This window comes from Engystomops pustulosus, chromosome 11 (assembly GCF_040894005.1).
Source record: "Engystomops pustulosus chromosome 11, aEngPut4.maternal, whole genome shotgun sequence".
Taxonomy (NCBI): Eukaryota; Metazoa; Chordata; class Amphibia; order Anura; family Leptodactylidae; genus Engystomops; species Engystomops pustulosus.
Genome location: NC_092421.1, coordinates 41,235,176 through 41,379,354, shown reverse-complemented (window position 1 = coordinate 41,379,354; position 144,179 = coordinate 41,235,176). Strand labels below are relative to the sequence as shown.

General features: G+C 41.5%; 2 protein-coding genes across 4 annotated transcripts; one reads left to right on the top strand and one right to left on the bottom strand.

Annotated features, from left to right (window-relative positions):
- The first annotated feature begins 36,399 nt into the window (after positions 1 to 36,399).
- On the top strand, positions 36,400 to 125,258 carry CDHR1 (cadherin related family member 1). 2 transcript variants are annotated; one of them, XM_072129275.1, is made up of 17 exons: positions 36,400 to 36,566; positions 37,332 to 37,427; positions 52,847 to 52,992; positions 53,466 to 53,516; positions 54,831 to 54,920; positions 55,542 to 55,628; positions 58,918 to 59,034; positions 64,125 to 64,268; positions 64,873 to 64,951; positions 66,507 to 66,607; positions 84,188 to 84,391; positions 84,485 to 84,637; positions 97,408 to 97,572; positions 101,666 to 101,733; positions 111,795 to 112,023; positions 112,513 to 112,767; positions 122,386 to 122,971. In XM_072129275.1, exons 1-17 carry the CDS (start codon positions 36,503 to 36,505, stop codon positions 122,596 to 122,598), a joined length of 2,262 nt encoding a protein of 753 aa, XP_071985376.1. In that variant the 5' UTR covers positions 36,400 to 36,502; the 3' UTR covers positions 122,599 to 122,971. The 2 variants fall into 2 exon arrangements, with proteins under 2 accessions (XP_071985376.1, XP_071985375.1); XM_072129274.1 differs by lacking the exon at positions 122,386 to 122,971 and adding an exon at positions 122,979 to 125,258 and having other exon boundaries at positions 36,401 to 36,566.
- A 12,105-nt stretch (positions 125,259 to 137,363) lies between these two features.
- LRIT2 (leucine rich repeat, Ig-like and transmembrane domains 2) lies at positions 137,364 to 142,186 on the bottom strand. 2 transcript variants are annotated; one of them, XR_011850657.1, is made up of 4 exons: positions 142,055 to 142,186; positions 140,687 to 141,471; positions 138,228 to 140,345; positions 137,364 to 137,748 (listed from the first exon to the last, which is right to left on the bottom strand). XR_011850657.1 is itself a non-coding variant. In XM_072129964.1 (3 exons), exons 1-3 carry the CDS (start codon positions 142,162 to 142,164, stop codon positions 139,525 to 139,527), a joined length of 1,716 nt encoding a protein of 571 aa, XP_071986065.1. In that variant the 5' UTR covers positions 142,165 to 142,186; the 3' UTR covers positions 137,364 to 139,524. The 2 variants fall into 2 exon arrangements, 1 of the variants encoding a protein (XP_071986065.1); XM_072129964.1 differs by having other exon boundaries at positions 137,364 to 140,345.
- Positions 142,187 to 144,179: the final 1,993 nt, after the last annotated feature.

The following is a 144,179-nucleotide window of genomic DNA, read 5'->3' as shown; positions in this document are numbered from 1 at the left end:
TGGATTTAGTCGCTGAGCAGATTGGAGGTAGAGAAGATTCTTGTGGTCCGTATAAATGCTGACCGGAAACCGAGCTCCCTCCAGGAGGTAGCGCCACTCTTCTAAGGCAAGCTTAATCGCCAACAGTTCACGATCTCCTATGGAATAATTCCTCTCAGCGGAGGAGAAACTCTTGGAGAAAAATCTGCAGGTGACAGTTCGGCCTTTGGAACCCTTCTGCGTGAGCACAGCACCGGCCCCCACCGAGGATGCATCTACTTCCAGATGGAAAGGCTTCTCTGTGTCGGGACGTACCAGTACTGGGGCTGAAGCAAACTTGGACTTTAAGTTCGTGAAGGCCTCCTCAGCGGACGAAGGCCAGAGTCGGGGGTTAGCACCCTTCTTGGTGAGCGCCACAATAGGGGATACCAGCGAGGAGAAGTGTGGGATGAACTGCCGGTAGTAATTCGCAAAGCCTAGAAACCGCTGTATAGCGCGTAGTCCTACTGGACGGGGCCACTGAAGAACCGCAGACAACTTTGCAGGATCCATCTGGAGGCCTCTGTCAGAGATTATATAGCCAAGAAACGGGATACTCTGCTGATGGAATAGACACTTTTCTAGTTTGGCATAGAGGCGATTGGCCCTTAAACGACTGAGGACTTGCCGTACATGAACTTGGTGGGTCTCAAGGTCCGGAGAGAAAACCAGGATATCATCCAAATAGACCACAACACAGACATAAAGTAAGTCTCTAAAAATGTCTTTAATGAATTCTTGGAGACGGCCGGTGCGTTACAAATTCCAAACGGCATTACCAGGTACTGAAGTGACCATCACGGGTCACTTCTCCCTGGCGGATACGAATGAGATTGTAGGCCCCTCGAAGATCCAATTTGGAGAAAATCTTGGCTCCATGAAGACGGTCAAATAATTCCGTGATCAGCGGCAATGGATAGCGGTTCTCAACTGTGATCTTGTTAAGTCCGCGGTAGTCAATGCACGGACGGAGTGACCCGTCTTTCTTGGTCACGAAGAAAAAACCTGCACCAGCCGGAGAAGAGGACTTACGAATGAATCCTTTTTGCAGGTTTTCCTTGATATAGTCAGACATGGCCGCTGTTTCAGGTACTGATAGCGGGTACACACGACCCCGCGGAGGAGAGGTACCCGGCAGCAGATCCACAGGGCAATCATAAGGACGGTGAGGCGGCAATGTCTCGGCTTGCTTCTTAGAGAAGACGTCAGAAAAGTCCTGATAGCAAACAGGAAGACCCTCCAGGGCTTTGGGAGCCACAGCTGAAGCCAGGACTGGTACTGGAAGAGACATCTTCACACAGCGGGACAGACAATTAGGTCCCCACTGAAGGATCTCCCCCGACTTCCAGTCAAGAACGGGTGCGTGGAGCTGCAACCATGGTAGGCCCAACAGGATGGAGGAGGTGGAGCGCGGAAGTACATAAAAAGACAAACTCTCCCTGTGCAGCACACCGACTTGCATGGACAGAGGCTTGGTGCAGTACTGGACCGGGTCGGAGAGGATTTGGCCACTGACAGAGGAGATGACCAAAGGTTTTTCTAGACGAACCACGGGGATGTGATGCCGGGAGACCAGGGCGGCATCCACGAAGTTCCCTGCAGAACCGGAGTCCAAGAAAGCTGAGACTTGGATCTGGGTGCGGGTCCCAACACAGAGAAGAACAGGAATCATCAGGCGTGGAGAAGCTTTACTTGCACCTAGGGACGCTTCTCCCAAAAACCCTAGGTGCTGGCGTTTCCCGGACGCTGGGGACGGATGGGACAAGTCCCAAGGAAGTGCTCAGGGCTGGCACAATACAGGCAGAGGTTACCCTGACGTCTTCTATTGCGTTCCTGAGAAGAGAGTCTGGCCCTGTCCACCTCCATAGGCTCCTTGGCAGATGGTGCTAGAGGAGGCTGGAGCGGCCTGTGGAAAGTAGGTGCCAGGCGGGGAAGACGTCGTGGGCGGACTTGGGGTTGTTCAAGACGTAACTCCTCCACATGCTCCCTAAAACGCACATCAATACGGGTGGCCAAAGTAATGAGAGCATTCAGGGTAGGCGGCAAATCCCGGGCGGCCAGAGCGTCCTTAACGTGAGAGGAGAGTCCCTTCTTAAAAGCTGCGGACAGAGCCTCATCATTCCAGGAGAGTTCCGAAGCCAGAGTACGGAACTGGATGGCATACTCTCCCACAGAAGAGTTCCCCTGGCGTAGATTCAACAGTGCCGTCTCAGCAGAGTGAGGCCCTTGCTGGTTCTTCAAAGACAGACCGGAACTCTGCCAGAAATGCCGTCAGATTTGCCGTGACCGGGTCGTCTCTGTCCCAAAGTGGGGTAGCCCAAGCCAGGGCTTTCCCGGAGAGGAGGCTGATGAAGAATGTCACCTTGGAACGCTCCGTAATGAATTGGGATGGCATGAATTCTATGTGCAGGGAGCACTGGGTTATAAAGCTCCTGCACATCTTAGGATCACCGTCATACTTGCTGGGCATAGACAAGTGTAGCCTGGGTTCAACGGCGGGAAGACTAGCCGGGGTAGCGGGAGCCACGGGAGCAGCCACAGGGACCTGTTGTTGTTGCTGGTTGTCTAGCAGTTGCTGCAGCATGGCGGTAACCTGTTCCAGTTGTTCACGTTGGGCGGCAATCTCCCGGGATTGCTGGACCACGATGGTAGCCAGAGTCGGCCGAGTGGGAAGCGGAACCTCGGCGGGATCCATGGCCGGATCTTACTGTCAAGGTTCGAGGTTGTGGATCCTCTGGACCACTGCAGACGATGACACAAGCCACAACCTGGGACCGGAGTCTAAGTGATACCTGGTTTTCACCAGAGCCCGCCGCAAAGCAGGTTGCTGTGGCGTGGTACCACCAGGTCGTTCCACAGGCGTGACTTGTCCGCAATGGCAGCCAAGGTTGGGGTACAGAAACGGCAGGCAAACTCGTAGTCGGGGACAGGCAGGAGGTCAGGACGGGCAGCACAGGATCGGAGTCAGAGACGTAGCAATAGGTCAAGGCAGGCGGCAAAGGAGCAAAGTCAAAAGCAGAACCAGGGTCACAACGGGAAATCACATAAACAGCACACGGCATAAACAAAGCTTTCAGGAAGGGCACAAAGATCAGGCAGGGATCAGAGGAAGAGGCAGGAATAAATAGTTTACCTGAAATGGCCAGCGCCAATTAGCGGCGCGCTGGCCCTTTAAATCTGAAGAAGTTGGTGCGCGCACGCCCTAGGAGCCGGGGACGCGCGCGCACGGCCGAAGACGGAGGAGCAGTGGCAGCCGGAACTGAAGAGGCAGGGACTGGAGCCGGGATTCGTAAGCAGGCGGGGAGCGAGAGGCACGGGTGACCCCACGATCCGCGATATGGATCGCAGGACCACCCGTGACAGGATGTTTGTGAAGGGGGTATGCTGCGTCTACCAGGGTTCCAGTACTGGGTAGTGCCGGATAGTAAAATCGTAGAGGTAAGATAATAAAATAACCGGGTCCGTGTGAGACGCACTTCCCCAATTTTGGGATGATCCAACACACACTGCTTGAATTTTGAAAGGTTTTATTTGGGTAATAAAATGGACAACGCGTTTCGGAGTGGTCCACCCCCTTCGTCAGGTCCGTGTTAGAAGCTGTGCAACAGGGATGATGCGATACGCTGGTTCTTGTGTCCCTTGACACCAAACAACAGACAGGAGATGGTGGGTCTGGTGCATAAGGTTGCCTGCCGCGGTCGCACGTTTTCTGCAGTGCTACACACACAGCTTACCAAATCAGTCCCTGTCCCCATGGGGCTCACAATCTCATTAACCCCTTCCCGACATTTGACGTACTATTACTGCATGGCGGGAGGTGCATTCCCGCAAAATGCAGTAATAGTACGTCATGCTTCTGGCGCCGGCTCAAAACGGAGCCTGCGCCAGAAGCTGCGGGTGTCGGCTGTATATTATAGCCGACACCCGCCACTAACACCCGCGATCGGAGATTTCTCCGATCGTGGGTTTTAAACCCTAACACGCCACGGTCGCGCTGACCGCGGCGTGTCAGGGGCATTTGACTGTAATTGGCCCCCCGTGCCGCTTCCCGGGGGTGTAAGTGCCTCCGATCACAGCCTCGGGACTGCCAGTGCCCGGGGCTGCGCGATCTCCTTCCGGGGAGCCGGATCCTGCGCAGCATGCTCAGTGTGTCACATAATACAGTGTAATACATCTGTATAACACTGTATTAGGTGAAGAATAGCTTGCACAAGTAATCAGTGGATCACTTGTTCAAGCTAACCTGTAAAAGTAAAGATAAAAAGTTAAAAACACAAAATAAACACACCTTTTAATAAAAATAATTAATTAAATAAAGTTAAAGTCCCCTAAACACAAACATTCCCTATACACATCTAATAAAGTAAAAAAAACAGAAAAACACCAAAACCCCCCACATTTTTGGTATCTCCGCGTCCGTAACAATCTCTACAATAAGTCAGAAACATTATTGGACCCGTACGGTGAAAGTCGTAAAAACAAAACCTGAAAAACTTGCCAAAAATTTAAATTTTCATAAAATCCCTAAACAAAAATGTTCCAAAAAGTGATAAAAAAAGTTATGTGCACCAAAATAGTACCACTGAAAAGGACAACTCAACACGTAAAAAATAAGCCATAAACCAGCTTTGTCAACCCAAAAATATTTTAGTTACGTCTCCGAAAACGATGGCGATGCAAAAACAAATGAGATTTTCTTTATATTCGTTTTTTTCCTGTAAAATTGTAAAATATATAAAAAAACTATATAAATGAGGTATCACCGTAATCGTAGTGATCTATAGAATAAAAATATTATAGTATGTTTAGTGTATGGTGTACGACCCCCAAAATATACAAAAAAAAGAAACCCAAAATTGACAATTTTGTTTTCCTCCATACATTAAAGAGTTAATAAAACCTCATCAAAAAGCTACAGACCCACTCATGTCGCAAAAAAAAATCCCTTATATGTCCAAATTGCCAAAAAAATAAAGATTGTATAACCATTATAAAGTGACAATGCATAATCTGCTCTGAATGGCGCAGCACCCCCCTCGATGCCCTGGCGTGTGCCCATACAGCAGGTTACCACCACATATGGGGGATTGTTATACACGGGAGAGATTGGGCATCAAATTTTGTGGAGCGTTTTGGTATTTGTACATTTTATGAAAAACACATTCATTTAGCCCAAAAAAATTTAATTTCAAAATTGCATCCGATTTTGTTTTAACCCCTGTAAACCAATTAAAGGGTTAACAAACTTCATAAAAGTTGTTTTACGTACGTTGAGGGGTGTAGTTTGTATAATGGAGCAATTTATGGGGTTTTACCTTTATTTAGGACTTTTAAAGTGACTTCGAAAAGGTGAAGGTGAAAAGTGGCTTCAGCGTTAAGGGGTTAACCTACCAGTATGTTTTGGAGTGTGGGAGGAAATTGGAGGGCTCGGAGGAAACCCACACAAACACGGAAAGAACATACAAACTCTTTACAGATGTTGACTTAGATGGGACTTGAAACCAGGACCCCAGCGCTGCAAGGCTGTATTGCTTAACCACTAAGCCACCATGCTTCAATACATTTCCTTCCACGTATTCTCTTGAACAACAGTTGACTGGTGGAGGTCCAGGACCCAGCCCCCAGTCCTGGTTACAAATTCTAAGCTTTGTCCACTCAATTTACCCAATAGACAGAAAACTGACATGCTGAACTGCCTGCTGTTTTACTCTTTGGGTGTTGGACCCCCAATATTCTACTTTTGATGATCTAACATTGAGGTATTTGTTAATATTTTTAGCCCCAAAAACACCCTGCAAGGCTCAGTATTTTTTTAACCCTTAAAAAGGTAAATGTCTTTCGGAGAGAAAAAAAACAAAAAGTCCAAATTCTGCCCCAGGTGTCCCTTGAAATCATTCCTCAAAGCAGTGGCGTAACAACAGCCGTAGCAGCCGTAGCAATTGCTATGGGGGCCCGTGTTGCTAGGGGGCCCAGGATGGACGTGAACCCAAAATTTAGTGCTGTTCTCCCCTCCCCTGCCCTACCTGTGAACAGCACAGCAGTAACGCCTGCTGCGCTAAACATAGAGCTGCCTACCTGTGTCGGCCGCCCTCTCTCCCACTCCCCCCTGACAGTCTGCAACACATCCTCCCTGCCGGCATATCCTGCCGCCCGCCCGCCTCCACATTCTCCTACTCAAACGCCTGCCTGTCTCCATTATCCCCTACCTGCCCACCAGCAAGTCTACCTGCCCACCCGCCACCATATCCTGCCGCCTACCTGCCTCCACATCCTCCTATCCAACCATACGCCTCCATGTCCCCCCGGTCCTCCCACTGGCATGTCCTCCGGCCCACCGGCACGTCCCCCTTCCTGCCTGTCGGCGCGTCCTTCCGCCCTCTTCAATCAGCCCGCCAGTCCACTATGGTGGACATCCTAGATATATTGAGGTGGGACATAATGGTCTATTACAGACAGATATGTATAGGAAGTCCACCTCCGTAAATTCTCTGCTGCATGCCTAATCTGCTCATCCTCCTTCCACAATTAGGGCAATACCCATTGGTCAATTTTTGCGGGCCCGACGTATGTGCTCATCGGAGGCAAGTTTTTACCAACAATCCTGTGATTTAAAAGGGAGATTTCAGGATCGTGGTTATAGCAATAGGAGTATCAAGCAGGGATTCGATAGGGCAAGAAAACAACCCAAAGGTGAATTATTGGTGACAGGACCTACACAAAAGAAAAGAAAGGACGATTATACCTGTTTTAGGTTCATTGCGACATATAACGAAAAAATGGACAGAAATCAGGTCAATTCTAACTAAATACTGGCCAGTGCTACAAACGGATACAGTGTTGAGGGAAGTATTACCAGAGAGACCCGCTCAGACTGCTAGGCACAGTAAAAATTTGAAAGACCTTTTGGTGAGAAGCCAGAAGAAGCCAAAAGATGGAGTAACCATTTGGGGAGGGAAATATGAGACATGGGTGTTTTCCTTGGGGTACTGTATTTCATGTCAGAATATTCTTAGGACACAGGAATTCGCCACAACAGATGGAAGTCGGACATTTACTATAAAAGAATACATTTCGTGCAGTAGCACAAATGTCATTTACTATGCGACATGTGGTTGTCCGTTAATGTACGTAGGAATGACCACTAGAGAGCTCGTGAGGGATATAGCCAAGGCACAAAAAGCCATGACCCCTTTTGAGTTGAGTCAATTAAAGACGATACCTAAACATTTCAAGATGTATCATAACAGCGATCCCAAAACCTTTAAGGTTCAGGGGATTGAAAAGGTCAATACAGGTGTTAGGGGTGGTAACATCAAAAAAATGTTTGCACAAAGAGTGCAATTGGATTGTGCTCCTAGACACAAAAATCCCAAAAGGCCTAAATAAGGCTTTTACGTTTTCTCCCTTTCTATAGAACATACAGTCCCCCGGGGGGTGCCTATTCGATGCTTCTCCGGGGTTTGCCCTGTTCCATCAGAAGAGTTTCTTTATGCTTGACCTCATGTATATTTTTGAAAAATAAGTAATGATCTTTCCACACTTGGCGTTTTTAATTTTAATATTTGTGTTTTTAATAGGACTAATACTTACCTGTCCTGTGTGTGCAATGGCTTCGGTGGTGGAGATCTTTAGGAGTGACGATTGGAGATTGGCTTTGCGAGTATAAGAAAGGAACCCCAAAAAAGAGATGGGTTATTGAGAAATGGATTTTCCGATACATGGACATTTTTAATAAATTAGATAAGGGACTGTATAAGGGCCACACATTTAGTAACTTAAATATATTTTTATATTTTTGCACTTTAAAAATAGTTTTGCATGCACAGTTATTTTTTAAAATAATATCATGTTTGTAGTGATTTGGAAATTTATTGTTGTTATTGCTATTTGCATACACTTAATTGCAGAAGAGGGATACCCCCGGTATTTATGTATTTACCGTGTGTTTATGTATTTGTGTATTCATCATTCATAATATCACATTGGATCACATTGCACTCTTTTGTTGTTTATGTATATATTGTGTATATATTATACATTATGTATGATATACAGTGATATCACAGTGCATTATACTCCACCTTTGGCGGTCTATGTATATAATGCATAATTTCACAAGGCATCACATTGCATTGTCACGTAAATTGTATACATCATTTTATTTGTTTATGCACATTGCACTTTAGTAATGTATTGTATGTGTCTTCTAAATTGTATGAAATGGGGTATGTCCCCTTATCTATGCATATGATCTTGTATATCGATTATTGTAGATCATACTAATCAAATTGAGGGATTAGTCCCTCTCTTTGTTTCCTCGCTACCTTTTTTCCATTCTTCTCTTCCTCTCCCCTCCCCCTGTACATACTTCACTCTATGCCCGGACTGTTTACGTTGAGTACCAGGTCCCTCCGTGCGACGGGAGCGCATTGCGGAGCCTGGGTAACATGTTCCCAGGTTTGTGATTGCGTTGCCTGCCAGTCATTGGGGGGGGGGGGCGGGATCAGTGAAACAGCTGGGTAGTCTTGGCGACGTCAACGCTTGGGTCACATGACATGTGAGATACCACTTCCCTGATAACGCGGTCGGGGGGTATGGCTTCCTCTCTCTTGTCGGGACTTGGCCTTGATGTGGGCGTCACCATGCTCCCCCACGTAGCACGCTATCAGCATAAAACACACATTGTCATACACAGGTGAGCACAGGCCCCCTGAGCAAGCGGGGACACACGAAATTTGTGTTGGGGCAGCGCACCCTCGCTCACTAAAACATCCACATAATATGGACTTTGAGGTTTCTATTAGTTTTCCCAGAAAAAATCTCTTCTGTCTTTAACCTTATGTAGGCTTTTATGAGTCATTTCTATCGATAATCCTGATGCACGGACACTTTATAAGTACACTGGAACATAAATGCACTGGCATTAGCACTTTTATAGGAATCTGTGATGCGGGGTGTATCACATGGATCTGCGGAAACTATATTGTAGTGGTCTTTTTTAATTGAATTTAAACAATAAAATGTTTTTTTTTTCCTTTTTTTTATTTTAAGTATTTTTTTTATTTATTTTAACAAAACAAAGTTACATACAGTAATTTGTGTTGCAACCATACGGTATTTGATTTTTAAACTGCATTGTGATGAATAAACCAACAAAAAATTGACAAAAAATTGCGTGGTGCTGCACCTTCCCTCTTATGAGCTGTCTATAACGGTCCTAGATGGATCCAGCAAACATCCACTATTCAATAATCCAGTAGAAGAAACTCTTTTGTGACCGGAGCTCATTCACGCCCCGGAAGAATCACAGAGGCGAAACCCTGGGTTGGGCAAGGATTGGCGTCCTCGTGGAGTTATTTGTGATATGCGCATTTTTTATCTACATATGTGAGTAGAACTGGAAATAAAAGTTTTAAAAGTTTGGATATAAGAAAAAGAGCCTCATAGAGTGTCACTACAGCTCTCAACAAACAACACAATCAATGACCCAAAAAAGGAGAGCCACAAGAATCGTCAAAAGTAAAATAAATAATGAATTTTATTCTGAAAATAATGCACAATATACAAAAAGAAATTTTATCACATAATAGGGAAAGACAATAAGGGGAAACAAGTGGCCCCTGATGGAAAATGGGGCAGCCACGGAAAACATAAGCCCCTGCAGACACCCCAAAACCTATAAGTAATTAGTGGTATGAAGACAGAAATGTCTAATAAGTAATGGTAAATGATGCAAACGGGAATATGGGTAAAGAAATATCCCCTTAATTGGATCCTATGTACGATAGGGGCCGGAGGTACCTTCCGGCTCCCACTTTGCACACAATCAAATAAAGTCCTTACCCGTAAGCATGATGACAGGTGTAATGGGGGTCCACAGGAGGTAGTTCATTGGCCTCCTGTGGTCCCCCATTACACCTGTCATCATGCTTACGGGTAAGGACTTTATTTGATTGTGTGCAAAGTGGGAGCCGGAAGGTACCTCCGGCCCCTATCGTACATAGGATCCAATTAAGGGGATATTTCTTTACCCATATTCCCGTTTGCATCATTTACCATTACTTATTAGACATTTCTGTCTTCATACCACTAATTACTTATAGGTTTTGGGGTGTCTGCAGGGGCTTATGTTTTCCGTGGCTGCCCCATTTTCCATCAGGGGCCACTTGTTTCCCCTTATTGTCTTTCCCTATTATGTGATAAAATTTCTTTTTGTATATTGTGCATTATTTTCAGAATAAAATTCATTATTTATTTTACTTTTGACGATTCTTGTGGCTCTCCTTTTTTGGGTCATTAAAAGTTTGGATATGTCTCTTATATGCAGTGAGTGGAGGAGACTAGGACAGTGAAAATATTGACGGTTTCTGGTCTGAATGGTGACTTATCCCTGAAAGTGATCCCCTGTGTTTGGTGCACAAATAAGGAGGAAACCTGCATGGATCGTCTTTTTCGTTTTTGAGCTCCGGTCACAAAAGAGTTTCTTCTACTGGATTGTGATGAATAGTTTATGAACCGTTGTTTCACTCATAAGTCCTTTTTTGGTTTAGTTTAAAATTGCTGTTAGATTCAAATAAGGAGAATATACCTCAAATGTATATTGTTTGTTTTGTGCTGCTTATTTGTGTTGCTTTTTTGGTTTTGTCATATTTATGTTGAGTGGTAGCCATTAATAACCTTTCTCTGTCAAGGCCTGGTAGGTATATGTAGAAAAAAAAAAATAATTTGCATAAACGTAGAATAAATCAGACATTTTTGAAAATTAAGTTTACAATTATTTACTTAAAGGAGGGAACCTCCTGTCTTTACTCATGTTTGTTTTCATTCATATGCTACACTGCTTCCACCTCAATGCACGATGAGGTAAGACAGGGATTACCACAAGGCTGATCGTCTTATCGACAGATTTACCATCTGTATAGTTCTAAATTTAATGTAAGTATCCAATGATAATTTAAATAACTCCTAAAACTGAAATTTTTCAAAGCCACAAAAAATTATGCTTCAAACTAAATAATACATAAAAAAATATTTGTCTTTGTTTTTTAGTTATATACATTTTTGATTACACTTTTTCAACATGTCGGTCACAAAAAAATGTTTAACTGTTTTTCTGTGTATGTTTTTCTTGTATTATACTATTTTTGATGAGTGGCAGGCAGTTTCTCATAGCTTAAAATATTAAAATTATATGAATACGACACCTGCAGTAGATCTCCCTTGTTTTGTGGACAAGGCCATGACAAACATTTTTCATCTGATAAAATCCGCTTCTGGTTTAAAATTCTGAATGTTTGCAGGTGAAATGTGAATACCTCCAGGTATGTAAGGTTTTGTGGGAATTGTGAAATCAAGCACAGAAAGTTATTTTTTTTTTTGGCCTGGTAACCATTTGATGTTAAACTAACTGCAGTTACAGAAAATTACTACAGAGGGAGCTAAAATCTAATGTATAAGCCGAGACGGGAAATGCTGAATCACAAGCACAGACTTTCTCTTTATTGTCACAGGTCTGATTTAGTTCAATAGATGATTTCTTAAGCATGTCCAAACCGGTCTTGTGGTCGCCATGAGCAGTAGTTTCTCATTAATATACACTATATCCACAAGTTAACTCCTTAAGGACACAGCCTGTTTATAGGTTAAGGCTCAGTCCTTTTTTTTCAATTTGTACAGTGTCTCTTCCTGTGGTAATAACTTTTTAACATTTTAAGATATCCCTGTGATTTTGAGATTTTTTTTTTGTGAGACATTGTAGTTTATGATTGTTGTATCATTTCGGTGATCTGTTCCTTTTTTGGGGAGGTAAAAATTGATGTAGGAAAAATTTGAAAAAAATTACAATTTTCAAAGTTTCAAATGTTCTACCTTTTAGACAAAAAAGTCTGCTTTTTAATTCCATAATTTGTTTTATGTTTCCATTTTTTAACAGAGTCTAGAAGGTTTCAAGTTTTAGTAGCAACTTCTCAGATTTTCTTAAAATTTGAAAAATGCAACATTTTTGGTGACCATTTCAGTTTTGCAGTGCCCTACAGAGGCTTTTGTATTATATACGCCTAAAAGTAACACCATTTTATGAACCTAACATCTCAACCTATTCAAATCAGCATTTGAGAAGTCTATTAACCCTTTAAATATTTTTCTGAAAGCAAACAAAAATGGATTCGAAATTTAAAAATTTAAATTTTTGATTACGGTTTTTCTCATTTATCCCTAAAATGGACACATTCAGAAGGAAGTTGTGGCAAATATATATCTCAGAATTTTTGCCCTGCTTCTTCCAAGTACGGCAATACCAGACATGTGGATGTCAACTGCTGTTTCGTCGCACAGAAGAGAGTCCAGAAGAGAGTTAGTTCTATTGGGTTTTTGGAAGGCCAATTTGGCTTCAAATGTTTTGTGGTGCCACAGTGTACTTGAAGAGCTCCTGAAGAAACAGAATAATATGAAAAAAAAAAACCAAAGATGTCACCATTTCTGTAACTAGACCCCTCAAAGAATTCATCTGGGGTTGTGGTGAGAATTTTAACCCCAACATGCTGGTCAAAATCTAATGCAAAGGGGTGTGGCCTGGATGAGCTCTGAGAAGGACGTGTGAGAGGGAGCTCCGTCTTTAGGCCTGCTAGCGACTAGAATACTAGCGACAAATAGCAATCCCAGACTACAGGAGATCTCTGCTGAAGTCACCCACAGTATGATGACTTGGAAAAGAACGGTGAAAACGGGCCCAAAGAGGCTTAACGACTTCTACTCGACAAGACCGCATGTCTCAGGCCTCTCACAGAATGGCGGCGAGCGTCCATCCTCACCCGCCCTAACTTACTGTATCGGGAGCTCACCATCTCTTTCCGCGGCTCCGGAACGCAGGTCCCCGCCGCAGAGGACGAGAGATCACTATCCCCTCAAGGCTCTGCAGCATTAGACGCTGCAGAAGAAAATGACACCAGTCGATGCTCATCCAATATGACGCCGAAACAGCAGCGCCACAACCCTTCACCAAGCCAAAACCCAGACAAGCAGAGGCCCCGGTTATCGGACCTTTACCCAGGTACCACAAAGCATATCCTGTAGTGGGGGGATGAGGGTGAGGATCCTATTACAGATCTCCCTAGCTCAGACCAACCTGCCTCAGAAACATTCATTAAAACCATGATTCTGGCACTGAAGGGGTCAATACAGGAAGATCTCTCGCAGGTTACAACAGCTTTAAATGTGTCTTTGGAGGAGCTAGGTGGGAGAGTAGACCAACTGGAGAATAAAATGTCAGAGGTCACCAATTCCCACAATGAGTTTATTGATGCACACTATGGGCTTGAGGAAGAGATGGAGGAAATGAAATTGAAAATTGCGGACATGGAAGATAGCAGAGCTAGCAGAGCTAAGTGACTATCACACAACTGATAGCCAAGGTGCTACCGAATGTTCCTAAACAAGAATGTTTGTTGAACAGAGCCCACAGGCTACCTAAGCCAAAATCAATACCAGAAAACCTGCCAAGAGATGCTATAGCGAGGCTTCACTATTTCCATGTCAAAGAAATGTTAATGTTCGCCTCCCACAAACAACAAAATCTCCCTGAACCATTCTCCGGGATTCGCTTGTTTGTGGAATTATCTCAAGCAACGCTTCAAGTCAGGAAAAGGTTTGGTGCCATCACAGCTACATTAAGAGAGAACAATATTCCCTATAAATGGGGATTCCCTTTGAAGCTACTAGTAAGAAGGGACGGAGGATTTCACTCCATAACAAACCCTGAAGAAGGTCCACAACTGCTAGCAGCATGGGGCTTCAAGCAGGCAGATCTTCTAAAGCATCAGAAGCCACCATCGGTCACTAAAGACTGGGAAGTTGTATGATTATTATGGAAAAACAACAACATGCTGTAGCAGGAGCAGCAGGCTGAAAAGCCCAAGGTGAACTTTACCCCCTGATATCGCAGGTCAAAATTTTGTTTTTCCTGCATTTCCGATGCTTTTAAGACTATAAATTTTTCAACTTTGTATTCTTACGTGTTGTGAAGCCCTGTTAAGATGATGGCAGCAGGATGTATGTGTCCCCTACACCGTCACAAGGTTTTAAGTAATCTGTTTAGGTCTAAACTTAACAAATTGTTATCGTTCAGTTTCGGTTATGGGCACACTTTATAGCATCTCACAGAGTAGAGGGTTCTGTTATACAATGGCGGAGGTTCCAGTGTTATTATTGTGGTCAAAAAAATTGGGACAATGTCATTGAAAATTATGAGTCTAAATACAAAGGGGCTGAATTCCCCATTTAAGAGAGCATCGGTGTGGAGAGATGCACTTAAAGAGAGGGCAGGCATTATATGTCTACAAGAAACCCATTTCTCTCAATCACAGATCCCTAAATTCTGTCACCATAGATTCCCCACTATCATATCAGCCAAGGCTCCTAAAAAGTTGCAGGGGTTACTATAGCAATAAGAGATAACTGTGTTATAATTCACTCATCACTAATAGACAAGGGGGGGGGGATATCTAATTTTGATATGCACTATTAGAAATATATGTTTTACAATGGTCAATTTATATTGCCCGAATTCTGCTCAGGTCCGTTTCCTAAATAAGGAGGAAACTGAGAAAAATTCAGGAAGGAAATTTGGTCGTATGTGGAGATTTTAACCTAATCCCGGATCCAATTATGGATTCTTCTAACAAGAGCAGGGCTTTTCCCACCTCATTGGGACATTGGTTAGCAAAAGAAGGTTTATATGGTTGCTTCAGATGTTTAAACCCAACTATAAAGGAATACACGTTTTTCTCCCACAAACATAAATCCTTCTCCAGAATTGAGTTATTCCTAACAGAGATACTCTCTTCTGGCTATATGCATCAGAGGTGGGAGTGACCATGTGGTCAGATCACGCCCCAGTATTTTTGGAGGTTGCCTTGGCCCGAAGTTACTACACATTTGGATATGGAGAAACTCCCCCTTCCTCTTTCATCTTCCATCTTTTAAAAGCAAAGTGGAAAAAGATTTGAGGGAATACTTCCTAACAAATAATGTAGATAACATTTCCGAAGAGGAGCTTTGGGCAGCCCACAAAATCGCAGTACGGGGTACCCTGACACAGATAAGTGCCCAACACAAAAATACTAGAGAAAAAAAGATAGATGAAAACTTGCAGAGTATCAAATTATATGAAGCAAGACTGAAAAACCAATACTGCCCTGATAGCTATAGAGCTTTGTTAAAGGCAAGACAATTCCTTAGAGCAGTATTACTGTCCGAATTTAATAAAAAAATCAACGCCACCAAAGCAACTTACTACTCATCTTTCAATAAACCGAGTAAAATAATGGCCCGAAATGTGAAGCCACAGAAAGCTAAATCCAACATACCATTCCTCTTCAACTATGCAGACCCCTCAACAAAAGAAACCCACCCCAATAAAATTGCAAACATATTCAAAGATTTTCATGAAAAACTTGATTTGAAAAATGATAAACTCCTCAACCAACTAAAACATCTATAGAAAAGTACTTAGGGTACACCTTCCCTTGGTCTCAAATACACAGCTTAAATTCAATATCACAAATGGCACCTGCCAGGGGTGCCCCCTTTCTCCTCTTATTTTTGTTATGGTAATGGAACCCCTGGCAGAGGGCATTAGAAGAACCACAGATATTGAGGGAATACAGGGCTTGAGACAACACAAAATAGGCCTCTTGGCGGACGACGTGGTTTTAGCCTTGTCTAACCCAATTAAATCATTGCGGAGCAAATAAAAGCTCTGGATGATTTCGGTACAGTCTCATACTACAAGGTGAATGCTAATAACACTTCTACTGGTGAACACTTCTACTGGGCTGCAAGGTAGAACGTACATTGAAGGCAGCAATATCAAGGGAGTTCCCCTTCAAGTGGGAGAAAGAGAGTATCCCTTACCTGGGTATAAAAATATGTATCCCCTTAATAAAGATGGTAAACTCAAACTTTACTCCACTATTTCACAAGCTTCAAGAGGAAATAAAAGCCATAAGCAAACTGGAAAAATCATGCTTAGGTACAATCACGATATATAAGATGTTGATACTACCAAAGTTATTGCATGCTTTTAGAACCATGGCTATCCCAATCCCCAAATATATAATTACCAAATTCCAAAAGCAAATGCTAAACTATATTTGGAATGGACATAAACAGAGAGTGAACACAAAAATTTTACAATCACCTAAATTAGAGGGAGGGATGGGAGTCCCCAATTTATATGTGTACTATAAAGCCTTTGTCTTCCAACAAGGTAAAGAATGGTGTCAAAGTCATCAAAACTCAGCATGGCCACAAATGGAAGCCCATTTTGCAGGTAGCTTGCTTATAGCCCACTGTGCCTGGAACACACTTCCTTTACCCCCCCAATCAGTACCAACAGTGCAGGCCTCTGTGGAAGTCTGGAAACAGGTATCCCTAGCCGCTCTCTCCGTATCCCTCAGAACAAAACTGGTTGCTATAACCCTGACAGCGCTAAAAATTGTCAATCCAAAGCTACCAATACAACATTGGTTACAGAAAGGTATTCAGACGGTAAGCGAATTATGGAAGGGTAATTCAATCGCCCCATTCAACCAATTAAGAAATAAATTTTCACTAAATGCATCTGACTTTCTTTTATATGCACAGATCAAGCCTATCATTAATAAACTTCAAAGCCCACTAGCTTCCATATCGGTAAGCTTGGCCAATTATTTAGAAGGCACCCCTTGCAGATCCCTAAAGAAAACAAGAGCAATATCCTCACTGTCCAAATGGGAAAGGGAAAATTATTTCCGACAGAGAATGGAAACAGGCTAACTACTGGTCATCTAAAGCCTCTAAATCGGCTAATCTTATGGAAGTACACCATAAATTAATCACTAGATGGTACATGGTGCCGATTAAACTGGTTAAGCAGTTTCCAAACACTAAGGCCCCTTCCACACTAGCGAGTGTGATGCGATGAACTCGCATCACACTCGCAACGCAAGCTGCCGGGAACGCACGGCCCGAACCCTGCACCGCGGGAGTGAACTGACATGCTGAGTTCACTCCCGCGGTGCAGCGTTCGGGCCGTGCGTTCCCGGCAGCTTGCGTTGCGAGTGTGATGCGAGTTCATCGCATCACACTCGCTAGTGTGGAAGGGGCCTAAGAATGATTGTTGGAGGGAATGCGGGGGAGAGGGAACATTGCATCACATTTTTGGGGATGTAAGTCTATTAGTTCCTTTTGGAAAGAAGTGTTTGATTTTGGTTCAAAAATAACATCGACTCATTCCCAAGACCTGCCCTAGCCCTCCTAAATATAGGAATAGGTAAAATTCAGAACTTTAGAAGATTGCTGGCCACATCCTACTATCAGCCAAACTTCTAATCGCCAAGAACTGGAATAAAGCCAGCACACCTAACATTTATGCACTAATTGAAATCGTGGCAGAGCACTGTTCACTAGAAAAACTATTGGCTATAAGGGAAAACTCTCAAAGTTCCAGAATATGTGGGATCCTTGGTTAAAAGTATTTCCTAGGCTGGATCCAGGCTTACCGGGACTTTCAGAATAAAGAAAGTCAGTGTCGCTAACAATGTCCTAATTGGGTACAACATCCTAAGAGAATATACTAACTGGTACCAAAGAACAGGAAGAATGTAAGACTTCCTACCCAAGAGTATCAATGTGATATTCCCCTCCCTCGGGAAGGAGGTGGGTAATTAGAAAGGCCCTTGTTATAGTTTAAAAGGTTGATTTTGGTTATGGTTACTGCACAAATATAGGTATAAGAGTAAAGTTGGATAAGATGAAGAAAAGTAAAAACAACAACCTCATCTAGCTAAGAAATAGAAGGAATCACAGAGATTTTCAAGGTTCAGCTGGGGAAATGATCAGCAAAACAATCTAGAAATGTTAACTTTCAGTGTTAACTTGCATCACAACAGAATGATTATTATACCCAGAGATGTAAAGAAATTGTGTGAGTCGTAAAATGAATGTCCAATCTTGTTGAAGTACAACTATGTAAAATGACTGTTTGATATGACAAAACTGTTCAATAAAAAAAATTTTAAAAAAAAAATCTAATGCAACGTAAATGATGCTGAGTTAAAAATTGTGTTTTTATCACAAACATGTCATTATAGTGCCTAATATATTGAGCCAATACAATTGAATGATGTTGAAGAACAGGTAGCAATAAGCTACTGCTTGAAATTGTTGTGTTAGCACTTCATGGTAAATAAGTGGATTTTGTTTGTAGTTTGGGCACTTGGTCTCTAAAAGGTTCGCCATCACTGGTATAGAGTATAAATGTTTTACTGTTTAGGGGCAATGTAATGTTTTATAAAAATTATTTGTTTCTATAAAAAGCCATTCCTTATGCAGACAGGGATTCAGATAAACCTTTATGGCTAATGTTCTATGGTGGAGAGCTGTCCGATTATATCTTTGTGCAGCAACATCCGAGGTTCCGTCTTATTTGGGGGATCACACTAAGAAACTTTTTTGTTCAAAATCTATATTAAGACCATATGGCTGAAGGGTGTTCAAATTATATACTCAGAAGCCCTCTCTAACATTAAGTTTTTTGTTTAGGTCCTCACCTCTCCAGTCTGCCTCTACCAATTCAAGGCCAAAAAAGCGCAATCCTTTGGGATTGTGATTATGTCTCTCCCGAAAGTGGGTGGATAAGCTATGCGTTTTTAGGCCTTTCTTTATATTTCTTATATGCTCCCCGATCCTAATTTTTCATTTTCTGCCAGAAATTTGGTGTTTTTCTTCATTGATAAAGATGGACATTTTTGAGTTTCGTGTTAACAACATCAATGATTTTTCTGTAAACTTTAACCCCTTAACGCTCTGCGCCGTAGCTCTACGGCGCAGAGGTGCAGGGTGTGTGTGAAGAGGGCTCACGGGCTGAGTCCTCTTCATACAAGGGTGGGGGTTGTTGCATATTGCAGCAAACCCCCACTGCTAATAACCACCGACCACGGCTATTAGCCCTTCCGCGACTTTGCCTGCGGCATTTTAAAGACGGCGGGGCGTGGGCGCTGCAATCTTTATTCCGATCGTCGCTTTCCGAACTTAATCAGGGGGGCGGTGATCGGTTGCCATGGTAGCCTCAGGTCTTCATTTGACCCAAGGCTACATGGCTTCTGCAAATTCGTTACAATGAGCCAGTGGCTCATTGTAATGAATCATGTGCAGAAATGCCATATATTGCAACACAGAAGTATTGCATTATATGGTAGGAACGAACTGACCATCTAGGATTAATGTACCCTAGATGTTCTAAGAAATAGTGAAAAAAAAGAAAAAAAAAGTTTAAAAAAAAAATAAATAAATAAAATATTAAAAATTCAAATCATCCCTAGAACTGAAATGAAGCATAATAAACAGTAAATATCACAAACTCGTTAGGTATCGCCGCGTCCCAAAATGCCCGATCTATCAAAATATAAAAACGGTTGCGGCCGGCGGTGACCTCCAAGACAGGAAATGTCCCCCCTAAATGTCCGAAATGCGACTTTTACACCTTTTTCCATCACATAAAAAATGGAATAAAAAATTATCAAAATGTTGCACAGACCTCAAAATGGTAGCACATTTCGCAAAAAATTACCCCCCCCCCCCAGTTCCATACCCCAAAGTATGAAAAAGTTATTAGCATCAGAACATGGCAATTTTTTTTTCTTTTTTGTACACATTCGTTTAATTTTTGAAAATTTATTAAAACGCAATAAAACCTATATAAATTTGGTATCACCATGATCGTACCGAACCAAAGAATAAACTAGAGGTGTTATTTGGAGTGCACAGTCAAAGTGGTAAAAACTGAGCCCACAAGAATGTGACGCACGTACGTTTTTTGTCAATTTTTCCACATTTGGAATTTTTTCCAGCTTTGCAGTACATGGCATGTTAAAAAAAATAAAATTACGGGAAAGTAAAATTTGTTGCGCACAAAATAAGCCCTTACACAGATCTGTACACGTAAAAATGAAAATGACTTTTGAGAGTGAGAAATGAGCAAAAAAAACCCTGCGTCCTTAAAGAGGACCTTTCACCGCCTCACACATGTAGAGATCATAATACCATCCTATAGGGGCGGCTACACAGATTCAGGCACATTTATTTCTAGCCCCCACGGTTGCGGAGATATCATTCCCAGTTTCTGACCATTGTATTGTAATCTGTGTTTGGTCAGAGAGGAGGTGCTGGGGCTGGAGCTGGAGGCGTGTGTTATTCCAATCTTCTCTCATACTGTCCAATCAGAGGCAGGCAATGTCAGAGAAGGGACAGAGTTTGATTTCAGCTCTTACCACGTGAGTGAACCATTGATTCGGGGGAGAGCTCGGAACCTCACTCCACTTGAGTCCAATCAATGTAATCGCATAAATCCAGCTGACATCCACCAGAATCAGACGGTATTTTCAAATAAAAATTTCTTTCTTTATTCAGTTCATTTAAAAGTAGTTAAGGGACAAACATAGTATGATATCCAACGCGTTTCAGGCGCCAGTTGCGCCCTTAATCATGGACAATGTAACACAGTAACGCCAAACAATTTATAGTGAATGCAGGACATGGATAGAGTTTGGACCCCGCCTTGAGGAGGCGAGTGTTCTAATCAGGCAACCGGATACAACATTGCATTCAGCTTGAGAGTCACGTGATTCTGTGTGGGTATGGTAGTCAAGACAACCTGATCACGTGATCTCACACGGAAGCAGCAACAACAAACTGGTAAACATGAACGGTAACGGGATAATAGTAGTGAAGTTAACCCCTCCGTATCGATCGTGTCCTTGCTGAAATAATGACGTTTGTACATAATTGTTATAAAAACAAGGTAAGTATGTGTTAAAAACAATGTTGTTGACATTGGATGTGATAACCACAAACAGACACCGAATCGGTGTTTGCAGACAGCAACAGTGTGAACCCTCTCCAAGTGAGTACGGACATGTCGTTTAAATTACTCGAAAAACTCCAAATACAGGAGACGAGAATATGGTGGGATTTAACAACCCTACAGACGTACTTGTCCAAACAAATGATACCAAGAGGTCTAAGGTTGAAAAAGATACCTACTCACATCTACAGCACCGAGTTCATACAGGACTGGAATAAGTTACTCTCGGAATGTTCTTTCTCACTCATGAGATTGATTGTGAAAAATGAAGCAGTTAAACTGAATGAAATTAAAAAAGAAATTTCCGAATTACAAGAGTTGCTCAAAACTAATACCACTGATTTACAAGAACAACTCAACAAAGTACAAAAATCGGTCTCAAAGGTGGAGGATGAAATTATGGTCACCAAAAAGAGAAAGTTCCAAAGAGACAGTTTTGACTACCAGCAAGAACAAGTTTATGAATGGGGGAGGTGGGAACGCACACCCCACAAACCCAAATCCATTCTCAAAAAGAACAAATCTCGCTCTTACTCCAATAGCCATGTTGGCTTCACCTCATCTGACATAGACTCATCAGACGGTGCCATTGACCAATCATCTGTGGACATTCCCCACAAACAACCCAGCTATTACAAGAAGAATAAAAGAGGCAACAATAAAAATTCTACACAAGTGACATCTACTCCCTCAAATTCAAAAAACGGAGGAGTGGCAGGAAACATAAACGACGCAGACAATGCAACGAGGAAATTACGGAGCAACAAATAAACAACGAAACCCTGGACATGATGAATCTGTCGTCACATGAATTGACTAAACAACAATCTGAGGTACTGTCTTTAGGCATGAATTTTGTGCCATCTGAGCGATTTAAGCTGTTTTCCACCATTTGTGACATTAATAAGTTTGTCCGTAATCTAACTATTAAGAGACATTTTTTTTCGATTGAACAGGATAACGACATAAATGATGTTTCAACCAATACAGATGCCAGCACTCCTATTAATAATATTTTTTGTGACTTTAATTTTTCTGAACAGTTAACTTTACTAAACCTACTTTCGCTTGATGACGATTTGCATGATGCTGATCCCACTGTCAACCAATCGGGCGATTTTAGGATTCGTAATCCTTATTTTTATCCCGTGCAATCACGCACGCCTTCCATGAATGAGTTTCAAAATAAGGTTATAAAAGAATTAATGGAATTGGACAAAATCACCAATCTACCTGGCAAAGGTAACTTGTCCCCTGATCACCTCCGTGCCCTATCCGAACTAAAAAATTGTCCTTATTTAATAATTAAAATGTCGGACAAAGGGGGCACGGTGGTTCTCATGGACAAAGATACTTATTGCTCCCAAATTCTGTCCATGTTGTCAGATGATGCCGTGTATAGGAAATTAACACAAAATCCTACTGCAGTATTTAAAAAGAAAATTTTTCAGTTAATAGATGATGGGCTGTCCTTAGGTTTAATTACATCCAAACAAAAGGATTATTTATGTGTTCAGGAACCCATCATTCCTATCATACACGGCTTACCCAAAGTCCACAAAGGCATACTACCACCCCCCATGCGACCGATTATTTCCGGTCTGGGATCACTCAGTGAGAAACTATGCGAGTGGTTGGACAATTTACTCCAGCCACTGGTAGTGAGGGTCCCAGGTTATTTACAGGATTCCTCAGACATACTGAGAAATCTAAGTCAACACATGTGGACTGACAACCATCACTGGGTAGGATGCGATGTTATCTCCTTATATACGTCCATTCCTTACAATGTTGCAATGAGAGCGTTGGAATTTCATTTAAATTCCTACAGCAATTACACACAGGATCTCAAACAATACATTATGGAAGTCACTCATCATTTAATGTCACACAACTATTTCATGTTCAACAACTTCTTCTTTTTACAGACACAGGGAGTCCCTATGGGGGCGAAATATTCGCCCTCATTAGCTAACTTGGTTATGTCATGGTGGGAAATACAGTACATCTACACGGAAGAAAACCCTTTTTTGTCAAACATTGAGTGGTATGGCAGATACATCGACGATCTCCTCCTAATTTGGAGGGGCGATGTATCTGCCATACCCTCATTCATATCGTACATCAATCAGAATGACTACAACCTCCGCTTTACACATTATTTTCACAAAACTGATGTCACATTTTTGGATTTGAATTTACAGGGACAAACAGACAAACATATCATTTCCACTACACATAGAAAACCCACGGCAGGGAACACAATCTTGCATTTCAACAGTCAGCACCCCAAGCATACTGTCAAGTCAATTCCTGTGGGGGAAATGACCCGCAGCAGAAGAAATTGCAGTCTTGACACAGATTTTCATAGGGAAGCCAAAGACATATCCCACAGATTATCACAGAGAGGTTATCCACAATGGACACTAGATAGGGCGTACAATATAACCAGCAAAAAAGACCGTAGTTCATTATTACAAAAAAAACTTAAGCCCAACAGTGGAAAGAATCACAGTACTGTTCCAGTACTTTCCCTACAGTATAGTTCACAATTCCACAAAATCAAACAAATCATTGACAAATACCTCCCTATACTTCTAGAGGATGATAAACTAGAAAAAATTTTGGCCAACGGGTGCAAAGTGGTGGCAAGAAAGGGATGCACACTCGGCAACATTTTGTCTCCCTCACTCGTGAAAGACAGTACATCACGCCAAACGTGGTTACACAATTGTGGTTTTTTCAGGTGTGGGTCAAGACAGTGCCGCACTTGCAATTTTGTTGTTCCGATCAAAACTTTTTATAATACTTCAGGGAACAAAACATTCAAAATCAAACAACATCTCACATGCAACAGTTTCCATGTTGTCTATGGCATCAAGTGCAAGGCATGCAACATCATGTATGTGGGTTGCACCACACGTAAATTTAAAACACGGATATTGGAACACATAAATGATGTCAATGGTAATGAATCTAGAAATATAAGTGGTGCATCTGCCCATTTTCAGAATTTCCATGACAGAACAACCGATAATTTTTTAGCTTTCATTATTGAAAGGTTCACACAACTAAGAGGGGAGGGGACATCAAAAGGCTACTCCTGGACAGGGAAGCCTTTTGGATCCTACAGTTAGACACCATGGCTCCCAAAGGCATGAACATTAGGAATGAGTTAACATTACATTACCATTAGCTCATTTAGCATTGTCATTGCCCACACCAGCATCTCTCTTTACCTCTTTGCATGTCTCGGTATTTACATGTATTATCACGTGCCTTTTCTTATACCTTTCTTTTCCCACTCCATTGTTCCCTACTATGGTCATTTAATTCTTGGCAAATTGTTTCCTCCGCTCAACAACGTCAATATTAACATTAATATTACTCAATATCTTCTTGATTCCTGTCTGTTTGTGGTTATCACATCCAATGTCAACAACATTGTTTTTAACACATACTTACCTTGTTTTTATAACAATTATGTACAAACGTCATTATTTCATCAAGGACACGATCGATACGGAGGGGTTAACTTCACTACTATTATCCCGTTACTGTTCATGTTTACCAGTTTGTTGTTGCTGCTTCCGTGTGAGATCACGTGATCAGGTTGTCTTGACTACCATACCCACACAGAATCACGTGACTCTCAAGCTGAATGCAATGTTGTATCCGGTTGCCTGATTAGAACACACGCCTCCTCAAGGCGGGGTCCAAACTCTATCCATGTCCTGCATTCACTATAAATTGTTTGGCGTTACTGTGTTACATTGTCCATGATTAAGGGCGCAACTGGCGCCTGAAACGCGTTGGATATCATACTATGTTTGTCCCTTAACTACTTTTAAATGAACTGAATAAAGAAAGAAATTTTTATTTGAAAATACCGTCTGATTCTGGTGGATGTCAGCTGGATTTATGCGATTACAATGTCAGAGAAGCTATTATGAGTATTGAGCTGTGAGTTTTTTCTATGTTCATCTAATGGCTGTGTTCGCACACATTCTGCTAATATTCTTTTGACATTGTGTTAACATAATTACAATGTTTTGGCAGTTTTGCTTGCTGTTGCATTTACGCTGCGTTTGCATCACATTTGCGCACCGTTTGCATCACGTTTACGAGGCGTTTGCGTCACATTCATGTTTACGAGGCGTTTGTGTCACTTTCATGATTACACGCCGCTTGTGTCGCATTTGCGCTTATGCGGCGTTTACGTCAAGGAATTTGCTTATGCGGCGTTTGTGTCACGGATACGCTTACGCAGCATTTGCGTCACGGATACGCTTACGCGGCATTTGCACTTACGCAGCATTTATGCTTATGCGTTGTTTGTGCTTACGGGGCGTTTGCGCCACGTTTGCGCTTACGCAGCATTTGCTCTTAGGGGGCGTTTGCGTCACGTTTGTGCTTATGGGGCGTTTGCATCAAGTTTGCGCTATAAGCTATAATTCCAATTTCTTCATCTTCTTTCTATTGTATTGGTGTTCTCAGGACGCCAACACGATTGAAACTTCTGATACAGCTGGGATCAATAGGTTACTGCCTAAATTGTCATGTTGGCACTTTGCGACATAAAAGTAGATTTTGTTTGTAGGTTGGGCACTCTGTCTATAAAAGGTTCGCCATCACTGATCTAGAGAATTTAATGATCAAAGAGGTTAATGTACTGTGGGATATTGCATCTTTAGAATACTATGTAAAAGAAAAGATTATACAGAAGGATTAAGATGGCAATTGCCCTTCAATACTGGGGAGGGGGATACCCATGAGTTACTGGCATGGGAAGACCTTTTGGTTTATGGCTCATTTGGACTGGTGTTTTTGACATGAGTATGCTGGCATTTTTTTGCCGGTAGCATACTGACCCATTGATTTCTATTGGTCTGTTCCGTTTTTTTTCACTGACATGCAAACTGTGAGAAAAACATTGTAGCAAGCACAATTTTTCTAATCACATGCCATCCATAAACCACATCCATATGCGGTCCATTTTTTCTCAAATGTTGCCAGGCAGGGTAGAAACTATAGAAAGCCATTCATAATGATAGCAAAAAGTGCTTAGCATTTGACTGTGGCAGTGTTTTTATGATGCATCATGCTTCGGATGAGGCTTGACCTCCGGAGATTAGATGATGAGCAAGTGTCATGCTCTCTGTTTTGCATTGAATGTATTATTCACAAACCGAAAACTATTCTCAAATCTTGTAAAATTATTTTACAAGGCCATAATAATGCTTATTTGGTCAACTCTCCACAGATTCAGACTTTTGAATTGGAAGAGGGACCCACCAAATGTTAGGCCCCTTCCACACTTGCTTTTTTCACACACGTGTTCTGCGCATGCTTTTGATGCGCAGAACTTGCATTGCATTCTGACCCATTGTAATCAATGGGCTTTTTCAGACTTGCATTACAATCAGTTTTGCAGAGTTTTTTATGCGGACATAAGGAGGTAATTTGAGGTAAGATACTTCTTAAATCCACACAGTCATAACTTTGCCCTACCTTACTGGGCTTAAGCACTGCATCCTGACTTTTGCCACAGTAAGACATTTCTGCAAAATTAGTCAGCATGTGCAGTGGTCAGATGTTTGCAATTTTCACTCCCCACCTTCAAAAATCTGTTTTCTGTTTAACAAATTATACATATAGATAGATAGATAGATAGATAGATAGATAGATAGATAGATAGATAGATAGATAGATAGATATTCCATGACAAATATTCCATTACAAATGCGGTAAAATTGGTGAAAAAACTAATTTGCGCAATATTCTTGTGGGCTTGTTTGTGCACTCTCAATGATATGTCTCTTTTATTCTTTGAGTCGGTGCAACCATGGGGATACCAAATTATGGGGACTGTATATTATGGGAACTGTTTGACCTTTTGATCACTTTTCATTACATTTCTTATGTGATGCACAAAAGCAAAAAAAAGTGGCATTTCGGACATTTGGGTGCTATTTTCTGTGAAGGGGTGCACCACTTTTATATTTTAAAAAAATGTTTTTACTATTTTTTATACCCCCTAGGGTGCATTATCCCTAGGCAGTCTGATTGGTCCTACCATATACTGCAATACTACTGTAGGAGGAGGAGGTAGTAGTACAGAGAAGTAGTAGTGCGGAGGAGTAGTAGTAATGTGTAGTAGTACTAGTAGTGTGGAGGAGTTTGTAATTCTGTCACTGCAGCAGAGATTGAGAAATATTGGGGCATAGTACTTCTTATAGGACTGGTAAAAAAAAGACTAAATCAGGGAATATTGGAGCACAGACATATTGTACCTCACCCCCGCATACCGATGAGCAGGATGAACTTTGAAGCCATCCAGAGATGACCCCCAAATATGATCGCTTATATAAGGTCAGACCCATATTAGACTGAGTGCCAAATTTATGGAAGTCTGGAGACTTAATTTTGGCCAGTACCTGCCAAATAAGAGGGCAAGGTATGCCATGAAGATGTATAGGCTGTGTGAGAGTACATCAGGGTATACATATAAGTTCAGAGTGTATGAAGGGAAGGACTCCACAATCCTTCCCCCAGAACACCCACCTTCCTGGGAATTGCTGGAAAAGTAGTGTGAGATTTGGTGAACCCACTACTGGGCCAGGGCTACCACCTCTACCTGGACAATTTTCACACCAGCAAGAGCCTCATTCACAAAAACGGTGGCATGCAGCACTGTAAGATGGAATCAGAGAGGTCTTCTGAAGTTGCTGCTAGAGGAAAAATTTAGAAGGCACGAGAGTGGGGCATTATGCATTGTGTATTAAGTACAAAAACAAGAGAGAGGTCCTTTTATTAATAACAATACATGGGCACACAGGCACACCTGCCCTTGTATGAAGTGTCAGTACAGAAGCCCCCAAGCCTGACTGTATATTGAAGTATAATAAGTACATGGGAGAGGTTGACTTGTCGAACCAGGTGCTCCTGCCGTATAACACCATGCAACAATCGAGGGTGTGGGACAAGAAGCTGGCCGTGCACATCATGCATATAGCACTGTATAATGCTTACATGCTACATCAATGTACTGTACTTTCCAGGAGAAGTTTCCCAAACTGCCAGCAAGGAAAGGACACAAAAAAGGTGCAGGGTGTTCTCCAAAAGGGGTATATGGAGGCAAACCATTTACCAGTGTGGCACATGCCCTGATATAAAGTTTTGTTTTAGGATTTATCACACCTCGATGAATATATCATTTTTTCTTTTCCCTGATGTACTCTCCACAGCTTATACATTATGCCGTACTTCCCCTTCTAAGCCCTGCTGTGTGCCCCGCCTGTAGATTATAGCTACATATGGGGTATTGCCGTACCCATGAGAAGCCACAATGATTTTTGGGGGGTTTGTCTCTCATGGTAGGAGCTGGGCACAAGATGACGTAATGTATATGTTTTACTATGCACTATCCATTATTCATTGTCCTTGGGGTCCATCTGTGGGGTTAAAATATTCACTACACCCCTAGATTAATTAATGGAGGGATATAGTTTCCAAATAGGGTCAGTTCTTAGGGGTTTCTACTTCCTAAGGGCATCTACAGTCTTCATGATTCTTAAATAAAATATATGTAAAATGTCTGTGCTGAAAAAGTCAGTTCTATTTCTTGAGCCCTGATGTGCGCCCATCCGGTAGATTATTGCCACAAATGGGCTATTGCCGTACTCAGGAGAAACCGCATCAGTATTTTTGGGGTGGTTTGTCTCCAGTGGCATGAGTTGGGCAAAATACAGTTGACACTACAATGGCATATTTGAAAAATTGCAGTGCAGTTTTTACTGTGCAATATTCACTTTCTATTACATTTTGGTCAGCATCTTGGGGGATGAATGCACATAGAACCCTAGATACATTCTTTGAGGGATGCCATTTTCTAAAATCGGGTATCTTTCCAGGGGTTTCTCAGGGCTACCCCAACAACAGTCTAGCTCTAAAAGCTAAAATTTAGCTTGTTCCCAACTGAGCCCTGTTGGGTGCCCATCCTGTAGATTATTGCCACATATGGGGTATTGCCATAACTAGGATAACTTGCAGAATTATTTTTTACATGTTTGTGTGGCAAGAGTTGGGCAAAATACATTGGCACCAACATGCATTTTTGAGAAATTGCAATGTAATTTTTACTCTGCCCCATTCACTTTATATTACATTTTGGCCAGCATATCAAGGGTTAAACCCCTCAAGGGAACAACCCCAGATAAATTCATTGAGGGGTGTAGTTTAAAAAATGGTGTCACTCCTCGAGGTTTCTAGTGTACCGGTAACAGAGCTCTAAAAGCTAAATTCTGAGCCCTGCTGTGTGCACAACCTGTACATTATTGGCACATTGTCTGTAGTGCCATGAACTGGGAAAAATACATTTTGCACTCAAATGGCACTTTTGAGGAAAAACTACTCTGCACCATTCACTTTGTACTACATTTTGGCCAGCATGTTGGGTGTTAAAATGCTCACCACAAACCCCAGATAAATTATTTTAGGGGTGTAGTTTCCAAAATGTTTTCGCTCTCATACCAGGGATAATGCCGTCCCCCTGGCACACGTTATCCCTGGCATGAGAGCATCTGAGGATTGATCAATGGGTAAGGGTTTCAGGGAATGATTGGACAGGTCTCTTGTCAACCAGAAAAATGAGTCTAGAAGAGGAGGAATGTGATTGGAGGAGGCATTTGTCCTTCACACTTAGTTGATGGTGGAAACCCTGTCTTGAATTTAAATGTCTTTTAACTTTTTTTCTTGTTTCTTTTACTTGCGTATGAGACACCAAGATGACAGTCACACCATAATAAGATGTGCATTTTTTTAAACATTCAAGTGAATTACTCAGCAGTCATTTATTATTGCTCATTATACCATTTTAATTGGATGACTAGAGGACTGTTAATTTATTCATTTCTGGAAAGTGTGAAAGATTGGGTAGCAGGGGATAAAAGTCTGCACTTTTTTAGTGTCATCTTTTAACAGGAAAGTTTTCGATTGGTTTCCTTTTGAGAAAAACTATGTTACCATGGGAACCACAATCTTTAATAATATAACCTGCATGATATCTCTACCTTCAATCCCTACCATAAATCGGTTCTCACACTTCAGTAAAAACGTATATTTAGGCAAGACATCACTTCTGCTAGAAAGTGTTAGATTGTGATTTATAACAGGAAAAATAAACCACAAAGAGAGGAGAAGATCACAACATAGACGTAATTCATTTCAAGTGGAAACTTGTATAATGTTCAAATGTAAGGTTTACATCCCCAAGTTAGAGTAGGTGTCCGCTCAGCACAAATGGTTATGCTAAATTGAAGAATGGCTCAGATGCTCCTTTAGAATTAAACTTGCACAAGCTAACTATATATCTTAGACCTGTGGTGCACAACCTTTATCGCTCTGACGGCCGCATTGTCAAACTGCTCAACTTCAAGAGGCTGCAATTAGTAACCAGCACCTTAGATGCACTAACATCCTCAGTACAGATCAAGATGCCACCTCAGAAATTATAAATACCACAGCACATCATGTAATACCTTTTCTAAATAATGCATTTGTAGGATAACCAATATAAACAAATCACAATAAGTATAGTGCAATGTGGACAATAATCATAATGGAGACCCCCCTCTGCTCTAGAGCAAATCCTCATAATGGAGACCTCCAGAGCACATGCGCTACTGCTCAAAAGTTTGGGTTCAATATCTTCAGAATGTATCATGTGCCACACTGTGGAGTACAGCAGTACTAAACCCTTTGCCCACACTTCTGCTTCTCTCCCTCCATTACCTGCCGACCTTGTATAAAGGATGCGACATCAGCCAAAAGCGGTAATTTGTGAAACTGGCCGTATGTCTAATTAAAATTCTTAGGTCGCATATGAGTGCTTGGATTACATTTATACCTTTCAAGACCTTAAGCTGATATTGCTGAGTATTAACATAACGGGGGGAGATTTAGCATATGTATGGAGAAATCCCCGTCCCTACAGAGCTGCCGGATACATCAAGAGGCTCTGGCCTCCTGATGTATTCAGTGGGGCGGCTGCTCTGGCTGTAGAAAGGGACAGGTTCCTGTTCCACACCACCTGCATCACCGGTAGTGCCCCTTCACACCAATTTGGCTTAAAGGGGGAAATAATCACGATTGATGTGTTGCACCAGAAATTGTAATTATTTCTTGAACAGTATGCTAGAAAACTTGTGTACAAGCCTTGATAAATATCCCCTAATGTCCCAAGGGAGATTGTTATGGACAGCTCATAGACCATATGACCCCCCCATCTGTGACCATTTTATTGTCAGAAATAGCTGCCAGTGAGGTAAAAGACATTTTTGAACCAGGGGGCTTTACATTTGAAGAAAGCAGCACAGAACTTTTAATAGATGTATCAGGGACGTAACTAAGGAGATGCAGGGCCACATAGCAGCCTTTTGAATGTGGCCCTCTTGCCCCTTAAACAAATATACATATATGTATACTCAGACATGTGAGTTACAATCACACACATTTATACACAAACCATTTTTATCCGGTTCAGATTTGAAACATGTCTTGTCAACAGCTAGTCTTTTAAGTATGTTTTAAAAATTTTTATATTTTTAATTATTTGTTTTTATACTTTTTGTACCGCGTTGGACCATTTTTGGTTGACCTGGAGAATCCAATAGATACCCATGTTGGAACCCATGTCTATCAGTTTTGTTGGTATTCACACCGAGACAGTCACCTAGCGGCTACGTACCGTTCCTATTGCCAATACCTGCTGTATGTGTTGTGCCATCTGCACAGCCACAAAAAGTGAGTGTAAACCTATATCTAAGCTGCACTTAAATAGTCACCCTGTGTTAACCTACACATTGAACGCCCCTGGCTCTTGTCTTCTGTTCTCTGCTGGTTTGTAATGGCATTTTAGCAGCTGCTCTCTTAATCCCATGCACTTGCCTGGCAGATTTCCTCACTCTACCTTTATCTACATAATTGTGTCCACATAATGGACAAACCCATGAGGGATGTGAAAGAGTGACGTGACATGCAGTGAGAGTGAAAAGTGCTCAAAAAGAGAAGGAAGGTATAGTATATTAATACTATTTTACATTTCTTAACCCTTTTCTCCCTTAGGATTTCTTCACTATTTTCCCTGGTCGTATGACGTTTTTCCCCTTCTCTTATTGAGCACTTTTCACTCTCACCGCATGTGAAAATCATCCAGCCCTATCTACACCTACTTCCTCTTCCTGCAGAAAGTGTCTGGAAAACTCTGGAAACTCTGCTGGGGTGATGGGCCTGAGTGCTCACAGAGATGGCTTTGAGTGTCACCTCTGGCACCCGTGCCATAGGTTTGCCACCACTGCCCTAGTGGGCTTGAAAAAGATACATAAAAATGTAAATGGGAATTGGATCTATAAAAATAGAAATTACTTTCCTAAGTTTGAGGGGATCTGACGCAGGTGTATTATAACGCCTGAGTGGTTTTGCTGAAAAAAACTATTATAACATTCAGGATCTTGGGATTCCTTCAGATTGCCATTGATAAATACATTACGTGAAGCTTTCTGAACAGTCTACACAAGACTAATCAACCATAGCTGGATCACTTAAACACAGCAGCTGGGGATGGTGCAGTGATTGATTACTACTGCCTCTCATGGATAACACAGTGATTACATCATTCTTCTCTGGAGCAGTGAATAACTAAGGCCCCTTCTACACTAGCGAGTGTGATGCGATGAACTCGCATCACACTCGCAACGCAAGCTGCCGGGAACGCACGGCCCGAACGCTGCACCGCGGGAGTGAACTCAGCATGTCAGTTCACTCCCGCGGTGCAGGGTTCGGGCCGTGCGTTCCCGGCAGCTTGCGTTGCGAGTGTGATGCGAGTTCATCGCATCACACTCGCTAGTGTGGAAGGGGCCTAATGTGAGAGGAAAAGCCAGGCAAAGGAGTGAGAGAGCTTCATTATCATAATTTTATAATAGGTTTTACAGAAAAACCACTCAGCTCAGAGATTAAACAAGATATGTCCCTGCATCACTGTATCTACAGCATTCTCAAGGTATGGTTGGTTCATAATGCATCAAATAAAACGGTAGATTTTCCTTTCACATTTAGTAGCCTATAAATAAAACAGTCTCATAAGCCAAAAAACAATGTTTCAATAAACATTGCATAAAAATCCACAATCTCAAATCTCAACCTACTGAAGCAAAATTAACATGTAAGAGAAGATGGTTGGATCTTAAGCAAGTCTTGGAGTCATGTTGCTTGAGAGACTACAATGACGAGGATTTATTACTGTAATCGTAGGATATGACTGTTATGTTTCCGACTATCTGCTTCTACACTGTGATGTAGACGTATCACATCAATTTGGACCCCCCCTTCTCTTTTTTGATTTTTTTATAGTATGGACGTGTATGTATGTTTATTCTAGAAGAGTCACTATATGGTGACCACCTGTATACTTTATTACACACGGACTAATATGTAGATCTAAGAATTAAACACTTTATTTGGACCCATGTGGTTTGCCTAAGTAGTGATATACTCCTACGGTGTCCTTATGAATCTGTCTTTACATGTCCGTTGTGTATAGTCCGATTAGCTTCTTTATTGTACCAAATATTTAGGGGTTGCACATTTTTCTTGATATGACTTGGCTAAAACTTGGCCTGGATAGTCTATCTATGCCATAAATCCCCTGCGGTACATATCAAGCTAGAGTGGAATATATGGGATGGATGAGTGGACCTCCGAATTTACTACATTTTTCTATTCAATACTTCTTCTAATATTTTTTTGTGGGGATCCATTTGTAGGCCGTATAGTGTACACACGTGGCAGTCCCAGATATAGAAGCTAATTGATGGATCACTATGCATCCGATACTGTACATAAAGATGCTATTAAAATACTATTTGATCTTTGATGCATATTGTTCAATTTCTCTATATGTTTGTGTTCTTTCTTGTAATACATCTTTATAATATATTTACCAAATATGTCTGTCAATGTTGGCACCGCAATTGTCGTCCTTTCGGACACTCAGGAAATCATATGACCGGGGCCCGGGTCACATGATCGGATCAGAGATCACATGATCGGGACGGACGAAGCCGGCAAGGAACCCGGAAATAGCATACAAGGAACAATGTTTCCTTGACTACCACAATAGCCACGCATGCTCAGTAGGGGCAGTCGGCTCCGATCACGCTGAGGACTTCTAAAACCGCGTCACTAATGAGATATACGTGTGGAGCTGTACCTCGGCTCTATACTTACTTATTCTACACTGTATTGCACAATAGATTGCACCTTTGAATGTTACAGCCTTTATGTACTTTTAAAAATATGAATTTATATGGCAATTGTGTACTTTTAATCCTTGTTCACGTCACTGGAGGAAATTATGTCATCACTAGTCTCCCTATATATATGTTTGTTATGGTCATGTTTTTTATGCTTGAAAAAGATTCTCATTAGAATCGAAACGTCGCTTTTTTATGCCTTGATGATGCACCAATAAAGACTTCTTCACATCCTATTCCTCGGTGCTATGGCTTCCTCCTTCCAATATGACGTATTACATTTGGCACACAGTTGTACTTTATGTGCACCAGATTGTTGGAATTGGGTTGGTAAACCATATTAAATTGCCCTTTAAGGGAGAGATACATCAGCCTTTCTCCAACAAAATTCTGGTGTAATCATTACTGTAATATAGCGTACCACACTTATTATGGTTCTTAGACCATTTTTGGAAAGTTTTCTGACTTGTCTGAAAAATGGGGGTGGTAAGGGGAAAATGGGACATGGCTAGAAAATTTTTTTTGGGTTCCAGAAAAATTCCTTGGTGAACTACACCAACTAATAGTCCAACAACACAGTCTTAAAATGCTCCAGATAATTCATCCAGCATGATTTATCTGGCGCAAAATAGAACTGTGGAATCAGACTCCGCGCTGGTCTATTCACCGACAGTTTTAATAAATCTCCCCCACTTGTGTTTAGTTCACTCATGTTACAGCCTACAACTGACCCTATCCCTATTCTCAGAAATCAAAGGTGCGCCTTATAGTCCAGTGTCCCTTATATATGAACTGTACTTATAGACAATAGCTGCCTTTAACTGTGCACAGGTCTGCCACCTGCTGGTCATTCATCCTTAAAACCCGGTGTGCCTTATATATGAACCTGGACATTTTAGCAGCCATTTATTGATGGTTTGCCTTATAGTCCGAAAAATATGGATAATAGAACTTCTACCCTTACAAGGTAGGTATCGGGGCACAAACTTTCCCTATAAGTAGTGTAGGAATGCTGCCATACATTTTTGTCTGGTAATGTGGCCAGACTTATCAGGGGTGGTAGGCATATGTTAATTTAAATGGTGGTCTCACAGTTCCTTTATTTCCTGCAAATTATATGTCAGGAATAGACAGGGTCAAGTACCCAGCTGACTTTGAGAGCAGGGGCCCCTCTACAGCGGTCAGTCTAGCTTGTGCAGTGGCACACTGACTGTGTTGTGTAATTTGAAACACGATTTTTTACAGTTTTTATTGAAAATATAGTTTTTTGGGGCTTTTAACTGAATTTTTGATTTATTGCTCACTTTGCTAAATTTGACATTGGAAGAACAGTACAAATGATCCAGCAGAAAACAAGCACATACCCCAAAATAAAGATAAGGTATTTGAAATGTGGAAATTGAAAACATTAACACCAATACACAGGCCACAAAAGACCTGCTGCTTTCTCTACAGAATTTGTTTGCCTTTTTTCTGAGGTGTCGTGTCTATATTGTTAGGTCACAGGTTAAGCCAATCACTGACTTAAGACCATCCATCACAATGGAGGGGGGTTTACCAAAAATGGCATTTTAAATGCCAGCCATTGTTGTTCCCCCATAAGCATGCTCACTGACATATTTACTAAGAGACTCTGACAACTGACCTACGATCTCTGCTGATTTCTGCCAGGTTTGACTTGTTGAGACCAAGTCAAACCTGGTCTAAAAAGCAGGAGTAGTCCCCGTTTAGATAGAGACCTTAATAACTTAAGACCAAAGCCTCCACCCACCCTGCCCCATGCCTCCATACATTCGCCTCCGTGCCCTATCACCACAAAGTGCTTGCAACACTGATTTAATTGAGCCTTGTCTTATGACATATAACCCTTTATGTTTTTAATGTAAAAAGGGATTCAGAGCAACTATAAAATTCTTCTTTTGTATCGTAAAGAAATAAAACTTTTGTACAAATCTTACTTCCCCTGGTCTCAATATTTTATTGGTGCCCTATTATTAACTCGTATCCATGTAGAACCATTTACTCTCAAACTTTAAATTGAGCCGTTTCTTTAGTTAGATAGGAAAAAAGAATTCCCTCAGTTCTTTGCAAGTTAATTGGTCTAATTAGATAGTAGGCAGGAGAAAAATAAGACGTGTCATCGGATTAGCATCTTAGCATCTGTTACCTCCCCTTGCATTGAGAGTCCTTACAGTGTCCTGAATGGCACCAACCATTGCAGATCTTTAATAAAAAATCATAGCAAGGATATAAAGTGACAGTTCTGCCCTTGGCAATGAAGAATGTCTGGCACATTACAACATCTTCTCTTTTGTCTCTTCTTCATATTTGCCTAGCAGGTAAGTGAAATTACCTTATTTCTAACATGTAAAAGAAAAGCAGAGACGCTCGCAAAACAGGAAAGATAATCCGTCTTATCGACCAGGCACATGGGAGGGGATTTAGTCTGTTAGTATTGAGGGGTCTCTTCTGTGGGTCAGTTTATTCTAAAATTTTGTTTTTAAGGAATTGAGAAAGTCAGTACCAGCCAAATAGGTCTGTGACAGAAACACTTTCAGCTTTGGATCATAATATGTGATGTTACAATATATACAAAATATCATTGTACTAAAATAACTGAATATATACATATATTGCATTTAAAATTTACTTTCTACCTTTTCTGATAATTCCAGAATTGGTTTAACTTTCTCACAGAAATAGCTTCAGCCTGGCAATAAAGGAGTTAAACCATTTTCACCTACACACAAACGTGTTAAGAAGCAATGTTGTTAATACATAATGTGAATTCATTTTCTGTTATTCAATGCCTTCTGGTCTCATATACTGCCTAGCGACAATCTATCAATGGGTTATCATAGCTCTAAATTGTACAAAAAATGTGTGTAAGGAAGTTTGACCCTGCTATATGAAGTATATATATATATATATATATATATATATATATATAATGTAAACACAATATAGTCCCATTGACTACTTTGACAATGAAGTCAAAGGAACATTGGCCCTATTTCCAATAATTCACTTGGTGGCCAGTCTATAGCATGTTAATGTTTATTACGTTAAGCGTATAAATAGATCAATGTTTTTATGTTTTGCAGTGCAAACCAATTATGCCCCCTATTTTTTTGACAATGTTCCTGGGAGCATCAACGGGAATATGGCTCTCTTGAGCCTGTCTGAAGACACTCCAGTCGGTCAGTAATGTGTTTTAACCATTTTCTTGTTTTCTGTTCTTCATTGTTAAAGTAAAAACAGTTGACTGTGAGTGGCAATACTGCAAGTTGTGAAAACACAATATTTTGATTTTTTTTCCCCCTAAGTTATATATTTAATTTTTTTTTTGGAGGGGGGGGTATTGCATGTATTATTTTTTATTCATATCTATTGGCATAGAGAATTTCAAACAACAAACATGGGAAACTCATTCTTACATGAGGTGAAGGTCCCAGTGATAGTCTTAAACCTACCATAGATAACATAAACTGTTAATAAACAAAATATCATAATATATTGTATACATTTCAGACATCATTTGGTGAAATTTTCCCGGCCACAATATTCATATTTTCTGCAATGTACAGTAACATTTCTACCTGATGTTCTTGGAAGAATATAGATAATATGCATTTGGATGGCAAGAAGGTCGTTGTTTCCTTATTTGTCTATACTTTTAGCATAAAGTGAAATACATCAGTAAATGGTATTATACACCATAATATCTATAATATCTAACTTTTATACGTGGACTAAATTCTCCATTACAGGTTAGAAAATTGTCAGCTTAGGTGACAGAATATCATTTACACAATGTAACATGGCTAGAGATGAGCGAACACTAAAATGCTCGGGTACTCGTTATTCGAGACGAACTTTTCCCGATGCTCGAGTGCTCGTCTCGAATAACGAACCCCATTGAAGTCAATGGGAGACTCGAGCATTTTTCAAGGGGACCAAGGCTCTGCACAGGGAAGCTTGGCCAAACACCTGGGAACCTCAGAAAAGGATGGAAACACCACGGAAATGGACAGGAAACAGCAGGGGCAGCATGCATGGATGCCTCTGAGGCTGCATAATCGCACCATTATGCCAAAATTATGGGCAACAGCATGGCCATGACAGAGTGACAGAATGAAGCTAGATAGCATCTAAAACATCCAATAATTGACCCTGACACTATAGGGGACGGCATGCAGAGGCAGCGGCAGCAGGCTAGAGAGTGTCATGGCGACATACCCTAAATGGACTCAGGCTTCAAACCAATGGGTGGCAGAGAGGAACCAAAGGAGGTGAGCAAGAAGCGCTCAAATAATATCGGTACATGATAAAAGTTTGCCAGTATATTTTGTGGATTACACAGCAGGGTGGCGACAAAGTTAACATGGAAGCCATGAAAACAACCCAAAATTCTGCCTGACACAGCTCGTTTGATAAGGGGACCATGTATGGAGGCAGTGAACTAGTAGTAGATTAAAGGTGCTGCAGTTAAAACTATGTTAGTTGGATCTTGGCATGGAGCTGGCGCTCCGCTGCCAGGCGAGCTTTCGCCAATCCAAGCCCCTGTCTATAGGCTACTCCCCAAACAGCACTTCTAAGAACCTTTTGTATAAGATCAAGTGTAGTAGCGTTCTTATAAGTTTAGGATATGGCGGGTGAGGGGAATGTAAACAGATGCGCAAGAAGCGCTGAAATAATATCCCTAAATGGTAAAAGTTTGCAAGTATATTTTGGGGATTACACAGCAGGGTGGCGACAAAGTTAACAACTTTGATGTGGAATGCCCTGTAATAGCTCTTGGGCGGTGTGCCTTTTATCGCCTAGGCTCAGCAGTTTCAGCACCGCCTGCTGTCGCTTAGCGACGGCACTGCTGCTGTGCCTAGAGCTACCGACTGATGGCGCCATGCCCACGGATGGTAATTCGGAGGAGGAGGAGGTGGAGGAGGGGTGGGAGGAGGTATAGTAGGCCTTTGAGACCTGGACCGAGGTAGGCCCCGCAATTCTCTGCGTCGGCAGTATATGACCAGCCCCAGGGTCAGACTCGGTCCCAGCCTGCACCAAGTTAAGTGTAGTAGCGTTCTTATAAGTTTGGGATATGGCGGGTGAGGGGAATGTAAACAGATGCGCAAGAAGCGCATGATGCGCATGGAGCTGGCGTTCCGCTGCCAGGCGAGCTTTCGCCAATCCAAGCCCCTGTCTCTAGGCTACTCCCCAAACAGCACTTCTAAGAACCTTTTGTATAAGATCAAGTGTAGTAGCGTTCTTATAAGTTTAGGATATGCCGGGTGAGGGGAATGTAAACAGATGCGCAAGAAGCGCTGAAATAATATCCCTAAATGGTAAAAGTTTGCCAGTATATTTTGTGGATAACACAGCAGGGTGGCGACAAAGTTAACAACTTTGATGTGGAATCCATGAAAACAACCCAAATTTCTGCCTGACACACCTCGTTTGATAAAGGGACGATGTATGGAGGCAGCTATATGGACGACTTTTGGAGGTAGCAATGGAGACAACGTGTGGAGGCTGCTATGGAGGCTGCTAATTTGGATAGTGCCTGTATGTGGCAGTCCCAAACATTTTTCAAACCAGAGGAGCAGGTAGGTGGCCCTCCAGTAAAATGGGATAGATTGAGTGCCTGTATGTGGCAGTCCCAAAAATGTTTCAAACCAGAGGAGCAGGTAGGTGGCCCTCCAGTAAAATGGAATAGATTGAGTGCCTGTATGTGGCAGTCCCAAAAATTGTTCAAACCAGAGGAGCAGGTAGGTGGCCCTGCAGTAAAATGGAATAGATTGAGTGCCTGTATGTGGCAGTCCCAAAAATTGTTCAAACCAGAGGAGCAGGTAGGTGGCCCTGCAGTAAAATGGAATAGATTGAGTGCCTGTATGTGGCAGTCCCAAAAATGTTTCAAACCAGAGGAGCAGGTAGGTGGCCCTCCAGTAAAATGGAATAGATTGAGTGCCTGTATGTGGCAGTCCCAAAAATTGTTCAAACCAGAGGAGCAGGTAGGTGGCCCTGCAGTAAAATGGAATAGATTGAGTGCCTGTATGTGGCAGTCCCAAAAATTGTTCAAACCAGAGGAGCAGGTAGGTGGCCCTGCAGTAAAATGGAATAGATTGAGTGCCTGTATGTGGCAGTCCCAAAAATGTTTCAAACCAGAGGAGCAGGTAGGTGGCCCTCCAGTAAAATGGAATAGATTGAGTGCCTGTATGTGGCAGTCCCAAAAATTGTTCAAACCAGAGGAGCAGGTAGGTGGCCCTGCAGTAAAATGGAATAGATTGAGTGCCTGTATGTGGCAGTCCCAAAAATTGTTCAAACCAGAGGAGCAGGTAGGTGGCCCTGCAGTAAAATGGAATAGATTGAGTGCCTGTATGTGGCAGTCCCAAAAATGTTTCAAACCAGAGGAGCAGGTAGGTGGCCCTCCAGTAAAATGGAATAGATTGAGTGCCTGTATGTGGCAGTCCCAAAAATTGTTCAAACCAGAGGAGCAGGTAGGTGGCCCTGCAGTAAAATGGAATAGATTGAGTGCCTGTATGTGGCAGTCCCAAAAATTTTTTAAAACAGAGGACCGGGTAGGTGGCCCTGCAGAAAAATGGAATAGATTGAGTGCCTGTATGTGGCACTCACAAAAATTGTTTCAAACAGAGGACCGGGTAGGTGGCCCTCCAGAAAAATTAAATGCATGAAGTACTATAGCAAGAGCCAGTGGGCCCTGTCAAAAAATAGCCATTTTCCTCTGCTTTACTGTACAAAGAGGAGGAGAAGGAGGAAAATGAGGAGGAGGAGGAGGAGTGGATCAATTATTCAGGTTGAGCTTCCTTCACCTGGTGGAGATTGGAAATTCTGAGAAATCCAGCCTTTATTCATTTTAATAAGCGTCAGCCTGTCAGCGCTGTCAGTCGACAGGCGTGTACGCTTATCGGTGATGATGCCACCAGCTGCACTGAAAACCCGCTCGGACAAGACGCTAGCGGCAGGGCAGGCAAGAACCTCCAAGGCGTACAGCGCCAGTTCGTGCCACATGTCCAGCTTTGAAACCCAGTAGTTGTAGGGAGCTGTGTGATCATTTAGGACGATGGTATGGTCAGCTACGTACTCCCTCACCATCTTTCTGTAAAGATCAGCCCTACTCTGCCGAGACTGGGGACAGGTGACAGTGTCTTGCTGGGGTGACATAAAGCTGGCAAAAGCCTTGTAAAGCGTACCCTTGCCAGTGCTGGACAAGCTGCCTGCTCGCCTACTCTCCCTCGCTACTTGTCCCGCAGAATTACGCACTCTGCCGCTAGCGCTGTCAGAAGGGAAATACTGTTTCAGCTTGTGCACCAGGGCCTGCTGGTATTCATGCATTCTCACACTCCTTTCCTCTCCAGGGATGAGAGTGGGAAGATTTTGCTTGTACCGTGGGTCCAGGAGAGTGAACACCCAGTAATCGGTGCTGGAATAAATTCTTTGAACGCGAGGGTCACGGGATAGGCAGCCTAGCATGAAATCTGCCATATGCGCCAGAGTACCAACGCGTAAGAATTCACTCCCCTCACTGGCCTGACTGTCCATTTCCTCCTCCTCCAACTCCTCCAACTCCTCTTCTTCTGCCCATACACGCTGAACAGTGAAGGACTCAACAATGGTCCCCTCTTGTGTCTCGCCAACATTCTCCTCCTCTTCCTCCTCATCCTCCTCCACCTCCACCTCCTCCGATATGCGCTGAGAAACAGACCTCAGGGTGCTTTGGCTATCAACAAGGGAATATTCTTCCCCCGTCTCTTGTGACGAGCGCAAAGCTTCCGACTTCATGCTGACCAGAGAGTTTTTCAACAGGCCAAGCAGCGCGATGGTGAGGCTGATGATGGCGGCATCGCCACTGACCATCTGTGTTGACTCCTCAAAGTTACTCAGCACCTGACAGATATCAGACATCCACGTCCACTCCTCATTGTAGACTTGAGGAAGCTGACTGACCTGACTACCAGTTCTGGTGGAAGTTGACATCTGGCAGTCTACAATCGCTCTGCGCTGCTGGTAAACTCTGGATAACATGGTCAGTGTTGAATTCCACCTCGTGGGCACGTCGCACAACAGTCGGTGAGCGGGCAGTTGGAGGCGGCGCTGCGCTGCCCTGAGAGTGGCAGCATCTGGGCTGGACTTCCTGAAATGCGCACAGATGCGGCGCACCTTCGCGAGCAAATCAGACAGATTGGGGTATGTCTTGAGGAAACGCTGCACTATCAGATTTAACACATGGGCCAGGCATGGCACATGTGTCAGTCTGCCGAGTTGCAGAGCCGCCACCAGGTTACGGCCGTTGTCACACACAACCATTCCCGGCTTGAGGTTCAGCGGTGCCAGCCACAGATCAGTCTGCGCCGTGATGCCCTGTAATAGCTCTTGGGCGGTGTGCCTTTTGTCGCCTAGGCTCAGCAGTTTGAGCACCGCCTGCTGTCGCTTAGCGACGGCACTGCTGCTGTGCCTAGAGCTACCGACTGATGGCGCCGTGCCCACGGATGGTAGTTCGGAGGAGGAGGTGGAGGAGGGGTGGGAGGAGGAGGAGGCATAGTAGGCCTGAAACACCTGGACCGAGGTAGGCCCCGCAATCCTCGGCGTCGGCAGTATATGAGCAGCCCCAGGGTCAGACTCGGTCCCAGCCTCCACCAAGTTAACCCAATGTGCCGTCAGCGATATATAGTGGCCCTGCCCGGCAGCACTCGTCCACGTGTCCGTGGTCAGGTGGACCTTGTCAGAAACGGCGTTGGTCAGGGCACGGATGATGTTGTCTGACACGTGCTGGTGCAGGGCTGGGACGGCACATCGGGAAAAGTAGTGGCGGCTGGGGACCGAATACCGAGGGGCGGCCGCCGCCATGAGGTTGCGAAAGGCCTCGGTCTCTACTAGCCTATAGGGCAGCATCTCCAGGCTAAGCAATCTGGAGATGTGCACATTAAGGGCTTGGGCGTGCGGGTGGGTTGCACTATATTTGCGTTTCCGCTCCAGCGTCTGGGGTATGGAGAGCTGAACGCTGGTGGATGCTGTGGAGGATCGTGGAGGCGACGATGGGGTTTTTGTGCCAGGGTCCTGGGCAGGGGGCTGACTAGCAGCTGACACAGGGGAAGGAGCAGTGGTGTGCACGGCCGGAGGTGAACGGGCTTGTTGCCACTGAGTGGGGTGCTTAGCATTCATATGCCTGCGCATACTGGTGGTAGTTAAGCTAGTAGTGGTGGAACCCCTGCTGAGCCTGGTTTGGCAAATGTTGCACACCACAGTCCGTCGGTCATCCGGTGTTTCCTTAAAGAACCTCCACACTTCTGAAGATCTAGCCCTCGCTGCAAGAGCCCTCACCACGGGAGCTTCACTAGTTGACAGTGGCGCTGATGCACCAGCTCTGGCCCTGCCTCTCCGTCTGGCCCCACCACTGCCTCTTCCAACCTGTTCAGGTCGAGGACTCTCCTCCGTCTCAGAAGCACTGTGTTCACCCGGCCTCTCAACCCAGCTTGGGTCTGTCACCTCATCATCCTCCGATCCCTCAGTCTGCTCCCCCCTCGGACTTCCTGCCCTGACAACAACTTCCCCACTGTCTGACAACCGTGTCTCCTCATCATCGGACACCTCTTTACACACTTCCACTACGTCAAGAAGGTCATCATCACCCACAGACTGTGACTGGTGGAAAACCTGGGCATCGGAAAATTGCTCAGCAGCAACCGGACAAGTGGTTTGTGACTGTGGGAAGGGTCCAGAAAACAGTTCCTCAGAGTATGCCGGTTCAAATGCCAAATTTTCCTGGGAGGGGGCAGACTGGGGGGGAGGAGGCTGAGGTGCAGGAGCTGGAGGAGTGGGGATTTCGGTGACATGGGTGGACTGCGTGGAAGACTGACTGGTGGTGGACAAATTGCTCGAAGCATTGTCAGCAATCCACGACATCACCTGTTCGCACTGTTCTGGCCTCAACAGTGCTCTACCACGAGTCCCAGTAACTTCAGACATGAACCTAGGGAGTGTAGCTCTGCGGCGTTCCCCTGCTCCCTCATCAGCAGGTGGTGTCTCACCCCGCCCCAGGACCACGGCCTCTGACCCCTGCAGTAGTTGGACGCCCACGTCCCCGCCCTCGTCCTCTACCCCTAGCCCTCGGGTTAAACATTTTTAAAATGAGAGTTATAACTTTTTTTTTTTTTTTACTTCTTTTTGTTTTTTTTGGTGTTTTTTTGTGTTTTTTTTTTTTTTTTGTGTTTTTTGTTTTTTTTTGAGTTTTTAAAACCAAACAATCCTATCCTATTGCTATGGCTATTTTCTAGCCAAGTATCAAAGGAAGCACACTACTATGCCAGATGAGATGACACTGAGTTATTGCCTAATAGAAATCCAACCCCTACTGAATTTTGCCACTTCGGCCTTTGCTATGGATATGTGCGCCACTAAGCGCAGAACACAGCGGTCGCAAGTCTCACTACAAATTGCTCAGAATTGGCAAGTACATGCACTGCAGAAACTACAGCCACCAGCAGATCAACCAGAAATCAAATATATAGAACGCTACTGTAGGCTTCAAGAAGCTGTTTGTATTCTCCTATGGCTATTTTCTAGCCAAGTATCAAAGGAAGCACACTACTATGCCAGATGAGATGACACTGAGTTATTGCCTAATAGAAATCCAACCCCTACTGAATTTTGCCACTTCGGCCTTTGCTATGGATATGTGCGCCACTAAGCGCAGAACACAGCGGTCGCAAGTCTCACTACAAATTGCTCAGAATTGGCAAGTACATGCACTGCAGAAACTACAGCCACCAGCAGATCAACCAGAAATCAAATATATAGAACGCTACTGTAGGCTTCAAGAAGCTGTTTGTATTCTCCTATGGCTATTTTCTAGCCAAGTATCAAAGGAAGCACACTACTATGCCAGATGAGATGACACTGAGTTATTGCCTAATAGAAATCCAACCCCTACTGAATTTTGCCACTTCGGCCTTTGCTATGGATATGTGCGCCACTAAGCGCAGAACACAGCGGTCGCAAGTCTCACTACAAATTGCTCAGAATTGGCAAGTACATGCACTGCAGAAACTACAGCCACCAGCAGATCAACCAGAAATCAAATATATAGAACGCTACTGTAGGCTTCAAGAAGCTGTTTGTATTCTCCTATGGCTATTTTCTAGCCAAGTATCAAAGGAAGCACACTACTATGCCAGATGAGATGACACTGAGTTATTGCCTAATAGAAATCCAACCCCTACTGAATTTTGCCACTTCGGCCTTTGCTATGGATATGTGCGCCACTAAGCGCAGAACACAGCGGTCGCAAGTCTCACTACAAATTGCTCAGAATTGGCAAGTACATGCACTGCAGAAACTACAGCCACCAGCAGATCAACCAGAAATCAAATATATAGAACGCTACTGTAGGCTTCAAGAAGCTGTTTGTATTCTCCTATGGCTATTTTCTAGCCAAGTATCAAAGGAAGCACACTACTATGCCAGATGAGATGACACTGAGTTATTGCCTAATAGAAATCCAACCCCTACTGAATTTTGCCACTTCGGCCTTTGCTATGGATATGTGCGCCACTAAGCGCAGAACACAGCGGTCGCAAGTCTCACTACAAATTGCTCAGAATTGGCAAGTACATGCACTGCAGAAACTACAGCCACCAGCAGATCAACCAGAAATCAAATATATAGAACGCTACTGTAGGCTTCAAGAAGCTGTTTGTATTCTCCTATGGCTATTTTCTAGCCAAGTATCAAAGGAAGCACACTACTATGCCAGATGAGATGACACTGAGTTATTGCCTAATAGAAATCCAACCCCTACTGAATTTTGCCACTTCGGCCTTTGCTATGGATATGTGCGCCACTAAGCGCAGAACACAGCGGTCGCAAGTCTCACTACAAATTGCTCAGAATTGGCAAGTACATGCACTGCAGAAACTACAGCCACCAGCAGATCAACCAGAAATCAAATATATAGAACGCTACTGTAGGCTTCAAGAAGCTGTTTGTATTCTCCTATGGCTATTTTCTAGCCAAGTATCAAAGGAAGCACACTACTATGCCAGATGAGATGACACTGAGTTATTGCCTAATAGAAATCCAACCCCTACTGAATTTTGCCACTTCGGCCTTTGCTATGGATATGTGCGCCACTAAGCGCAGAACACAGCGGTCGCAAGTCTCACTACAAATTGCTCAGAATTGGCAAGTACATGCACTGCAGAAACTACAGCCACCAGCAGATCAACCAGAAATCAAATATATAGAACGCTACTGTAGGCTTCAAGAAGCTGTTTGTATTCTCCTATGGCTATTTTCTAGCCAAGTATCAAAGGAAGCACACTACTATGCCAGATGAGATGACACTGAGTTATTGCCTAATAGAAATCCAACCCCTACTGAATTTTGCCACTTCGGCCTTTGCTATGGATATGTGCGCCACTAAGCGCAGAACACAGCGGTCGCAAGTCTCACTACAAATTGCTCAGAATTGGCAAGTACATGCACTGCAGAAACTACAGCCACCAGCAGATCAACCAGAAATCAAATATATAGAACGCTACTGTAGGCTTCAAGAAGCTGTTTGTATTCTCCTATGGCTATTTTCTAGCCAAGTATCAAAGGAAGCACACTACTATGCCAGATGAGATGACACTGAGTTATTGCCTAATAGAAATCCAACCCCTACTGAATTTTGCCACTTCGGCCTTTGCTATGGATATGTGTGCCACTAAGAGCTAAACACAACGGTAGCAAGTCCCCCTGCTAATTCCTCACAAAATGGTAAAAGATGCAAATTAAAATAAAAAAAGTAGAACGTTATTGTAGCCCTAAGAAGGGCTGTTGGGTTCTTTGAGAATCACTCCTGCCTAACAGTAAGCTAATAGAACACCCTAACGCTTTCCCTGACCAGCAGCAGCTCTCTCCCTAGCGGCATCCAGAGACAGAATGATCCGAGCAGCGCGGCCAGCGGCTAGTCTATCCCAGGGTCACCTGATCTGGCCAGCCAACCACTGCTATCGACGTGTAAGGGTACCACGTCATGCTGGGTGGAGTGCAGAGTCTCCTGGCTTGTGATTGGCTCTGTTTCTGGCCGCCAAAAAGCAAAACGGCGGGAGCTGCCATTTTCTCGAGCGGGCGAAGTATTCGTCCGAGTAACGAGCAGTTTCGAGTACCCTAATGCTCGACCGAGCATCAAGCTCGGACGAGCATGTTCGCTCATCTCTAAACATGGCTTTTAGAGCACAGCATGTGGTTTTTTTATCCTGAAATCTGGCAAGTCTGTCAGTAATAAATCCCCCTGTCTATTAGAAAGTAGATTTGGCATTAAGTGAAGTGAGTGAGCTGGGTGAAAATTCTTGAGGGATACGCCTTAGCCGCTATATTGTGCATTGGGTGTATCTAATCTTTGTTTAAAATACAGAAAATAACAATTGTGTGTAAAGAACACAGCAAAGAATGTATGCTTTTAAAACACAAAGATCAAGAACATTTCTATATCTTAAGATTTATTTACACTGTTATGTTATTTTATACTTTTTGTACAATGGTGGATGTCTTCCAGGTTAAACAACAAAAACAACATATTATTAAATATTTTAATCTTATGGTTATGTACCAGCCCAATAGAGATCTGGTTTTGTCTTCTGTTTTGCTTAATGGAGGCCTTTCGATTAATCTGATGCACGAGTTCTCTGAGTATATACAGCAGTGTGAATGTGGCTAAAGAGCAACACCAAATATGGGTGTAAGGAAATGTTAATACATTCATAAACACTCAATGACAGCAATCACAGATCATGTTTGCACCTTGGGGCACTGGATGAAATTAGATGTGTTAGTACTATATAGATTTAACTGTTTACACTGTGAGATAATACAAGGTCACATCTTCCCATAGTTGCCAGTTTGTGCCTCTGTATGGTTAGAACTGGAGGGAGGAAAAAGAGGAAACTGAAGTCTAGAAAGTGGCTCACACTGTGGAAACACTGTGGCCCAGATTTATTAAAGCCATTGCTTGCAAATGTATTTATATAGTGTCCAAAACAAATTTGTGTTGCAGCTGCCCTATTCCCAATCTGCCGAAATTCTATACATAAAAGGGCGTTCTGGTGCTCAGTCGGTCCGCGCGACACATTTATCAAGCAGTTTTTGACACTATCAATATTAAAGGTGCACCAAGAAAAGTTGGTGCACTCTATCGGAGCAGTGCAGGGAGCGACAGATTCATGAAGAAAATGAAACACATTTCATGAATCTGGCGCACGGCACACAGTCAAACTGCACACAGTGCAGTTTGCACTATTTTCTGACAAATGTGGGCCCGTGTGCTTCTGCAGTGCATGGAGCAAGGACAATAAACAGAGGGTAGAGATGAGAGAACCCTTAGTTTCAGTTCCGGTTTACCAGATTGGCAGATGAACAGCCAAGCCAACAAATTGATTACCCTTGCTACTAGCGATGGCCATGGCTAGGGGTGTCAATTTCCCTGATTTCCCTGGCTGTTCATCCACCAATCCAGCAATACATCCGGGTCGCATGGCCAAACCCAAACTCCCCTCCCCTCCAACCCAAACTAGGGGGAGGGGAGATCTGCTCTGCTCATTGTAACAGCGAATGAAAAGCCTTGTATAAATTCCTGTTCTAGTGACCCAGTGGTATACAAATGAGATCATGATGGGTGTAAGCTGTCCAGGTCTTAAGACAGTCAAAATCATAATCCCTAATCCAATGTGCTTGATAGTTGATAAAGTATTATGTACTTCAACATTTAGTAGGCCTTTAAATGGGTTTTCCCATGAAAGAAAATTCTATAAATCTCAATCCTCTAGTGATGTTTACACAATAAAGATAATTTTAATCCCTTACTTAACAATTTTACTCAGTTCGCATAGATGCATGTGCTGTTACATTCCAAATATTTACATTGTATTTTGTATCTGTAAACTTAATTTGTCCGTCTCGGGATTTCACTGTTTTACTGCAATTCACCAGTCTAGCCCTCCGTATCTCAAGGCCGCTTTTAAATGCAGCAGTCAGGCAGACTGTAAAACAGATGCATGACCAGACCTCCATGACATGTTTAACATGCAACAACATCTTCAAGGGTTTGAGGTCAGTTACAGTGTGTGTCAAAGCTTTATATAACTTCCTTTTAGTTAATCGATGCATACATACCTACCAATAAGTGAACAGTTAAAAGTTTATTTAGGTGCATGTACTGTGGATGTACAATAGACAAGGCTTAAAGGGTTTTACCCCAAACAAAAGTTACGGCCTAACTTGCTGATTAGTGAGGGTCTCAGTGATGAGATGAGACCCCCACAGATCACGAAAATGAGGGGTCCGATGGGATCCCACGTACCTCCATTTGACCCATTTTCGATCCATCAGACTAATGGAGTAGATGGCTGCACATGAATGTTCTGCTCCATTGGAGGGGTTGTCCACTTTCAGCAAATAATTCATACTGTTTGTTTAAGGAAAAGTTATACAATTTTCTAATTGTATGCATGCTCTGGCGGGAATGTAAACCAGGAGCATAAAGAGTTTACAGTTGTGCATTTCTCTCTATGTTACATTGTTAGTATGGTTGAAAAAGACACACGTCCATTAAGTTCAACCAAGGGAGGCATTCAAAGGGCTGAGGGGAAGGGGTTGTTAGGGAATAAAATTCTATATAATGATATAAATTATTATTATTATTTCGCTGAAAGGAGGCAGCTAGGCCTTTTTTGAAGCCCTCAGCAGTCTCTGCAGTGCCGAAGGCTGGCTATTGCACTGATTCTCAGTTCATATAGAAAAGAAGCCTTGTTGCCTATTTTGAGTGCCTTTGAGTCTTTTGATGTGCTATAATCTGGAACAATTTACATATTTTTTGTATGGATCTTTAACTTTGTTCAGGAAGACAAACAGGAGAGTGAGCCCTAAACTACAGCCCCCCCAAAAGGCCCTGATTGCTTACTAGAAATCACCCTGAACAAAACACTTAAAGGAAAGCAGAGACTCTGGGGCCCATGTGTCATAAGTCTGGCTTTTTCCGTCCGTGTATCTTAGTGGTTTTTCTTTATTGATACATGCAGCGTTTGGTCTGTAGTGAATTTGAGTCTTTTAAAGCAAAAGTTGAATCTAGTTCCCCAGCTAATTTCTACATCTGGTCAGGGGCAGCCATAGATTTGCACAAAAATGTGCGACTTTTTGAAAGAGCCCTTTATGAGTATTGACCCGTATTTGCCTTGTGCCAGTTACACCACAACTTCTAAATCTAAACGATTTTTAAAGGGGCATAGGAATAGTAGGACTATTTTATTTAGAAACATTGGGCTGTAACCCATCTGGTCCAGAAGCCTTTTGCACATTTATTTTATTGAGCTTAGATTGGATCATGTCTACATTCAGGCAGCCGGGTACACTAAAGAATGCACTGCCGGCAATGGTACTACTTACTCCAGATGGTATCCATTCTATAAACATGGCTAAAAAATAACATTTAGTATCTCTATCTTCTCTTGATCACAATTTCCCATGTTTAGTATATTGGGTTTTTTTGAAGTTATATAGGTAAATAATTTTTTGGATTGGTTTTGATAACGTTGGTGACATAACTTTTGTTTTGTATTTCAGCTGTTCTTGATAACTTAGTGTTATATAACTATTAAGGCTTCAGGTGACCTTTCAGATTAATTTTCTTTAAATGCCCTCTTTTTATTAAGTGCCCTGTTAACTGTAGCTATAAGTCACATAGGGTGTAGTTTTGAAGGACTTTACTTATTGGGGCACATTTACTAAGGGCTTTGTGCCACACTTTAGTCAGACTATTCACATTCTTCATGGCTAAAACAGCCTGCACAGGTATTTAAGAAGTGTGTGCGCTGCGATTGTGGGGCACCAACCCTTTGTGGCACAGATGCACTGGCTTCCATACAACACAAAGGGGGCATGTCCGCGGATGGTCCACTGATTCTCACTGAGCGCGGAATTTAACTTTGAAATTGTGCTGCACTCCCTATGTTAAAGATGCATCACAAAAAAGATAGTGAACTCTGTCGGAAGCGACACATTCGTGATTTCAGGTACACAATCTTACTGAATCACTGCACGCAGCATTATAGACGGACAATGCACTTTCAGTGAACTCCAGTGGAGTTGTAAGTAAATGTGCCCCATTATCTATCGTAATAAATCTATAATTATAATGCCCCAGTATTGATTTGCATGTCTCCCATTAACATTAGTATCATCATCTGACAGTAGCTGATCTCAATCTATAACCTTAATGTAGCACTTAACCCCTTGCCACCTAAGCCGCTTTTCAACCTCCTGATACAGCCCTATTTTTAGAATCTGACAAGTGTATAAGTGGTTATAACTTTGGAACACTTCAATACATCTGAACATGTCTGGGGTTTGGGTGTGTACCCGTCACCCAAGTATATTGCCGAACAGCAATATTAGAATATTAATGCCCCTAGCAACTAGCCATGGCTTTGATTGGGCATTGCTGGATTGACTGTACGGCTCCATGTCCGGGTTTTGCTAGGTGCACCTGAATGCTGAACCTAAACGAGAAGTTTTGGTCCACTCATCTCTACTTGTAACATTTCATGCTCGATTTTGATGGCACCTTTCCTTTAAGTTTACAACTGTAGGCTCCAGTGATGTAACTATGGATCTGGTTGAATGTAAACAATCATACCTCATTGGTATAGTGCGGCACGGTGGCTAAGTGGCTAGCACTTCTGCCTTGCAGCACTGGGGTCCTGGGTTCTAATTTCACACAGGTCAACATCTGCACAGAGTTTGTATGTTCTCTCTGTGTTTGTGTGGGTTTCCTCCGGGTACTCCAGTTTCCTCCCACACTCCAAAACATACTGTTAGGTTGATTAGATTGTGAGCTCCATGGGGACAGGGACCAATTTGCCATGCTTTGTGCAGCGCTGCGTAATCTGTAGGTGCTATATAAATAAAGAATTATTATAAATAAAGAATTATTATTATTATTATTATTATTGGTTCAATGAGGCCTTTTTTTCCTTGTCTTGGTTGAGCCTAGGATTTTATATGAAAGAGTTATCTCATGGTCCTATAAGCAGTGAAGCATTTCCCTAGAGTAACTACAGTGGGAATGCTGAGGGCCAGTCAGTTATATTATATGGATTAGATAAAGTATAACTGATACAGCTATCGTTACAAAGCCACTTTGCTCTCTGGAATATAGACTGGTTTAGTGTGTTGGGAATTCCCAAAATGGAAAGGGGTTGTGTCTATATATGTTGTGTGTAATGTTCTTAATTTTGATGATACTTCTATAGTATAGAATAACAAACAAACCAAAAGTGTATATTTTGTATACTTTTGACATTATGAAAGATAGAAATTATGTGTTATGAATGTTTTGATATATTTTCTGGAAATTTTTTGGCAACAGTGTCAGGAGGAGCATCCTGGTGCATAAAATTATCTTTGGAATCACCATTTAAATTTTTTTTATGGATAAAAATAGGCTTCTAACAGCCCTAATTAAATTAAAAAGCCACAATTAAAAAGTACTGATGTTTTCATTGTTTTTATGACAGTTGACTTTGCATTTACCAACAATACCAGTTTGTATTTGTTATTGTTTTTTATGCAGGCACACATATCTACACGCTGAATGGCACAGATCCTGAAGGCTTCCCAGTATTTTATGATTTAACATTTGAACCTGGATCAAAACGTTATTTTTCTATTGACACTATCAATGGAAATGTCACCCTGATTGAAGAACTAGACAGAGAAGTAAGTTTCTCAAACATACTGTAAATATTAATTAGACATGTAGAAATTATTAAGAATCTCTTTGGGCATGAACACATTTTTATCACTACAAACAACTCTTTTGCAGTCTGATACTGCAACCATACTCTTATCTTCTTGCTAAGCTATAATGACTAAAATATATTGATTATAATGTGGAAGGGATTATCACTGCAGGATCACACTACAAAGATTTTGTATTCTGTTACCACTAGGACACGAGTTTATTAACTGCAGATTCAAAATGGAAGAGTATTTAAAACCAGCTAACGACCAAGTCACTTTTCCCATCAAACACATTTTAATTTGTTTTTCATACATGCAAATAAATGAAACTTATTAAAATTATTTTTGTAAATTAAAACGTATAAAGGCCATAAGATAGGAAAATATTCCATGTGTAAAACTAAGCTTAATGCTCTGTGTTATATTTTTGTGATTTCTCTCATTACAAGAAACAAAATGAGATAGAGGCGATTGTCAGCATATCCGATGGAATAAACAAGGTATGTGTAATGTAAATGTTTAAGATTGTTTTCAGAGTATGTTGGATGTGGGTTGAAAGCACAGTTCTTAAAAGTGTTTTCAGGGCCCTAGCTATTAACAACCTCTCTATATGATAATTCATTAATACCTGATCAGTGGGAGTGTGATTGACACCTAGCACCCTAAATGCAACAGAAACTGTGTCACAGGACAGCACTAGCAGGGGACTACCAGATTGACTCTGTATGGAGCTGTTCTATTTCCACAGGTGCACCCTCCCTACCCACCAAAAGCCAATTAATGATCTTTCCAATAGATAGGTTATAACCCGTTTGGGCTATTAACATACTCATACATAGAAAATAGGAAAGATTCATTAACCTGTCTATGCCAGAATTCTGGAGTAGTTTCTGCCTGAAATTTATTATTGATTTGAGACCATTTTCGGGCAGTTTTCCAACTTGTCTGAAAAAATGGATGTGGCTTTTAGGGTGAAGGGGCCTGGTCAAACCCTGAAGTCAGAAAATTCAGATAAACTAGACCAACTAAAAGCTAGTCGAAAGAACTACACAATTCTACACTACTCCAGACACATCACCCAGCATTGGGGTGCACGTTCTTTCTAATGCAAAGTCAGACAGAAAACTGCCGCAACCATGGTGCAAACAATTCTGTGTTGCAGTATTATTTATGGGCTACATACTGATATTATTTGCAATCAGTCATCAACCACTGCGGAGGACAGATAGAGAATGAAGAATAGTTTATCTCATACCAGAGTAACTCACTGGGGGGAAATTATCAGTGTGTTGCTCGGTATTACAATCTAGAGATTCGTCACTTTGTAGTGTGGTGTGGTACTTTTAGTTGGTCTAAAGAATGGACCATAATGTGGGCACTGCCTTTTTCTTTTGGCTCACAAACTATTTCCAACCTATTTACCCTTTTCCAGACATTACATCCCCTTAGCCAGACTAGTTGTTAAAGTGTAAAAAAAATGGTTCAAAAGCCTTCATAAATGTGGCCCAAAGCACTTTAGACGCAAATAAGCTCAAATAAGGAAGAAGTCTGGCACATGTGGATTGATGAATCTCCCCCAGTATGTTAGAATATGTTTATTAAAAGGTTCTCTCGTGTCACATTGAACTGGTGATAAACATGTTTTAGAGGAGTAAGAGGAGTTACTTCAACTTTTATAAAGCTAAAACTCCTATTATACCTTGGAGTCCTGGAGATCAACAACTCCTACACTACAAATTATTCATCAATTATTAACATTAATGTCTTGAGACATTGAAATAATCTTAGGCTTAATTTTCCTGAATTCATTGCAGGTATCAGAGAGAGTCCGAATTTTGGTGACAGATGCCAACGATGAGAGCCCAGAATTCCTGAATACACCTTATATTGTGAATGTTCCTGAGGTAAAGCTTAACCTTTCTCACAGTTTTTTGGTGGGATGATCCAAGGATTCCATTAACATTTTGGCACTATAGTTATAACTAGAGAACAGTGGGGCCTATTTACTAAGGTCCCGCAGCCGCATTTCCATCGGGTCTTCTGACGTTTTTGGGAATCGCGGCGGGATTGCGTCACACACGATTGGATTGTGGCATAATTGCGCCAGCTTTCATGCAACACAAATCAGGGTGCGCGCTGTTGGACGTTCCAACGAATTCGGACAATGCGCAGATTTAAAATTGTGTCGCAAGCCAAGCACTTACATGCACCAGGAAGAAGAAGGTGAACTCCGGCAGACCTGATCGGGGAAGCGACAGACGCAGGATATTGGGCACACGCTGGTAGTGAATCGCGGCAGCTGTTCATTCTCGTCGGGGAACGCACCTCGGGGATCGCGCCGGGACAGGTAAGTAAATATGCCCCACTGTGTTCATTTGGAGATTGTTGCTCTGTCTAGGGTAGAAGAAGAAAGGTGGAAGAAGAAGGTGGAAGAAGAAAGGTGGCTGAAATCAGCTGGAGCTGGAGAAACCAGAGCATTCCTAGGGTTTTGTACCACTGATTACATTACTTTTTGTGTTTTCTAGGACACTCCTTCCGGCAGTAGCATTTTCCAGGTAGATGCAGTAGACAAGGATTCAGGATCGGGTGGAAGTATTACATATTTAGTACAGGTACATTATTATTTTTTGCAGTTAATTATATTTTCTGTTTATTCTTCTTTGTTAGTGTGGATATGCATATATTTGTTTGTGGCGTCAATGACTTAATTATTTATTTATTTAAAAAATATATATGTTGGACTTAGTAAAGGAGATTTCTAGGTACATGATCCATGAGTGTGCTTTATGTGTCACCCCTGCTGATCAGCTATCATACCATACAGTTAGAGCGGGAAAAAGACTGCTCAGGCTACAGTGTATCCGGGTGGAAATTGTGTGGCCCCCATGTGGTTGTATACCTGAGGTCTGACTTTGTGTTGTTTGCCGGTTTTTGCCTTCCTCGTCTGAAAAAACGTTCCATGTGTCATCTCTATGTCATCTGTTTGTGCGGATCCAGAAGTTTGTGTGGAGGTTGGCTTAAATGATCTAATTGGCTTCTAGAGTCTATGTAAACTTGGTAATGTGATGAATTTCTGGAAATGTGAATTACATCTAAGTAACAGTACACAAAAACAGTGTTTTTTTTGGTTTTATGACTTTTCCACTCACCTGACAAAGTAAGCCACGCCCAATTTTTTAGTGCCTGATAGACCTTTAAAATCAAGATGTCAACATATAAAAAAGTTCCAATTTTAAAAATCACAGGAAAGTGGTTCAACTTTTGTAAAAAAAAAAAAACCCCCAGTCCAGATCTGACGAAGGCCAACATTTAGAAGGGGGCTGCAGAAAAATTAGCAACTTTTGTGCGACTTTTTTTTTTTAAAAAAAGGAACAAAAATCAATAGACACACATACCCAATATATCACCCTCTAAGAAAAAAAGGATAGGGCCTAACTTGCTGACCAGTGGGGGCCTCAATGCTGAGACCCCCACAGATCACAAAAGCGGGGGTTCCGATGGGGTCTGTCAGAGTAATGGAGCAGACGGCCGCACATTACCATTCTGCTCCATTAACCTATATGGAGCTGACTGAGATCAGAGAGCCTGGTGCTCGGCCATCAGCTCCATAGTAATAAATGGAGAAGAACTGTCATGCGCGTCCTTCTGCTCTATTAGTCTGAAGGAGCGACGAGGCGTCCCATGGAGTTAGGGTCCTAACTTGTTTGTGGAAAAACCCCTTTAAACAACACTGTGGGATGTACCAGAGTAGAAATGTTGTTAGGTTATACAGCAGGTGTACAACCTTGTAGCATTTCCTCTACATAAAAATGCCACAAATAAGTTAATACTGCAGCCGGGGAATTTTAATCTATACTATGTTGCTTTTGGGATGTCCATTCTGCTTTCTGCCATTTTCTTAATTGTGCTATGTGTTGGCAAAGCAGTAATTCAGTCTTGTTAAGGGGACACAAAGCCGTAGGGCATCATCAGCTGATATAGTTTTGCTCCTTTTCTTTGTTTTATAGTCACTTTTTGTGTGATAATGTCTATAACACCTCTTCTCAAAATAAGATGTACAGTTTTTCTGTGAATAACACATCACCTTCTATAGGGATGTCCTAGCTGGAGTATCTGTTAACCCCTTTTAGTATGTACAGTATTAACATGCACAGAGATCATTGTAATCCAATACATTTCTAAGAATTTTATAAGTACAGGCAGTCCCCGGGTTACGTACAAGATAGGTTCTTTAGGTTTGTTCTTAAATTGAATTTGTAAGTAAGTCGGAACTGTATATTTTATCATTGTAACTCCGCCCAAAATATTTTTTGGTCTCTGTGACAATTGGATTTTAAAACATGCGGGTTATCATAAGAACCAGGATTAATAATAAAGCTTAACTGTTATAGCTGTTTATTGTAGCCTAAGGCTAAAGTATAGTAAATTACCAACCTCCAGAGGTCCGTTTGTAACTATGGGTCGTATGTAAGTCGGGTGTTCTTAAGTAGGGGACCGCCTGTATCTGGATATGTTGTACTTAATAAAAGTTGTACTTGAAGATATATAATAATTTTTAGTAGATCTAATTTACCATAAACCACCAAGGTTTCTTAGTACATTGACTAGAGAAGAGATGTCTGGCAAGATGTATACCAGATTCAGAACCCTTAAGGCATAACATGTCTGGTGCCTTAGAATCTTCCACCTTCAAGTTTCCCACATGTATGCAGTTTTAAAATATTAAATCTTAGATACTTGCCCTTTGTTCTTTGTGTTTCAAGTATCTGGAAGAGAAAATATTAGATTTCATTGAATAAAATAAGTAAAAAAAAATTTCTGGTTATTTCCAACGTTTATATTATATGAATAAATGTGATTTCATTCCTTTTTATTAAAAAATTCCATTATACACAAATAAATAGAAGATGCTCAACCTTGGATTTTATGGATCTCAGAGGTCGAGAGTTCAATACCTACTCTGGTATCTCACAAAGAATGAAAATTATTATAGCACCAATAAAATGTAATACAGATGCTACAGATTTCTGTTTATTTGCTCGATTTAAAATTATGTGTGTCAAAGTAGAAAAAAACTTGACTTTAAAGATAAAATTCAGCAAAACAGTTGGGGTCATGAGTATTTGCATTAGAAGTTATATTTCAATTATGCTCACCATGCTGTATTCATGTTTAATATTATTTTGCCGCATAATTTGGTTTAACTGTCTTTAGTGGTGCCATTATTTCTCAAATATGTTGTCATTTTCTGAACAATTAAGAACTTTATTGTGGTAATATTCTTATACCTGTTATCCAAGGTCTCCTTTCTTTTAAAATCAACTTTTAAAATTATGCTAAACAGCCATAAGGGCTCTGGGGGGCACCTCTGTGCTATGGCTTCACACGTTGTTAGAATGTCTCACCCTGCCCCCTGCTGCCTCAGCACTTCCCCTTCCCCCTGTCTGTTGTTTTGTCATGGCAGCAAAGGAAGTTACAGCCCACAGTGGGAGGGGGGAGTGCTCCCTACAGAGTTCAACAGCCTATGAGGTTGATTTTAGAAGTAAGGAGGCCATGGATAAAAAAACTAAGAAGATTACTTTGTCCACAATGCCTGGTTCTGTGAAGTTATATGCAACTCACCTGATGTGAGTCCAATGATAATAATGCAGTCCTGCAGATGCAATGTTCATTTTATTTTTATTTTTTTTATTTTTTGTATGTTTCCAATCAGTCCATGCTTTTTGTAATGGAGAACTGCAGCTAAGCGGCTTGTAGCAAGGAAGATTAGAATGTCTTAATTTTACTTACAGTAAATGAAGCAGTAAGCTGTGTTGAGTTATTTTCAGCAGTGGTGTCCTGAGCAAATACAACACTCTAAAAAAAGATCATTTATGACACATATAACACCTTTATTTTCAGGACTTGCATAGCTCCAAATTCACAGTGGATCGTCATAGTGGTGTTCTTCGTATCAAATCCGGGGTGTCATTGGACTTTGAAAAATCAAGAACTCATTTTGTAACCGTCTTAGCCAAGGTATATTGTTTTTAAAAAAATATGTTTAGAGTTAAAATGGTTCACAGAAACTCAAAAAAAAAAGTTGCAAAAATAAAATCTAAAAGCAACATGTCATCTCTTTAATCCCCACCAAGCTTTGTGTACTTGCCACAAGCTCTGACCTCAGCTCTCTTAATTAAATAGTGAGTAGTTTGTTTTTCTGTTTTTCTTGTTTAGTTTATTGCATTTGAACAATTTATTTAAAATCTTTCCTCCCTAATTAATTAATCAGCGGTTTTGCATCAGTCCTTCATTTAAAAATATAAATAGATGTTTAATAATTCCTTGTTTGTATTGTTATGAACAGTAAAACTGTGAAAAATTGAATTGTATTCCCGGATTGTACCTGGAATAGAGCATTGTGAGAATTTATGGAAATTGATGTGTTTTATCATCTCATTATTCAAACTCCCCAGTCCCTCCCCTCTTCTGTAATTTTTAACCAGAAGCCTACTACTGCTCTTACTCAGAAAGGTGGGGCTGTACAGAAGTTTAGTGAAGAGATCTCACAAAATTACACAAGTCCAGCTACAATCATGGAATACATTTTTTCACAGTCCGGCTAGTAACTAACAACAAACACAAATCTACAGATCTCCAGGGCCAATACCTAACACTTGTAGCATTGTTTGTTCAAACTTTCTGGAAGACTCTATTTAAACATATATCTGAAAATCTCACAATGTTACGGCTCTTTCACTTTGTGTCTCAATTTGTGTCCCTGTCTGCAAAATAACTCAAGGTTTAACATTGCTTTGAAAACATCACACCGAGTTTTTCAGCCGCATGAATGAAAAACAAATGGTGGGGTTTCATCTTTTTTTTTTGTGGACCCATAGACTTCTATTGCTTTCCGTGATTAAAAAAATAGGACATGATTAGAAATGTGGGAAATTGTTGAAATTCCGTTCGACCCGATTCACCGAATGTTTTGAAAAAATCATTATAAATCACGTTAAAATAACAGGTATTTCCTGGCTGCAGTGAGCCTGTAGGGTGTTGTAGACCATTGTGCCATGCTTGAATATGCATAGGGAGCATGGTTTGGTCTTCAAACAATGCTGTGTTTTAGTACATAATAGTACATGACAGCCGCCACTCTTAGAATTGCCTGGAAAGCCACAGAGTGGCACAATGATAGAGTGTAGAGGTTGTGGCAACCGGTAAGCCACAGAGTGGCACAATGATAGAGTGTGGAGGTGGCGGCAGCAGGAGCCCACAGAGTGGCACAATTAGAGATTGTGGAGGTGGTGGCATCAGCAGCAGGAGCCCACAGAGTGGCACAATGATAGAGTGTGGAGGTGGTGGTAGCAGCAGCTAGAGCCCACAGAGTGGCACAATGACAGAGTGTGGAGGTGGCAGCAACATGGAAAGCCACAGAGCGGCACAATGAAATAGTGTGGAGGTGGCGGACAATTCCAGTCCCTGGTAAAGATGGTAGGAGGCAGATGGAGCAACTGGCAGCAGATGTGTGGCATCAGGTGGATGGCAGCATCAGAATAGTGGCTGAGGCAGGTAGTTATAACCCAGACTTTCTTCTCAACGTTTGGGGGAGGCGTCATGGCTGATCTAATCTGATGTATTAGGCATTGATGAGTTGTAATCAGGGCAGATCCAAGGTCAGTCTCTCCTCATTACGGGTGGACAAGTGGGTTCTACTTGGGGGTAACCCGCTATGAACACCCGCTCTGATGCCACACTACAGGCCGGACAGGACAGCCTCTCTACTGCAAACTCCACAAGTTGCGGCCACACATCAAGTTTGGCTGCCCAGTAGTCCATGGAACCTCTATTTGGGGTGGTAATGTGCTGTCCAAGTAGGCCACCACTTGCTGGTGCCGGCTCTGCTCCATTTTCTACTGCAGCTGGTGGCGGCTACCCTCCTCACTAGGCTCATTAAGGAATCCAGACTTAAGCTGCTGCTGATGGAGCTGCTACTGCTCCTACCCCCCCATCTCCCCACAGCAGAGGTGTCAGTAGTACATGAGCAATCACTGCCAGGAATCTCTTAGTCAGACCTCACAGAGGAGGACAAGGGTGCACAAAGACAGCGGCCAACTGTCTTTTCAGTATTTCTCTATAGTACGCCAGTTGTTCCTCCCTCACGGCAGCTGGAAAAAAGTCACCCATTTTTGACCGGTAGCGAGGGTGGAGAGCCAAAAGTCATCCCTATGCCGAATGTTGACTATTCGGCTGTCACTAGTTAAGCAAAGCAGCATGCTGCGGGCTATCTGCGCAATTGAATCTGAGGGACTCCTGGCCTCCATCTCCACTATATACTGCCACGGTGCTTCTGGATTGTCTGCCTTGTCTTCTACCTCCTCCGGATGCTCCTGCTCCTCCTCTCTTGTCACCTGAGTGGAAAAACCACTAACATCAAAGATACACAGGGGAGCACTCCAGTCTGCTTGCATCATCAAAAAAATCATTAATGGCTTTTCTCTGTTCATACAGGCGGTCTAACGTGTGGAAACATTGCATATCAGACTATGCTGGGGGAGATCGTTCTGACGCTGAAACTCGAGGAGTTTCCTGGCGATTTTTAGAATATCTTGCAGATGGGTGGAAGAACCTGTTGACAACCAGATTGAACATATGCGCCATGCAGGGCGCATGGGCCATCCCTTCTCGGTGCAAAGTAGACACCATGTTCCTCCCATTGTTTGTCACTATGGTTCCGATTTTCAGTTGTCGTGGAGAAAGCCGCAGATTAATTTCTTGTTGCGTGATGCAGAGCAGTTCCTCCCCTGTGTGACTGTGTTCACCCAAGCAAACCAGGTGTAGAACTGCGTGACACCGCTATGCCCTGCACATGTGGTATGATGGAGCAGCAGTTAGACTTGTGGAGGCTGAGGTGGTGGTGAAGGAGGAGGAGGTGGTGGTGGACACTGGCGCAGTAGCAGCAGTGTGACAACGTGGAGGAGAAAGCAACGTCTCCTGTTCAAGTTGCTGGCGTGGCTGGGCGGGAAGCATATTCACCCAGTGGGCCATAAAGGACATGTACCGGACCTGACCATAGTTACAGCTCCACACATCCGCGCTGCCGTGCACCTTGGAAGAAACGGATAAGCTCAAACACTGGCCCACCTTCTGTTGTACATAATGGTGAAGGGCTGGCACTGCCTTTTTGGAAAAGAAATTGCGGCTTTGAACTCTCCATCCCAGTTCGGCACAAGCCATAAGTTCTCTGAAGGGTGCAGAGTTCACAACTTGGAAAGGGAGGGACTGTAGTACCAACAACTTGGACAAGAGCATGGTCGGTTTCTGCACCTTAAGATGGCTGGATGCATACAGTTGTCTATTTGTAATTGCCTCTTTCAGCGACTGCTGGCGCCATGAGTAGCGAGGAGCAGGAGCATCTGGACTGGGAGATGATGTCAAAGACAAACAGCGGCAGAATGGACCTCCACATCTGTTCCACGTTTCTCCCAGGCCATTGGATGGTGACACTGCATGTGTTGACGCAGGGCCGTGGTGCCAACATTAGCTCCCTCGCCACGCTTCACTTTCTGCTGGCAGATTCTACATATACACACGCTGGGCTCCTCTGGTGTCTTAATAAAAAACTGCCACACCCTCGAGGTGGTGATTTTACTGCCAACACTCTGCACTGACTACTAACCCGGCTGCCTCGCTGACCCCCTGTAACACTGCTTACTTGGACCTCTAAAGTGGGGTATGTACCACGTGGCCGTTTGGCTCCCGTCCTCGTACTGCTGCTACCTTGCTGACTCACGTCCACAGTAGCGACTTGCTGCCTGCTCCGCTGCCTGATGCGCAAGCTGACACTCTCTTCGCCCGATGATGATGAATCCCTTGTAACACCCAGCTCCCAAGTAAGATGGGCTACATCATGGTCAATTTGTCTTTTTTCCTGTCACTGCTATTCTCCTTAACTGTGTCAGTATGTGCGGCCTGTCTACTGCACAAAGCAGGGGATGTCTTCCCCACCTCTTCAATACTAAGCAGCTGCTGACTGTCCTCGAACACTTCGTCCTCGCATTATAGTGGTGCTGAGGCCAGACCACCTAGTAGCTCTCTGGCTGAGGGAAGAGGCTGGTTGAGGACATGTGAGGGCCGCTGACCTGCTCCTGGCTCATGCCAACTAATTGGCTGGGGTTTTCAGATGTTATATTTGAAGAATTGGGTCATCCCCTTACTGTGCTGCGACCTCTGCCTGCTCCACCTGCCACCTTTCTGTCTGACATAGTGGTTAATCATAGTGATTTGACACATATTTCTTGCTCTCAACTTTAGCAACACAAAAGTATGGGAATTTGCTCTATGCAGATACCGCACAACGGGCACCCTGTAATTGGAGCAAAAATCAAATTGACCCTAGTGTTGCCTCAAGACTTCTTTTACATGTTTCATTTTCCTTTTCCCTACAGTACAAATTACATTTAGGTTAATTGGCTTTCCATTGTAATTGGTTTACCAGTAGTAGGGAAATTAGGGAAAGGTGAATTCAGGTTTAAAGCAGTAAAGGCATAGTTTGCTCAAAGTTACTGTTTAGTACTGTGCTTACAAATGGAAGGTTATGCTATGTCACTTTATATCAAAGGATTAAACTCTATATACACCACTATTTAAAAATTGCAATTAATATCCCATATCTGTATTTTTGCTATAAATTAAAATTATACCATAGGGCGCACACTAATATTGGAAAACCTATGGCTCCACGAGGTGAACCTGGTGAGTGCCCCATTATCGAGAAATAGAGTACTTGTCATGCTCCTGCTTGTACCCTTCCCAATAGCTTGTGACGTTAAGGTAGAAACTCTTCCTCAAACTCTGGGCCAAGTATGGTTACCTGTGTATGACATACTGTATTGTTCCATGACTGAAGATGTAAGAACCATGGTTATATATCTTTACCTATTGTCTCTGATTGGCAATTGGAGTTACTTTATAGTTTCATGTCCGTCTAAAAATTTTGGGGGGGGGAGGGTGACTGGGTAGGAATCTGAGTTCTGGGAATTGTTTTGTATTTCTTGAAAACCAATAAAAAGTATCTGATTGAGAAAAGTAATATTATAATAAAAACAGTGTGTTGCATCTTAAAGGATGGAGGTGGCAAACTACGAGGAAAATACCAAGTATTTACATCAACCACAACAGTGACCATTAATGTTGAAGACATTCAAGACTCCCCACCAGTGTTTGTAGGAACACCTTACTATGGTTACGTCTATGAGGACACTGTACTGGTAAGGTTTTGTCTACACTTTTATGAATGTCTTCAGTTTTAGCAATTGTGTTGTGTTGTAGATCTAGTTTGGTGTATGTTTACACATACATTACTTTTTACGGTAGTAGCAAATGAAAATATCCTAACGAATGTCATTTACGCACTATAAAAATAACTTTCTATTAAAAATCAGTTTCTCATGTTAACTACAAAGTCTGCATATAATACAGTGAAGGCTTTATAATTGTGAATGAATGTTAATCAAAATAAAGTAAAAAAGTGCAATCAGTGCATTGGCTGACCCCTGCAACCGAATCTTTTACTTAACAACAGAAACTGGTAAAGATTTTGCTGCGAAATTCACATTAGATATTTTCTGGACATTAACTTAGCAATGTGAGCATCAATTAACCTCAACTATAAAAAGTAAGGGTACATTCCCATGGCCATGTGCTAGCCCGCAATGGATGGGAGACAGGCAACTGTCCAATGCGGTCACTGCAACGTAACTTGGCGCCATGGAACTCAGGTTCAAACATGTTGTAAAGTGTAGTTAAATTTATTTAAATTTTAGTACTTTTTAGTACTTAGTATGTAGTAAAAATATTGATTTATTTTTATAGGGATCAGAAATACTTACTGTGATTGCTTTTGATGGAGACAGAGGAAATCCCAACTCTATTCAGTATTCGCTTCTTGATGGTAAGTACAATAAACAAGGGTTATATGGTTAAAGGGGTTACATTTTCTTTAATATGTGGGGGAGGAAATGTATTTTTCTCATCAACTGCCATTTCTGTCCATAAAATGGCAGGATATGGAGGGTCATGTGATCCCCATCTGTCCATGACCAATCTACCCTCTAGGACCTTATTATGTTCTTCATTAATACAAACTTAATAGGAACCTGTCACCAGATTTTCACTAATAAGCCTGATGACAAGTTCCCAAAGCACTATGCTAACCAGAATGGAGCAGTTTGTCATAAGAGGCAAAAGTGCTATGGTAACATGTTATTAGGTTTATTAGTAAAAATCTGGTGACAAGTTCTCCTTAAGATTGTATTCATGAAGTCAATAGCATAACAAGACCCCAGTGGGCCCAGGCACAAACTTAGAATCGGGGCCCCTGTACACCTAAACCCTTGTTGCCTGCCTCATCCCACACGTTATTCTTCAGATTACGCATATACCATATATACACTCCATACATATAAACCCAGTACTAAATATATTCTACACTTACCATATACAATCTACAAAAAAATACACACCATATATTAAAAAAGCACTCAAATACAGTTGCAAATAAATATATATCTCCATACTGCCTGTACAATACTAATGTACTAATAGTACTAGTGCTATTGCAGTAAAGAATACACCACATGCATAAATATATGTACCAACTGGAAATATACTGCATATTACTATATACTGCCAAAAATGTATTGCACACCATGTCTGCCATAAGGCACATATAGACATCACTTGTTGTCCTGGTCTTCATCTTGGTGGGTCCTCACAACTGACAATTCTTCTCCACGAGTTACAGAACTTTGATAACTTCTCCCATACAAGACTTATTGCTACAGAATCCCTTACAAGACACTTTCAGCTCCATGCAGCACATCTCCAAACTGAGTCCCTAAAAACACCACAGTCACTTACGGTATAATGTCACATGGATAAAAAAAACTCGTAATTTATGTACGACTGTTATACAGCAAAAACATTCTCTTATTATTTTATGTTTATTCCCATTCATTAATTTTTAGCAAATACCCCCATTTATTCATGTGCAACCTTACACACCATGATTAATTATAGAAACAGAGCATACTCCCTCAGAAATCCATATATAGTCAGCAGTGCCCTACTAATTAATATGCCACCTCTAATTGTCCAGCAGTCTTATTTTTATATGTTCCAGGAGACCCCTTATTATAAACTGTGTAGGAGCATCCCCCTTATAATATGTGTCCAGAAGCCTCCCCCCCCCCTTTATAATATATCTTTTAGGAGCGCCCTTCCTATAATTAAATCATTATGTATCCATAACTTGGCCATAGTAACTACTTACATAGATATTTTTGTAAAATATATAAGCTGTCATCTAATTTTATCATCATCGTAAGCAGAAGATGGAAACCAATATACATGCAGCAGCTAATATGAAGCTAATAAATGAGATCTAATATTCAATATTTGTTATCAAAGGAAAATGACCAAACATCTTTTCTTTTTACCATTGACAGGAGCTGATGGAGCTTTTGATATAAATAATGTTACTGGGGCCATCACTGTCATTAAGAATCCCAATGAACTGAAGAAAGAAGTGTATGAGTTGAGAATCCAGGTGATTATTATTTCTAGACTAACTTATGTTAAGTAGTAATTGCAGACTAGTACTGTACTGTAAACTACTTGGTCACGTCAATAATAAAAACTCTCACAAACTGTTTTAGCCCTTGGCCTATTAGAAAGGTGCATGATGTTACTCTTAGTAAATGTATTTTTCTTACCAGTGGCTGTAATTATGAGTTATTATCTCCGTTCTCCATTGTGTTCCACAATCCCACACTCTAAAAGACAAAAGGATAGAAAGTGACTTGGTTTGCCCACAAATGAAAGTCCTCAAATCTAAATCCCCCAGTGATCCTTACATAATAAAGATAACTGTTACCCCTTACTTTGCATTTTAAAGAGAACTTGTCAGGCAAATTAACCCCCAAAACTAAATATATATTCAGAAACTGCCATTAGAAAGCATTGTTTCTATCCCTTCATTGTCCCTCTACATGTCTGTAAGCTTAAGAAATCAGGTACTAAAGCTGTATGCAAATGACCTGAGAGATGTCCAATGAATCATTATTAAATTCAGCTGTCCAGCTTATTCATGAGTGGGAGGTACAGCCACACCCCCAGTGCATGACTGACAGCCTGTATAATGATGTCAGTGCTGGCTCCTCTCTTTACTTCCTGGCGCTTGGGGCTGTGTGTGAGAGATACTACTAGTCGAGGATGCAGCCATATGTATAGCAGAACATGTCAGATACATGTGTAGCTGATGTCTGTGTCTATCACATGTGTATAGCAAAACATGTCAGATACATGTGTAGCTGATGTCTGTGTCCCTAACATATGTATAGCAGAACACAGCATGTCAGCAGATAAAGCACAGACACTAGCAATGCTTTATTATACATTACACACAGCATATCTCCCAACTTTTGAGAAAGAAGGACCAAAAATCCCTCCCCTTTTTCTAAAGCACACCTATTGCCCCATCCACAAGCATAGTATAATATCGACCTTGATAGTCCCTACATAGTATAATGCCACCTTAATTTTGCCAACCCCCCCCCCCCCCCATGGACCCGTATAATATGCCCTTATGCAACTCTGCAACAAATAAAACATGTAAAAACCATCTTTAATTTTATCCTCCATTTACATTTAATTTTCCACTTTTATTTATCTCCCCAAACTTACACAGAATACTATCTGTACTCCTACGCCTCCCCCTCCTCACATGGTGTGGTCCCTGTTCTCTATCCTCCTACTGTAACTCCTGTCCTCCATCCTCCTTTCCTCCAGCCTACACCTCCTGTCTATCGGCCTCCTCCTGTGACCTTCTCTCCCCCAGCCTTATCCTGTGGACTCCTGTCCTCCACCCCCCTCCTGTCATCAAACTTACACCTTTGAAACCGTGTCCTCTAGCCGCCTACTGTAGTCTCCTGTCTTCCAGCCTCCTCATGTAGCCTCCTGTCCTCCAGCCGCCTCCTGTCCTCCTACCTCCTCCTGTCCTCCAGCCTCCTCCTGTAGTTGCCTGTTCTCCAACGTCCTCCTGGAGTCTCCTGTCCTCCAGCCTCCTCCCGTAGCCCCCTGTCCTCCAGCTTCCTCCTGTAGCCTCCTGTCCTCCAACAGCACCATGTACCTGGTATTAACCCTTCTGATGCCGCCGGCATTTAAAAGATGGCCATGACGCTCCCTGGATTGTCATCGAGGGGCGGCGATTGGTTGCCACAACAGCCTGGAGTCTTTGTCAGACCGGAGGCTGTCTGGTTTTTGCAGTTTCATTACAACGAGCCAGTGGCCGTAACAAAGAATAAAGCAGAGGTGTTATTTGGAGCGTACAATGAAAGTCGTAAAAACTGAGCCCACAAGAAAGTGAAATGTGTTTTTTTTGCCAATTTTACCACATATGGATATTTTTCCAGCTTCCCAGTACATGCCATGGAATAATAAATAACGTTGCTGAGTAAAATTTGTTATGCAGAAGATAAGCCCTCACACAGCTCTGTGCACACATTAAATTTTTAAGATGCAGTTTTTGAAGCCAAAAGCAGGTGTGGATACATATAATTTAAAAGTGATGCTCCTCCTCCTACATTTACTCCATTCTTGGTTTGGACATCAAAAACTGCATGGTGTGTGGTTGCACCCTCAGAGTTCGTGGAACACAGGTTTGGTCAGACAGCCTACTCCTGGCTCTTCTAGCCAGACATCATATTTGGTTTCGGAAAGTCTTCCTTCTGCACAGCCCCATGTTGAAGGATTTGAGAAATCTGATTTGCAGACAGACAGAATAAGCATATAATTGTGGATCATTACATCTTTTTTTAATAATTGTGGTGTCCAAAAAAGGGGGATTGTCATGTCTGCTGAAACATGTTTAATTTCCACCATGCTTGAAAGGATGTTCAAAAAAGGGTGTGCAGTTTTTTCATGGGTCCAACAAAATAGAAAATTTTTAAAATGTAAAAAAAATAGTACATAGCACATCGGCTTCCACTATATGGAGAGGGCTCACGGGTTGAGCTCTCTCCATACAAGGTGGGTGTTTACTACATATAGCATTGCAATTAGCACATTGTAATAAATGAGGAGGGAAATCCCCATATAATGCCATACTGTAGTTTGGCAGTATATGGTAGGATCAGACAACCTAGGGTTAAAGTACCCTAGGGAGTCTGAAAATTAGTAAAAAAAAAAAACATAAATAAAAAAAATTGATATTCAAAAAACCTTAAAATTGGAATCACCCCCTTTCCCTAGTAACGGAAAACAGCAGTTAAAGTAAAAATACGTACAATGAAGTATGAAAAAGTTATTAGTGCCAGAACATGACAAACTGAAGGGTTTTTTTAGTACAGGAGGTTTTCATTTTTGTAAATATATGAAAACATTATAAAAATTTAATAATTTTAAGTTAAATAAACTTAAATAATTTTGTATCCCCATGATCACACCTACCCAAAGATTAATGTAGACGTGTAATTTAGGTGTCACAGTGAAATTTCACCAATTTCACTGCATTTGGATTTTTATTTCTTTCCAGTACAGGGCATGGAATATTAAATAACGTCACTATGAAGTGTAATTTGTTACACATAGAATAATCCATCACACAGCTCTCTACATGGAAAACTAAAATTGTATGTTAACACATGCGTTACCATTGCGTGTACATTGCATTTTGAAAAAGCAAATGTTAACAGTCATGTGATTAGGCAAAGCACCTCAGCAGTTGTAGTTAGAGATGGGCAAATTAGTTAAAATTTGGTTTGTTCTGATTCAACAAATTTTTGGAAAAAATTTGATTTGTCTCGATTCGAATCATGACGAATCACGTTAAAAAACAGGTATGTGCTGGCTACAGAGAGCCTGTTGGGTGTTGTAGACCATTGTGCCATGCTTAATATTTAAGGAGCGTGGTTTGGTCTCTAAACAATGCTGTGTTTTAGTATGTGACGCACATGACAACTGCCGTTCTTAGAATCGCTTCACTCTTCAATTCCATGTGCACTTACAGAGGCCAACTTCCCCAAATAAGCGAAGAGGAAACGCAGCCTGACAAGGTAACATCTGTGCCAGCTCAAAAGGACTGAGCTGGGGGCCAAGATCCAACTATAGTATCAAACAGTGCACTCTTTTTACGCTGATATCAGATGATTCCATAGATTACGACAGAACCTGTTCTGTTAAACGCGGATACATGTAGAGACCCCCCAATAGAGTGCAGAGGGTGTTGGCAGTAATTTTGCATTGACGTCACGGATCATTTTGCCCTTCATTTCATCCATCAGAGTCTGCTTTCAATCGGTCAATAATCCATCATCGATATTGCTAAAACCAAAATAAAAAAACAGGAGTGGATCCAAAACAGAGATGACCACTCCTGCTTTTAGCTATCAATCCTGAGGCTTTTCATTCATGACAGATGAAATGAAAAGGAAAACTAAACATAGTGGCTCTTCATAGAGCGATGGAGGGTGAAAACAGCATTATGGAAATCACAGGGTGTTCCAGGGAGACAGCGGTCAGTTGGCAGCAGCATGAGTAGGCCGCAAAGTGGCACAATGACAGTGTGGAGGTGGTGACAACCTGGTAAGCCACAGAGTGGCCCAGTGATAGAGTGTGGAGGTGGTGTCAGCAGCAGCAGGAGCCCACAGAGTGGCACAATGATACAGTGTCGAGGTGGCAGAAACCTGGTAGCCCATAGAGTGGCACAATGATAAAGTTTGGAGGTGGCGTCAGCAGCAGCAGGAGCCCACAGAGTGGCACAATGATAGAGTGTGAAGGTGGTGGCAGCAGCAGCAGGAGGAACCCATATAGTGACACAATCATAGATTGTGGAGGTGGCAGCAACCTGGTAGGCCACCGGTTGACACAATGATAAAGTGTGAAGGTGGCGGCAGCAGTAGCAGGAGCCCACAGAGTGGCACAATGATGGAGTGTGGAGGTTGTGTCAGCAGCAGCAGCAGCAGGAGGAGCCCACAGAGTAGCACAATGATAGAATTTGGAGGTGGCATCAGCTGCAGCATCAGCCCACAGAGTGGCATACTTATAGAGTGTGGAGGTGGCAGCAAACTGGTAGTGCCCTGCACATGTGGTATGATGGTAGACTTGTGGAGGCTGAGGTGGTGATGGAGAAGGAGTAGGAGGAGGCGGACACTGGCGCAGGAGCAGCAGTTTGACAACACGGAGGAGAAAGCGGCATCTCTTGTTCAAGTTGTTGGTGTGGCTGGGCAGGAAGCACATTATCCAGTGGGCCATGATGGACATGTAATGGCCCTGACCGTAGTTACACTCCATATGTCCGCACTGCCATGCACCTTGGAAGGCACTGATAAGCTCAAGGACTGGCCCACCTTCTGTTCTACACATTTGTGAAGGGCTGGCACTGCGTTTTTGGAAAAAAAATTGCGGCTTGGAACTCTCCACCCCGTTTCGGCTCAAGCCATTATTTCTCTGAAGGCGACTGCTGCCGCCATTTGTAACGAGGAGGAGGAGCATCTGGACCGGGAGATGATGTCAAAGACAAACAGCTCCCTTCGGCATAGGTGCTGGAGCCTTGACTGGCTGAAATGGCATGTTTGCCACTAGATACTGCTGCTGCTGCTGCTGTTGCTGACTGACTACTAATGCCTTGCAGAGCCCCTGTACCACTGCTTACTTGCACCTCCTAAGCGGGATTGGTACCCTGTGGCCATTTGGCTCCCATCCTCGCACTGCTGCCACCCTGCCGACTCGACCACAGTAGCAACTCGCTGCCCGCTTCACTGACTGACGCACAAACTGACACGCTCTTCTCCTGACGATGATAATGAATCCCTGACTTCACTCGGCTCCCAAGTGTGATTGGCTACATCATCATCGATTTGTGTTTCCCTTTCACTCCCCCTCAATTGTCTTAGTATGCACATAACTTCCAGTGCCACTCCCTACATCTCTACTTTCCTGCCTACTGCACAAAGCAGCGGATGCCTGCCCCAGCAGCTGCTGACAGTCCTCAAAGATTTCATCATTCATAGATCTCTGGCTGAGGGAAATAAAAAGGACTGAGGGTGGTTGAGTGCCGCTGACCTGCTCCTGGACCATGCCAACTAAGGGTTGTATCTGACAAACCCACAGACTCTTGGCTGGGGTTGTCAGATGTCATCTGGGAAGAATTGGATTACTTAGTCAACCAATTGTCAACCTTTGGGTTGTTGATCAACACACTGCCGCTAGATGACAATGGCAGTTCTGGCCTCATAGAGCCACCTCTGCTGCGACCTCTCCTTACTGTACTATGCCCTGTACCTGCTCCACCTGCCACCTCTCTGTCTGACATATTGGTTAATCAACTATGTTGACTTGACATGGATCTACTTTATTTAATAAAACAAATTGAAATGTGTGGTATACAGAAGCACAGGAACTGACACCTTGGAATAGCAGCAGAAATCACTACAGAAAGTATGTGGATTTTACACAGATATCTTCCTATTCACTTCAGAAACAAAAAAGAACTGCTATTTGGGCTATACAGATCCCCCAAAACGGACATCCTGGGATTGGAGCAGAAATCACTACAGAAAGTATGTGGATTTTACACAGATTTCTTCCTATTCACTTCAGAAACAAAAAAAGAACTGCTATTTGGGGTATACAGATCCTCCAAAATGGACACCCTGGGATTCCAACAATTCTAACTTTCCTGAAATTCTAACTGGTTAGAATTTCAGGAAAAATTTGATTTGTCACAAAGCCGAGTTTACGGTGATTCTTGGGAACAAAGTTTTTTTTTTTTCATCCTTAATTACCAAAATGGGCTTTAGTACAATGTGTTACATGGGGCAAAGAACTCTGGGAAGGAGAAAGGAACACACTCGATTACATGTGCAGACCTGTAAGCCTATCAGCGACTGGCAGGCTTATGTGATGTCACACAGACTATTAAAAGAGGCAGCCATTTTCTAATCTCGGCACTTCACACTGCATGTGCTGTCTGTAGCGTCCAGCTGCTTCTACTGTACTGTGCTGTTGTGATTTTTGCTCCAAGGGTGTCCATTTTGGGGGATCTGTATACCCCAAATAGCAGTTCTTTTTTGTTGCTGAAGTGAATAGAAAATAATCAGTGTGAGATCCACATACTTTCTGTACTGATTTCTGCTTCAATCCCAGGGTGTCAGTTCTTGTGCTTCTGTATACCCCAAATAGCAGTTTTTTTGTTGCTGAGGTGAATAGGAAGAAATCAGTGTGAAATCCACTCACTTTCTGTACTGATTTCTGATTTCCTAGGGTGTCCGTTTTGGGGGATCTGTATAACGCAAATTCCAATACTTTTTGTTGCTAAAGTTCAGAGGAAGATTGACGTGTGAAATCCACATATATTATAGAGTGATTATTGCTCCAATTATAGGGTTTCCGTTGTGGGGTATCTGTATAATGCAAATTCCAATACTTTTTTGTTGCTAAATTTGAGAGCAACAAATAAGTGTCAAATCCACGTAGTTGATAAACCACTATGTCAGACAGAAAGGTGGCAAGTGGAGCAGGCAGAGGTCGCAGCACAGTAAGGGGACATTGCAGCAGGGGTGACTCTGTGAGGCGAGAACTGCCGTTGTCATCTAGCGGCAGTGTGTTGATCAAAAACCCAAAGGTTGTTGATTGGTTGACTAGGTCACCCAATTCCTTAAATATAACATCTGACAACCCCAGCCAAGAGTCTGTGGGTTCCTCAGATACAACAATTAGTTGGCATGTCCCAGGAGCAGGTCAGCGGCCCTCACCTGTCCTCAACCAGCCTCTGTCCTGTTCCTTTCCCTTAGCCAGAGAGCTACTAGGTGGTCTGAGCTCAGCACCACTATTCAGCGAGGACAAAGTGTTTTTGAGGACAGTCAGCAGCTGCTTGGCAGTGAACAGATGGGGCAGACATCCTCTGCTTCGTGCAGTAGGCAGGCTGTGCATACTGACAACGTTGAGGAGAGAAGCAGTGACAGGGAAACGCAAATTGACAATGATGTAGCCGATTGCACTTTAGAGCCGGGTGTAGCAAGGGATTTATCATCGTAAGGGCAAAGAGAGTGTCAGCTTGGGCGTCTGGCAGCAGAGCAGGCAGCAAGTCGCTACTGTGGCCGTGAGTCAGTGTGAGCACGGGAGCCAAACGGCCATGGGGTACAAACCCTGCTTCGGAGGTCCAAGTAAGCAGTGGTACAGGGGCTCAGCGTGGCAGCGGCGTTAGTAGTCGCTCAGTGCAGAGTGTTGGCAGTAAAAAAACACCTTGGCAGTGCGGCAGATTTTTGTTAAGACACCAGAGGAGCTGAGCGTGTGTTTATGTAGAATCTGCAGGCAGAAAGTGAAACGTGGCCAGGGAGCTAACGTTGGCACCACGGCCCTGCATCAAAACATGCAGCGTCACCATCCAATGGCCTGGGAGAAACGTGGAACAGATGTGGAGGACCATCCTGCCGCCGCAGCAACAGCAGCTGCAGAACCTAGTGGCACACATGCCATTTCAGCTGGTCAAGGCTCCAGCACCTCTGCCGAAGGGAGCTGTTTGTCTTTGATATCATCTCCCAGTCCAGATGCTCCTGTTCCTCGCTACGCATGGAGCCAGCAGTCACTGAAAGAGGCGATTATAAAGAGACAACTGTATGCGTCCAGCCATCCTAAGGTGCTGAAGCTGACTGTGCTCTTGTCCAAGCTGTTCATACTGCAGTCCCTCCCTTTCCAAGTCAAGGATTCTGCACCCTTCAGAGAACTAATGGCTTGTGCCGAGCCGAGGTGGAGTGTTCCAATCCTCAATTTTTTTTTTCCAAAAAGGCACTGCCAGCCCTTCACCATTATGTACAATAAAAGGTGGGCCAGTTCTTGAGCTTATCAGTTCCTTCCAAGGTAGACGGCTGCGCGGACTTGTGGAGCTGTAACTACAGTCAGGGCCAGTACATGTCCTTTACAGCCCACTGGGTGAATGTGATTCCCGCCCAGCCACGCCAACAACTTCCACAAGAGATGCAGCTTTCTCCTCCACCTTGTCAAACTGCTACTGCTGCGCTAGTGTCCGCCTCCTCCTTCTCCACCACCACCTCAGCCTCCTCAAGTGCTGCTCCATCATACCACATGTGCAAGGCATGCAGTTCTACACACCTGGTTTGCCTGGGCGAACTAAGTTACACAGTGGAGGAACTGCTCAATGTCATGCAAGAAGAAATCAATGTGTGGCTTTCACCGCGACAACTAAAAATCGGAACCATGGTGACAGACAATGGGAGAAACATGGTGTCCGTGCTGCACCGAGGAGGGATGGCCCATGCACACTGTATGGCGCACTTGTTTAATCTGGTTGTTAGCAGATTCCTCAAGTCTTCCACCCATCTGCAAGACATTCTAAAAATGTGTGCATGCACTTCAGCCATTCTTACAAAGCCAAGCACACCCTCCTCAAGTTGCAGCGTCAGAACGGCCTACCCCAACATAGTCTGATGTTTCCACGCGTTGGAATTCCAGCCTTCATATGTTAGACCGCCTGTATGAACAGAGAAAAACCATTCATGATTTTTTTGATGATGCAAGTGCAACGGAGTTCTGCCCAGTGTAACTTTGATGTCAGCCACTGGGAGCTCATGCGTGACACCTGCCATTTGCTCAGGCCCTTTGAAGAGGCCATGTTATTTGACAGTTGCCAGGACTGCGGGATGAATAATGTCATTCCACTGCTTTATGTCCTGGAACTCATGCTGCAAAATCTGTCTGGTCAGGGCACTGGAGAAGTGGAGACTACATCTCATGGCCCATGAGTCCGGTGGGTGCTGAACTGGTAGAGGAGGAAGAGGACATTGGAGCACAAGCAGAGTCTGGTGAAATCAGTGGTTTTTCCACTCAGGTGAGAAGAGAGGAGGAGCAGGAGCATCAGGAGGAAGTAGAAGACGAGGCAGATGACCAGCAGTACCGTGGCAGTATACAGTGGAGATGGAGGCCGGGAGTTCCTCAGAGTCACTTGTGCAGGTGGCCCGCACAATGCTGCTCTGCCTAACTAGTGACAGTCGAATAGTCAACATCCGGCGTAGGGATGACTTTTGGCTCTCCACCCTCTTGGACCCTCACTACCAGTCAAAATAGGGTGACTTTTTTCCAGCTGCTGAGAGGGAGGAACAAATGGCATACTATAAAGAAATACTGTGCACACAATTGGCCGCTGCCTATGTGCGCCATTGTCCATCCTCTGTCAGGTCTGACCGGGGGATTCCTGGCAGTCATCGCTCACGTACTACTGCCATAGACTACTGGGCACCCAAACTTGATGCGTGGCTGCAACTTGTGGAGTTTGCAGTAGAGAAGCTGTCCTGCCTGGCCGTGTGGAATTAGAATGGCTGTTCAGTGCGGCGGGGGCCATCGTTACCCTAAGGAGAACCCGCTTGTCTACCCATAATGTGGAGAGTCTGACCTTTGTCAAGATAAATCAGGCTTGGATCGGCCAGGATTTCAACTCACCAATGACTTATGCATCAGATTAGATCAGCCATGACACCTCCCCCAAACGTTGAGAAATGAGTCTGGGTTCTAACTACCTGCCTCAGCCACTATTCTGATGCTGCCACTCGCCTGATGCCACACACCTGATGCCAGTTGATCCATCTGCCTCCTACCATATTTACCAGGGACTGGAATTGTCCGCCACCTCCACACTATATCATTGTGCCACTCTGTGGGCTCCTGCTGCCACTGCTGTCGCCGACTCCACACTATATCATTGTGCCACTCTTTGGGCTCCTGCTGCTGCTGACGCCACCTGCACACTATATCATTGTGCCACTCTGTAGGCTCCCGCTGCTGCTGATGCCACCTCCACACTACATCATTGTGCCACTCTGTGGGCTGCTGCTGCTGCTGCCGCCAGCTCCACACTATATCGTTGTGCCACTCTGTGGCCTACCATGTGCCCGCCACACCTTCACGCTGCTACTGATGGTGCCACCTTGGCAGTTCTTTTTTTTGGCAAAGACCTGATATTTTCAGAAAAACTGTAATGTATTATGGATGTGGCCTCTCTAATCTTCAAATTCTAATTGAAATGGAAAATTAATTTCAACTTCGAATTCATTTCAAACTTCATCATTGTGCTACAATGTGGCCTCCTCTGCTGTGGGCTATGTGGGCTCCTGCTGCTGCCGCCACCTCCACATTGGGCCACTATGTGACTATCCATGTCGCTGCCACCTTTGGGCTCCTGCTGCTGCTTCTCCTGCCGCCACCTCCACGGTCTGTCATTGTGCCACTCTCTGGCCTACTCCTGCTGCTGCCAACTGACCGCTGTCTCCCTGGAACACCCTGTGATTTTCATAATGCTGTTTTCACCCTCCATCGCTCTATGACATTGCCACTTTGTTTAGTTTTCCCCTTCATTTCATCTGTTAGAAGGAATGAAAAGCCTCAGGATTGATAGCCAAAAGAAGGCAGGACATGCAAATATCCCATTTACTGGTTTTCTCTGTTTTGGATCCACTCCTGTTTGGTTTTAGTTTTAGCAATACTGATGATGGATTATTGACCGATTGAAAGCGTACACTGACGGACTAAATGAAGGGCAAAAGTGACATCAATGCAGAATTACTGCCGACACCCTCTGCACTCTATTGGGGGGTTTTAACATTTATCCGCGTTTTACAGAACAGGTTCTGTCGTAATCTATGGAATCATTTGATGTCAGTGTAAAAAGAGTGCACTCTTTGATGTTATAGTTGGATCTTGGCCCTAAGCACAGTCATTTTGAGCTGGCACAGACGTTACCCTGTCAGGCTGCATTCCTGCTTTGCTTATTTGGTAAAGTTGTCCTCTGTAAGTGCACATGGAATTGAAGAGTGAATCGATTCTAAGAGCGGCGACTGTCATGTGTATTGTTTCAAGACCAAACCACGCTCCCTATGCATATTTAAGCATGGCAAAACACCCTACAGGCTCTCTGCAGTGATGAAATATCTGTTTTTTAACGTGATTCGTCATGGTTTGATTCATGTCGAATAAAATTTTTTCCAATAAATTCGGTGAATCGGGACGAACCGAATTTTAACAAATTTGCCCATCTCTAGTTTAACATATCCAGGTGATTTTTAGATTGTTTTCTCGTGCCATTTTGTACTGTACTGTATTTTAGTTGTAAAATTTAAGTGATAAGTTTTACATTTTGTGCTGAAAAAAAAGAAAATTTGGAAAAAGTTCAAAACCTCTTCATTTTCTAAGTTTGAAATGTTCTTCTTTTCCTGTAGATTTTCAGACCACCAAAATGGCTAAAAGGAAATATACTATTTGTTTTGATGCATTATGAACCAAACTTACCTTGAGAAGGTTGTAGCTACACTGATGCAAAATCATATCGCTTCTCCTCTCCCTCACCCTGATTATGCACTACTCCAGCTGAACATACGTCATCACTGTGTTGTCCCTGAGAGGCAGAAGAAATCAATCTCTACACCACCCCCCAGCTGCTGTCTATACGTCATCCAGCTGAGGTTGATTAGTCTTGTCTGGATAGTTCAGGAAGCTCCACGTTTAATGTGTTTATGTAGACAATTAGCTTTCCCAAGGTCCTGAATTTTATAATTGATTTTTGAGCAGAACCACTTGGGATTAAACAAGATATGTTTCTGCATCAGTTTAGCTGATGTTTGCTTCACAGTGCATAAAAAAACCTGTAGATTTTCTTTAACCCCTTATCACCGACACTAGTTTTCAGCTCAATGACCAGACTCGATTTTTCAAATCTGACATGTCTCACGATAATTGGTTATAACTTCGGGACGCTTTAACATATCCGGGTGATTTTGAGAATGTTTTCTCGTGACACATTGTACTTCATGTTAGTTATAAAATTTAAGTGATAAGTTTTGGGTTTCGTTCTGAAAAAAAGTGAAAATTTGGCAAAAGTTTGTAAAAATTCTTCATTTTCCAAGTTTGAAATGTTCTGGTTTCCAGACAAGATGTAAAACTACCCAAAAAGTTTGATAATTAACATTTACAGAATATCTGCTTTATGTTGGGATGATATTTTATGCTTCCGGTCATTTTGAGAGGCCTAAATAATAGTAAAACCCCATAAATTACCCCACTATAGAAAGTTCACCCCTCAGCATATGTAAAACAACTTCTATTAAGTCTATTAACCCTTTAAGTGTTTCACATGGGTTAAAAAATATGGACCTGCGATTTAGAAACTATAGAATTTTTTTTGGAAAATACATTCATTTAGGCCAAAACTGACATTTTCAGAATAAATTAAATGATGAAACGCACTGCAACGCTTGATGCCCAATTCCTCCCGAGTGTAGTGATAGCCCATATGTGGTGGTAAACTGCTGTACGGGTGCAAGGCCGGGCATAGAATGAATGGAGGCGCCATTCACAGCAGATTTGTATTGTCACATTGTACGACCTATAATTTTTTTTTTTTTGGTAATGCGAACATATGAGGGCTTATTATGTACGGGATGAGATACAATGTATAGATAATTTATTTTGGGAGTCTAAAGCTTATTCATGAGATTTTATTAACTATTTCAAAGGGGACACAAACAAAATCATCAATTTTTATTTTGGATTGTTAGCATTTTTTTTTCCCCGCTCACCGTAAAGTAAAAATAATATTTTATCTTTATTCTCTGGTTCACTATGATTGCGGTGATACCTCATTTATATAGTTTTTCTTATTTTTGCTCAATTTTCCTGAGCAAAACCAATATTGGAGAAAATCGCATTGTTTTTACTATTGACAACTTTTCAGGGCCATAACTTCTGTATTTTTCTGTTGCCAGATCTGGTTGAGGGCTTATTTTTTGCGAAAACAGTTGTTCTTTTCAGTCGTATCATATTAAGGAACGTAACTTTTTTTGATCACTTTTTAGAACATTTTTTGTGATGGTGTTTGATGGAAAATTGTATATTATGGGAAGTTTTTCGAGTTTTTTTTTACGTAGCTCACCGAGCGGGTTCAATATTGATTTAGATTTATTGTACAGACTAATACGGACGCAGTGATACCAAATATGTACGTGTTTTTGTGTTTTATTTACTTTATTTGCATTTTATGTGTTACTGGGGAGATTATGGGACTTTTATTTTATTTATTTATTTAATTCTATTATAAAAAGATTTAATTTTTTTTTTTTACTTTTTTTACACTTTCTACTTCTTGGCTTGAACAAGCGATCATCCGATCGCTTATTCAAGCCTTTACACTGCAATACACTTGTATTGCAGTGTATGCTGTAAGTAACTGAGCATGCTGAGCATGCTCAGTTACACACAGCCGGGTCCTGCCAGGAGGCGGAACCCGGCACAGAGAGGAGCCGACAGCCCCGGGTCACTCGTCGGAACCCGGGGCTGAGGCAGGAGGGATCGGATACCCGGTAAGCACACCGGGGGGGGTCCGATCCACGGGGGACACACTTGCACGCCGCGATCATGCTTGACCGCGGCGTGTAAGGGGTTAAACACCCGGTACCTGTGATATCACAGCCCGACACCGGCACCAGCGAGACCCGGTGTCCCGAAAACTTCTTCTGATGCGCCACCGTAGAAAGGCGTACGCGTCAGAAGAAGTACCCTTAATGACCGCCGTAAAAAGCCGATAGGGCGGTCATTAAGGGGTTAATCACAAACATTTCTGTAGTGTTTGATTTATGATGACATGTTTTTTTATGTGTCCTCTCATTTTTTTAGGATGTTATGAGGCTTAGAAGTTTAAGTGCAATTTTTTTCATTTTCTTGAATCGTCAAGGTCTCTCAAGTGTCTTTAAGAGGCCTAAATAATAGTAAAACCCCATAAATCACCTCACAATAGAAACTACCTCTACGTATGTAAAACAACTTCTATTAAGTCTAATAACCCTTTAAGGATTTCACAGGAATTTTAAGCAACTATAGAATTTTGGAAAATAGTTTTACAAACACTTTTACAATGAATTAAATGATGAAATGCTCTGCAAAGTTTGATACCCCATATGTGGTGGTAAACTGCTGTCTGGGCACACGGCCAGGCATGGAATGAAAGCAGTGCCATTTAGAGGAGATTTGTATTGTCACATTGTACAAGCTATAACATTTTTATTTTCTTGGTAGTTCAAACATATGAGGGCTTGTTATTTGCGGGATTAGACACACAGTATAGGTAATCCATTTTAGGGGTCTATAGCTTATTCAAGAGAGTTTATCAACTATTTCAAAGGGGAAACAAACAAAATCATTAATTTTTATTTTGGATTTTTAGCACTTTTTTTCGGCCGCTCACTGTAACATAAAAATAACGGTGATAACTCATTTATATAGTTTTTCTGATCTTTGCTAAATTTTACTGAGCAAAACCAAAACTTTTCAGTCGTATCATTTCAGGGAACGTAACTTTATTTGATAGCTTTTTAGAACATTTTTTATGAGTATGTTTGATGAAAAATATATTACAGGAAGTTTTTAATGTATTTTTTGCCGTTCACTGTGCTGGTCAATATTGCTTTAGATTTATTGTACAGACTGATTTGGACAAAGTGATAACAAATATGTAATTGTTTGTGTTTTATATACTTTATTTAGTTTTTCTATGTAACCAGTGTAATTTGGCTGATTTTTATTTTATTTATTTTTATTAGTGATCTTTTAGTTTTTTTTTTACATTTTTAAATTTTTCCACACTTGGGCTTGAAAGTCTGATTGCTTGTTCAAGCCCTTACACTGCATTACACATGTATATATGGTCCCCCAGTAATAACTATAAACAGCCTTCCAGGAATTACTATATACAGCTCCCCGTAGCATTAACTATATATACCCCCAGCATTAACTATATACAGTTCTTGGTAAAATAATAAAACTTTGTTTACCTTTTCCTGCTAATCAACTTCCTCCTCTTCCAGAAGGTCAGAAGTCTGGTGCAGGCGTCACAGTGTGTGACATCAGTGTGCCCTGATGCTCCAGGACTACCTCCGCGTTGTGTTCATAATGGCAGAGCAGGGAACATTATTCCTTTGCTCTGCCATTAACCCAAATCTGCCGTCCAGATTACTGGCAGTACAGCACACATCTAGTGGGCGATACGGGCGGCAATGTGACCGCCCAAATCACCCACGTTGTAAAAAACTGGGGGGGGGGCAGGGGTTATGCCCCCTTTATAATCCAGGCTAATCAAGAACTGTCTTATATAAATCTTGTGTAGTAGCAGTAGAGAGGTTGGGGGGAGGGTTGAAAAGTGTGGATATTTTTTTATATAGTGTCAGGTAATAGCTAGTGGTTTCAGAGGAACAGGCAGTGCACAACAGTATAGCAAAAGCACCCTTCACTCCCTCTCCAGTAAATCAGTGTGGGATGACCATCAACTTGACTACTCAACTTTAGATATGACTTAGTTGATGGTTGGATCCATTGGCAACCAAAAAGCTAAACAGAAGGTCTACTGTAGTGAACCTAGAATCATATCTATGAAAGGCTGTATTTTTGTTAAAATTAATCACATAATATACTATTTTGCCATTCTGAATGGGAATACCCCTTTAAAACTCAACAAGGCTGTAATAGGAATTAACTCCCTTTCCACAGATACTAGAAGAGATTAACACTCTTTAATACATGCATTGGTAAGATGATTACGTTTATCACAAATTATACTGTGTATGATCAGAAAATGTAAAAAAATTGTGGAAGCTCTCATGTATTTGATGTTTTCAATTAAAAATTGCCATTATATTTAAAATTGCTCAGTAAGAATATAAAAAAAAACTCAATTCCTTATACTGCTAGGTCTCCACATCCTGGAGACGTTCATCACTGAAGCTAATATATGACAGCAAATGACCCCATTACATCTTATTTATTTTTATACATTGGTGACATGCTCACTTTTGGCGTGTCATCTCTGCACCAGGGTGTGCAGAGCAGCAAGGGAAGCAGACAGCATTTTCTAACCCAACATAGTTGCAATCTATAGCCACTTTTCTTTACTTGAAAAGTTTTTAAAAAAGCTTAAAAAGATCTGTCCTTTTTAATTCTGGAACAAGAACATGAAATCTAATCCAAAGAATACATTTCATTAAAAGTTCTACTAGTAGCATTATTACATTTTTAGAAATATATGAATATGTATTTGACATGAAATCAAACTATATTTATATTGGGGGAGATGTATTAATGTGTAGGTCTTTAGACCAGTGCAGAGTACAATCAGACAGTTCTTTGCTGCGATAGATTAATCCTTATGTCTGATGCTGGATTATTAATCTAGTAAAGTATAAAAATGGTTTAACACCTTCAATAGGTGCAAATTATTTCAGTAATTTACAGACAGATTAGACAGATTGATACATCTCCACCCCTGGCCCTTTCATGATCAAGCCTTTTTTATGCAATTTTCTTGTCGAGTTTTTTTTATCATCCCATCAATGTTATTTTATAAGGGTTAGAACATGTCACTGATTTGCAGATAGTGCTAGTTTTAGGTACATGGATCTTACTTTTTCCTAGTTTCAGATAATGACAGCAGTACCAAATTTAGTTTTACTACTTTGAACAACAAAACAGCTTCTTCTTTATTAAAAAAAATAGTCTTTTTCATGACATCAGAGTTTATGTTTAACGTTTTTAACAATGCCATCTTGAGATATATAGAAATTGAATTTTTCATAGTTTTTCATTTGCAAAACTTTTTGGAGTAATTATTTTTCCATTATTCAAACTTTTTTAAATTTTGAAAATGCTTTGACACTTTCTTAGCCCCGCACTTTTGATGGCTTGTAATAGTTATGGAGCATAATGTGTTATGTCGTAAAACAAAGACTGTTGGGCCTCCACTGGAACCTAATAAACATACACTCATGGCAAACCTTTGTTAGGCCCCCACATACCATGTAATGAAATTATTAACATGCAATTATGTCAGTGGGAGTACTGATACTTGGCATAAGGAATCTCTTCCCTATTAGACCACATTGATGGCGCAGTCTATATTAACTGCAGCATCTCAGGGATTCAAACAGTTCATGGGCCCTTAATGGGCACTACTACATATGTTATAAAGAGAAGCATATACAAGTTTATTCCTTTTAGTTAGGTTGGTGAAAAGGGAATATTGCATATTTCAGATGATTTTAAAGATAATAGACTTACCAAGCTATGTTTGTTTTTGGTTTAGGTGTCTGAACTTACTCCTTCTGGTGAAGTGGTGGGTCAAGCTTTTACAATTGTTACCATAAGAGTTGTTGATCTTAACAATCATCCTCCAACATTTTATGGAGAAAATGGACCACAGAATCGATTTGAACTTACTATGTATGAACATCCTCCAGAGGGGGAAATACTGAGGGGACTGAAAATCACTGTCAATGATTCAGATCAGGTTTGTATATTAATTATGGCTATTAGGTTTACACATACATTATTATTTTTTATAGTATTTTCTAGCACAATTTTCTTTTTTGTGCAATTACAGGGTGCAAATGCCAAGTTTAACCTGCGCTTGGTTGGACCTGGGGGGATATTTCGTGTAGTCCCACAGACTGTATTAAATGAAGCTCAAGTGACAATAATTGTGGAAAACTCAGCAGGAATAGACTATGAAAAGTTTCATTTGTTAACATTTAAGGTAGGTTTGTTTTGCAGTTTTCTCTATTTCATGTAATAAATAGCAATGTATACTAAACCCAGTTTCATCTAGAAGTGTCATGTGTTCTTAGCACAGGAGCAGGTACAACAGTAAGGAGCACTAAACAGTCAATTAAGTTTGTTTGTCAGACACACTGTACATGTAATGAAATCCTGGGATATAGATCATGTCAGAGGGAGGGTCTGTCTCCTTGTGACCTCTAGTAACTCTTCATTTTGATACCACTGGGGTACTTATGGGTCAAAAAACTTTCAGTTAAAAAATCACAAAGGCGTATATAGTGAGTGCATTATGAGGAAAGTACCTTACCAGTTCATTATGTTACCCTAAGGACATAACAATACACATTCCCCAAAATAATAACAATAAGAAATTAAATGATTACATTTGTGGACACTTCAATTGATAATAACATATTTTCCCCGTGGTATGGTATAGAATTACATGGCTTATGCAGCTTGGATATGCAGTATTCAGTAGCACATTATAGTGTCCTTTTTGGGCAGCTACCATTGATATTTTCCCTTCCTAATTTTGATTACAGTTTGGAAAAAAAAGTATTCAGTCAGCCAGCAATTGTGCAAGTTCTTCCAATTAAAAGATGAGAGAGGCCAGTAATTGACATTATAAGTAGACCCCAACTAACAAGAGAAAATGTGAAAACAAATCAGATTTTTAAAGACTTTATGTTCAAATATGTTCAAATTATGGTGGAAAATATGTATTTGGTCAATAACAAAAGTTCATCTGAATACTTTGTTATATATCTTTTGTTGGTAATGACCAGGGGCGCAGTTGAGATTCGCGCCTCCTGCTGGACAAGGCGTCGGCGTCAGGCTTCGCCTGCATATTCCCCCACCCGCTGCATTCACCCGCCCGCCGCCCGGCACATGTACCTGCCTGCCGACGGCACTTCCCAATGGCTGGTGGCCGGCACATTCCCCCACCTGCCAGCCGGCACATCGGTCGTCCCGCCCGCCGACACCAGTACCTGCCCGCCGGCACTGAATGTAAGAAAGAATCAAGCCACGCAGGACTGTCTACAGCTGGAGAAGAAAGGGGAATCCCTGTTGGATGAGCTTGCATTGTTGAGGAAAGAAAGCATGTGCCGTCCCAGCCCAAAGTCCGCTCCGGATACTCTCTCCGCTCCCCGCTCCGATTCCCCCCCCCCCCTCCTCCGGCTCCGATTCCCTCCCCTTCTCCGGCTCCAATTCCCCCCCTTCCCTAGCTACAATTACCCCCCGGCTCCGTCCCCCCCCAGTTCCAGTTTAGGGGCTCTGGTCCCCCCAGACCGCCCGGCACCCCCCAACCCCCGCCGAACCTGCCAAGACGAAGAAAAGAAGAAATAAGTAAGTTAACTTCTATGTATACGTATGTATATACACTCACCGGCCACTTTATTAGGTACACCTGTCCAACTGCTGTAATTTCTAATCAGCCAGTCACATGGCGGCAACTCAGTGCATTTAGGCATGTAGACATGGTCAACACAATCTCCTGCAGTTCAAAAACGTGGCATGGTTGTTGGTGCCAGAAGGGCTGGTCTGAGTATTTCAGAAACTACTGATCTACTGGGACTTTCATGCACAACCGTCTCTAGGGTTTACAGAGAATGGTCCGAAAAAGAAAAAACATCCAGTGAGCGGCAGTTCTGTGGGCGGAAATGCCTTGTTGATGCCAGAGGTCAGAGGAGAATGGGCAGACTGGTTCGAGCTGATAGAAAGGCAACAGTGACTCAAATCGCCACCAGTTATAACCAAGGTAGGCAGAAGAGCATCTCTGAACGCACAGTACGTCGAACTTTGAGGCAGATGGGCTACAGCAGCAGAAGACCACACCGGGTGCCACTACTTTCAGCTAAGAACAGGAAACTGAGGCTACAATTTGCACAAGCTCATCGAAATTGGACAGTAGAAGATTGGAAAAACGTTGCCTGGTCTGATGAGTCTCGATTTCTGCTGCGACATTCAGATGGTAGAGTCAGAATTTGGCGTCAACAACATGAAAGCATGGATCCATCCTACCTTGTATCAACGGTTCAGGCTGGTGGTGGTGGTGTCATGGTGTGGGGAATATTTTCTTGGCAGTCTTTGGGCCCCTTGGTACCAAGTGAGCATCGTTGCAACGCCACAGCCTACCTGAGTATTGTTGCTGACCATGTCCATCCCTTTATGACCACAATGTACCCAACATCTGATGGCTACTTTCAGCAGGATAATGCGCCATGTCATAAAGCTGGAATCATCTCAGACTGGTTTCTTGAACATGACAATGAGTTCACTGTACTCAAATGGCCTCCACAGTCACCAGATCTTAATCCAATAGAGCATCTTTGGGATGTGGTGGAACGGGAGATTTGCATCATGGATGTGCAGCCGACAAATCTGCAGCAATTGTGTGATGCCATCATGTCAATATGGACCAAACCTCTGAGGAATGCTTCCAGCACCTTGTTGAATCTATGCCACGAAGAATTGAGGCAGTTCTGAAGGCAAAAGGGGGTCCAACCCGTTACTAGCATGGTGTACCTATTAAAGTGGCCGGTGAGTGTATGTGTTTATGTATAGATGTGTGTGTGTGTGTATATATATATATATATATATATATATATATATATATATATATATATATATATATATATATATATTCTGTATATGGTATATGTACAGTCATGCCCAAAAGTTTTGAGAATGACACAAATACTATGTTTTCACATGATCTTTTGCCATCTGGTTTTTATGTGAGTTTGTCACGTGTTTACAGAAATAAAAGTGCAATCATATTATGAGTAACAAAAGCTTTTATTGATAGTTAGAATGAGTTAATGCACTCAAGAAGGTTGACCCTTCTTCTCCCTGGCAGCTCTCAATCAACTTTTGGACCAAATCCTGACTGATAGCAGTCCATTCTTGCACAAACAAGGCTTGCATTTTGTCACAATTTGTTGGTTTTTGTTTGTCCACCCGTCTCTTGAGGAATGACCACAAGTTCTCAATTGGATTAAGATCTGGGGAGTTTCCAGGCCATGGACCCAAAATCTTTATGTTTTGTTCCCATTTAGTTATCACTAGAGATGAGCGAGCACTAAAATGCTCGGGTACTCGTTATTCGAGATGAACTTTTCCCGATGCTCGAGTGCTCGTCTTGAATAACGAGCCCCATTGAAGTCAATGGGAGACTCGAGCATTTTTCAAGGGGACGAAGGCTCTGCACAGGGAAGCTTGGCCAAACACCTGGGAACCTCAGAAAAGGATGGAAACACCATGGAAATGGACAGGAAACAGCAGGGGCAGCATGCATGGATGCCTCTGAGGCTGCTTAATCGCACCATTATGCCAAAATTATGGGCAACAGCATGGTCATGACAGAGTGACCGAATGAGGCTAGATGGTGGCATGGTGGAGACATAGTGACCAAGTTCCATAACGTATCTGGTGAAACACCCGAAAAATGAGCCTGACACAGCTCGTTTGATAAAGGGACGTGGAGGCAGCCATGGAGACGACTTCCATGATTAAGAGCGACAGTATGGGGCATTCATATTGCGCTGCTATGATTGCAACTTCAGGTCTCCAGCATGGCGGCGACAGATGGGCCGAGTTCCACTATGTATCTGGTGAAACACCTGAAAATTCTGCCTGACACAGCTCGTTTGATAAGGGGATGATGTGCTGCATATCCTCTCGTGCTCCAGCGTCTGGGGTATAGAGAGTTGAAAGTTGCGCATGGAGACAATGGATGACGCTGTGGAGGATCGTGGAGGCGAAATGGACAGGAAACAGCAGGGGCAGCATGCATGGATGCCTCTGAGGCTGCCTAATCTTGGGATAGAGCTGGCGGTCCGCTGCCAGGTGAGCTTTCGCCTGTCCAAGCCCCTGTCTCTCGGCTCCTCCCCACCCAAAATGGGCCTGGGGGCCAGAAGCGTTTACTTTGAAAAAATTATAATTTTCAAAGCAGACCAGGTCGTTTGAATATTTCACCTAGGAATAATGGAATAGCGGTTCTATTTTTAATTGTTTTTCGGAAATGGTTCCATGATTAAGAGCGACAGTATGGGGCATCCATATTGCGCTGCTATGATTGCAACTTCAGGTCTCCAGCAGGGCGGCGACAGATGGGCCGAGTTCCACTATGTATCTGGTGAAACACCTGAAAATTCTGCCTGACACAGCTCGTTTGATAAGGGGACCATGTATGGAGGCAGTGAACTAGTAGTAGATTAAAGGTGCTGCAGTTAAAACTATGTTAGTTGGATCTTGGGATGGAGCTGGCGCTCCGCTGCCAGGCGAGCTTTCGCCAATCCAAGCCCCTGTCTCTCGGCTCCTCCCCAAACAGCACCTGTAAGAACCTTTTGTATAAGATCAAGTGTAGTAGTGTTCTTATAAGTTTGGGTTATGGTGGGTGAGGGGAATGTAAACAGATGCGCAAGAAGCGCTGAAGTAATATCGGTAAATGATAAAAGTTTGTATATTTTGTGGATTACAAAGCAGGGTGGCGACAAAGTTGACAAGTTTGATGTGGAAGCCATGAAAGCAACCCAAAATTCTGCCTGACACAGCTCGTTTGATAAGGGGACCATGTATGGAGCCAGCTCTATGGACAACCTTTGGAGGCAGCTATGGCGATGACGTGTGGAGGTAGCAATGGAGACAACGTGTGGAGGCAGCTAAAAAGACGACGCGTGGAGGCTGCTATGGAGACAATTTAATTTGGATAGTGCCTGTATGTGGCAGTCCAAAAAAGTTTTCAAACCAGAGGAGCAGGTAGGTGGTCCTCCAGAAAAATTAAATAGATTGAGTGCCTGTATGTGGCACTCCCAAAAATTCTTTAAAACAGAGGACCGGGTAGGTGGCCCTCCAGAAAAATTAAATACATAGAGTACTATAGCTAGAGCCAGTTGGCCCTGGAAAAAAATAGCCAGTTTCCTATGCTTTAGTGTACAAAGTGGAGGATAAGGAGGACAATGAGGAGGAGGAGTGCATACATTATTCAGGTTGAGCTTCTTTCACCTGGTGGAGAATGAAAATCCGGAGAAATCCAGGCTTTATTCATCTTGATAAGCGTCAGCCTGTCAGCACTGTCAGTCGACATGCGTCTACGCTAATCGGTGATGATGCCACCAGCTGCACTGAAAACCCGCTCGGACAACACGCTAGCGGCAGGGCAGGCAAGAACCTCCAAGGCATACAGCGCCAGTTCGTGCCACATGTCCAGCTTTGAAACCCAGTAGTTGTAGGGAGCTGTGTGATCATTTAGGACGATGGTATGGTCAGCTACGTACTCCCTCACCATCTTTCTGTAAAGATCAGCCCTACTCTGCCGAGACTGGTGACTGGTGACAGGTGACAGTGCTGGACAAGCTGCCTGCTCGCCTACTCTCCCTCACTACTTGTCCCGCAGAAGAACGCTCTCTGCCGCTAGTGCTGTCAGAAGGGAAATTCTGTTTCAGCTTGTGCACCAGGGCCTGGTGGTATTCATGCATTCTCACACTCCTTTCCTCTCCAGGGATAAGAGTGGAAAGGTTTTGCTTGTACCGTGGGTCCAGGAGAGTGAATACCCAGTAATCGGTGCTGGAATAAATTCTTTGAACGCGAGGGTCACGGGATAGGCAGCCTAGCATGAAATCTGCCATATGCGCCAGAGTCCCAACGCGCAAGAATTCATTCCCATCACTAGCCTGACTCTCCATTTCCTCCTCCTCCAACTCCTCTTCTTCTGCCCATACACGCTGAACAGTGAAGGACTGAACAATGGTCCCCTCTTCTGTCTCGCCAACATTTTTCTCCTCTTCCTCCTCATCCTCCTCCACCTCCTCCGATATGCGCTGAGAAACAGACCTGAGGGTGCTTTTGCTATCAACAAGGGAATCTTCTTCCCCCGTCTCTTGTGACGAGCGCAAAGCTTCCGACTTCATGCTGACCAGAGAGTTTTTCAAGAGGCCAATCAGCGGGATGGTGAGGCTGATGATGGCGGCATCGCCACTGACCTTCTGTGTTGACTCCTCAAAGTTACTCAGCACCTGACAGATATCAGACATCCACGTCCACTCCTCATTGTAGACTTGAGGAAGCTGACTGACCTGACTACCAGTTCTGGTGGAAGTTGACATCTGGCAGTCTACAATCGCTCTGCGCTGCTGGTAAACTCTGGATAACATGGTTAATGTTGAATTCTACCTCGTGGGCACGTCGCACAACAGTCGGTGAGCGGGCAGTTGGAGGCAGCGCTGCGCTGCCCTGAGAGTAGTAGCATCTGTGCTGGACTTTCTGAAATGCGCACAGATGAGGCGCACCTTCGTGAGCAAATCAGACAGATTAGGGTATGTCTTGAGGAAACGCTGAACTATGAGATTTAACACATGGGCCAGGCATGGCACATGTGTCAGTCTGCCGAGTTGCAGAGCCGCCACCAGGTTACGGCTGTTGTCACACACAACCATGCCTGGCTTCAGGTTCAGCGGTGCCAGCCACAGATCAGTCTGCGCCGTGATGCCCTGTAATAGCTCTTGGGCGGTGTGCCTTTTATCGCCCAGGCTCAGCAGTTTGAGCACCGCCTGCTGTTGCTTAGCGATGGCACTGCTGCTGTGCCTAGAGCTACCGACTGATGGCGCCATGCCCACGAATGGTAATTCGGAGGAGGTGGAGGAGGCATAGTAGGCCTTTGAGACCTGGACCGAGGTAGGCCCTGCAATCCTCGGTGTCGGCAGTATATGACCAGCCCCAGGGTCAGACTCGGTCCCAGCCTCCACCAAGTTAACCCAATGTGCCGTCAGCGATATATAGTGGCCCTGCCCGGCAGCACTCGTCCACGTGTCCGTGGTGAGGTGGACCTTGTCAGAAACGGCGTTGGTCAGGGCACGGATGATGTTCTCTGACACGTGCTTGTGCAGGGCTGGGACGGCACATCGGGAAAAGTAGTGGCGGCTGGGGACCGAATACAGAGGGGCGGCCGCCGCCATGAGGTTTCAAAAGGCCTCGGTCTCTACCAGCCTATAGGGCAGCATCTCCAGGCTAAGCAGTTTGGAGATGTGGACGTTGAGGGCTTGGGCGTATGGGTGGGTTGCACTATACTTCCTTTAGCGCTCCAGCGTCTGGGGTATGGAGAGCTGAACGCTGGTGGATGCTGTGGAGAATCGTGGAGGCGAAGATGGGGTTTTCGCACGGGAGGTGTTTGGGCGGGGTCCTGGGCAGGGGGCTGACTAGCAGATGACATAGGGGAAGGAGCAGTGGTGTGCCCGGCCGGAGGTAAACGGGCTTGGTGCCATTGAGTGGGGTGTTTAGCATTCATATGTCTGCGCATACTGGTGGTAGTTAAGCTGGTAGTGGTGGAACCCCTGCTGATTCTGGTTTGGCACAGGTTGCACACCACAGTCCATCGGTCATCCGGTGTTTCTTTAAAGAACCTCCAGACTTCTGAAAATCTAGCCCTCGCCACGGGAGCTTGACTATAGGAAACATTTGGCGCTGATGCACCAGCTCTGGCCCTGCCTCTCCGTCTGGCCCCACCACAGCCTCTTCCAACCTGTTCTGCTATAGGACTCGCCTCCGTCTCAGAAGCACTGTGTTCACCCGGCCTATCAACCCAGCTTGGGTCTGTCACCTCATCATCCTCCGATCCCTCAGTCTGCTCCCCCTCGGACTTCCTGCCCTGACAACAACTTCACCACTGTCTGACAACCGTGTCTCCTCATCGTCCGACACCTCTTTACACACTTCTTCCACTACGTCAATAAGGTCATCATCACCCACAGACTGCGACCGGTGGAAACCTGGGCATCGGAAAATAGCTCTGCAGCAACCGGACAAGTGGTTTGTGACTGTGGGAAGGGTCCAGAAAACAGTTCCTCAGAGTATGCTGGTTCAAATGCCAAATTTTGCTGGGAGGGGGCAGACTGGGGGGAAGGAGGCTGAGGTGGGGGAGCTGGAGGAGTGCTGATTTCGGTGACATGGGTGGACTGCGTGGAAACTGACTGGTGGACAAATGACTAGAAGCAATCCACGACATCACCTCTTCGCACTGTTCTGGCCTCAACAGTGCTCTACCACAAGTCCCAGTAACTTGAGACATGATGAACCTAGGGAGTGTAGCTCTGCGGCGTTCCCCTGCTCCCTCATCAGCAGGTGGTGTCTCACCCCGCCCAGGACCACAGCCTCTGACCCCTGCAGTAGTTGGACGCCCACGTCCACGCCCTACTCCTCTACCTCTAGCCCTCGGGTGAAACATTTTCCAAATTAAAGTGTAAACTTTAAATTTTTTTTTTTTTAAACAAAACTATACTATCCTATTGCTATGGCTAGTTTCTAACCTACACTGACAGCACACAACTGGATTTTGTGCTGTGCCTGATGACTTTGAGTTCTAAAAAGAAATAAACGTAAAAAAAAATAAATCAGCAGACTCTGCCTAATTCTAATCAAACCCCTAATATATTGTCCCACTTCGGTGTTTGAGGTGGATATGTGTGTCACTAAGAGCTAAGCACAATGGTCGCAAGTCTCCCTGCAAATTACTCACAATATGGTATTAGCTGCACTACTAATGGCAGCAAGCCCAGCCACAAGCAAACCAAAAAAAAGGAAAATATAACGCCATTGTAGGCCTAAATAAGCCGTTGGGGTTCTCCTATGGCTATTTTCTAGCCCACACTGAAAGCACACTGCTTTGCCAGATTACTTTGAGTTATAAAAGAAATAAATGTAAAAAAAAATAAATCAGCAGACTCTGCCTAATTCAAATCAAACCCCTAATAAATTGTCCCACTTCGGTGTTTGAGGTGGATATGTGTGTCACTAAGAGCTAAACACAATGGTCGCAAGTCTCCCTGCAAATTACTCACAATATGGTACTAGCTGCACTACTAGTGCCAGCAAGCCCAGCCACAAGCAAACCAAAAAAAAGGAAAATAAAACGTTATTGTAGCCCTAAGAAGGGCTGTTGGGTTCTTGTAGAATCACTCCTGCCTAACACTATTCTAATAGAACACCCAAACGCTTTCCCTGACCAGCAGCAGCTCTCTCCCTAGCGGCATCCAGACAGAGAATGATCCGAGCAGCGCGGGCAGGGGCTAGTCTATTCCAGGGTCACCTGATCTGGCCAGCCAACCACTGCTATTGACGTGTAAGTGTACCACGTCATGCTGGGTGGAGTGCAGAGTCTCCTGGCTTGTCATTGGCTCTGTTTCTGGCCGCCAAAAAGCAAAACGGCGGGAGATGCCATTTTCTCGAGCTGGAGAAATACTCATCCGAGCAACGAGCAGTTTCGAGTACGCTAATGCTCGAACGAGCATCAAGCTCGGACGAGTATGTTCGCTCATTTCTAGTTATCACGTTTGCTTTATGGCAAGGTGCTTCATCATGCTGGAAAAGGCATTGCTGATTACCAAACTGCTCTTGGACGGTTGGGAGAAGTTGCTCTTGGGGGACATTCTGGTACCATTCTTTATTTATGGATGTGTTTTTAGGCAAGACTGTGAGAGAGCCGATTCCCTTGGCTGAGAAGCAACCCCACACATGAATGGTTGCAGGATGTTTTACAGTTGGCATGAGACAAGACTGGTGGTATCGCTCACCTTGTCTTCTCCGAACAAGCTGTTTTCTAGATGTTCCAAACAATCGGAAAGGGGATTCATTAGAGAAAATGACTTTACCTCAGTCCTCAGCAGTCCACTCCCTGTACCTTTTGCAGAATATCAGTCTGTCCCTGATGTTTTTTCTGGAGAGAAGTGGCTTCTTTGCTGCCCTCCTTGACACCAGGCCTTGCTCCAAGAGCCTCCGCAGTACGTTCAGATGCACTCAAACCTGCCTGCTGCCATTCCTGTGCAAGCTCTGCACTGCTGGTAGCCGAATCCCGAAGCTGAAACACTTTTTAGAGATGGTCCTGGCGCTTGCTGCTCCTTCTTGGGTGCCCTGGAGACTTTTTGGCAACAATAGAACCTCTCTACTTGAATTCCTTGATGACCCGATAGATGGTTGACTGAGGTGAAATCTTTCTAGCTGCAATACTCCCTGATACGCCAGTTTTGTGCAGTGCAATGATGACTGCACATATTTCTTTAGAGATAACCATGGTTAACAGAAGAGAAACAATGATGCCAAGCACCAGCCTCCTTGTAAAGTGTCCGGTGGTGTGATTCTTACTTGATCATGACAGATTGATCTCCAGCCATGTCCTCATCAACACCCACACCTGTGTTAATGGAGCAATCACTGAAAATATGTAATCTGTTCCTTTTAAGGCAGGCCTGCAATGAAGTTGAAATGTGTTTTGGGGGAAAAGTTTATTTTCTAGGCAAATATTGACTTTGCAATTAATTGCTGTTAAGCTGATCACTCTTTATAACATTCTGGAGTATATGCAAATTGCCATTATAAAACCTGATGCAGTAGATTAACATTTGTATCATTCTCAAAACTTTTGGCCCACTGTATGTGTGTGTGTATGTGTGTAGATGTTGTATATACTGTTATATAATTTTATAAGATGTTGTATATACTGTTATATAATTTTAATTTTAGTTACTACATGGTGGCATGCTGTTTGCATTTTACACTACATGGCAGTGTTCTGCATGTATTTTATACTACATGGCGGCACGCTTTATTCATTTTATACTACATGGCGGTACTCTATATGCATTTTATATTATATGGCGGCACGCTGTATGCATTTTACACTACATGGCGGTACGTTGTATGTATTTTATATTACATGGCAGTATGCTGTATGCATTTTAGTCGTACATGGTGGCACGCTGTATCTATTTTCTACGCTGTATCTGATATATTACATATATGGGGGGGGCATCTCTCTATGGCTTGTTTCACCACTGGTAATGACAGAGGTCAAACGCTTTCTTCATGTCTTCACAAGGTTGGCACAAACTATTGCTGACATTTCTATACAGAGATCTCCTCTAGAGCAGTGATGTTTTTGGACTGTCAAAGGGCTACACAGACTTTCAACTCCCTTCAAAGGTTTTCTATTGGGTTAAGATCTGGAGGCCACTCCAGGACCTTGAAAAGCTTCTTACAAAGCCACTCTTTCATTACCCTGGCAGTGTGCTTGGGATCATTGTCATGCTGAAAGACAAAGCCATGTTTCATCTTTAATGCCTATACTGATGGAAGGAGTTTTAAGTCTCACGATACATGCCCCTATAACTTATCTATATGGATCAGTGGTCCTGTTCACTTTGCAGAGAAACAGCCCCTCATCATGATATTGCCATCCCCATGCTTTACAGTAGGTATGGTGTTCTTTGGATGCAACATTGCACCAGCAACATTCACCCTCCTCCAAACATGACAAGTTGTGTTTCTAACAAACAGTTCTACATTGGTTTTATCTGACCATATGACATTCTCCGAATTCTCTTATGGAACTTCCAAATACTCTCTAGCAAACTTCAGATGGGTCCAGATATGTACTGGCTGAAGCAGGGGGACATGCCTGACACTGCAGGATCTGAGTCCCTGGCGGCATAGTGTGTTACCGATGGAAGCCTTTGTTATGTTGGTCCCAGCTATCTGCAGGTCATTCACTATGTCCCCCATGTTGTTCTCGGATTTTCGCTCAAGGTTCTTGTGATCATTTTGACCCCACACGGGTGATATCTTTTGTGGGCCCCAGATCCACAAAGGCAAGTATACACCTTATTTTCAAATTGTTCTAAGATAGATAAAAGCCTTATTGGTCAGGCCTAAACTTAACCTTTATTGGTATACTGAAATAAAAAATAACCAATTATTAATTACTCTCTAACTTTTAAAATTACTTGTTGAGGCTGCTATTGTACAATAAATTGTGTGTTTTGGGGGATAATTCTCTCCTCAAAAAAAATTATTCTAATAGTGGATCTCTTCAGTGATATCACTAATGAACAGCCTCAGACAAGGAACTTAAAACACAAACACGAGACCCCCCTGATATGTTTTTGCTGGAGCACCAGATTCAACAGGGGATCAGGGCAATACCAATAATGGTTAAGTTTTAGGCCTGATCAATAAGGCTTTTTCTGTCTTAGGACAGTTTGAAAATAAGGAGCCCCTGATCGAGGGAGATTATGAGTGATCTTGTATGTCTTCCATTTTTTAATTATTGCTCCCATAGATGATTTATTCACACCAAGCTGCTTGCCTATTGCAAATGAAGTCTTCCCAGAGTGGTGCAGTTCTACAATCTTCTTTCCTTCGACAACCCTTTGGCCTCCACTATAGTGGAGTTTTAAATGTGACTGAGGTTGTGGACATGTGTCTTTTATACTAATACTACAGATGGAGGACAGAGGAGCCTCTTAAAGAAGTTACAGGACTGTGAAATACAGAAATCTTGCTTATTTGTAGGTGAGCAAATAATTATTTTCCACCATAATTTTTAAATTAATTCTTTAAAAATCAGACAATGTGATTTTCTGAATTTGTTTTCACATTTTGGGGCAGATTTATTAAGCTGTCTGAAAGTCAGAATATTCCTAGTTGTCCATGGCAACCAATCACAGCTTCCCTTTAATATGAGCACTGGTAAAATGAAAGCGGAGCTGTAATTGGTTACCATGGGTAGCTAGGAATATTCTGACAGCTTGATAAATCTGCCCCATTGTCTCTCATAGTTAAGGTTCTACCTATGATGTCAGTTACCGGTCTCTCTCATCTTTTGAAAAGGGAGAACTTGCATAATAAGTGGCTGACTACATTTTTTTTCTCCACAGCATTTAACATATTTTCAATATTTTTATATTTGAATATTTTTAGCTTCTTGCCATTGAGGTGAACACACCAGAAAAATTCAGTTCTACAGCTGATATAACTATTCACCTACTTGATATCAACGACAACGTCCCAAGATTCTCTTCTGAATATTATGTTGCTAGAATACCAGAGAATTCCCCTGGCGGTTCCAATGTTGTGGCTGCTACAGTAAGTTCTCTTATGTGTTTTCTAAAAAATGTCTGTCTAATAGTCCTGCTTGGTAAATCTGAACTGTTTCCTACCTACACCTTTGATAATCAACACAACAGTTTGTTTAGTTGTTTGATATTGTTCATGACACTTTTTCCTTAAGTTTGCATAAGTTTAAGAATGCAGGAGATTTATCATTCGCCAGAGTCAGAATGAGTAAGGGAAAGAGAGAAAAATGTTAAGCCAGTTTAACCCACAGTCCCCTGTACCGATTTGCTCAGTACACTGAAAGAACAGGAAGCTCAGTGTCTATAACAGCTGAGTCTGAAGAGATGATCTACAGCACTGCCGGTTCAGCTCCTCATCATAGCTGAACCGAATTCGGGAACCATGGGTAATCTACCGCTGAAATCTTTGTGTAACACATGCGGTCGAAGCAAGCTTAGATTGAAGGTGTGAACTCTTTAAATGCCAAGTTATTTAAATGTCTTCATGGGGATTCCCTGCACGTTCAGCTACCCCCCAAAGCATTTCTGGGGAATTTCCAATTGGCGCTTTGGCAACTCTGTCCACAGTAAATGCATAATTGCAGTCTTTTCCCCCTGTAAAATTGTAGCAAAAACATGGCAGAATGAGGGCTGATCCTGAGGGGAAAATAAAAATGGCTGACTCCACATATTTAAAAAAAAACAACACCAACTATGCTATGGTATAACATCTAAATAAGGCCTACCAACAGTAAATCTTGTGCAAATAGAAGCTCATCACATGGCCCAAGTACATAGTTTGCCATGCACATGCTCCCAGTATATAGGTAGCCCAGCACATGCCCCAGTATATATGTAAGCCAGCACATGCCCCCAGTATATAGGTAAGCCAGCACATGCCCCCAGTATATAGGTAAGCAAGCACATGCCCCCAGTATATAGGTAAGCCAGCACATGCCCCCAGTATATATGTAAGCCAACACACACCCCCAGTATATATTTAAGCCAGCACATCCCCCGAGTTTATAGGTAGCCCACAAATGCCCTCAATACAGCAACAAATTGGAAAAATGTATGCACACCTATCCACATTCCCTGTAGCCTTCACATCACTTCTGTGTTACTTCTTCTCAAAGACACCAGCAGCATGATAACACTGCTGTTGGCGTCCACTCTATGACACAGGCGGTGCTGTCAACATTACTGGTTAGCCGACATTGGGTCACAGAGAGGGCACAAAAAGCAGTAACATTGCAATGCCTGTGTCCCATAATTCGCAGTATGTGCATATTAAGGACACACATACCATTGATTACTAATGAGGGTTTAATGGCGCCCCCAGAGAGGAGAAGAGGATGCAGCCATAGGAAATCCCCAACCGCTCGACCCGGCCCTTCACTTATCGATGACTGCGGTAATCTTCTTATATTTGTTATCTTTGGCCCCCTTTGTTTTTACTATAACCCTGCAAAAAGAGGCTCCCAAATATTACACACATTCAAATAGAGAGTACTCTTAAATAGATATACCAGAAAAATGGCGTACATGCCCTGATAAATCCATCCTATATGTACACTAACTGGCCGTAGGGTATTGCTCAGTTGATTCAAAATTCCATGTTTACTGGGACATCAGGAGAGACATCTGTAAGACATTTGAGACAGGTGTATAGTTTGTGGGCAACAAGGGCTTGTGTTCCAAGTTCTGGTTATCAGAACAGGTGCCAGCAAGCTACGTTTATGTATTTTGATGTAGGCTGAACTGTGCCCCGGGGAAGGAACACCCAGCTACAATGCTACATAGGAATCTTGTAATCTTAAAAGTGAGAACATCAATGTGAAATCCACCCTAGTGCCATAGTTCCGCATTAAAACAGTAATTTATGGGAAAAATAGATTTTAACATTTTACATATTTAGTATATTATATTTTTATACTCAATATTAAAATTGTCAACATTATTATTGTGATGTTTAATAATCATAATTATATCCAAATACAATTGTGTGTTTAGAAATATCTGAAAATTGAGATTTGTGTTCTTGAATCTGTCTTTAATCTGGAATATGATGGTGTATGCCCCAAGCTTTCCGTTCACTACAGAGCGACTGTTATTAAATAAGTCAGATTTTCAGTCCAGACACCACATGACCTACTTTCCTGTCGCTCTCAGCGCCTCACAACCACTGTAGAATAATTTCATTTGAAGACATAACACAGGAGCAGCAGCATCTCTGCCAGAGTCTGTGTGTATATGTCTACATCTGATGTTTCTGCCACTGAATGTGGTTTATTGTTTGAGAAAGCTAAAATGAACTTCTCTTTTACTTTACTTAGGACGATAATGATGTAATCATGAATGAGCTCAGGGCAATGTTTTTATCGCAGATTAGAGGATATACCTCTTAATCCTTGAAGCATAAGACAAAAATCCTTTTAGTGTCACTGTCTGGACAAGGCCTCAACATCTGACTACTATTTAGGTAGATGCATCTGTTAGTCGGCTTTCCATTGAGTAATACTGCTAAACCGTAGCTCAGTAAGGCCTCACACTGACAAGAGCATTTTATAAACTCTTTCGTTTCCAGCTGATGGTTTGCGTACATAAGACTTTCTCATAGATGACCCTGTGGGAATCATCAGCTTCAAGTCAGACTTGAAGCCTGTTTTAATGTGAATACATTTTAAGGCCCCATGAGCTCCAATATATTTACGACTGCATCACGGCCCCATAGACGTCTATGGCACCAGGTCATTGTGCGTTGAGCACACAGCGTCTCACGGCACTGTCACTGAGCCTGGTGGCTTCACAGAGAAATATAGGACACGTCCTATAATTGATGTAGTATGGCGGCCGCTCAACTTTCAATTGAGAGGGTAGGGGTGATGAGAGCTCACATCATCTCTCCTGCATGCGTCTGCACCCAGTAGAGATATGCCAAGCAGATACTGATGAGCTGATAGCAGATAGTACTTATAGATAGTTAAAAATGACTGGACTGTATATAGACAGGGAGGTCTATAGAGCATACAGCTCTAAATTAAACCGAACTAGACACAAGCTGAAAAGGGATCTCTTTACTAACAGACAGTTACTGTTTTACAATAGTGAGACTTGAAGCCTATTTTTTTACAAACTAAGCAGAATTTCTTAATAAAGTATATTAGAAATATTTTTACAATAACAATATTAAAAATAGTCTCAAATAACACTTTTAGCTTTCTACACTGCTCAAAATAAGAGCAGTAGCAGGCTTTTGGTTGAACACTACAACTGTCACTTAAAGCAGAGGGGAGGCGCTGAGGAGAAGTTCACAGAAGAGATCTCACAGAGCAGTTAACCTCAATTCCTTATAATCCATTTACTTACAAAATACACAAAATGAATCATATACAGGGTATGATTAACATCTTAAAGGGGCACTTACTCATAGGTGCAGACACCCCCCTTCTTCAGCACTTCAGCATTGTGCAGTGAACATTTTCTGCTCACTGCACAAGAGATCTACAGATGTTTCAAGTTTTGGGGCTGTTGCTGGGCAACATTGAGTTTTATTTCTCACCATATATTTTTGATTGGGTTCAGGTCTGAAGTCTGGGTAGGCCATTCCAGGACCCAGAAATGCTTCTTACGGAACCACTCCCTCGTCACCCATGCTGCGTGTTTTGAGACAGCCAAGACCTGTGCTCTATCTAAGTTAAAAAAGGTTGTTGGCCAATTTTTCATAAAACATCCTTCCTTTAATAAGGAAAATCAACCCCAGATAATACAGTCGTGTGCATGTAACCTCAACCTTTCCTTACAAGGCTTGCATGGAGCCACAAACCAAGGATGGTAGACAGTGATTGTGTTTTTCTTTTTCTTTTTTACTGTTTGTGACAAGTTGCAGCTTTCTCCAGAAGTTGCTTTTCTTTAATAAGTACAGAGTAGGAGGAGCTTGTTGAAGAAAAACTAACAGGCCTGAAAGAGACAGAATTGTTTTTGGTCGTGCAATAAAATGCAAATTAATTATTTAAAAATCATATGATGTGATTTTCTGTATTTGTTGACTATATAAAACAGTTTTTCTAATATTTAGTATTCAAATATGTTTAGCTATTAACAACAGCTTGTATGTGTTGTAGGCCACTGACCTGGACTCAGGACTCTGGGGTGAAATAAAATATTCAATTTATGGAGCTGGATCCGATCCGTAAGTGAAAAGACTTTTACATATTTGAAAGTTTAATATTAACAGTACAGTTCTTAAGATGAATTTGTATGCAAGTCGGAACTGGTATATTTTATAATTGTAGCTCCAGACAAAATTTTTTTGTCTCCCGGTGATTCAAAAATTTTTTGCTGTCATTGGAACAAGGATTATCAATAAAACTTCATTACAGACACTTTACAACTAATCATTGCAGCCAGAAACTAAAAAACCTCACCAGTGGTCACAGTGGGAAGAGAGGTCTGGCTGTAACTAGGTCATTTGGTGTTTGTTGTCCTTAACCCCTTCCCGCTCAACGTCCGATATATCTGATTCCAGCCCAAGCAGGACCCCAGGACTGCCGGCAGGCAATGGCATCTGTGACGTCATCTTAAAAGCACAGCATCAGCATATGCAGAGTATTATCATGAGCAAGCAATCAGATGATCAACCCCAGATAATACACATATATAGTATCACCGCGTCCATAACAACCAGTAGAATAAAAGTAAATAATTACTAAACCCGCATGATGAACTCCGTTAAAAAAAACTGCCAAAAATTATGATTTTTACCTATTTAATCCCACAAAAAATGCAATAATAAGTGATAAAAAAACAAATGTACTCCAGAATGATACTGTTGCAAAGTAGAACATGTCCCGCAAAAAACAGGCCATCAATCAGCTCCATAGACAAAAAAGTTAAAATATTATGCCACTTGGAAGATGGCATTGCAAAAATCCTACATTTTTCCACATAGTACGGTTTTATTTGGCAAATTTAGTAAAACGTAAGAAAAAATATTCAAGTATGGTATCCCCGTAATCATATCGACCCATAGAAACCAGAATTGATGCTTTTCTTAATCCTGCCCTTAATAAAAGTTCATACATTTTCAACAATGGGGGATACCAACCCCAAAATGGTAACACTGGAAAAAGTATCTCATCCTGCAAAATAAAATCACATGGCCCCAATAACGGAAAGCTAAAGTTTTATAGCCTACAAAAGGAGCCATGAGGAAACTAAAATCCTGGCAGCTGCAAGGTGCTCCTTCCCATCTGTGCCTTAATGTGCACCAATAAAACAAGTAACGGCCATATGTGGGGGGGGTCTCTGTACACAGGAGAAATTGCATAACAGATTTTTAGATGGCTTCTCTCTTTTTATCTTTTGGAAATGTGTAAATTTCCAGGCTGAATGAATGTATATCTGACAAAATTTGACCATTCAAAATTTCACCTCCATTTTTATGTTATTACTATGAAGATCTCAAGGGGTTAACAATCTTCCTAAAAACTGTTTCTGATAGTTTGAGGGGTGCAGATTTGAAAATGGGCTGGTTATTTAGGGGGTTTTTGATATTAAATATGTAACATTTTATTCAAAATAGTATCTATCCCCAAAATAGTAAATTCTGAAAATACGGAAAATCGATATTCGATTTGTAAGCCGCGTGACATCAAAATAAATTATCTAGACATCTATTTATCTGGCAGAAACGCGATGATTTAAAATTCTGAAAATGGCAATTTGTTTTAAAAAATCATCATTTCTTATTTTGTAAATAAACACAAAACTTATCAGCCAAAATTTACTACTAAAATGAAGTAAAACATGTGGGGAAAAAAATCTCAGAATCAGTAACAGTGTTCAAAAGTTTTAACCATATGAAGCGACGCAAGTCAGAATACAAAAAATGGGGCTGAGCCTTAAGCTACAAAATGGCTGCGTCCATAAGGGGTTAAAGGAGTATTCTCATTTTAACATGTAATTGGTATTGTTTGTGTAATGAACAGTAATACAAATTTGCAATATACCATATATACTCGTGTATGAGCCGAGTTTTTCAGCACAAAAAATGTGTACTGTAAACTACTGCGGGCTGGGAGGCTGTATACTACTGGGGGCTGGCAGGCTGTATACTACTGGTGGCTGGCAGGCTGTATACTACTGGGTGCTGGCAGGCTGTATACTACTGGGGGCTGGCAGGCTGTATACTACTGGGGGGGTTTGACCAATGCATTTCCCACCCTCGGCTTATACTCGAGTCAGTCGTTTTTCCCAGTTTTTGGTGGTAAAATTAGGGGTCTCGGTTTATACTCGGGTCGGCTTATACTCAAGTCTATATGGTACTTTCTTTATCAATTCTCTACGGTTTTCTAGATCTCTCCTTGCTGTCCTTCTATATGGACAGTCTGCTGGGGGGAGACAGAGAGCACATGTGTATGTATCTGTACCTTTGCCTCCTCCTGAGAGCTTCAGCTTTTCCCTGTTCTCACCATGCTGACCTCTGCCTCCTGTTTTTTTCTCTTTCTTTGTGTCCTAATGGCATCAGTCACTGTGGTGTCTCTCTCAGTCCATCTCTATGACAGACACAGGTAAAGGGATGAGGTTAGAGGGGAGGAGGTGAGCAGAATCATCTGTTTCAGACCCTCCAATTCATCAGTGCTCACACATGTAAACAAAGATCCATGGAGAGTTTGCAGAGAGCACTAAAGTAAGCATGAACGCCGATTCACTTCATGAACATTCAGGGATTATAATTAAGGCAGTAAAGGCACATGGGCAACTTATATAAACTAATTGCCAATGCCTTAGGGGGGGGGGGCATAAATTATAACACGTTACATGTATAGTATATACACTGCATTTCTTCCCATCCTCTTTGCCTGCAATAAATAACACATCTCCACCCCTTCATGTACCCGTCGAGAATGATCAATCTTTTGAGTCAATGGGTCCCTTTTATCAAAACTAGCACAATGGGGCACATTTACTAAGGGTCCTTGGAACGCATTTCCGTAGGGATGCCTGAATTTTTCCGTTTTGCGCTGCATTTAACTGGGGTTTTTGGCGCACGCGATCGGATTTTGGCGCATCGGCGCCGGCTTTCATGTGACACAAATTGAAGGGGTGGGCCGACGGATTTGGACAATGCGTGGGATTTAACATCTCAATTTGTGTCGCAAGACATGCATCTTCGTCGGACTGTCCGGATCGGGGATCGCGACAGGACCAGGTAAATAAATGTGCCCTAGTGTGTACTATGTGCATTTTGCCTGTGGAGTGTGCAGGGCTCCAGATTCATTAAAACTGGATCACGGTCTTCATTAATGTGGCGTCCCCTGCACTACACTGGAAATGAGCACCATTTTGTTTTTGGTGCACTTTGTTCATGCTACAGAATTCTGGTGCCTTTAAGGGCACATTTTTACTGTCTTGTTGGACACAGTGCAGCCGCTACACAAAACTGGCGCTGGCGTTTTATGAATACATGTGCAAGCAGTTTGCAGTGCAAAGTCAGAATGAAAACTGGTGCACTGGCCATATTATTGACTTCTTTATTTAAATGGCACATAACATTGTCAGCAACCCAGAAGTAAATGTATGTTCTCTCTAAAGAATGGTAGGTCTTTTAAGTTATACATAGCTGGCCCGTGTTGATAGATTGGTGACAAGTCATGTTGCATGTAGTTCTGCCAGCACGTTATTGGTGACTGGTTGCCTTTAAATAGTTGCTAACCTTTAAACAAACTTTGCACAAAACAGTGTAAAAGAATATTGTACTGAATGTTAGCACAGAAAAATACTTCTGTAACCACTTCACTTCACTTCTGCTCCCTCTCTGCCTGATAAAATTTGAAAGAAACTCAATAGGAAGAATCTATTAATATTTTTTTTAAATTCCCCCCGATGGTGCTCTAATGTCCATAGCTACTAATAGTCTCCAGCCACTTGGTAGATTTGAGTGCACTCTCTGCCGGGTTGCCTGTAGTCTATATGCACAAGTGGAGTGCCAGTTGAAATGCTGCAAAGTGGTGGTAATGGAGGGATTTTTGTGCCATCTCTACCACAAAACTGTCATAAAAGGCATAATAAATCTCCTCCAATGAATTGTAGGATTAATTAAAGGAGGGGAGTTGAAAGGTGTTAGTCACAGCAGCTCCAGTCTCCACCTACAATAGAAGTTGCACAAGGAAAAACTGCTAGAAAAAAAAGATTACAAGTCAAATAATGTCCAGAAATGACGTTCCTACTCATGTACACATACTGGATTTTTTTCCAAAGATACTGTGGGAATATACACTCACCGGCCACTTTATTAGGTACACCATGCTAGTAATGGGTTGGACCCCCTTTTGCCTTCAGAACTGCCTCAATTCTTTGTGGCATAGATTCAATAAGGTGCTGGAAGCATTCCTCAGAGATTTTGGTCCATATTGACCTGACGGCATCACACAGTTGCCGCAGATTTGTCGGCTGCACATCCATGATGCGAATCTCCCGTTCCACCACATCCCAAAGATGCTCTATTTGATTGAAATCTGGTGACTGTGGAGGCCATTTGAGTACAGTGAACTCATTGTCATGTTCAAGAAACCAGTCTGAGATTATTCCAGCTTTATGACATGGCGCATTATCCTGCTGAAAGTAGCGATCAGATATTGGGTACATTGTGGTCATAAAGGGATGGACATGGTCAGCAACAATACTCAGGTAGGCTGTGGCGTTGCAACGATGCTCAATTGGCAAGAAAATATTCCCCACACCATGACCCCACCACCACCAGCCTGAACCGTTGATACATAGCAGGATGGATCCATGCTTTCATGTTGTTGACACCAAATTCTGACCCTACCACCCGAATGTCGCAGCAGAAATCGAGACTCATCAGACCAGGCAACGTTTTTCCAATCTTCTACTGTCCAATTTCGATGAACTTGTGCAAATTGTAGCCTCAGTTTCCTGTTCTTAGCTGAAAGGAGTGGCACCCGGTGTGGTCTTCTGCTGCTGTAGCTCATCTGCCTCAAAGTTCGACGTACTGTGCATTCAGAGATGCTCTTCTGCCTACCTTGGTTGTAACGGGTGGCCATTCGAGTCACTGTTGCCTTTCTATCAGCTCGAACCAGTCTGCCCATTCTCCTCTGACCTCTGGCATCAACAAGGCATTTCCGCCCACAGAGCTGCCGCTCACTGGATGTTTTTTCTTTTTCGGACCATTCTCTGTAAACCCTAGAGATGGTTGTGCGTGAAAATCCCAGTAGATCAGCAGTTTGTGAAATACTCAGACCAGCCCTTCTGGCACCAACAACCAAGCCATGTTCAAAGGTGCTCAAATCACCTTTCTTCCCCATACTGATGCTCGGTTTGAACTGCAGGAGATTGTCTTGACCATGTCTACATGCCTAAATGGACTGAGTTGCCGCCATGTGATTGGCTGATTAGATACCAGTGCTATTTGGGAGAAAAAAATGTAATACATCTGCCTGTAACATCACTGCCTTATAGTGATTATAAAGATGCTTTGGTTTTCTTACAAGCACATGTACCATGCTGCTATTCACTTGTGACTGATATGTATTTTCGCACTAAAATCTTGGAACAAGCTGTTAATTGGATGAGAATGGGGGAGGGCTGTCTACGCAGCTGGAATGCTGATAGCTGAATATGACAGCTGCTCCAACTGCACCCATGAAGGAGAAGAGCAAATAATTGTGGCAATTTATTCCGATTTTCTCACTTTTTAAAGGTGGTAAAACTAAATATAGAAATGGTGTGTTTTTTTTTTTCTCCGACATTTCACGTTGTGTTAATGTAATTTAGCATGATCAGGAAGTCAGCAGGGGGATGAAGCGTCTGCAAATTTCATACTTATTCTGCATTCTCAAAATGTAATAATTAACTGTTGGTTTATAACAGTGCTTTGAAAAATGGCTAAACTAATAATAATAAATACTTGATGTGCTGAGCAATTCAACATCTCTGTTGACCAAGGGCAAAACCATTAAATTATGAGAATTAAAGGTCCATAGGCACCAATATCTTTCATACCTGAAGTTTATATATGATATAACCTTCATGTACCTCTGTGAACTATCCAAAGGGCTTACACTCCTATCTTTGCTTCTCAAGTGTTACTCACCAATCCATCTCTGATGACATCTCTCTGTCACCCTGTCAACATTGGATTTCTTGTAGAGAACAGTATCCCTACCACAGTGGTCCCAAATCTTACCAAACTTATTTAATAATTCTGGTGCTAGTAGTAAGCAGGGTCATCGTGAGGGGGCAACAAACTGGCCATTAGCCCACGGCCCCATGTCCTAAAGGGACCCCCGCATGTGGACTTTTGTGGGCAGAGAATGTATCACTCTTTTAAAGGGGTCTCACGAAGACGAGTTTCTTATATGTACTCAGGATAACAAAATAACACATTCTCTAATTCACTGCTATTAACATAAATGCAGCATTTCACAGATATAATTCCAACCTGAGTCCATCAGATCTGATGTACACAATTTAAGTTACCCCTAGACACGACCCTGTAATTTCTGACTTAGGGTTGGGGGTACCTGTGTGAGATTGTGCAGATGAAATTTCTGTGTCGTTCTGCTCTGAGCCTGTAGTCCTGACCTTGCAGGGAGCTCAGAGTCACTCACTGATTACTTCCTGTCAGCACATGGTGCAGACAGAGGAGTTGCAAACTACAAGGAGATAATTGATCCGGGGTCGAACGGGGATGCAGGCACATATCTGTGAGATGTAGCAGTGCTGGCAGTGTAAAAGTCTGTCAGGCTCTGTCTGTCAGCCTTTGTGTAATATGCATCTCATCATCTCTTATTTGTCTCATCTCTCTATGTGTCAGTGTGTTAGTACAATGTCAGAAGCCAGATGAAAGTGCATACACACCGTGTACCCTGATAATCTAACCACATTATCACCCCACAGAACTAGATGGGTCATAATGGGGCAGATTTACTTACAGCGGCGCGTTCTCTGCGGTGGATTCGGGTCTGGCCGGGATTCACTAAGGTAGTTCCCCCGACGTCCACCAGGTGGCGCTGCTGCGCTGAAGTGCATCGGAACGCACTCAAGTTAACCGGCCTATTCCTAGTAAAGGTAAGTGCAAGCTCCGCAACACTTGTTTTTTAAATGCGACGGTTTTTCCGAATCCGTCGGGTTTTCGTTCGGCCACGCCCCCCGATTTCCGTCGCATGCATGCCACCGCCGATGCGCCAAAATCCCAGGGCAATACAGGGAAAATCGGCGCAAATCGGAAATATCATCTATTTGTCTAGTTATCTATCTTCTATAATTTCTATAATCTTTATTAGATCACCAACTTTTGAATTCTACCTTTGGAGTACTGCTCGCTTTTTCCAATTTGTATCTACATAAGGACCAAGCCAGGACCTTGGCGGGCTTTGCACCCCCCCCCCCCCCCTCCTTAGGGGTTCCACAAAGCTGTGCGGATTTGAACTCTTCTTTTTGTAACCATTTATCTATCTAGCTTTTTGTTGATATATTTATCTACATATCTTCTATCATAGCTAGCTCCTATCTAGCTATCAATTAATCAATCCATCCATCTATCAATCTCTCTCTCTCTCTCTGATGGATCTCTCTCTCATGTCTATTTATCATCAATTTAACCGTCTATATATAACTGCAAGGTGGCCCTGGTCGTAAGGACTATGCTACCAGCATACTCATCTAGACGGCTGAATTTTTCCATGACTGTGTTTTGTACCTTGTTATTCGTGATGATTTATAGCCCAAACTGAATGTGAAAATACAATTATTTCTCTAAAGATTATTTGTATATTATGTATCATACTGTATATTAATGGCAATAAAAGTGCTTGTGCCTTATATGGATCTGTTCTATATTCTATAATTTTCCCCAAACACAGCTACAAGCTAGTCAAAGGAAGACATTCACAAAGGAAACACTTTACAATTTCTTTTTTCATTGGGGAAAAAATACAGAAAGATGAACAGATTCTCATATCATAAGCGTACGATATCCCATAGCCATATGATTGATCCCAAGAAAGACAATACAGGCAGTCCCCGTGTTACATACAAGATAGGGTCTGTAGGTTTGTTCTTAAGTTGAGTTTATATGTAAGTCGGAACTGTATATTTTATCATTGTAATACCAGCCAGAACTTTTTTGGTCTCTGTGACAATTGGATTTAAAAAATGTTGGGTTGTCATAAGAATCAATATTAACACTAAAGCTTCATTACAGACACATTTGATAACTGTTATAGCTGTTTATAGTAGCTTAGGACTAAAGTAAAATAAATTACCAATATCCAGAGGTCCGTTTGTAACTATGGGTTGTATGTAAGTCGACTGTTCTTAAGTAGGGGACCGTCTGTACCAGCTCACAATTCTATAGCATATAATGCTTATTAATTGCTCTCCTGGCAGATTAAAGGGGCTTGCCCATGAAAGAAAGTTCTCAAACTGTAATCCCCTAGTGATGTTTACACAATAAACTTTTTTTTTAAAAATCAGATCGTGTTTATTAATTTCAGCAACACATTTTCCATTTACAACACTGAAAACAAAACCTTAATGAACACCTCCCCACTCTCCCACCTCCCATACCCATGCAATCAGATAATGTGATATCTCGCCCTAGCAAGCCTTATTCCCAAAGTCAGGCATACAGCACTCACACAGACAAGAACGTTGTCGATATTCTTAGCCGCGTTTTATACTGGTACAGGCTGACTACACCACAAAGACAGAGGAAGACAGTAGGAACCTAGAGGGAAGACCTGGTGTAGCAATCCAAGGAACCCATATAGTATCAAGCTTTTTCATGGCTTTTCTTTTTTTTATATGTCCCTTTTTCTAATCTGATTACATCATTAAAGTGTTCCTTCATCTCTTTAACAGTAGGGCGAGCGGTTGAATTCACTTTCAGTCAGTGTCAGTGCTCAACTCTTGTCAAGGAATAGTAGTTCAAACAGAATGAGTGGTCACAGGTTAGAAATAGAAGATCGCCCAGGCACGCTGCTTTACTTTCCGTCTCCCTCCTATGGATCCAAAGCCAGTCCTCGTATCAGCCCCGTAAACGTGGGGTACTATAGATCCTATACCAGGGAGCAAATGGAAAGATAGTGCAGACCTCCAGGGTAAAGAAAGGATTTTTATTTGTGTATACAAAGTATCAGTAAAAACGCGCGTATCGGTAAAAGCATGTAGCGTCAAACACCTCGCCCAACCCAGGTTTTGCTTCTTCAGGCTTCTTCCGGGGCATGGTGTTTGATGCAGAAACAGGTGTTTAAATACCACATTTGCATAGGAGAGACATTTGTAAAATGCAGCTCAGGTTTTCTAAATAAAATTAATCACCCATATAGCCCTATAAACATCGCAAAAATATTCAGTATTACATGTATTTCACATTCTTGCACACATAAACTGTAAAAATCTCAAATAGACATTATTAAAAAGTTTTTTTGAAAAGTTAAAAGCAAACAATAAGTAAACAAAAAGTTTTACCAAGAGTTAACAAAGTTTATATGAAGCATATCCAGTGACACCTGCTCACATACACATCTAAGTTGTGAGCTGATGTCGAATTCACTTGGCTGCTATTAGCTTTTGGGCATGATAAAGTATGCATAAACATCAATTTTACAAGTTTACTCAGTTTTATTGCTGCTTTAGCTTTTATCACTCAGCGATGGTCAGTGTACAATTCCAGACTGTTAGCGGGGACTCTCATAGCATACACTTCATGATTCCTCTGTGCTATGAGATGCTGTAAGCTTGCAATGTGCTTAGATTAACAGGGTACAGGTTTATCTACACTTTCATTTAGCGTCTGAACATTGTAGTAGTATCTGACACATAGAAAAAAGAGATGAGTGATCAGCTACATGCCTCCTTCCCCTGCTATAAAGATCTGTAGCTTGTAGAGTAAGTCTGTGTATGCTGCTTTCTGGCAGAAAGTGTCTGTGAGCTTGTCTTGTAATGGAGGGGAAAGGAGGGGAGTGGAGCAGACAGTAGAAGCTATTCATGTGAAGAATCTGTCCTGCCCAGCCATAAAAATTAGTAGATTTATGGTCGGATCCTGGGTCAACCGAAATTGTATACTCCAGGACTGTTAGACAGTTTGTAATTATATCTGTGAAATGCTGTATTTTTGTTAGTAACAGTGAATTAGAAAATGTGTTATTTTGTTATCCTAAGTATATTTAAGATTCTTGTCTTAGTGGTAAAAGCCATTTAAGTATGCATATTTTTTCTCTGCAGCTTTCTTATTCATCCCTCAACTGGAATCATCTACACACAACCTTGGGCCATCCTGGATGCTGAAGAAAATGCAAAGTATAACTTTTATGTCAAGGCTGAAGACACTGAAGGGAAGTACAGCTTAGCTGAAGTGTTTGTTACTGTTTTAGACATCAATGATCATTGCCCCGAGTTCAATGAGAATATTCAGGAAAGGACTATGGTCATTGGTTCCCCAGTAAAAATTGAGGTAAGAATCTCTTTGTAAAAATGTAAAATGTCAATGTTAACCCTACTAGTCATTTTACATCTGCAGAATATGAAGTATTTACTAATATATGTAAACTATATACACTCACCGGCCACTTTATTTTAAAATCCCAGTAGATCAGCAGTTTCTGAAATACTCAGACCAGCCCTTCTGGCACCAACAACCATGCCACGTTCAAAGGCACTCAAATCACCTTTCTTCCCCATACTGATGCTCGGTTTGAACTGCAGGAGATTGTCTTGACCATGTCTACATGCCTAAATGCACTGAGTTGCCGCAATGTGATTGGCTGATTAGAAATGAAGTGTTAACGAGCAGTTGGACAGGTGTGCCTAATAAAGTGGCCGGTGAGTGTAGTATGCAAAAATTAAATGTAAAATTAGATCAAACTCAAACTTCTAAAATGTATTTATATTGATTTAAAAAACAAAAAATGTTTCCCTAATAAATTAGTATTTTCCTTTCCAGGCAACCGATCAGGATGCTGAAGAACCAAACAATATAGTAAATTATTCCATTATGCAAGCTGATCCAGATAATGTATTTGACATAGACCAAAATACTGGTGAGATTAAACTAAAGTCCTATATTAGGTCTCTGGATGTCATCCAGAACATAACTCGTAACAAAAACTGCAAGTGGTCTGTGGTGGTACAGGCTAAAGACAGAGGCTCTCCATCATTCAGCACAACTGCAGTCGTCAAGATAGATGTGACAGAAGAGGTAAGTCCTAGACAACTGACGTACAAGCCTTGATAAATATCCCCCACTATCTCTATTGCAGAGAACATAGAAAAAGTACAAAGTGTGAGAGGCTCATTTCCCTGCAGTGTAGCCGCCTGTCTGCTCTCATCAGACACTATCATGACTTTTCATTTTTCTCTACCCATAATTCATCAGTACAGTGGAACATGATCATCTAAACACTTAGATTTACCTGCCTAGGAACACTTCTAAGCGTAAGAACACTTCTACCTATATTTTCCTAAAAAATTTAAGAAACCAAAAATATACAATGAGGAGGCTAGTTTGTCACCTCCATCACTGTATGACAGAAACCTTTCATCATTTTCATCAGTAGCTACGATAAGCTGCTTGTTCCCCCCTGTGGAGAGTCTGGGTGGTAAAGTGCATCAGCAGGAAGTGTGAAAAACATCCAATCATGCATAAATCAATGTCATTTCTCCAAGGACACACCAAGATCACATAAAAAGATAGGAATCACTATCTAAAAAATAGCTGTGTATACTGGAGGATTCAGGATATAATCAAAATGGAAAGAGATGTTGCAACAACATTAGAAGGTGGTCTGGATGTGCCAAAATGTGGTGCATAGCTGAAGCAAAATGTCAAATCCAGTTTTGGTTCATTTTTTCTTAGTACCTTTAACTTAAGGTGTGAATCGAAATCTGAAATTTTGCTTCAACAGTTTGGAGGAGAATTTTGCCACAAACTAGGCGCAGCAACAGGCAGTATAAAGTTCTAGAAATATAGTCTTAGATTTACTACACGATCAGAATCATTGTAAAAAAAATTTGGTCTGCCTGTACCTTTATGATACCTAAATATTAGTTCATAGGGGCTTTTAATATGCTATCCATGTTTATATATACTGTATCAGGATTTAAAGGGAATCTCTCAGAAGTTTTGGCCATAAAAAGGTGCAGATAATGTTAGGGAGGGTCCCTCAAGAGTAATGTGCAATTATACCTTTGTGTATGTTGTTAGTAGAGACATGACTGTGAAAAAAGAACTCATATTTTAGCCTGAAGAGCTTTCTGCTCTAAGCAGGAGTAGGAGCTCTTCTAGGAGTAAGAGCTGTATCAGGATTTTGATTGGATACTTACAGCTGTCACTAAGAACAGAGGGTGGAACAGTTCACTGCAAAGAGCAGACATCTCATCAGGCTGAAAGAAATGCCCAGGGCACCAGCAGGAACTGCAAACCTGGATTAAAGGTTCTCCTTTCATAGTCCTACTGTTACTCGCTACACACATATGGTTACACATCTCCCCAGGGAGAAAACCTAGCATGATCTTCAGTTGATTATGGTCATAACTGAGGATGGACAGATTAAGAATAGAGGACTACAGAAATGTTACTGATTAGTCTTAGCTAGATAAAAAAAAAACAAGCTTTTGTGGCCACGATCTAGGATGGATATTTTTAACAGTCTACCTTTTGGTTGATTAATATTTGTTCTGAACTAAATTTCATTGACTCTGCCTCTATGGTAAATCCACCCTACTGGTCCTGAAATGTTTCTATGTTCATAATGTACAGCATTTGCTTAGTGTATTGCATGCTTTTAATGACTTACCTGTTGCTTTATATAAAGGTAGAGGCTGTGGGACAAGTATGATCCTTTTTTTTTTCATTTTGCTTTTGCTGAAAGTGAATGCCTGAGTTTCATTTGTTCAGTTCTCTCACCCGCTTTTAGTTTTTGGATTTTTTTTTTTTTTTTTTACAGTGGAATAAAACAGTTTTCTTTCAAATCTGAATCTAAAGGTAGACCCCTAATTCTCACATGTGCATCTGATGAAGTGAAGTCCTGTGCGGTGTTTTTTATATCCAGCAATGCCCACATTTTGAAGAAAAAAAAGAGTGTTATAAAATATGTACATAAGAGGGGATCTGGTTCACTTCTCTGGTCCTTTTTCTCCCGCCTTGTCCCACCTCTACTCCAGGCAGAGACCCAGTGACATCCCCCGACTCTCTACCAATCCTGCGCATTTGCGGTAGTATCTTCCTTGTGCAGTTGGAAGGACTGGCAGAGAGCTGGTGATGTCATATTTTATCAAACTCTTTTTTTTCTTCAAATTGCAGACATATATAAATTTATGAATATAAAAAACACAACACAGGATTCCATTTTATAGGCCGCATATATGAGTGTTAGTAATTCTGATGGTAGATTTCCTTTAAGGGTAAGAAAGGAGTCTCCTGTAGTATAAAGATACTTGCTTTGCTGGAAAATCTGGAAATATGGGGAGTGACTAAGACTATTAAAAAAACAATATGAGTAGATATACACAATTGTAAAAATATACAAAGGAGATCTGGAAAAAGGATAGACCCCTGCTTCACTGATGGGAACCTGTCACCAATGTTGGGGGGAGGGGAGTGTAGGTTCTGGCAGATACGGCATGTTAAATTCCCCCCATTATCTCTTTGGCTCTACACTCACCATATTATGTTATATTAGAGCACATCAATAACTGTATCATCAGGCTAGAACTCTAACTGGGGTGATTAAATATAGAGTTTAATAAGATAATGTGGACACAAAAATAAAATGATTGGTTATTCTATAATATATTTCAGTAGATTTACCAGCCGACCTACAAAAACCATTAATAATGTATTTACATCAACCAATTTCCCATGTGATAAAGTCCTGCATTGAGCTACTATGCATCTGGTAACTGCTATTCACTCCCTCACACAACAATGAATACTGCTTAGTTTTTGCACAATTAAGAAATACTAACAATGTTTATTCAAACATTTCTTGCTATAATCTACATGCTCCCCTATTACATATTTAGAATATTATATTTGTGAGTTTGAATCCCAAGTTCTACATTAATTTACTATATAGTTAGATGTGACACATTGAAAATATAGCCCAATTTGCTAGACTGTGCCGTCTGTAGACACATCAGGGCAGATTTATCAAGCTTCCTAAAAGTAAGAATGTGCTTAGTTGCCCATGAACACTGGTAAAATGAAAGCTGAGCTGTAATTGGTTGCCATGGGCAACTAAGCACATTTTTACTCATTTATACGACCATGTGAATGTAGACTTAGGCAGCTTGAAAAATCTGCCCCAATATGTTCTAGTAAAGTTGGAGCTAAGCAGATTATACGTAGTATCATATCTGCATAGAGCAGTAAGGTTATGGTCATGTGCTCGCCCAGACCAGATCCTGGGTGAAAACAGGGTCAGGAGGGATGAGCACTCCTCACCCTTCCTCCCTCCATAGGAAGACGATCGGCTGAATTGGTGGTGGTGCAGTAACACACCATGTGCTCACAGCATCATGACTGGGAGCCATAAAAGACTATGGAGGCCGTGATCACTTTGCAAATTATGCAACCAGATCATGGCCTCATAATGGCCATCTGAATGAGCCCTTAATCAAAGAAAAAAAAACATATGGCACATTTGAGTAGGTAAATGTCACTACCACCTTTTGTGAGAAACAATTCAACAGACAGTTTTTAAATTTGTAATGTATACAGGTTCTTGGCTGCTGCTATACCTGTTTAGATTGGGTTGAATTTATCAACCATAGAAAGTCTTGGGAACCTCGGTGCTAAGGACAACTGAAACATAATGAGGTGTCTCTGTGGGTTGAATTGAAAAAATAGACAGTATAGAGCAGTGGTGGCGAACCTATTTCACGGGTGCCAGAGGTGGCACTCGGAGCATTTTCTGTGGGCACTCAGGCCATCACCCCAGGGCAAAGTTCTCCAAACAGGACAAAATCCACTAAATCTTCCTGCAGTCCCAGGCAACTTTAAGAGATGCTGCTCTTAGCACTATTTTACACTTCATTGGCTGTTTTGAAACTGAAAAGTGAGGTGTGGACAGAACTGCAATATCTTTGGAGGTCCTCCTGCTGGACCCACCATTCTTACTCTACAGAGACCCTAGAGAGAAGTTACAACGAGAGTCTGAATTTGCCCTCCTTCTTTCAACTGTATTGGTGACCTCAGGGGGTTGATATGATTGAAAGATGTGGATGAACAGATAACAATAAGTTACTGCCTAAAATGTCACGTTGGCACTTCCCGGTAAATACGTGGATTTTGGTTGTAGTTTGGGCACTCGGTCACCAATAGGTTCGCCATCACTGGTATAGAGCGTTAGGAGCTGAGCAGCTTTTATGTAGTGTCCTAAATACAGGCAACATGTCTCACAGCAAGTGGGACTGAGTAGTCAGGATGTCATACACCAGGAGGAGCTGAACAAATTGAGGGTGCTGTCACACATACCGCTAGCCAGTATAGCCAGGGGCAGGCCTTGGCGATCTGCCAGCGATCTGTAACCAGAAACTGGTGTCGTGAATTGTTTTAATAGTGTCCTATCTGCTGGATTCATAGCATAGAGCAAGAGGAGCATTGCAGTTTGTACACAGTGTCATATCTACTGGCAGCATGTTATAGAGTGGGAACAGCTGACTGTTGATAAGCAGTATAGTTTTGTGGGACAATCTTCAAAGAACACTCCAGTCAAAGCTAACACATGGTGTAGGCCTGAAGGAAGGCAGAAGCTGGACTCATTTCCTTTGTATTCCTAGAACCTTGCTAAAACCTAGAGTCCTTCTCCTCCCTTCAGGCCCTGCACAAGGTATAACTCAATGAATCATCTGTGACTGGAGGGTTCTTTTCAGTTTAACTTGTACATTATTTTATTAATTGCCATACCTGCATCCTATGCTCAGGATTGTGGTGGGCTGTACGCAGAGTGAAAGTCTTCCATTTTTAAGTGTACATACAGAGATAGCTGTCAATTACGGATAAAGAGAGTCTAAAAGACACCTAAGGTACAGTCACAAGCTGTAGTTAATACTAAATCGCAATCACCTTTGATGTGGTTTTAGGTGTAGTTTTGTTAATTAAATAGGTAAAGGACATTTGTGGAACAAGTTTCCACTTCAAAGTCACATTCACCCGTTCAGTTCATGTCTAAACTGATTGCGATGCAGTTGTAACTGCAATGTGTGACGCATCCTTAGGCCGGCAGCACACGTGGCATTTTGAACCATATGGTTTAAAACGCCATATTTAAGCAGTCTGTTGAAAAACGCATGCATTTTTTAAAGGACCACTTAAAAACTGCCTAAAAACGGGTTCAAAACGCCACGTGTGCCGCCAGCCTCAGAACAGTGACACGTATGGCGTTTTTGTTGCATTTCTGTAGCAATTTTAAACACATGCATTTTTTGCGCATGTATTTTTCAAATATTTGCTTGTACAATGTGCGGTAATTGCTTGCAGCTGTGTCTCTTGGAATATGCAAAAATGCAGAGATCTTGTTCTCCATGCTGTTTGTGCAAATAATTGCATGCGTTTCAAAATGCAGACCCCCAAACACATGTGTTTTCAAAAAAAGCAACTGCTTTCAAAAGCACAATTAAAAGGCACCTCAAAAATGGAGACAAAAAATCGCAGGGGAGAAAAGGCCAAGTTAAGACACTTAAACCCAAAACCCATTGGAAAAGCCAATATGCAAATATGATGCGTTTTTCAAGGATGCAAAAACACAATGAAAAAAATGCAACAAAAACGCCACGTGTGTCACCGGCCTTATAAATAAAAAGATCATACAAATACTTCCTCCCAAATTTCCTTTCCTCCTTTTCTCCATAACATTGTGTTCATAATTTGGACTGGCTTATGTGTACAATTCTTGCATCAAGCTCATATTAAGTAGCAGTTTCCAGGATGGGAATTTGTCATAGTCTTTACACACAGGAAGAGCACATCTTACACAACAAATATTTTAGAATCCACTTCTGCACTTCCAGTAGGCTCAAGGTGCAGCTGTAGAACCCTAGACAATTTTCATGCTATTTGTATTGTATTCAGTTACTTTTAAAATATAGTGTGTGATGGGGGTCATTAGGTATATATTTTCTAACATACTATATTGAAAAGTTTTTGTTCCTTTTACTAAAAAACAGGACGAGCAGTACCTCCTGGAAGACCCTTAACAGTGGGGAGGCTCTGTATATATATACTGTATATATAGGAAGTCCATGGGTTACGTAGAAAATAAGTTCTGTAGGTTTGGTCTTAAGTTGAATTTGTATAGAAGTTGGAGGTGCATATTTAAACCCCAGCCAAAGTTTTTTGGTCTCTGGGACAAAAATTTTAAGTTGTCATATGAACAAGGATTAACAATAGAGAGTTTCATTGCAGACAACTTTCATAACTCCTAAAACTAATCATTGAAGGATAGAGGTCCTTCTCTATCTAGGGGTGTCTGTAAGTCAAGTGTTCTTAAGTCAGGGACCACCTAGTAGAACATATAAATAATATAATTCAAATACATATGCATACAAGGTGTAATAAAAAGAGCGGGTGTAATATCCAAATAAACTTTGGATTTGAAAATTTACGTGTCAAATATTTCTTAAAAACCTATTCAATGATACCAAATTTGGCATATCATTGGCATATACCAAACGCATAAAACCCCATATATTTGGTATTGCCACATCCATAATAATCTGTACAATAAATCTGAATGATAATTGGACCTACACATTTATGGACAGCGTACAAAAAAAAATGAAAAAATAATCCCTCAACCATCTCTGTCAAATGATTTAAACAAAAGTAATACCTAAATAAGAAACGGTGATGCTAAAACAAGCCAGATTTTCAAAATTTTAGTTTTTTCAGTAAAATTTGATGAATAAAAGAAAAATATATAAATCAGGTATCGCCTGATCGTACTAATCGTAGTGAACCATAAAATACATAAAACATTTTCACAGAATGGACGGCGACCAAAATTATGCTAAAAATCAATGATTTTCTTTTCTTTTGGACATGTGAGGGATGGAAAGAGTTAATCCATTTTCATATGATATATAGATGCCCCACATTGATGTTTTTGTGAAGCACATCTTGAACCCTTATATGTCCACACTACCAAATATTCTCCAAAATGGAGAATATTTAAGAATTTTTGCCAAATTCAGGGTTTTTTTCAGAATGCTAAACAAAACTTGTCACCCAAAATTTTTAACTAACATTAAGTGCAATGTGTCATGAGAAAACAGTCTGTAGATCTTTTATTAAAATATATATTATAAAACATAATAATAACACAAAACATAAAACAAACATTATATACATGTCACAATCTCAGGGAATAGTCCCTCAAGACTAAAGTCTTGTGGACTCCGTGGACCACAGCGGGGGATAAAGGTGCCAGCCGCAACCCGGGAGCGGAGTCTAAGTGGACTCCTGGTCTTCGCCAGAGCCCGCCGCAAAGCGGGAGGGACTTGCTGCGGCGGGAAGCCACCAGGTCGCTCCATGGGTGCGACTAGGCCTGGTTGATTATGTAGGGTGTTTTGATGCTAAATATGTAAAATTGCATTCAAAACAGTATCCGCAAAAGAGTAAATTCTGAAAATACGGAAAATTGCTATTCGATTTGTAAGCCGCGCGACATCAAATATATATTATCCAGACATTTAAAAAAATTATGAAAATGTAAAAGTAGACATATGGGAAATGTTATTCAGCAACTCATTTAAGTGGTAAATCTATCTACCTGAAAATGTAATGATTTCGAATTTCAAAGAAGTGAATTTCTTTGGAAAATAAACGCAAAACTTATCAGCCAACATTTAGGCCCCTTCCACACTTGCGTTGCAGATCACGTCAGAGTTTGATCAGGGTGTGATCAGGGTTTGGTCAGTGAAAAATGCACATTTTGCATCAGAGTGCAATCAGTTTTCAGTCAGAGTTTGTTCAGTGTCTCAGTTTTTCATGCGCAGAAAATGCGCGTGAAATGGACTCAGGACTGAGCTCTATCTTTTCTATGGCAATTGATTGGCATTGCACTTGCAAGTGTCTCAGAGTGCAATGCGTTTTTGATGCGTCTCCATAGACTTGTATGGTGCGTTTTTCACACGTGTGACTACAAAGGTAGAGCATGTCGAGATTTAAACGCGCGTTAAAAAAAATGCGCGTGTGCGTGAAAAAAAAATGCAAGCCTGAAAAGACCCATTGGTTATAATGGGTCAGAGGGCAATGCAAGTTCTGCGCGTCAAAAGCACGCGCAGAAAATGCGCATGAAAAACGCAAGTGTGAAAGGGGCCTTACCACTAAAATGAAGTACAACGTGGGGAAAAACTATTTCAGAATCTCTTTGATAAGTAACAGTGTTCAAAAGTTATAACCATATAAAGCGACTCAAGTCAGAATCCAAAAAATGGGGCTGAGCCTCTAGCTGTAAAATGGCTGCATCCTTAAGGGGTTAAAGAATGAGAAAAACATAACATATACATCTAATTTATATAACACAACATTCCACCCCCCAACCACATCATAAACCAACAATTGAAAACAAACCATAAAATTAAAATAAATGAACATAACCACACGCTCTAATGAAAGACCACCTCCACCCTCTAATAACAGACCACCCCACACAAATAACACATCCCACACCCAAAAACTTTTTTTATTTTAACAATCACAAAATACACCCTACACTGTAAAGTCTGTAAAGCACCTGGATGCGTTCCAAAGTCATGGCCAATTACAGTGACACATGATACATTTAAAAAAAATGGGTTGTGTCAGGAAGTTGCAAAATGGCCAAGTCGTTAAGAGCTTAATGTGATTAGCTTAAGACTTCACTTCTATGAAGATGGTGGATTTTTCTCATCGCCTACAAATTTTTTTAATATTGAAGGCTCATGTTAAGTGCTCGAATTTGGATTTGTATTTGGATAACATTGGATAGCTTTTAGAAAAATATTGCACACATCTATTTTCAGATTTTGGCTCTGATGTTTTAGCACACGTTTCCCCCACCCCAAATCCAGGGGTGTGGATAGCAGGCTTGGTATCATTGGACAGATTGTTAAAAAATACTTGACACATATTTTTAGTTTTGCGATTCAAAGTGTATTTTGCAAGATATTCCACCAGCCCAACCATTCTTTAACATTTATACAAAACATTTAATAATAAGTTACCTGCCCTTTCTTACTAAAAGCTGGTAGCCCTGTAAGGGTTAACATTACTCCTCTCTATCTCCATATTGGCTTATCCTTCTTACTGCTTAAGGGGAATCTACCACATGGATGCAGTATTGTACACCAAGCACATTTACAAGCTGGTATGTGTCCCCTGAAACAGGATCCTTTATTTCTTCATTTTCTTATGGCTTTGTTTTAGTTTAAATCGTCTTTTAAAGTTATGCAAATGAGCCTCAGCACCCCTTTCATCTGCTAATTATCAGCTCCCTGGGGAGGGAGGAGACAGGCAGTAATGGCGAACAGAGGCATGGATAACTAGCAGAAGATAGAGACAGGAGGGGCTTATGTGATGTTGGAAGGAGCCCCTGAGGGCCATTTGCATAATTTGAAAATGCGTTTTTCTCCAAAACAGTATGTATTTGTACTAGGCCAAATATGAGTGTGTCCCATTTCCCCCCTTGCCATTTATGTGTGCTAAAAGCTAGGTTTTTTATTTTAAGCTTTGCTATTGTTTTTTGTTCTTTGCAAATTATTCTTACCTTGTTTCCTTCTTCTCAACCACACTTCCATTCCCCACATTACGTTTTCTCATGTTTGCCATTTCCAGATCAAATCAAGGGTAAAGGCCTATGTTTTGGGTCTCAGAAAACGACCATGGATGATATTTGGAATTTGCTTGAGTACTGTCCTCTCCAGCATTTCTATAACTATGGTGATTTCCACTATCATGTACTGGAAAAGTGTGAAACGATCCAAAATCCATCCTAGAGGCAGGGTCAAAAAAATTACAAGGGGACCACCAAAGCAGTCCTTTAAGTAACCAGACCAGTTTCAATGTGCCTCCAAAATGCCAAATAACGTTGGTCTGTATTTTTGATAAATATTGATGATATTTTCTAATAGAACTTTCTTGTCTGTAAAAGAGTACAAGAAAACAAAAGGTAGACATGTGGTAATACAGTGGATGTATTTTTAATATGTGTTAGCTTTTGTATTATATTTTTGTGGCTTTTTACTTTACAAGTTAATGATTGTTAGAATAAGAAGATGTCCTCTTAACTCCAGTGAGTGTCATGGCCATTAAACTTCAGAATACTTAATGATGAGCACATAACTAGGAAATAAGGAAGTTTGGTCAAGTGTCAGACCTGCAGATAGGGAAATTTGTATATCACATGTTATTTTTGTACTCTTTTACAGACTCTTCTTCACAAGGGGCCTGTGGCTGCCTTTTTGATGCAAAGTAAAGATAACCCCATGAAAGCCTTAGGGGTGCTAGCTGGTGTCATGGCAATTATGGTGGTCATTACAGTGTTAATATCTACAGCCATGTTCTGGCGCAACAAAAAGTCTAATAAAGTTATGCCCATGAGGAGGATAATTAGACGACGAAGGCCAGACCATCCTCCTAGAACAATTAGGACTGAATGGTTGAAGTTCAAGAAGTCTACAGGTTCTGCCGAAAAGTTTGCCATGCAAGATGTGGAAACGGATCTTCAAAACGAGAATGGAAATAACAACAGCCAGTTTACCCCTTTTCCACCACATGCCCCTTCTCCTCCTCCACCCCCTCGCCTACTACCAAAAACCAGTAAGACAGAATGGAGCCTGCCTACAGTGTCTGGGTCACTTACTCCTAGGATTATTGATCAGCAAATGAAAGAGCGCGTTCCAAGTGTTAGTACTGCCCTCGTATCGGAACTGAAACTCATGCTCGAGAAGAAAAACGCTGGGAGCACAATCTCTTTTTATTAGCTAATCTTGGCTCAGAAATGTAAAGGATATCACAGTATGGATCTATGTACAGTATGAAAGCCATGCAGTGTTCATACATGATATGTAAAGATGTATAAAGCACACATTTAGGACGGTATACAGTAAATGTATAACATACTATTCATTGCAAACTATTATAAAGATATGGTTTGTGTAATTTTAAACATATAACACAGAAAATTCCTATTGGATAACAGGGTGGATGCTTACAGCTCGGTATCATGCCTATCTGCATGAGCTATATCTCCTGTGCCATCTCTTGGCTCTTATATTATGAGATCAAACTGGGCAATGCTTTCCAGGTGCCACTGGCTCTAAATATATGATTCAAGTATTGAGCAGTGATGCTATCATGATTCTGAGCTATAAACAGGGCATGTGGCATTGTTTCTATTTTTTAGTTTGTTGGGTTATTATTCCCTAATTTTATAGCCTTCAACATTTCATTTTGCAAAACATGTTTCATCTAGAAAGGCTAATGAGCTCCCGTATGCAGTTTTTATAGAAGGTACCTTACATGACTGTAAATTATGGGTTCTGTAAAATATGTTCATGGGTATAAACATTTCATATACAAATGTAAATAGCTGGGGATATCATTATAAATTTAACTTATTCTATAGCATATATCTGGTTTATACTGTACTAAAACATTGATGTGTGTTTTCACTTCTCTGAAACTTGCGTATAATAAAAAAACGGTTAAAAATTGTATATTTCAGAATGTTAAACTTCTGATATCAATTAAGAAAAACAGATATAGTTTAAGGGGTTATAGTTTTAAAGGTGAAATGCCATAAAATTCTAAAATATTCCCCATCATTCTGGGACTGCTGGTCCAGTTTTACCCACTGGTCTTAGTCTACTTGGCCTCAGCTATGATATGAATGTTTACCCACAGCCTATCAATAGCCTCAGCAATGTCTTGCAGACAACCAAATCAGTCTAGTGATTTATTTCATGGGTCAATAGTTAGTTGAGGACAACCATCTATGTTACCATGGTTACCATATCATCAAATGTAATTTAAAGACACATGAGCAAAGTACTGACATTTTAGAGAAGTGATAACATTGACAATGCACATGATTTCACATGAGACTATACATAGTTTACAAATGTGGTATTTTGTTTTGTAATTCAGCTATGATCTCACCATAATCCCCAAAGTCCATATTTATCTTAGAACACAAGTTTACCTTTGCATCAAATTTGGGTAACATGCTACTTGTACTTCTAATGATTTTGATATACTGGAATGTATTCACAATACTTAAGACTTTAAAGACATTAAAGGGGTTTTCCCACAAAACAAGTTTGGCGCTATGCATAGGATAGGGCTTAACTTGCTCATCGATGGCAGTGTCAGTGATGAAACCCCCACAGAGCATGAGAACAGGTCCAAAGTACTGCAAGCAAAAGTGGATTTGTAATTTTCATTTATTGAATTTGTGCATCTCATATATTTACCATATCTCTAAGTACTGTGACCGTAGCAGTATATTTTCATTGGTAAATGTGTAATGCATTCTGGATTTATAGTGAAAGGGTTACCCAAATCTTTATTTAAATTTTTTTACTTTTTACATGTAGGTGAATAGAAAGGTTCATTCAAAAACATATATACTGTGGATGTGCTGTGGAAATATGGAATATGTTTCATTTTTTCTGATAAAACTGATTAAACTTTCTGAAACCATTAAATGTCTTTTCCTACATTTTTTACAAAAAGACTAGTAGTAATGGAAAAAGTATAAATTATAAACCTAAGAGGTTTTCTAGGAATGAAAAATGACTTTCTGATGAAGAGACATTTTGTTAAATATTACAAGCACTATTTCCGTATTATCGAATTGGTGCTTCCTGTCAGTGTTTGCAACAATGCAGAACAACACACACCAATTAATGCATCACAATTTTCAGTATACGAAGAACAAGAGCCTACAGTAATCCAACAAACCCACCCCTCACCAAACAAAGACCAAGATGTACCACTCAACAACACACAAACCACAGTGATCTCTCCCCATAATTGCGATGAAGATAAAAGAAAAAATTACAATACCCTAAGTAACAATACCCTAACCTATACTGATTCAATCAACTCAATTTCTTTTTTAGAGCTTATCCCCCACACTGAAGTAGTGACCTCGAGTAGGAACAGGAACAGACACACTCATTTTACCACTACAGAGCCCAAAAGCATTTTTTGCTATTTTTTCACCAAGGATAACCAGAATCAAAAGAAAAGAAAGACCCGAGGAAAGAGAGTGGGAAAACCCAACCAACCGAAAACAATTAAGATTTTCAACTTGTCATCATACAAGCTTACAAAACAAGAAACAAATCTATTAACACCTTTCCTTCTGCCCCTCATCCAAATCAAATGAATTCAATTCTGTTTCTCGACCATAATCATTTCAACAGGAACCTCATCCTGATTTTGCCATGTCACAAGAAAATATCCCCCAAAATACCAACCTAAGTACCCATACCAATACCGACATCTCTGACCCATTTATCCACACGAACCTCAAACCATGGTCTAGCTTTAACCCCATACATAACTGGGGTCCACACATAGAAAGCTTCTACACCTCAGTTTCCAACAGTTTCAGATCCTTGGAAAGATCAAAACAGAAAAATATGCATCCTAACCTAAAAAAGACGAAATAAAAGCCCTAAAAGAACTAATAAAAACCCCTCTATCATAATCAAGCCAGGGAAAAAAGGGGGTGGGACCGTCACTCTGAACAGAACTGACTACATTCTAGAAAGTGACCAAATACTATCGGACTCCCAGAACTATGAGAAACTAGATCATGATCCAAAACATGGACATTTAGACCTCCTATCCATACTAGTCCACCAGGTTTTCAAACAAGGCATCTTAACAAAAAAAGAAAAAAACTACATAATCCCAAGAAAATCCCAAGAAACCCACGCACAGCTCTGTTCTACTACTTACCCGAAATACATGAAAACCCTATACAACCTCCAGGCCCGCACATCATATTGGGAATCAATTCCGTGACATCAAACCTCTCAGAATATATTGGTCTTACTACAGGAATAGGCTCTCCCAACTTATCTTAGAAACTCGGCCCAACTAATCACGGAGTTAGAACCCATCGAATGGCAACCAGATTTCCTTCTTGTTACAATGAATGTCTCTACCCCTGCACAGATAACATTTAATTTAGAAAGTTTTAGGTTCATTCTAGAACAAAACACTTTCACTTTTCTAAATGACATCTATGCACAGACTAAAGGGACAGCCATGGGAAAGAGATTTGCCCCCTCCCACGCAAACATATTCATGGGACTTTTCGAACAAACCCTCATTACAGGAAATACCATCTTTAATAACCAAATCCAATTTTTAAAAGATACATTGATGGTATTTTCATCATATGGAAAGGTACAGAAACACAAGCAAGAGAGTTTGTGAAACAAATAAATCAGAACTCCTGGGGTGTAACACTAACGGTAAACCTATCCCCCACACAAATAGAAGTCCTAGACCTCCTGATACATGTGGACGAAGGGGAATCAAACCTAGCCACAAACATTCTTTAAGTCGTTAACAGTTTTCTAGACTATACTAGCTCACATTACAAATAATGGTTGTGGAATGTACCCTATGGGCAATATAAGAGGATCCGCCCAAAACTGTACAGACCATACCACATTTCAAACACAATCACAAATCCTCAAAGATAGGTTCATCCAGAAAGGCTACCCATCTAAACTCCTAAAAAATTGGTACCAAAGGTGAAAAAATTGACACAGAAGAACTGTCTAGCTCCTCCCCCACGAAAGGAAAATAAGGGAACAAATAAAAAGCAAATCCAGCTCACCTACTGGAGCATTAGGCTTCCAATTGAGTGCAGGTGCTCGCAGATCCACCTACAGGCTTCAGTACATCATAGTGCAGAAAATAGATAAGACCTTGTCACAAACCCACAAATTCAGGAAGCGTGGCTCAATACAGAAACATTCTTCTTTATTTTAAAATCATGCATAAAAAGCAATCATAGGCACAGGTATCCAAGAGAGCAACCCACGGACCTACATGTTTCGGCTCTTGAGCCTTAATCATGGTTTACTCTTTGTATCATACAAACAGTATTTAAAATATCCCGCCTCAGGTCACATGATGGGCGGAACTCAGCCACAGCTCACGTGACCTGGGAAAGGAAAACAACCTTGATTGCTACACCTGTGTGAGTATAAAAACAGTGTTTCATGCTGAACAATAGGAAGAAAAAACTATATACTGGGCTTACCTTGGGTAGCATGCAAATGAACACACTTATTCTCTAATAAACATAACCTTGGCACAGAGAAGTAGCAAATGCTTCAAAGCCGCAGTAATGTGCACTTAACCTAAAAGAATCCGTGCAGACACATCACAACCATGCATTTCCATAAGTGCATTACAATTACATAAAATTATCACTGAGTGTGATGTCTCAGCGGGGCTCCAAAAGAGGTGCACACCACTGCCGCAACACATATGCAGCTTCATATTTAGTCTCTGAGAAATGCAATATTCCATTGATGGATAATGTGTATATTAAAGTCAATTCTTAATTCAGAAATATTTGAGCATCATATAGATCCTGATTATGTGTAATGAATCACAAATGAAGAAATGAATACATGTTAGGAACCTCTCAAGACTAATTCCCAGATGCCCCGAAGTGGTGTGTGTTAATAGGTAAGTATCAGATCTTGTCTAATATTGAGACCTTGTGGTTGTCGGCTGTCTAAGACAAACATCCAATAACTTTCCCTGTTGAGGAGTCTTCTTTTAATGTCTCCCCCTATAGCTTGTTTGTAAATCCTTTCTATGCCTTTCCACCTACAGTATTTTTATAATGCGTTTCCCTAAAATGACGGGATGCAGCTGAAACATTGACAGAGTTGTTAGAAATATCAGATATGTGTCTACGAATTCTAATCTTGAGGGGTCCTGATGTATGTCCCATGTACTGTTTCTCACAAATGTTACATTCTATTATGTAGATGCTGTTCTTGGTGTTACAGTTCAAATACGTTTTGATATCATATTATTTACGGGTATTGGTAGACATGAATGTTTTCCCTACCATGATATATTCACGTGCAATACATTTAGTATACCCACATCTGTAACACTCAACTTCTCACCCACGTGTGACTTTAATCTATATAATACACTGCTAGATGTCAACAGGTGTTAGTAGCTGCGCCCAGCAATCTGCTCAGCAAGGCCAGTGAGTTGATCCTAGACCCTAGATCACTAAGTTACTTTGAAAACCCCACATGACTTGCACAGTGTCATCACCCAAATACAGCCCAAGCATCTGAGCAAAGGCCAGACTCCAGTGTGCACTCATGATGCCCCGCCGTCACAATGATAAGGTACAAAGCCATGAATCCTGCCGTTCTGTCACCAGTCTTCCAGGATTCAGAGGGGGGGGGGGAGAAGGGTTTTTAACCGAGAGAAGAATGATTAAGGCAGATGTTGAGTTTTTTTTCTCGTAGATGGCTCCAGGTCTGCAGGAGAAGACAGACGGTTTTATACTGGATATGCAGTGGTCAGTGGTGCACATGTGGTAGTACAAGCAGAACAACTCCCTACACACAGGTCAGCACAGGAGGTGAAGTGATGGCACTCAGGGAAGTGTTACAGCTGGTGGAAGGTACAAGGGCAAACATCTATAGAAGGTAGAGTTTTGAGGTGTAAACACGACTATGAACCCATATGGAAGGCTAGAGATTTCCTCACCCCTGCAGGGACCCCCTTTAAGCATGGCACGTTGATTAAAGAGCTCAAGGATGCTCTCTTACTTCCACAAGAGGTGGGGATAGTAAAAGTAAAAGCACACACAATTTGGTAACTCCACAAAACCAAGGGCAAGTATGTGGCTGACGGGATGGTGAAGGCAGCTGCATAGATGGAACCCAGAGACTGTCCTGAAGTCTCATCGGTGAGTTCTGAGCTAAAAAGTTTGATCCACAGGTGTTCCAGTCCCTGGTGGCATCAGAAGTGAAGGAAATGCGGAGGAAAGCTGAAGACCAGATGCCGATGGAACCTGGATGCTGGGAGAGAGGGTGTACCTGCCCAGAGCCTTGCACCCGACAATAAGTCAAGTAACCCATGGAAACACACACATCCAAAATGGCCATGCTAGTGCTCATAAACCGCAAGTGGTTTGCCCCGGGCATTACTACCCCTGTCACTAGACTAGTGAAAGCCTTTATAGTCTGTGCCCGCCACAACCCGGGTAAGGTGGTAAAGACCCCACAGAAGGTGACACCCAAGCTGCTGTATCCCTTCCAGAGACTGCAGATGGATTTTAAAAAGTGGTACGTGCTTGTTTGCATTGATCTCTTTCCAGGGTTGCCAGAAGCTTTTCCCATGACCAAGGCTACTGCCAGAGCTACAGCCAAAAAGTTGGTGAGGGAGATTTTTCAGCAGGTTTGGACTTCCAGAGACCATAGAGTCCGGTCGCAGAACTTACTTCATTGGACAAGATGGGATTGTACCCCTTTGAAGTACTTTTTGGCTGTGCACCCAGACTAGGTCCCTACTTCCCACATACCCTATAGCTGATGGCAGGAAACCAGGTGGAATATGCCACACAGTTGAGCCAGGCCTTGAAAAGGTTGGCAACAGTGTTTCTGATTCCTTTTCAGATCCAGACAGAGACCTCAGGATGCATAACCTGAAGCCTGGAGACTATGTAGTGGTAAAGAGACACACCAGAGAGAGAGTCTGGAGCCTCACTACGACGGTCATTTCCAAGTCCTGCTGACCAGTGCCACGTCTGTGAAGCTAGAGGGAAGCCAGAATGCTTCCACGCTTTCTATTACAAACTTACTTATTCTTCTTACTAGCTGGTCTCCTCTGACTGTATGCTCAGGGACACCTCAACCATGACTATCACTGTATCTATAGGGCTGACCAGGATGCCCCTAGGGTAGGAGACTTTACCTATGGTTGGTGCAACAAGACAATGACCTTATTTAACATTGACAGCACAGGTAACCCTGTAGTATCATTGTCTGATGTGTAGTGGATTTGTGGGGATAGGAGAGTCAGGCCTAGAGGCTGAGAAGGTGAGTGCGCTGTGATAAAACTTGTGCATTTCTTCCTCGTGATCCCCAGGAATAAGGTTGATCAGACACATAAAGAAAAGGTCGAGAACCCCAAAGGATTCTGAATGTCAGAGAGAAGCACCTAAATGACAACGTTTATATAGATATAGTAGGAGCACCAAGGGGGGTCCCAGATGAGTACAAGGCCCACAATCAGATATGGGCAGGTCTAGAGTCTATTATTCCCCAGAGAGTTATGAGCAAAGATGTTGATTGGGTTCACTGTTTTTTATTGTAATCAACAGAGATTTGTGAATTATATCCGAGATGCTTTCCAGAATCTCATGTCTTTGGACATGATCCTTGCTGAGAAGGGAGGAGTCTGTAAGATGGTGGGAGCGGCTTGTTGCATTTACATCCCAGATGACATCGCCCCCTATGCATCCATTATCCATGCACTTAAAGAGATTGAAGGACTGTCCAGGGGACTCCAGAGAAACTCAGGAGAGGTAGAGTAGAGATTTGATTCCCATATGTGAAAGTCCACTAAATGGGGGCACACCCAACAGGTGTCTGCTGTCATCAAACTGGTGAAGAGGAGAGCAAAGCACATATGGGCAGATCTGTAGGTCCTTCTAGACTAAGAGTAGCTGAGAGAAATTCCAGGATTTAGGGGGACTGTTAAGGTAAACCTAGCTGATAGATCAATTCCTGCCATTTCTACTTTTCTTATTTTCCTAAGATGTACTGTAATAGAAACAATGAACTCAAGATGGCACCGAGACAGAAATGTTTCAAAGCTAAAGAGTTTCAGAAATGCATTATCCTGATGTCAATGGAAGTTCTCCAATCAAGAGAATACATGAGCTGGGAATTCTACGCCCCCTTCTACTTTTTTCCTAATTTCTATATAGACTTGTGGATCCAAATAAAGTTTGTTTAGTGCAGAATTGCCACGGGCAATGATAGCATGAGTGAGATTTCAAATCAGCATATGTTGTCTGAATTATTTCTTATGATGTGCACACATGCTTATTGATTAGAAACACGCAGCCAACACACACTAAAAGAGGATGTCTTAAATCCTACCCCAACACTAGGACTGACATTTTGTTGACACATGACAACCGGTCAATGAACAGACTCAGCTCTTTATATAATCTTCCTTCTTTAGTGCAATGAAGGCTGCTTTAGGCAATCTTACTGTTATATTGCTATGAGCTGCTGTCAACAATCAATGTTTAAGAGACTCTTCTCCTATAATAGTGTGTAAGCTGTTGTATATAATATATCAACAATGTGCACTAAGCTGTTGTCTCACGATACTTGGTTTTGTGCATACTGTAACAGTGTAAGCTGCTGCGGATGGGCTTACACTCCTTTGCTTTTCCTTTGCTCTATACTGTAAGATTCATTATTTGATATTACCCCCCCCCCCACACACACACACACTTTACTGTCGATTTAAGTAGATAATTGTCCTCTATTCTGTGAGCTGCTGCAGATGATCATGCCTGTGCACTGAGTTATGTCTTAATTTAGATGATATTCCCCCTGCTCTGTGCTCTAAGCACATCACTGTGCTATGAGCTTCTGTAGATGATCTTCCCCTTACACCGCTATGCTGTGAGCTCCCTTCTTGACACAACATATTTAGTACTTTACACAATACACTATTTTCCAATTTGTTAGAGTTACATATAGTCTAGCTGGCATTTGCATACATGTTACAGGTTACTTATTGATACAAGTATTTATCTGACTATCACACTATATTTAAGTGCATTACATATTGTTGCCATTAATTGTGTTTCTGACTTAAAATACTACATAGGTCTCCTAACTGGATTACTTAAATGTGTGGCTAGGCATCTTCTTTAATAGAGTGGTTTACTTTTCAGGATCTGTTATAACTGGCAATATCTGAGAGGGGTTGGAAAATTGTCTCAAAAATTGTCTCAAATTGATATTACATACTTGGTGGTCTTGTCATCTGGCTATTTTTAGTTATATTTCTTCTATATATAGCACCTGATTATTATTACATGCTTTGTGAATTTTCAGAATAAAATTTGACCTTTTTTAAGATAAATAGGTCGATGCTTCATGTGTTTTGTTTTTGGTTAAAGAAAATAAAATATTCCAGCTTACAGTTAATGAGTCTATGTAAGCTACATAGACTCATGTTTTAATTTATAAAATGGGCAAAATATTATTTCTTAATTAAATACAATTTAGATTTACTGATTTGTATCCTGTATTATGGCATCGGGGGTTTTGCTACTGCCTCCATTCTAGGTGTGTTACACCTAGAATGATGTGTGTTACAATTCCATTATAAAAGTGGGGAAAAGAAACTGGCTGCTGCGCTATTTTTTTTTTTACCATTATATATATATATATATATATAATATATACATATGTTCGTGACAATTATAGGACAAACAGATGAGGATGTGACTGTAAAAATAATCTATACAGTTTCTGTTCAGTATCTTTGTATAATTATTTAATGAGAAGTGGCTGAAGCTATAAATAAAATACTTTATGCTGCAGGTTTTATGTTCTTGGTTATCAATTTAGTTTTCATTAAATTTTATGTTCTTTATAATATGAAGAGTTACGTTATTTCAGTTTTGTTAGCAATCCTCTTGACAGCTTCTTTTGAGCCGTGAGTTGTATTTTTTTTTTAAATGCTTATTATGTATCGGATTTAGACAACTGTCATATGGCAAAATTTAGCAACAGAAGTCAGGTCATGAGTTAGGCTAGAAAACATGCAATTTTTTGCATCTTTTTAAAACTGTAGCATAACATATCCTTAAAAAGAAGTTTCTGTGTAAACCCGTTAACGGATTATGGCATACATCATAATGCTGTTTAGGGATGAATTCAGCAATAGATTCTGAGCCCCAAGCACTGGAGCAGGATGAAGTAGCGTTCAACGCGGAATCAATATCCAAGGACAGTGTTGCTGGTCCAATGCTGGTTTATTTAAATGCTACGCGTTTTGGTCCGGTACCCGGACCTTCATCAGGCATAAAATTCATTACAAACAAAGTTATTTATATAGATAAAAGGTATGAAAACGAGGCGCCGGTGATAGGTTCCAGTCACATGGTGACCGGTATATCACTGTTCACCGGGCGGCTTGTAGAGATCCATAATACACATTAAAAATCTTACAGAAATACATTTGGGTTATTCTAAAATATACAGGACAATATTTACACTTCATTATACAAATATATTTTGCGGAGGTGACAGACTAGTTTGTTATGTCTGTGAGTTACCGTATGAGGTGTATGGCGCGTGTACCGTCGCTAGGCGGTTGGATGTTCTACGGAAGCCGCAGAGGGACAAAAACTATTTACTACTAAGCCCTGTTGTGATCAAGAGGGTATAAGGTTGATGCCGTTGCCAAGCGACTAGGATGCTCTACGGGAGCCACAGTGGAGCAAGTTGCCTAACGTTCGTGTGGAGATAACAGGTGTACGTAACGGGATGGATTTTTGGCGATGTGGTAGCGAGAATACAATGCACATGAGCCGTGCCGGGGGTACGAAGTGTACATACTGAACATTTTTGACCGTATCTAAATGGTGAGTGGTGTTACACAGATTCAATTACTTCATTTAGACCGTGTGGATGAAGAATATCCAACTTAAATATCCAGTAGGATTCCCTATGATTTAGTGTTTTGACACTATTTCTATTTTCTTGCATGATCTGTTTGATGGCTCCAAAGTCCCTCTCATGTTCCAGATGTAGATGAATAGAGAGGCTCTGTTTCAGGAACCCTATTTTTGTCTTATGCCTGTGGCCATTCATACGTACCCTTAGGGTTTGGATGGTCCTTCCAACGTATTGAAGGCCACAGGCACAGTCCACCAGGTAAATAACATAATCCGATGTGCAGGACAGGGTTTGTTTTATCCTGAAGACTTCTCCTGTTTTGTTGGAGCGAAATGATGTAGTTTTGTGGTGGATGATCTTACAACAAAGGCATTTCTTGTGCCCGCACTTTGTCACCCCCTGTGATAGGGTTTTAGTATACTTATTCTTCGTGGTCTCACTTCTTAATTTGCTCAGTGCGATCATGTTCTTAATTGATGTTGCTTTTCTAAAAGTGATCCCAGCATGTTCAAAAATTATATCTTTTAGAAAAGGGTCCATTCGCAGAATGCTCCAATGTTTATTGAGTGGTTTTTTTATTTCCTTGTTCCCTCTGTCGTAAGTAGTAAGGAAATTTAATGAGTAGCGTGAGCCATTGCTCATAGGCTGTTGGATCTCTTTTCTTTTAGGTATTAGACACTCGCTTTGTGTCCTGTTTTTATTTAGATTAAGGGCTTGATCTATCAGAGGTAAAAGGTAGTTTTTCTGTCTGAATTTTTCTTTCATATCTTTGGCTTGAATGTCATAATCAGCTGGATTGTTACAATTTTTTCTCAGCCAGTGAAATGGACTGAAAGGGACATTCTTAAGCCATTTTGGGTAGTGGCCACTGGTATAGTCTAGAAAGCTGTTGCTATCTACCTTTTTGAAGTGTGTTTTGGTGTTAATATAATCATTTCCAAAACCGTAGCATTTAAATAAACCAGCATTGGACCAGCAACACTGTCCTTGGATACTGATTCCGCGTTGAACGCCACTTCATCCTGCTCTAGTGCTTGGGGCTCAGAATCTATTGCTGAATTCATACCACTACCGTTCAGTCTACCCCTGGGCGGATCCTGGTAGAAAGGAGAACGGCGCCAGGATTCCTTTATTTTATTCTACACGCACATGTGTTTGTGCTATAAGGTGAGCACTTTTAAACTGTTCTTTTAGACCTTTTGCAAGCAGCTTTTACATTATCACACGAGGAGAGCGCTACTGTCTTTTTGTCTCCCTTCCCCCAACTAGAGATCTGGGGTCGGTATATCTACTGATCACCTAACCCCCGGTCCCCCTCTCAGGTATCATTCGCATCGTGTTTAAGGCTGAGCCCTCTTCATACATAGTGGGTGTTGGCTTCATAATGCCACCACTCAAATCTGTGATTGGATAAGAAAAAACATTATTTTAGTAATATGTAAATGAACTGCAGAGGCTACTGGGGCGTGTACTAGCGGGGTCAGGCACTGGGAGCTGAGGCTAGTACACGTGCCTGACAAGCTAAGGCTAGTAGGATCTGCACTTAATTTACATATTACAATAATAAAGTTTTTAACAGGTTATGTTACGTTTCAGGATTATTAAATTACAGATTAGGGCAGAGGCAGGCAGGAGGAATCTCCCATCAGATATTCATCAGCTCATCAGTATTAAATCAGTGGGTGTCTAACACCAACACCAATCTGATATGGATATGTTATTCTAAAGATCTGTCAAAATATTTGAGCCAGAAAAATCCCTTTAACTGTTTCATTCTGAATTTGTCTTTGATTTAAGTGGGTAAAGAAATAATTGTGATTTCAGTGATGAATTTATGTGTTCGAGAAATTTAGTGAATGTTTCTGCCATATGCCTCAATTATTTTTCAGGTTGAGAACTGCTGAAACATGGGATCACCTAATTGCTATATATACCAATTACAGACTCCTTACTAAATTCTATATTATTATACAGTAAAACTTTAAGGTAGAAAATAAATTAGGACAATGTAGGTTTCTCATAAAAAAGATTAGTTGATGAGAGAATAATTTCTATTCATTGATTTCTTTGTAACAAAAAACAGCCATAAAATGTGAAAGTACATTAAAAAATAACCATAGACAATAAGAGATATACATATATGTACAATCACAATATGATTTTCATACAGAGTAATTTGTTACTTTTCTCCTCCATTGAATTGTCATATCCTGGTTGTTTTAAAGATTAGAACATCAGTTACTGCAAATCACCTACAGATGAGTGTAAGCTGGACTCTGATATTAGTAACCAGCGATCAAAGTCACATATTTAAATATTACATATACCATGTACTATTCTTATTTACAGAGTTCATGAATCACATTCACTCCTTTTACTAGTGCCTAAGAATGTATTGTTACACGCATACACTGAGGGACATGTATCAATATTTCTGCTAGTCAAATTGTCTAATTTTTGCGACCTTTGTAGTTTTCGCAACTTTTTTGTGACTTTTTACTCCTTCGTTTTTCAATTACACCTTGGCTGCACCTTGTGCAGTGTGCCTTATGTATCATTGTTTCCCAGTTGTTCCGTGTGACTTTTCACTTATCTATCACTTTTGTGGCTTGTTTTTGCGACTTTTTAGGCGCAAATCTGCACCTGGCCCAGGGCAGATGCAAAGGAAGAATTTTTTCCATAGACCCTATTTTTACACGTATATTGGAATTATTTCACATGCTTTAAATGCTAAAAATTTTGCACAGTAACCTGTTTTTTTTAGAATTCAGAAATTTTTGCATTTACTTTTTTTACTTTTTAATTTATTGGTTACTAAGGGTGAGGTCACAGATAGCGTTTTAATTGCACTTTAATTGCATTTTGAAACCAATCATTACTGTCAACATTTGCATTTTCAAAACGCAACTTGTGACCGCAGCCTCAGTTGCCATCATCACTCAGGGGTGTGACTACAGTGTTTAAAAATACAGGCCACGGCCTCAAATCCCAAATTAACAGTAGTGTCCACTCCTGCATATAACCTCCTCACATGGCTTGTGTCCACTCCTGCATATAACCCCCTCCACATGGCTTGTGTCCACTCCTGCATATAACCCCCCCCCCCCCCTCCACGTGGCTTGTGCCAATGTGGATTTGAGACATTCTTAACAAAAAGAAGCCAAAATATGCGCCTGCCAGGATAGGAAAAACTGAACATTTGACACATGTAAAAAGACATGATCATACATAAGGCACAAAAAAAATGTCTCAAAAAAATTCACCTCAGAGAGACAAAACTATGATAGATGTCCCCCACTGTCTATCTCTGCAGCGGGAAAAGATAAAATGGACAATCACAATTAAGAAAAAGATTGATTTTATCCATTTCTGATTCACCTATCCAATGCTATTGAAACAGAGAGTACATGTAATAAGAATGCAGAGCAAGGGCTGGACAACAGCGGGATTACTAATCCTTAAAGGGAACCTGTCACCAGGAGACCCATTTTTAGCACTCCCCCAGTCCCCACAGAGCATAGTACATACACTGCCAAAGTGTTTTTGTATAAAAAATTGGTTTTACAGAAAAAAAGATATGTTATAATGTACCTTTAGGCAGTTGCCAAATGGGAGGGTCTGGTAAGGAGCAGTTCCCCCCCACCCTTGGGAAACATGTGACCTTTTCAAATATATGAATAACTCCCCACACTCTGGGTTGGCTGTAGAGGAGCAGGGGGCTTTGCTAAGCCCAGTGATGGGTGTTTTCATATATTTGAAAAGGTCACATGGAGAAGTTGTTCCCCAAGGGTGGGGGGAAACTGCTCCTTTCCAGCCCCTCCCATTTGGCAACTGCCTAGTCACACAGCAGATGCTAATGAAAGGTACAATATAACATATCTTTTTTTCTGTAAAACCATATGGGAGAGTGCTAAAAATGGGTCTCCTGTTGACAGGTTCCCTTTAAACCTTACCAGTCTAACTTCTATATAGTCACCAATAACAAGAACAACAGTTACAAGAACAATAAACAGTTGTCATAACAAAGCTCTTAGAAGAAATTGCCAGACCAATTACCTGAAATAGCGCCAATGGTGGTCACATAGTATTAAAATACCTCCACAATTTCAGAGCCACAATGTAGAAGTGATACTCTATTCCTGAAGCCCAACTATCATCAATTCCATCTTGTGAAGGCAAAGTTTATATCAAACAATCAGGATTTTTCTAAGAGCTAACATTAAGGCAAATAACAATTGCACAATATTTTCAGATTGTATCAATGGTTTGGATTTTATGGTCTTGTAACAAATTTGGACACTGGGTGGGATTTCTCAAGCCTTGTAAAAATACAAGGCATGAGTAAGTTTCAATTTCTGACACAAGGGGCAATTTAAAAGTGGGCATGTCTGGGCAAAGGGCAAGCACCCAGGGCCTCAAAGTTTGCTATAACCACTGCAACCTATAGCTGAAATCTACGCCAGGTCTGACCTGGCAAAGATTTCATTCTGGTACATGAGTGGTGTTTCAGAATATTGTGTCTATCAAGGCAAATAATCATTATTCTTCCTGCATACTGCCCCTTAACCCTATTGTTACACAATTTATTTTTACATTTCTATTCTTTCTTCATTTCGAGTTTTGCATAGGTAGATCATATAGGAATACAGCAATGACCTAAACTAGAATGGAAGATAGAAGTAGCACAATTTCCTTTTTCAATATTGTAAAATATTTAAAGGAAATGCCTGGTAAAGTACTTGCAGGCTAGGAGAGAGTCATTTGCAACATACATGTTAGACATACGTGTTAGATCTTTCTTGGCAGATCCAATCACATGTATGGACTATCCAATGGACCACATAAAGACCTTCTCATAGAAATCTAAAATTGGATTTTTAGGTTCAGAATTCCCTCTCTTCCACATCCTAGTGAAATAATAAACATATCACGGAACATTGAATGCCCAAATGTCAATGGTGATCCATGAGCTTTTAAACAATGTTATCATAAAATGTAAATATATGATAATAAAATTGGAAGTCAGGTTGAGCGTACACATGTACCCCATTTCCCTGAACATAAGACCCTCCCCCCTTAAAATAAGCCAAATCTTTTTGGTAATAGCAGGTTTTGCACCACAGTAATTGGTCTAGAAATATTAGCAGTTCTGTTGAGGGTGTTGTCCACCTTTTAGTCACTAATGTTTTATAAAGTTTATTAGTGGTGCATCATTAAGGTCCATTAGGCAACAAGGTAGCAGTGTTTAGTACAGTTCTGCTGGGTTCTTGTTCTCTGGCTTAGCTTTATTGAGCTTGTCCTCTGAACATCGTCGGCGACGATTATCTTCAGTACATTCTCTCTGGCACAGTCCTTCTTCACTGCTGGCCTGCAAACTGTCAAAAGTGCTGTCTTTGGTATTATCTTTCTTTAGGTTTTTCTGGGCCTTGTGCCTTCTCCGGCAAAGGCCTAAGCATTTCTCAATGCAGTTCAGTCTGGTTTCTGTGGTACATGCGTACATTCCAGCTGGCACTGCCAACACCATGGCACATACGATAACAATGATATGGATAAGTTTTTCCCTCTGTTCTAATTCACTGATGTCACTGCCAGTCATGAACACAATGCATTGTCCTTTCCGAGGTTTTTGACTTTTTAAAGTGATACAAACTTCATATTTAGTTGCTGGAAGCAAATCATCTACAGAATATGTATAAATTCCAGGACCAATATTAATGATGTCTTTGTCCTTGTTATCATATTTGCCGAAATAAACTGTATACCAGGTTTCACTTGGATTCTCTGTCACAGCAAACCATTCTAAAGATATACCATATACTGTCTGCTTAGCAATCCTTACATCTATATAAACATTCTCATCTGAAGACAATGATGGACTAAAGGAGTAAGGAGGAAACATAGACGGTTCTCCTGCCCTTGGAGACTGGATGTGAACAATTATTGAAGAAGTAGAGTTGCCTAAGAAATTTTTGGCTAAACAGTTGTAGACTCCAGCATCCGTGAGGTGCACTACTGGGATCACCAACTCAGATTTTATGGTCTCTTCATCTATTAAAGTGGTGGACACTGTGAAAAGAGAAAACATGTTCACTGTACTTATAGGATTCAATAATATTTAATTCTGAATAAATACTGTAATGCCCATTAGAGATATAGTCAGAGGGCTAGGTTGATCACATCAAATTATAGCTATGGTAGTTCTACTAGTTATAAATATACATATAAGAAAATCATAATTTACCCATAGCACAAAATGATAATTACAATGGGCTCCTGTCACACTGCACATGAGATGGTAAAACTATATACATCACATTTAAGACACTTTGTGATGAAAACATCAATATCATGCTGTAGAATGTATATAAGCTTTATACACAATTAAAAATGTATTTATTTCAACTTACCATTATATGCTTTGTGGTTTGATGCCTTTAATCCATAAGTCCATACTACCAATGGCGTAGGACTTGCGGTTATGAAACACACCAATGTAACATTCAACCCTACCTGTACAGTAACGTTGGACACCAATGAGTTAGTAGTTGGCCTCATGCAACTTTTTAACTCCAGTTCATGGAAGAATTTGCCCACTCTATAATCTGGGCTGGTACAGGTCAAGTATGAATTCATCAGTATGATGGGTGGGGCAACGCTTTTCACAAAATTTACAAAGCCTTTAAGACGACAGTCACACATCCAAGGGTTGTCATGTAAAGCCAAAACAACATTGGTATTTACTTCAGTTCTCTCTAATGCATGTGCTTTTTGGTACAGAGGCCAGTTTACAAAGACATCTTTGGAGATGATGGTAAGCTGATTGAAGGATAAGTCTAAGTAGGTCAGGTTGGACAGATACTTCAGTGCATGTTCAGGAAGGACATCTAATCTGTTGTGCTTGAGGTCCAATATTCTCAAAGCAGGGGTGTCATGAAATGCAGTCCATGGTACTGATCGCAACTTGTTTCCTTGTAATCTTAGTTCTTTTAGACTTTTAAGGTCTTCCAAGCTTTTCATATGCATGAGAGTAATGTTATTGAAATTAAGCCAAAGGTATTCTAAAGCATGAACCCCACCAAACAGGCCTCGAGAAAGTTCAGTTAGATGACATTTTTCTATTCTTACTTTACGTATATCTGGAGGGATGTCATCAGGTATTCTGTTGAGAGAGGAGGTCATGCAAAGTAGACTCCTATAAATTGTACAAGAAGAGAATGAAACAAGAGATTTTGTAAAACCTTTACAAGTATCAAAATATATAGACCTGGAATATTTTTTTAAGCAAGACATTTTAATATTGCTTCAACACTTCTATTAATGCACAATATATCCATCAATTTTGAGTTTCTACCCTTTTGGCTCAGTAAGATTGAAATGAAAAATTTTTTTTAGGCATTATTAGTATATTATAATTTTTTATTATTATTGTCATCATAAGCATAATCGTTATTCTGGATTGGTGTACTGAAAACTTCCTGCTACAAACTAAAACAATTATATTTTTAAGGTTTTGTGTTTTAGAAATTCTTTCAAATTATTTGAATTTAGATAATGTGTTTGTAAACATGGAGTGTAAGTTTATGTAAGGTAGTTTTACTGCATTACTCTGAATGTTATTTGCATTTAATGTAGTACAAGCAGGCAATACAATAGAAGCACATGCTGGAGTACAATGCCATTAGACCTATGGAAAAAAAGGAAAGAACATTCTGCTTTCTATAGAAATGCATATTACCTGTTTATTAAGACCAATAATAAAGAAGTCAGTTACTTACCGGCCAAAAGTGTCATTTGAACAAGAGCATCCAGTTACACAAGACAGGGACACAGAGCCAAATTCTGAGAAGAGAAGTAGCAAAAAAATGAGGTGCCAAGCTACATCCATATTCTTCCCAGGGTAAATGCTCTTCTCTTATTCTGAGAGACAAGCAGGCAGGTTCCAAGTAGCAAATCCTATTAACAGTAATCTCCCTTCAATTAGAGCAAGTGGCTATTAATGACTTTAACACAAATTTAAAGCAAAGGTTCGGTTTTATGCTCAAACATGTTCATAATAGTGGTAGATGCCCTTTAAATTACATGAGTAATCCTTTTCTTACCAAAGAATACTACTTTGTAACAAATACAACATACTCTGTACTTCCTTCTGCTTTGTAGATTCATTCTCTTTAACATTAATACTACTCCGGTCTTTCCCACTTGTTATTCTAGGCTATACTTTCTTCTTCTATGCTTTATGTCTTGGAGAGACTACAAAGCTATTAGTCGTCAGAATCCATCAGTTTACAAGAAAAATGTTTACACCTGTAGCAGATGGAGAGTGAAATGGGACAAAATAGATTAACTAGACAATTAATATATTAATTACTATTAACATTTTAGAATGTTAGAATATTGTTTTTGTTAATAGTTTCATTTTTAAAGGAAATATACCATCAAAATCATGCATGATAAGCCACAGGCACAAGACAAGCAGAGGGAGGGAAAAGTGCTGAGGAAGCGGTGGTGAAGACACTATAGGAAAAAATATATATAGAAAATGGAAAGGGGCACTATTCAACACTCATGATCGAAGATTCAATATGTGCAATAAATGTCACCCTGAGATCATTGCTGTCTTAAGTGAAAGCTAAAAATTGGTATTTTGTCAAAAGTTTCTATTACTTTCACTCATAACTTGGCTTATTGGCTGTGTTAAGTCTCTAAGGTATGGAACTTATATTGACTACTTTATTTCATTCAATTTGAAGAAAAAATGTTAATCAAATCAATTATCCAAAAATACCTACCTACTTATTAATGTATATATACATTATATACATATACGTTGTATACATTTACTGATGTAAAGGACCTCGTTGAAATCAGTATCAAGGAAAAAGTTTTTACAGAAGACCTGTCAGCAGAATTTCACCCCACACACCAGTGATACCTGCTGGTAAAGGGTTAAAAATCCTCCCCATATCACCTAAAATGTTCTGCCACTGAGGCACTGTGGGGTGTTACGCACAGCCCAACAGCATAGCATACATTCGTGTGAAAGAAAGTACAGCATGGAAGAAGTCTAGTTACATTCCCCGGAGCCATTTTAAAATTAAGTCTTGAATTAAGGGATACATAAGGTGTCTCTTCTACATAAAATTGAGCGGTACCATAAATAATTCATTATAGTTGGATATTTGGTACAGATGTTCTCTTTGGGCTCAGCAGCTGAAAGATACGCCTCAAAATTCTTCCTAATTTTATTTTTGCTGTACCCTTTTAGCCAAAGACAGAGCCAGAAACTTTATCCTAATGTGCTCAGTTACATTTTTGAGAAAAATATTTAAATTATATTACTTTGCACAGAATATCGATAGAAAAATTGTTTTCATGCTTTGTTTCATAATTTTTGATACAGTCCTCCAACAGCAGAAAAAATATATCCCATGAGACAATATGAAAGAACCCACAAGATTGGACAGAGTACAGGGCAAAGCCATTAAATTTCCAAAGCCATACAAGGGTTAAAACATCTCTCATGGAATTAGTCAATGGAAAGTGAGATATAAACAACATTCTTTGTCGCCCTCTTGTGTGCACAGTGGAGATTTCATGAATGGTACATACATTTCCATATTAGGAAATTATTATGCCTTGACATAACAGACATAACACGACAACAAACATATATAATACATTTGAAATTAATTATCAGTATATGTGTTATACTCAGATTGTAACACCAAAAAATAGTTGAGTGAGAGAGAGAGAGAAAAGAGAGAGAAGGGAAGTAAAAAAAAAAAATAAGAAAAAGAAGAGAAAGAATGAGTAAAGAGAAAGCAGAGATAAGAGAAGAACATGGGAAAGCAAATATAAAGATGAATGAAGAATAATTTCTATACTACATTTTTATACTAA

Excerpts from the sequence above, each read along its gene's own strand:
- LRIT2 (XM_072129964.1), bottom strand. The coding sequence starts at position 142,164 with ATGGATGTAGCTTGGCACCTCATTTTTTTGCTACTTCTCTTCTCAGAA. Across the intron at positions 141,472-142,054 it reads TCAAATGACACTTTTGGCCG|GAGTCTACTTTGCATGACCT; the intron begins GTAAGTAACTGA and ends TACAATTTATAG. Across the intron at positions 140,346-140,686 it reads AAACCACAAAGCATATAATG|TGTCCACCACTTTAATAGAT; the intron begins GTAAGTTGAAAT and ends CTCTTTTCACAG.
- CDHR1 (XM_072129274.1), top strand. The coding sequence starts at position 36,503 with ATGAAGAATGTCTGGCACATTACAACATCTTCTCTTTTGTCTCTTCTT. Across the intron at positions 54,921-55,541 it reads ATATTGTGAATGTTCCTGAG|GACACTCCTTCCGGCAGTAG; the intron begins GTAAAGCTTAAC and ends TGTGTTTTCTAG. Across the intron at positions 112,768-122,978 it reads AGATAGATGTGACAGAAGAG|ACTCTTCTTCACAAGGGGCC; the intron begins GTAAGTCCTAGA and ends ACTCTTTTACAG.